The sequence below is a fragment of the Octopus sinensis genome, linkage group LG15 (assembly GCF_006345805.1).
Source record: "Octopus sinensis linkage group LG15, ASM634580v1, whole genome shotgun sequence".
NCBI lineage: Eukaryota > Metazoa > Mollusca > Cephalopoda > Octopoda > Octopodidae > Octopus > Octopus sinensis.
In genome coordinates, this window is record NC_043011.1 from 44,867,089 (window position 1) to 44,977,088 (window position 110,000).

The window sequence follows — 110,000 nt, forward strand, 5'->3', positions numbered from 1 at the left end:
AAGTATCTCGATTTTGGGCGCTTAAAGAAGGGAAGAATTTTTGAAGACTCTCTTAAAATGAAATGTTACTGAGTTTGCGTTTATGAACGATATTTTGGGATGATTATTTTTTCTTGCCAAATAAACACATGCACTATATATGCGTTCTTCAAACGTGGATGAAAGAGTCTCTGAAGAGGTCACAGAAGTGTGACGAAAGATTTATAGACAGTGGACATAAGATGAAATAAGAACAGTAATAGGTGACTACTGCGTAATATTATTGAGTTTAACTTTACAAGAAAACGTAATTGATAAAAAATAGAGAAATAAACAGCAGGAGGAAGGAAGGAAGGAAGGGAGGAAAGGAGGAAGGACAGTAAGAAATGGGGAGAGTGTGAGGAGGTGGGGAGGAGGAGAAGGGAAGGAAGAGAGGAAATACGTGGAGAGGGAGGAGAGTGGGAGGAGAAATAGAAAAGAGGAGGAGGAGGAAGAGAAAGGGGAGACGGAGACGGATAAGGAAGACGAGGAGAAAGGCAGGGGGAGTGTGAAAGGGAGAAGGAAGTTCGCCGGACAAAAAAAAAAGTTTAAAGAGCAAATAAAAAAAAGAGAGGGAGGGAGGGAGGGAGAGTAGAGAAGAATTATACGAGAAGAAGCGAATGCGAAGAGATGAGGAGGAGGAGGTTAAGGGGTGGTAGTGGGAGAAGTGGGGAACGGGGGTAGAAAGGTACCTTCTGTCCCATCTCCACCCACTTAAGCAGGCATGAATGTTGTTGTTGTTGCTGGTGGTGTTGCTGCTGCCGTTGTTGTGGTTGTTGTTGTGATTGTTGTGGTTGTTGTTGTGATTGTTGTGGTTGTTGTTGTGATTGTTGTGGTTGTTGTTGTTGTTGTTTAATATTCCTTTCAAAAAATTCGTCTTAAGTTAACACGATCTGATTGGTCGCTTACGCACACACACACACACACACACACACACACACACACATTTACAAGTGTGCATGCGGTTGCGTGCGTATGTGTGTGTGTGTGTGTTGTGTGTGTGTACGTATGTGTGTGTAACTGTGACAGAGGGGCGTGGTGCTTAAAATGGATGTGGCTAAAGGTTTCAGCTTGTACTCGCGAACACACGCACAAAGAATAAGCATATACATACATACATATATACGTACACAAATACACCACACACACACACGAAACTTTAATACTTACATAAGCAGATACACTGATAAACAGACCTTCGCACTATACATACATACATACACACATACATACATACATACATCATACATACATCATACATACTATACGTACATACATACTATACGTACATACATACATATACGTACAATACATACAATATATATACATACCATATATACATACATATAATATACACCCACACACATATATATATTATATAATATATTATATAGATATATATATACGCACCCTCCCTCCTTCCTCACCCACAAACATTCACTCTATCTGTACACATACACACGTGTATCTCTCTCCCTTTCTCTCTCTTTCTCTCTCCTGATATATATATATATATATATATATATCTACATATAGTCACATATGTGTGTGTATGTGTAGTGTGCGTGTAAGGGTGGGGTGGGGTGGTGAGGAACCTTCAGATTTATCTTCTTCGATAGACTGTTAGTCAGTCTATCCATCGGTGGCTGAGGTGGTTCTCCCAGTTTTGAACCAGTGACTAGAATAACCTTAATTGCAGGTAACAATGCTAAACCAAGAAACAAGACACAGCATGGTCGTAACGACACCGGTATGTCATATTTGCATCGTAATTGTTGGGCTGTTGTTGTTGTTGTGTTGTTGTTGTTGTTGTTGCTGGTTTATACATGTTTATACTTAAAGCGCCTGTCTCAAACAAACACACACACACACACGCACACAAGCAGACACACTCATACACAGGCACACATACATACACACATACAGTGCGTACATATATGCATATATATATATGTCTACCTCGATACATTAATGCATGTATACACACATGAAGGAGAAGCATGGTTAAACGCGTGTCTATTTTTGTATGTGTATGTGTGTGGATATATATATGTGTGTGTGTGTGTATAAATATATATATATATATATGTGTGTGTGTGTGTTATGTTGTGTGTGTGTGTGTATATGTATGTATATGTGTGTGTCTATATATATATACACACATGCACACACACACACACACTTGTATGAATGTATCGATCTATCTACCTATCTATCAATCTATCTATTTATCTATACACACACACACATACACACTCACAGACACGTATATATTTTGTTAGATACACTTATATATACAGACATGCACACACACAAACATATACATACATATATACTTACATAAATGCATGCATATAAATTCACATACGCAGGTATGTATATCTAAAAGCATGCGTACATAATTTGGGTGGTGAAGGTCATATACATACATTCATCTGTGTGTGTGTGAATGTGTGTGTGTGTGTGTATGTGTGAGTGTAAAGTGTACGTGAATGTATGCGTGTATATGTTCGTTTATACATACGCATGCAATTCCAATTATATATTGACGAATACATGTACTGTGTTGTGCATCTATATATGGATGCTTGTATGTATGTATATATATATATATATATATATATATATATATATATATGAAATCATGAGTGTGTGTGTGTGTGTATGTGTGTTTATCCATGAGGCGGTGTTAATTCCTTCAGTCACTCATGTACATGAGTTACGCTGTTCTGTTTTTGCAAACATTTAATCGGAAACTTTAACCGTCACACACACACACACACACACACACACACACACACACACACACACACACACATACATACATACACTCATACATACATACATACATGTATATATGTGTGTATATATGTATGTATGCATGTATGTGTGCCTTTGTTTCCCACCACCGCTTGACAACCGTAACTTTATCGTTTGGCAAAAAGAGACCCGGCTTAACAAAAAATAAGTACTGAGTACGATTCCTTCTACCTAGAATTCTTCAATGCGTTGCCCCAGCTTGGACACAAATCAAATGACTGAAACGTAAAAAATAATTTTAAAAAAATACATTCATTCATTCATACGAAAACCTCCTCCAGGTATCGTTTAAGTGTTATGGTTTTTTTCTTTTTTTTTATTTTCATTTTTTTTTTACTTCAATCGGGAGAATGTTGATTGATGCAGGACCATGTGGCAGGTAAAAACTTTGTGTAGCAATATTATATGACGTGACGTTCTGAGTTCAAATTCCGCAGAGGTCGACTTTGCCTTTCATCCTTTCGGGGTCGATAAATTAAGTACGAGTTGCGTACTGGGGTCAATCTCATCGAGTGGCCCCAACCCCCACAATTTCGGGCCTTGTGCCTAGAGTAGAAAAGAATATTATATTGACGTGACATTCTGAGTTCAAATTCCGCCGAGGTCGACTTTGCCTTTCATCCTTTCGGGGTCGATAAATGAAGTACGAGTTGCGTACTGGGGTCAATCTCATCGAGTGGCCCCAACCCCCACAATTTCGGGCCTTGTGCCTAGAGTAGAAAAGAATATTAATTTGACGTGACATTCTGAGTTCAAATTCCGCAGAGGTCGACTTTGCTTTCATCCTTTCGGGGTCGATAAATGAAGTACGAGTTCGTACTGGGGTCATCTCATCGAGTGGCCCCAACCCCCACAATTCGGGCCTTGTGCCTAGAGTAGAAAAGAATATTATATGACGTGACATTCTGAGTTCAAATTCCGCAGAGGTCGACTTTGCTTTCATCCTTTCGGGGTCGATAATTAAGTACGAGTTGCGTACTGGGGTCAATCTCATCGAGTGGCCCCCCCCCCCCCCCACAATTTCGGGCCTTGTGCCTAGAGTAGAAAAGAATATTATATGACGTGACTTCTGAGTTCAAATTCCGCCGAGGTCGACTTTGCTTTTCATCCTTTCGGGGTCGTAGATGAAGTACGAGTTGCGTACTGAGGTCATCTCATCGACTGGCCCCAACCCACAATTTCGGGCCTTGTGCTAGAGTAGAAAATAATATTATATGACGTAACATTCGAGTTCAAATTCCGCTGAGGTCGACTTTGCCTTTCAACCTTTCGGGGTCGATAAATTAAGTACGAGTAGAAAAGAATATTATATGACGTGAGCTCTATTTTCGTAGCAGGTGTACGGCTCTGGGGCTAAGCTTCAGGAACAACCCCAAGGCTGTGGTCATGCTGGAGCACCGCCAGTATTGATGGAATATGTTTTTCACATAATGCAAATGATGTGCTCATATTAGCTTTGGAGAGAACTAAGTTCGAACTCTTTGAGGTGATCTCTGGGTCGCTTTAATTCTCATGATATTTTGATTTGTAGACGGAAAGAATAGTGAGCAGCCATATTTACAGTGAGATCTAAGAAACGTGAAGAAGTATGACTGTATCAGAATTACTAGAATGGAAAATTCTAAGGTTCCATGATATATTCTATTGGTCATATCGACTTTGTTATTGGTGTATGTATTCCCTTGTAGGTTGTTGACCTCAGCTACGCCTAATCCTCTCTCATGTTATTCGACGCTACGAGATCTTCCGAAAGAAGAGAATAGGCCTATTTTAATACATATTTTTTCCAGAGTGGATGAGCTCCAATTTTTCCACCTTCCCCCTTCTCTCTCTCTCTCTCTTTCTCGCTTGCTCGCTCTGTCTGTATATCTGTCCGTTTCTGTCTCAGTCTCTGTCTGTTTGTCTCTCTCTCTCTCTCTCTCTCTCTCTCTCTGTCTCTCTGTCTCTCTCTCTCTATCTATCTATCTATCTATCTATCAATCTGTCTGTTTGTCTATCTGTCTGTTTGTCTGTTTGTCTTGATCAGTGGTTCTTAACCAGGATCCATATGGCCCTTAGGATCCATATAAAACTTTGTCGTTAAAGTTCATCATCATCATCATCATCATTTAACGGCCGTTTTCTATGCTGGCATGGGTTGGACAGTTTGACAGGAGCTGACCAGGCAAAAGACTACTCCAGGCAATAAAACTGGTTATACTCTTTACAATACACAAAAAAAATCTTAACAATGTTTTTAATATAATTCAAAATAATCCAACTGGCAAGCAAGGGCCCATTCGAGTGAAACAGGAATCAAAGGGAGCCATAAGTAAGAAAATGGGTGCGAATCCACTGACCTATATGGTGAGATAGATATGTAGATACAGAAAGACGGATAATTAATCCTTTCTGTTAAAGGCACAAAACCTGAAATTTCGGGGGACTGGACTAGTCGATTACATCGACCCCAATGCTGTTGCAGGCTTTATGTTCTGCGTTCAAATACGCTGAGGTCGACTTAGCCTTTCTTCCTTTCGACATTGATAAAATATATATCAGTTGATCACTGGCGGCAAACGTACTCGACTAATCCCCTCACCCCAAATTGCTGGCCTTGTGCCAAAATGTGAAAGTAATGATTATATATCGGCGCTGGAGTGGTTGCGTGGTAAGAAGCTTGCTTACCAACCACATGACTCCGGGATCAGTCCCACTGCGTGGCACCTTGGACAAGTGTCTTCTACTATAGCTTCGGGCCGACCAAAGCCTTGTGTGTGAATTTGGCTGACGAAAACTGAAAGAAGCCCGACGTGTATATATATATCTATATATATATATATAATATGTGTGGTGTGTGTGTGTGGTGTGTGTGTGTGTGGTGTGTGTGTGTGTGGTGCATGTATGATAATTAAGGGGTGCTACAAGTGTATCTTTGTGTCTGTGTTTGTCCCCCATCAACCGCTTGACAACCGGTGTTGGTGTGTTTGCGTCCCCATAAACTAGCTGCTCGGCAAAAGAGACTGAAAGAATAAGTACCAGGCTTTAAAAAAATAAGGCTTAGGGGTCAATGCCTCAGCTTTGACTGAAACAAGTAAAAGATAAAAGAGAAGATATACATTTGGCGGAGTTGATAAGAGGGTCACTACCATTAATTTTAGCAATAAGGGTTCCGCGTTCGAATCAGACCTTGGTATTAATATGTACATGTCTAGAAATATAAGTGCCGATCGTGATAAGAGTTCGAAGTTTAGTGTAGTTAATGTTTGTTCTTCATGGGGAGCGGTGGTGTGTGTGTGGAATTTAACGTTTTTGAAGGAATCGTCTGTTTGTCCGAGTGAATAGAGATTTTCCTCCTTAGTGGGTGAGTTAGGGTTGAGAATATATGAAGCGGGAGAAGGGATGAGTTTAACATACGAAGCAGGGGTTTGTAATGTATAAATAAAAACAGAATTTTTAAAATATCACTTTTTTTATTGTATTATATAACTAAAGGTCAACAGATTGGAAGGTCAACAGATTCGTGTGAATAGTTAATTGTATGGGTGGAGAACAAGAATCCAATGGACATAGTCTAGTCCTGTTTGCATGTGTATATATCAATGTAATAATAAAGGTGTGTAATTATTAATAAATGGGCATAGTCCAGCGTAGGTGGGTAACGTATGTATATATATATCTCTTTTTCTCTCTTTTACTTGTTTCAGTTATTTGACTGCGGCCATGCTGGAGCACCGCCTTTAGTCGAGCAATTCGACCCCAGGACTTATTCTTTGTAAGCCCAGTACTTATTCTATCGGTCTCTTTTGCCGAACCGCTTTAGTTACGGGGGACGAACACACCAGCATCGGTTGTCAAGCAATGCTAGGGGGACAAATACAGAACACACAAACACACATACATATATATACATATACATATATACGACAGGCTTCTTTCAGTTTCCGTCTACCAAATCCACTCACAAGGCATTGGTCGGCCCGGGGCTATAGCAGAAGAGACTTGCCCAAGATGCCACAACAGGGGACTGAACCCGGAACCATGTGGTTGGTTAGCAAGCTACTTACCACACAGCCACTCCTGCGCCTATATGAGCGTGATTGCAAATGTATCTTAAAAATTTCAAGTGACACAGCTCAGTGTATGAACAGAGAAAACAACAGTATGGATGGGCACCGGCCGATGTGCTTTCTCCTCGTGAAGGCGCATGGCTCAGTGGTTAGAGTGTTGGGTTCACAATCATGAGGTAGTGAGGTCGATTCCCGGGTCGGGCTTTGTGTTGTGTTATTAAGCAAGACACTTTTTGTTTCACGTTGCTCCAGTTCACTCAGCTGTAGAAATGAGTCGCCACATCACTGGTGCCAAGCTGTATCAGCATTTGCCTTTCCCTTGGGTAACATCGGTGGCGTGGAGTGGGGAGGCTGGTATGCATGGGTGACTGCTGGTCTTCCATAAACAACATTGCCCAGACTTGTACCTCGGAGAATAACTTTATCGGTGCATCCTATGATCATTCATTACCGAAGGGGGTGGTCTTTACCGTTTAATAGAAGTGATTACACAAAAGATCTCTATGACACTGACCCGTTCCCTGCCCGCCTCCATATACAAAATCCACTAATTACCAATCCTATCCTAACTTTTCTTCCCTCTGCCACACAAGAAATCTGGTATCTTTTATTTCCCCTAATTCCTTAACCACCACCACCACCAACTCTGCAACAAGGATTTCGATTTGACGTAACAAATCTCTCACTTCACCTAGCCAAACAATTTAGCTGTGCTACAACACTCTGACTGCGCATGTGTACGCTTACAAGCCGGACTCTCCTCTTTTATGCCCCTCCCCGCTGGCCATACTCCCATTAAAGATCATATTCCCTCCAAACCCCTTATTCCTATTCTTTCAAGTCATTTCCACACCATCTTTTCGCCTTTTCAAAAACAGACAAAAATGTCTGCGATTGTTTTGCTAAAAGTTCTTTGTTCTCCTGTCCTGGCCAGTCTGCCCACCTTCAAGTATTCTCGTCCCTGATATACGCCAAACTTGTCTACACCCGTGATATACGCCAAACTTAACGAATCAGGAATGCCAGCATAAAAGCATATAGTCTACTCAAGACCTTAAGTGCACCTCTATCAAATCTGGCCGCTGCATTAAATGTAAACATTTCTATTGCAATATGCAAAGAAAAACAGGAAGTCATTTAAGTAACTTGTTTTCACGAATAACTTCATAGCATTCTCCACCACCCCACCCCTCAGGATCGCCCAATGGTTTCAACATTTCAACTGCTATAGTTACGCTACTGATCATCTCTGAGTGTGGAGGCGCACTGGCCCAGTAGTTAGGGCAGCGGACTCGTGGTCATAGGATCGCGGTTTCGATTCACAGACCGGGCGTTGTGAGTGTTTATTGAGCGAAAACACCTAAAGCTCCACGAGGCTCTGGCAGGGATGGTGGTGATCCCTGCACTGTACTCTTTGACCACAACTTTCTCTCATCTTACTTCTGTTCTGCTGTACCTGTATTCAAAAGCGGAGCGCCTTGTTACTCTCTGTGTCACGCTGAATATCCCGAGAACTACGTTAAGGGTACACGTGTCTGTGGAGTGCTCAGCCACTTACACGTTAATTTCACGAGCAGGCTGTTCCGTTGATTCGGATCAACCGGAACCCTCGTCGTCGTAACCGACGGAGTGCTTCCATCTCTGAGTGCTCGGAGTTTCTAAACAACACGACTCATGACGCCTAAATTGTCACAAATAAAAAGTTACTTATCTTCCCACTTTGCATTTCCTAACTCCGAGGCCTCAGATAAATGACCCAGCTTCTCGTAAAGAAAACAAAAGCGAAAGCAGTATTAATACTTTTTTTGGAATTAATTATCGACCCCGCATGTCTACACTTCGTTTCATTCCGGCCTCTGATCGACTCTCAACAATTGCTGTGGTCATTCTGCATGTAGTCATTCCTGCCAAATATCATTTCTTACGTCAACCACAGTCACACACACAATCTTAACTCTGCCCATCAACCCCTACCTGTACATCCATAAGGTTATTTTCATTATTCATAAACACACATACACACACACATACACACACACGCGCGCACACATACACACACACACACACACATACACATATGCATAATCTAGACCGTGTCACGTGTGCACCGTGGTCCTCTACGTGCGCACCCATACGACTGTTTTCATTATTACAACTCTGCACTTTATCACTTGCATTCATTAATCTCTCGTTAACATTCATACAACGATTTTTCGACACCCACACAAGGCGGCGAGCTGACAGAAACGTTAGCACACCGGGCGAAATGCTTACCGATATTTTGTCTGCCGCTGCGTTCTGAGTTCAAATTCCGCCGAGGTCGACTTTGCCTTTCATCCTTTCGGGATCGATTAAATAAGTACCAGTTACGCACTGGGGTCGATATAATCGACTTAATCCGTTTGTCTGTCCTTGTTCGTCCCCTCTGTGTGTAGCCCCTTGCGGGTAGTAAAGAAATAGGTATTTCGTCTGCCTTTACGTTCTGAGTTCAAATTCCGCCGAGGTCGACTTTCCTTTCATCCTTTCGGGGCCGATAAATTGAGTACCAGTTGCGTGCTGTAGGGTTGATCTAATCGACTAGCTTCCTCCCCACAAAATTTTGGGCCTTGTGCCTAGAGTAGAAAAGATATTCAACACACACACACACACACGCACTTACACGCACTTACACACACGCACTTACACGCACTTACACACACGCACACACACAGATATATATAACACATACACACAACGTACGAGTAAACACAATGCTTAATTTCGAACTTTCAGATCTCAAGCAACCACATCTGTAAAAAAATCACCAACAGAAACAAGTCTAGTAAAATACTGGCTGGGGATGTTCTTCCTGTGGATAGGCCTGTATAAGGTAATAGCATAGTGCACACCTTCATTGGTGTCAACCCCCCACTGGAGTCCCTATCATGATAAGCAGGATATTGTTTCGAAGGACATTCGTGTCGTTGCCTATTATGGATATTACTGAGGGTCACTAACCGGTTTGAGATAACACTCTGCATATACAGAAGTACCACCTTGCTGAACTGTTCGAGATGGCGTAGGAGTGGCTGTGTGGTAAGTAGCTATATTACCAGCCACATGGTTCCGTGTTCAGTCCCACTACGTAGCACCTTGGGCGAGTATCTACTACTATAGCCTCGGGCCGGCCGACCAAAGCCTTGTGAGTGGATTTGGTAGACGGAAACTGAAAGATGCCTGTCATATATATACATATATGTATGTATATATATATATATATATATATATATATATATATATATATGTATGTATGTGTATATGTTTGTCTCACCAACATCGCTTGACAACCGATGCTGGTGTGTTTACGTCCCCGTAACTTAGCGGTTCTACAAAAGAAACCGATAGAATAAGTACTGGGCTAACAAAGAATAAGTCTTGGGGTCGATTTGCTCGACTAAAGGCGGTGCTCCAGCATGGCTGCAGTCAAATGCCTGAAGCAAGTAACAGATTAAAGAGTGTGTGTGCGAGCCACGAAGCGGTGCTGCATGCACTCATACAGTACATACAGCACACCTTTATTATTACATTGATATATACACATACAAACAGGAGTAGACTATGTCCATTGGATTCTTGTTCTCCACCCATACAATTAACTATTCATACGAGAGACGGGGAAGAACTGTTCTTCCAATCCGTTGACCTTTATTTACAATACAATTTTAAAAAAGCGATATTTTTAAAACTCTGTTTTTATTTATACATTACAAACCCCTGCTTCGTATGTCAAACTCATCCCTTTTCCCGCTTCATATATTCTCAACCCTAACTCACCCACTAAGGAGAAAAATCTCTATTCGCTCGGACAAACAGACAATTCCTTCAAAAACGTTAAATTCCATACACACACACACACACACGCGCCCCCATGGAGAACAAACATTAACTACACTAAACTTTGAGTGTTGCTGATTTGTGGAATTATATCACACCACCACCAAATTTCCATCTTGTACTAAAGTTAGGGCAGTTGTGTCTTTACGTCCTCAGAAAACCGAAACCAATTTTACCTTTCAGTCTTCCTGAAACGATACAAAAAGTACCAGTCATATACTGGTTTCAATATAGTCGCTTGTGCTCTCCCCGTCACTTTAAAATCTTTCATTGTCTTCCACAATAATTAGGATATATTCTTCCAGTTTAACGTGGGTGGTCCCACGACGCGCATCGTCGATAATTACACGTGCACGCTGTCCATTCCTGTGTTATCTTCGCGCTACACCAAAAGCCGAGTCTATAGGCGCAAGAGTGGCTGTGTGGTAAGTAGCTTGCTTACCAACCACATGGTTCCAGGTTCAGTCCCACTGCGTGGCACCTTGGGCAAGTGTCTTCTGCTATAACTTCGGGCCGACCAAAGTCTTGTGAGTGGATTTGATAGACGGAAACTGAAAGAAGCCCGTCGTATGTATGTATATGTATATATGTGTGTGTGTGTGTGTGTTCGTGCGTGTATCTGTGTCTGTCTGTCTGTGTGTGTCTGTGTCTGTGTTTGTCCCCCTAACATCGCTTGACAACTGATGCTGGAGTGTTTACGTCCCCGTAACTTAGCGGTTCGGCTAAAGAGACCGATAGAATAAGTACTAGGCTTACAAAGAATAAGTCCCGGAGTCGATTTGCTCGACTAAAGGTGGTGCTCCAGCATTGCCGCAGTCAAATGACTGAAACAAGTAAGAGAATAAAAGAATATATATTTATGTACACACTCACACACACGAGGGGGAGGGCTGAAAAGTTACTGGTTTTGGTTAAGAGAAAATACAGAAGAATCAGTTAATAATGACTTTATTTAACAACATATTCCCCCGCTCAGATTTACAGACTTATTGCATCTCTCCTTCGGTTTAGCCCCGAAAAAGAGCTCGAATGGTTGCGCCTCCAACCAAGCCTTTCCCTACGCTTTATAAACCAGGAACTTTTTAGCATCCCCATCGTATATATATATATATATATTTATATCCTTTCTCCTCCACTCACCATCTTTCTTACATTCTTCATCTCACTCTCTCTCTCTCTTCCTTTGTTTTCCCCTCTCTCTCTCTCTCTCTCTCTCATCACTACCCTCCTCCTTCCCTCTCTCTCCCGCATAATACATGTCAAAACAAGCCACTCGCAATCAACTTCCCTCTCAGTACACTTCAAATATTTATTCTTGTTGTTGTTATTGTTGTCTTAGTCGCATTGTTTGTGCCTGTGACTGTGGAGTGATAATATCTGACTGTGTCAAGGGTGAGAATGTACAAGTGTGTGTGTGTGCGTGCGCGTGATTAGTATTTCTAACTTATTTGTTACTAACTTGTATGTTAGTGTTTATCCCACACATAACATGTCGATTCACATATGCAATATGCGTGGAGGTGCAATGGTCCAGTGGTTAGGGCAGCCAACTCGCGATCGTAGGATCGCAGTTTCGATCCCCAGACCGTGCGTTGTGAGTGTTTATTGAGTGAAAACACCTAAAGCACCACGAGGCTCCGGCAGGGGGTAGTGGCGAACCCTACTGTATGCTTTCACCCCAACTTTCTCTCACTCTCTCTTCCTGTCTCTGTTGTACCTGCATTTTCAAAGGGCCAGTCTTGTCACACTCTGTGTCACGTTAAATCTCCCTGAGACCTGCGTTAAGGGTACACGTGTCTATGGAGTGCTCAGTCACTTGCACGCTAATTTCACTGTTGATCGTACACCCCTTTTACAGGTAGTCTTTCAGTTTAAGCCCTTTTGAGTCCCAAAAATGAGTTAGCATCACCTTTCCTGTGCTGGCACCTTTCCTCTGTCTTTTGTATTCTGCCTCATAATGATGACCCACATTTCATTTCCTGTGACTATGCTGCTCAAAAATTCCTCATCCTCATTTTTGTAGTGATCAAGTAAATGTTAGCAGATCTCAAGACGTTTCAGCTTGTGCTATGCAGTAAGCTCTCTTGGCCCCCATCTTGCACAGACGTTATGGAAGCCGAGCTCATCGTGGAAGGTTTTCACCACCTGAAACACCTTCCGATCAGAGAAATCGGATCACTGCTCTTTGTTCTTCTTTGCTGCACATTGCTAGTGAAGCGACCATGCTTGCACTATTAAGCCAGAAAGAAAAATGACGCGATCGGGCTCAAATCTCGATCAGGTGACCACAATAGTACCAACTATAAACACGCATGCGCAGAAGGCAGTGTGACAATAATAAAGATATGTCATGGCGAAAGTGCAGATAATTTTTGATATCCCCTAGTACAGCTGCACCTCTATATATTTATATATAGCTGCACCTCTGTATATTTATATTATATATGTAATTACCTACGTACATGTATGTGCATGTACATGTACGTCTTGTCAAGGTAAAGTGGTTTTGATAATGTTATCTATGTTCTTCAATCTGAAGTGCTCTATTTAAGATAGCACGACCGGCACCGCAGCTACTATCACTATTACCACCATCACTATAACTACCTATAAATATGTATATGAGTGTGTGTGTACATCCATATAGAGAAGTTATGATATAATTTTTTTTCTATGGCTCAGTGGTTAGGGCGTCGAGCTTACAATCATGTGATAGTGAGTTTGATTCCTGGACCGGGCTCCCTGTTGTGTTCTTGGGTAAAGACACTATTTCACGTTGCTCCAGTTCACTCAGCTGTAGAAATGAGTTGCGACGTCACTGGTGCCAAGCAGTATCGACCATTGCCTTTCCGTTGGATTACATCAATGGCGTGGAGAGCGGGGCTGGTATGCATGGGCGACTGTTGGTCTTCCATAAACAACCTTGCCCGGAATTGCGCCTTGGCGGGAAACTTTCTAGGTGCAATCCCATGGTCATTCATGACTGAAGGGTGTCCTATTATACACACAAGGGCTGAAACTTTGGGGGAGGGGGATAGTCTATTACATCAACACCAATGTACAACTGGTACTTATTTTATCAACCTCGAAAGGAACAAAACGCGAAGTCGACCTCGGCGGAATTTGAACTCAGAACGTAAAGACGGATGAAATGCCGTTAACCAATTTGTCCTGTGTGTTATCGAGTTTGCCAACTCGCCGCCTTGAATTATGATGTAATATATGGGATGGAAGCACTCCGTCGGTTACGACGACGAGGGTTCCGGTTGATCCGATCAACGGAACAGCCTGCTCGTGAAATTAACGTGTAAGTGGCTGAGCACTACACAGAACCGTGTACCCTTAACGTAGTTCTCGGGATATTCAGCGTGACACAGAGAGTGACAAGGCCGGTCCTTTGAAAATACAGGTACAACAGAAACAGGAAGTAAGTGGAGAGAAAGTTTGGTGAAGAGTACAGGCAGGGATCACCACCATCCCTGCCGGAGCCTCGTGGAGCTTTAGGTGTTTTCGCTCAATAACTCTCACAACGCCCGGTCTGGGAATCGAAACCGCGATCGCTGCCCTAACCACTGGGCCATTGCTCCTCCACGATGTAATATATACCGGATATAATAATCTGAGATTAAGGAAAGAAAACTGTGTACACCTGAATAAAAATTTAGTAAAATTTTCCAGCAGATGCTAACATAATGCTAAACATCAGTTAACAAAATGAAAAACGAATAAAAGAAGAAACCTATCTGTGCCGAACTAATAAGAAATCTGCAGTTGCATGAGGTTTATGCTTGTAATTATTACACGTTTTAGATACATAGTTAACTGTGTTAGTTCCAATCTTGAGAAGCTAAACTTTACAAAACAAGAAAGAATGCGGTTAATGGTGAAATTCCAGTTAATAAGATATTCAGGGAATACTGAAAGTATACGAAATATTATCGAAGTTTAACATATTATAAGAGCATATACACGCGTGTTGATATGGTGATATATGTATACATACATACATACATACATACATACACACACACATATATATTAAACGATACAGATCTGCATATCTAATGACATCCATGCTCGTATATATGCATATGTATGCACAATTATGCATATTTGCATGCATAAGGAAACGCACACATAAGGACAACATACCCATGCACAAAGAGACAGACAGACAGACGGACGGACGGACAGACAAACAGATGGATGGATGGATGGATGGATGGATTCATACACACACACACGTACAAACACACACACGAAATTAAAGCAGCTTTAGTATAATAAATATTATTAAGTACATATACGTAATGTATATGCTTCGTGTATGTTCCGGTGGCTGCAATAGCGTGGTGGAGTATATACACTCGGCAGTTTGAGAGTGTATATACTCCCCCACGCTACAGCAGCCACCGGAAAATACACGAAACATACAATAAGTATATGTAGTTAATAATAGTTATGTATGTATCTTCTATTTTTTTTTTAATTATTAGAAATCTTCCTCTGAGGAGGGAGTCGGTTTCCAACAATGATACAAGGCCCCATCTTTGGGATGTAGAGAACACAGGCAAATTCACATTTGGAACTTGAGAAAAGTCTTGCATATTTTTACTGTTCCACTCACAGATTGCACTTGTAATGTACGAATTAGCCCGACGATTTCTCTTTCTGAAAATCCCAGTTTATCCTGATTCGCCTTTAAGCATTTACTAACAAAACCTAGTGCTCCAATTATTATTGCTATGAAAATTAATTCATAGTCTGGATATAGAAGCTGGAGGTTTCGAAGTAGTTGTCCATAGATTATCCTCTTTCTCTTTGATTTTCAAAGAGATATTTATATCTTCAGGGCAGATGGCCTCTATGATGGTACATACCTTTGCCCCTCTGTCCCAAACAATAATATCCGGCCTGTTATGTTTATATTTGACAGGGTTTTTGATGGAATATTCCACCAGTATTCCTTGAGTTGGTGTTTACGAATTTATTGCACAAGAGAGAGTTGTTCTAAGTTTATCTCCACTTAAATGTGAAACTCTCATATAGGCTTTTGGGGCAGAGTGCGCTCTTCTTTCTATCGGTAACGGGGAGATAAATCCTCGCTACCTCGAGCGCCGAGGCTACCAGTATGAGAGTTTCTCTCATGGTAACTACCGTAGTATAGTTTTTTCCAACAGAGCATCCACGTTCAAGTGGGGCTAAATACATATGTATGTACAAATGTATGTATTTAAGTATGTATGTATGCTTGCATAGCGCGTGGCCTAGTGGTTAGGATGTTGTCCTCTCGATCGCGATATCGTGGTTTCGATTCCTAGACTAGGCATTATGTTGTGCTCTTGAACAAAACACTTCACCTTAAATTGCTCTGCGACAACTTCAACATGGATGGGACGCCGGTCTGTCGCAGGTGAGCCGCTAGATGCAGGAGGAAAGAGTGAGGGAAAGTTGTGGCGAAAGAGTTAGCAGAAGTTCACTATTACCTTCTACCGTGGCTATATGAATTCATATTCATACCAATAATAAACACACACATCGCCCGGTCTGAGATTCGAGCCCGCGATCCTTCGACGGCGAGTCCGCTTCTCTAACCACTAGGCCATGTGCCTCCACAGCACAGATATTTCATCACTGTAAACAAGTTATCTGTGCAGGTTGTTCAGCAAGAAATCGCAAGACTCTCATCTGTCCTTTCTCTTCTCTCTCTCTCTCTCTCTCTCTCTCTGTATATATATATATATATATATATATAATTTTTGTATTTGGTTTGCAGGATTCTTTATGTGAATTCGTGTATTGAAGCATATTTATTGTGTCTGGAGAGAGTCATTCTCTTTTATTGCCTTATTACTTAACACGCTCACCGGTTTGATTTTTACTCTTTTACTTATTTATATTTCTAGAAAAAATAGATAAATAAGTGGAATTCGAACTGGTGAGTGTGTTAAGTAGTAAGGCACTAAAAGAGAAATACTCTCCCCCAAAGACATATATATATATATATATATATATATATATATATATATATATATATATATATATGGGACAAGAACGCAAAGCATCCTGAGAGGTTAGGTGAAAGGGACAACAAAGCATCCAGATAGACGATACAAAGAAAACAAGGTCGGATCATTCGGAGTTTTCTTTCCTCAGTCGAGTTCCAGATTACCTTTGCAATTTCAGCTGGTTATACTCGAGATTGCTCCAATCTGGCCAGCCTCAAGGAAAAACTAAGCTAAGAGCGTTAGATTCCTTGGAAGAAAGCAGCGGATGTATACAAAAAAAAGAACGGAAAAAAAACGGAGAAGGTTACACAAATAGAAATAAGAGGACATAACAACAGGTGTCTTTCGACTAAGGACTAATTAAATTAAGCTGGCGTGTGGGGAAGTAAAGCCTTACGGCAGGTATACAAGATTTCACAGGCACAGGGACGAATATAGATGTTGCACGGACAGCGGCCGAACCAAGAAAGAACGGTCAGGCTTGGCCGAGGAAAATATCCAACTATATTAAAATTAAGATACTTGAATATTTTCATACACTTCTTAACATGCTTTAATTCACATATAAAGTAATATATATATATAATCGTCTGCTTGTTTCAGTCATTAAACTGCGGCCATGCTGGGATACCGTATTGAAAATGTTTAAGTGGAATGAATTGATCCCAGTACTTAGCATAGTACTTATTACATAGGTGTCTTTTGTCGAATGGCTAGCTTACATGGACGTAAACACACCAACAGTGGTTATCAAACGGTGGTGGACACACACACATACTGATATATATAATATAGATTATATATATTATATATATATATTATAATATATATAGTATATATATATGTGTGTGTGTGTGTTTGTATAAACGACGGACCTCTTCCTCTTTCCAATTTCCGTCTAAAATCCACTCACAAACTCTGGTCGGCCCGAGGATATTGTAGAAGACATTTGCCCAAGGTGCCACGCAGTGGGACTGAATCTGGGATCGTGTAGTTGGGAAGCAAACTTCTTACTACCAATGCCCTATTTTTGTTCTTCCCGAGCCTCAACTAATACCCTGTTTGTTGTTCCTTCACCTATCTTTTGTTTTTCTGTAAATTTGACCCGCGCCCCATATATATAATATATATATATATATATATAATATATATATATATATATATACTTATATATATATATATATATATATATATACATATATATATATATATATACATATAATATATATCTTATACATATATATATTATAGATAACATTAAATATATATATATATAATACATATTCTATATATATAGTATATCTATAATATATATATATACATATATATATATATATATACATATATATATATTACATATTATATATATATATATACTATAATAATATATACATATATATATATATATATATATATATATATAATATACATATATATATATATATATATATATATATATATATATATATATATATATTATATATAATAATATTATATATTATATATATATATATATAAATCCTTAAAATCCTTAAAAATGTTTTAGCCAGCCCGAAGGCCGCGGCCATGCTGGGGCACCACCGCTGATGAGCCACACTAGTTTGTGAATCCACCTCTGATACGTGGCACTTGATCAACAAGGGAGTTCGATGCGCTGCCCGCATCCGCGTCTCCTGTCGTGAGGTAGGTTCATCTGGGACTTCCAACAAGAAGAGATCCAGTTTAGTTTTAAAGAAACCCACATCCACACCATGTAAGTCTCTCAGGCATTTAGGGAGGATGTTGAAAAGCTGTGGTCCTCTGAAACCCAAGCTGTTGCAGTATCTGGACCTGTATTTTGATGGTGATGTTGGAATCCTTGGCCACGCAGCGGCGCCCCGTTCTGCGGTTGGAGTAACTTTGAATGCCAAAGTTTGGGATAAGACCCTCCAGGATTTTCCAGATTATATTTACTGCATATCTCTCTCCCCGCCTCCGCTCCAGGGAGAAGAGGTTTAATACCTTCAGTCTTTCCCAGTAGCTGACATTTTGCATTGAGACGATTTTCTTTGTGTAGCTTCTCTGAGTTGCTTCGAGTTCTGCTGTTTGTTTTATATTGTGTGGTGACCAAAGTTGGGAGCAGTAGTCCAAGCGGCTGAGGACAAATGTTTTCCATAGGACCATCATTGTCTCCTTCTCTCTTGTTCTGAAAGTTCGGAGAATCCATCCAGCTAGCCGTCTGCATTTTATCACCAGATTAGCAATATGCATTTGGAAAGATGCATCATTGCTCATGTCAATGCCCAGGTCACGCACTGATTTTGACTCAGGGATTGCAATTCTTCCTGGGCCAGTGTATCCAGTCTTCACGTCATTTACCTTTGTGTGCCAGTAGCGCAGGGCCTGGAACTTACCTGCATTAAACTGCATGTTGTTGTCCTCAGCCCACCTGTATATTGTGTCCAGCTCATGTTGCAGATGCGCAATATTTTCAGGGTTTTGTATTGCGTGGGAGACCTTTGTGTCATCTGCATAGCTAGCAAGGGTGGTCATCGTAGCAACTGAAGGCATGTCTGAAAGGGCCACTATGAACATCAGTGGCCCCAAGACAGTGCCCTGTGGGACACCGCTTGTTATTTGCGTTTCCCTGGAGGTGGCTCCATTGCTCACAACTGCCTGTTTTCTGTCTTTTAGGAAGTTGTGCAGCCACTCTCCAAGTTTCCCGCCTATGCCGAGACCACGCAGTTTTATGACAGATCATACCATGGTCGACTTTATCAAAGGCTTTTGCAAAGTCAAGATATATTACATCCACATTTGAGCCATTTAGTAGCTGTTTCAACACCCAGTCATAGTGTTGCAGGAGCTGTGTTAGGCAGCCTCTACCTGGTCGAAATCCATGCTGGGTGTCAGACAGTAAGTCATTTTCTTCAAGGAACATGATTAGTTTCTTACGGACTATTCGTTCCATGACTTTGCTGATGTGTGAGGTCAGAGAGATAGGCCTATAATTTTTAGCATCTGCTCTGCTACCTCCCTTATGGATAGGGCATATTACCCCCTCTTTCAGTTTGACTGGGAGCTTACCACTTGCAAGAAAGCTCTGAAAAAGAAGCTGTAGCGGTTTTGCAAGGGCTCGTTTGCACGATTTGAGAAGGATCGCTGGGAATCCATCAGGTCCAGCAGCTGAGTTTGTGTCAATCTCATCAATGGCTAGTGTGATATCATCTTCTTCGATGTTGATGTACTCAATTTTGTCTCTTTGGCCGCTGGTAAAGTGGCAAAGAATTCTTCTGGGTTGTTTACTTGCCTGTGTCCTAGAGGTGTAGTGAACACACTTTGGAACTGTTCGTTCAGTATTTCACTTATCCTCGTGGGATTTCCTGTGAGAGAGCCATCTTTTTGGAAGAGAGGTCCTTTCTCTGGTGCACTGTGGCTGTCTCTTTGGCAAACTTAAAGAAAGCTTTAGGGTTTGATTTTATATTTTCTATTACCCAAGCTTCTTTATCTGCTCTCTCCTCCTTTTCATGGGACTGATGTAGACTTTTCTCAGTTTCCATTAGCATTCTTTCGAGCCGAGACTTCTCACCACTTTTGGTGTGCTTGCTCAGGCGGTTTGCAATCCTTGTCCGTCGTCTCATAAGAATCCTCCTTTCTCTAGGGATCCTGTTTTTATTCTTGTGTGTGCTGGCCCTGCACATTGGGACATATTTGTCACATATGGCTTGTATTATGGACATGAAGTGTTTGTGTTTCATGTTTATGTCCGGTGTGGAGAGACATTCAGGCCAATCCTGTTTGAGGATCTCTTTCTCAATCGACTTCCAGTTGGCTTTATGAAAGTTTAAGTTGGAGAGATGGTGGGTGCTTCGTATAGGCTGTGTGTCTGCGGGGCTTTTGTTCCATACATAGACAGCTCTATTATGTTGTGATCCGAGATCATTGTCGGCATCACATTAACATTATGGATAATATCCATATTGTTTGTAAGCAGAGATCCAGTATATTATCTGCCCTTGTTGGTTGCAGAACTATTTGCTCCATGAAAGAGGTATTTGTGAGATGGAGCAGGGACTCCACCTGTGCCTGCTGATGGTGTGTCATCCCTGGGAGCATCTGCCCCCCAGGCCATTCCACATTGGGGAGGTTAAAGTCACCCATGAAGAATACACTGTTGTGTGCTGTTCAAGGTTGGTGAGGACTTCTCCTATTTTTGTTAGGCAGTCTTCAAACATGCCTGAGTGTTTTGGGGCGTCTGGTGGGCGATATGTAGTGCATATGACGATATTCAGTTGTCTTATGTGTACAATTTGAGTTTCACATACTGAGTTTGAATATGACAGCAGGACCTGGGGCGTGAGGTCATCTCGGATGTACATTGCAACTCCACCATGGCTCCTCCCTTTTCTATCTGTGCGTATGACTGCATATTGCGGCATGTGTATTTCTGCATCACCTATATCGGGTTCAAGATGCGTTTCTGTGAGTGCCATGCATATAGCTTGATTGCATGTCACAAGGTCTCTCAGGAATGAAATTTTCTTTTTACAGTTTCCGCGCAGCAGCCCTCCTACATTCAGTAGAAATATTTTTGTGGTGTGTGTGTTGGTGTTGGTGTCTGTGGTGGCCATCCTGCATCTGTTGGAGGTGGCCTTATGTGGTGGTAGTTCCAGCTTTGTGCTTGTAGCCAGGTCAGCTGCTGAACAATTTTTTGTGCCATGCACAAAAAAGACTGCTGTTCAGCTGCCGCCTTTCTCACATCTGGGTGAAGCTGGCCACCTGTTGGGTTTCCGCGCACCACATCTGCATACCGTCTTTCAGTAGTGGTCAGTGCGCTTTTTTCCCTTCTTTTAACTTTTTGTTTTTGTTTTTGTTCTCCCTGAGGGAGGGACCTCTGTCTCGCGTCCGTGCGGTTTTGGTAGGGCCTCCGATGTGCAAAGCGACAGTTTGCACCTTCAACGCCGTACCAGCAGTCCCCCCTCAGGTAGAATTTGCAGGTGTTTCTTCCCTGCCCTTACAGTTTTTGCTGGGGTCCCTCTGCTTTCTCTGGACAGGGCTTCCTTTAGCCTTGATTCTGTCACCCTTTACCCTCCTGCTTCCCATCAATTCCAGGGTGCCTTTCCTTTCTTGCGGCCATCGCACCTCTTTGGTCTTCAGTTGTGGTGTTGGAAGCTGGACATGTGTCATCGTTTCCCTTTGTTCCAGGCTTCTCCATTTGGCTCTGGATGCTTTCTTCCTCATCCTTTTGGCCCTCCCTGCTGCCGTCACCTCCTCCCAGGATGATGTCCAGGGTGTCCATATGTTGCCTGATTAGAGCGTACGAACGGATAACTTCTCTCTTCTTTCGCTCTATCTGGGCGGTGGTTCTCGAAAAATTGTTGCTTTTCAGCGCCGCAGCAATAATTTCGTTCGGCGAGTCGTCCTCAGCGATCTTCCAAGCGCGGACGAACAATTGCACCTCTCTCGCAGACCAGTTTCTTGCCATTTTCTTCTAGTGAAATATAGGAACAGAGAGAGAGATAGAGAAGGAGAGATATGGAGAGGGAGAAGAGAAGGAAAAAAGCCAGGGGGGATAGAGAGAGAGACGAGGGGATTTTCCTGAGAGAAGAGAGAAAGAGAAAAATAAGAGGGAAAAAGAGAAAGGTGAGAGAATGGCAGGTCAGCAGGGGGAGAGTGAGCGGGATAGAGGTGTAGTAAAAGGGACAGGGTGGAAAGTGAGACAAGAGGTGGACCCTAGGGGGGGCAGGGAGAAGAAAGGCGGAGAGATAAAATGGAGAGGAAGAGAGAGATGAAATGGAGAGGGGAGAGAGAGAGGGCAGGATAGAGGTACCAGGGAGTGAAGTAAAGGACAGAGAGGGTGGTGTGGAGGAAGGAACAGAGAGAGGAAAAAATGGAGAGGAAGAGAGGTGAAATGAGAGGGAGAGAGATAGAGGGCGGGTAAGGTACCAGGGAGTGAAGTAAAGGGACAGAGAGGTGGTTGGAGGAAGGGAAGAAGAGGAAAAAAGAGACAGGGGGTGGTGAGCCTTAGAGGGAACAGGAGAGGAAAGGTAGGAAGAAAAAAGGGGGGAAGAGGAAGAGAGGGGGCGCAACAGAGTGTAGTAAAGGGACAATGGAGGGTGGTGTAGAGAAAGAAATAGGGGACAGAAGGGGAAGAGGAAAAGGGGTTTGACCTGTGAAGGAGCGGAGAGGAAAGAGGCAGAGAGAGGGAGGGGGAGTAACAGAGAGAGAGAGAGAAAGAGGGCGGTATATAGATACAAGAGAGAATGAGTGAAGTTGAGGAACTGAGAGAGGGGGTGAGGTGAGAGAAAGTTGATCTGAGAGAGATGCAGAAAGAGAAACGATTGCAGAGGGAGAGAGAGGGAGGAGGGGAGAGTGAGAGCGGAAATAGAGGGTCTGGTGGATGGGGAGACAGATAAGGTATAAACAGTATGAGAGAGATAGAAATAGAAATGTAAGAAAGAGAGGGAGAGATTATAAAGATAGAATAGCGCGTATTTTATATCTTTTTAATTATTATTTTCTGTTTGAAAGAACACTAATGATAACAAATAATAAAAATGTATGAGAGAGATAGAAATAGAAATGTAAAAAAGAGAAAGAGAGTGCGTGGCAGGCACGAAATATAAAAGATTATAAAGATAGAATACGCGTATTTTTTATATTTTTTATATCTTTTGTTTTTAATTATTCTGTTTTGAAAGAACACTAATGATAACAAGATAAATAATATCTTACCTTACCGGCTGACAGAGAGTACTTACGTGATTCTTTTTATAAGAAAGGAAGATAGATAGACAAGACAGACCTTTTATATTCCTCCCCAAGCGCACTTTGTAAACAAAAGGGGTTTGAGTTTCGATTAGCACATGCAACAGTTTCACGATACTTTCTATATTTTCCTAGCGATTTGGTATTAAGCAGCAAATTTTTCAGAGGCTTTTTTCAGAACACGCAGATATACATCAAAACGAAAATATCCTTCTCAAAATACTGTGTCTTGTTGATTCACAGACGAAGAATAAATTCACTTCGATTTCGGGAAGTAACACACGTGCGTTTTAACACACGTGTATTCGCGAGTATGTTCTAGTTGCAAATACTACATCAAAAGCGAAAATATTCTTCTCAAATACAGTGACTTGTTGTACTATCACTTATATTCGCTTTGCAGACAATTTCGCTTCTGATAATCGATCTCTGGAAGGACTTCTTTAATATTTAGGAGAGACACGTTAACACACTTGTTGTTAGTTCAGCGCCATCTTGATATATATAACATATATATATATTATATATATACATATATAATATTCTATATACATATATTATATATATATACATATATTATATATATATTAATATTATATATATTATATACATAAATATATATAATATATATATATAATATATATATATACATATAATATATTTATATATATATATACATATATATATACAATATATATAATATATATACATATATATTATATAATATATATATTATATATAATTACATAGATATATATACATATATATATATATATAATATATTATTATATATTCTATATTAATACATATATATATATATATACATATATATATATACATATATATAATATATATATACATATATATAATATATATATATACATATATATATATATATATATAGATATATATATATATATATATCCATATATATATATATATATATATACTATATAAGATATATCTATATATAATATATATATATATACATATATATATATATATAGTCTATAACATATATATTAATATATATACTATATACATATATATATATATATTACCTAATATATATATATACATATAATATATATACATATATATATATATATATATACTATATATATATTAATATCTATATATATATATATACATTATATATATATATACATATATATATATATATACATATATATATATATTACATTAATATATATATATATATATATTATACATATATTATATATATACATATATATATATATCTACTATATATATATATATGTCTATATATACATTTATAGGTATGTATATATATTTATATGTATGTATGTGTGTATGAATATACCTACATACATAACTCTTACAATTGACGCAGTTTATAATGAGCATGGATAATGTTATCAATCGGTTATTGTAATAAGCAGGTTTCACTGAATAAGCAAAGTTTTTTTTTTTATTATTCTTTCACTTTTACTTTCACTCAATAATCTGCTTTATATATCCTGTTTCTTTATTATCTGCTTTATATATCTTTCCACAAGTACATTCACGGTAATAATACCCTAATCATACACGAAACGTAATTTATCCCCCTTTGTGTGAACTCTTTACGCAAAACGTAAACCAATATTTCCTCTTATTTTGTTGGAGCAAACATTGAGAGATTTCAGATGTTTGTTTTCTCTTTCGCTCTTTTCTTTTCATAATTTCAGCTCCTTTCCTTCATTTCCTCCTCCTCCTCCTCCCCTCTCTCTTTCTCTCCTCTCTCCTCCTCTCTCCTTCTTTCCCTTCTTTCCTTTCTTCTCTGCTCTTGTTTTCTTTATTTTTATTCTCTTTTTGTTTTTCCTTTTCTATCTGTCTAAAACCAGAAATCAATAACTTATTCTCTATCGTCTACATTCTTTCTCTTCTACTATCTGTTTTCTGCATTCTCTCTCCCACCGTCTCCCTCTCTCCCTCTCTCCTCCTCTCTCTCTCTCTCTCTTTCTCTCTTTCTGTCGCTTCTTTCTCTTTCTCGGTCACTTATAAACAATAACGATCCTTTCTAGTCACCAAATTACACTGTTACGCCATTAGTTAACCTCCGGTTCAGAAAAACCCAACCTTTGATCGAACTTGCCTTAATATTGAGCAGAATCGTTAGCATGCCAGGCAAAATGCTAAGCGGCCTTTCGTCCGTCTTTACGTTCTGAGTTCAAATACTGCCGAGATCGACTTTGCCTTTCTTCCTTTCGGGGTAGGTGCAATAAGTACCAGTTTAGCAATGGGTTCGATGCAATTGACTCACCCTCCCATCAGAAACTGCAGGCCCTGTACCACGATTTGAAATTATTATCATCGTCATCGTCATCATCATCACCACATTATTATTATTATTATTATTATTATTATTATTATTATTATTATCATTATTGGGGCCGATGTAATCGACTAGTCCTCTCCCCCAAATTTCAGGCCTTGTGCCTATAGTAGAAAGAATTTATTATTACTATTATTATTATTATTATTATTATTATTATTATCGATGACCATAACATATGGCTTGTAAACATTTCTGAACTGAAATACTTTTAAAGAGTGTCTCGGAATAACTCCAAGACTTGTAACTTCTCAGTATTTACATCTTGTTTGTCCCATATTTTCACAGCGATCTTGTAGATTATGAAATACCATAACGCTTTATATAAAACACCGAAGTGTATAACATCTATACAGTATATACAAATGTAAAACAATGCTTGCTGTAATGTTCTGTCTCAGAGATTCTTCTCAAAGAGATTCATTTGTTAAAAACACAGTCTCGTTCGGAATCCTGATGAATCGCAAAACACAATGTTTCGACTTGATTTGGTCTCTTCAGTGACGATTATTCAAATGTTCCAAGCTCAGTCGAAAAATTATTGTTCCGACATAGAAATCGGTAAACAGAACATTTACTGATCTCTGCGAAAGTGGTCAAAATGAAGGTAAATTAACATATGCACATGAAACACTCTGCGATCAGATGGGATGCCATGAGATATGCTAGCTACCCTATAGTTAGGACCCTGACAAGTGTTACTAAAACGGGACAGTGTTGACCTGGGAACAGTAGTGACTGACACACTCCTCAGAATCTTGGAACTACCAAATCAGAGCCCCTCCACAGAATGTAGTTTAACATATTACCCAGGACATAGATACGCTCGTGCATATACATATTAGGTTTTGTTAGTAAATGCTTAAAGGAGAATTTGGATAAACTGTGATTTTCAGAAAGAGAAACTGACCGGCTAATTCGTACATTAAAAGTGCAATCTGTGAGTGGGACAGTAAAAATATGCAAGACTTTTCTCAAGTTCCAAATGTGAATTTGTCCGTGTTAACGACATCCCAAAGTTGGAGCCGTGTATCTTTGTTGGAAACCAGCTCCCTCCTCAGTGGAAGGTTTCTAATAATTAAAAAAAAAAGAAGATACAGACAGACAGATAGACAGGGAATAAACCAATTTAATGATAAACTATTCGAATATGCAAGACGGTTCGATTGGCTGTAGAATTTACTTCCTTGGTTAAAAATTTTTCCAAAGAATACCTTGTTAAAGTAGGATCTCACGAATATACTGATAGGATGAAAGATAGATAGATAGATAGATAGATAGATAGACAGACAGGTAGGTAGGTAGGTAGGCAGGCAGACAGACAGACAGACAGACAGACAGACAGACAGACAGACAGATAGATAGATAGATAGATAGATAGATAGATAGATAGACAGATAAAGAGAGAGAGTGAGAGATGTGGGGGGTGTTTTGAGAAACACCATTATCTCCCTCCCTACCCATACACCCGATCTACTCATAAAGTCATTACATTTCGTTGCTTCGACACGCACGAAAGTGTCTTCAGAGGGAACGTCAAAGGGGTCGGTGAACGCGCGTGTATACGGTGGATATGTTACAAGTGCCGAAACTGTATATGTGTTTATGTATATTTGAGGTTTTGTGGCCAGGGATGTGTCTCACTTCTAAATCTTCATTTAATACCTGTCTACGGGTTTGTCAGTCAGCCTGTATATATGTTTGCATGTATATACGTACGTATACATACGTATCTGTCTGTCTGTCAGAAATCCCGTGAACGATGAAGGCGAACATATTTCGCCATGTGATCGGTTTGAAAAATTGTTAAGACACTAGGATATTTTCCTACTTTTCTTAACATGAAACCAATGGCAGCCTTACTTCAGAAATAACGAAATTATATATCCACCATGTGTTGTTGAGCACTCATTTCCTCTTTCGGCATTCACGTATATATATAATATATATATATATATATATCTAACATATATTATATATATATATATATATATATATGCATGTATGTATGTACGTATATATGTATAATCATATATTCATATATATATACGTCTGTCTGTCTGTCTATCTATGTATATACATATATATATATATATATATAATATATATATATATATATATATAATACATACATGCGTACATTCGAACGTACTTACGTATATGCATACATATATCTATATTTCATTTTTGTATTTGGTTTTCCAGATTGCTGATGTGAAGTCGTGTGTTGAAGCATATTTTGATGTATTTTAGGCGGCTATTATGCCGATAATAAATACACACACTGACTGTATTTCACTTCTTTATTGTACTTGATCCGTGATTTAATCAGTGAATTTTATCGTTTCTTTGATTAGTCGTTCGGGAAATCTACCAATTAGCTATGTTTGCCAAAGTCCTTTCGTTGCTAAGCGCAACCTCATCAATGACATGCCAACATTTTGTCCGTGTCTGTGTGTGTGTGTCTGTCTGTGTGTGTGTCTGTGTGTGTCTGTGTGTGTTACAAAAACTGATGTTAAAATATGGCGGCCAAACCGTCACAGCCAACTGTCTCAAAAAATAAGTAAAAAGGGAACTACCACAAGATATGTAAGGTTAGTCATAAATCTACATATATAGACACGTCAGTGTGTTGTTGACGCGTGCACATGGTTTGACCACATGTGTGTGCATATCTGATTAATGCTGATGCATGCCATCATTCACATACATCTAGTTAGTCGTAAAACACGGCATAAATCAAATACTGCGTTGGGGATGTTATATGTATGTATGTATGTACATATATATATATATGTTTATATGTATGTATATATATATATGTGTGTTTATATGTATGTATGTATGTATATATATATGTTTATATGTATGTATGTATATATATATATGTTTATATGTATGTATATATATATATATATATATATATATATATATATGTTTATATGTATGTATATATATATATGTTATATATCGCCACCACACTCCGCAGAAGAAGAGAGAAAATTTATAGACTTTTAAGTTTGTATATATATATATATATATATATATATATATATATTGGTGCGAATGCTGGATTAATAAACATACTGCTGTGTGCTAGTTCAGTGGTGTGCATTCGTTCATTAGTATTCGAAATACTGTATTGATTTCTTGTTTCAGTTGTTAGAATGGAAGTTTAAGAGTGATTAAGAGTTATATTATTGTAACATGATCCGAACCACTGCAAAAGTAAGTAAAGCCACTAGACTTACATGGCTAAATACGCATACACTCATACACACACACAAACACACACACACACACCACACACACACACACATACATGCTCCAACGCCTCCTCCACCACACACGCAATCCATTCATAAAATTAAAAGAAACGCATGTTTAACCACTCAGGCATTTTACAGAATCCACAGCATAGACATGCACGAATGCAAGAGCACATTTCACGAACGTACACACTCTATCGTTGTCTATCGTTCCCTTTCTCCTCTCCCTTTCTAACATATATTCTCACTGACATCCATATAAATATATTCATTGGCAAGAAAAGATGTTTAAACAAGAGGATTTCGAAGGATTTCTTCGATACAGTGTAGGCAGGGTTTATTGTCGTAAATAAAAGAATATTTTAAGATTCCGCGATACAGAGGTGGCAAGGGTTTGTTGTTAGATAAGAGAACATTGTAAACTTGTACAGTACAGAGTTTGATAAGAGAACATTGTAAACTTGTTCAGTACAGAGTTAGATAAAGAGATTGTAGGAGAGCTGACCATACTAACAGATTTGAGTGGATTAAAGGATTGAACTGCGACGTTCCGTGGTCAATCACATAATGCAACATCTTGAACATGTGTCTCATATATTTAGTGTGTGTGTGCGCGCGTATGTGAGTGCGTGTATACATGCATGTGTGTACGTGCGTGTGAGTATGTGTTTGCTTGTGTATATATATATATATACGTTTGTGTATCTCTGTGTATTTCACTTAAATCATCAGCATGCCAGCAATGTTTATTTCTCTTACTAAAGATTACTTTGTGTTATACCCAAAGACTTTAACGGTCACTGCGTTCGTTAATTAATTAAATAAATCAATTAAATTCATTGAATGCAAAAGTCAGTCGTTAAGGCTTGTGGTTAAGGCTTGTGATGTTTATATCACAGTCTTATCGGGTACACTAGTTCATAAACCTTCATCGGCAATTATATACACACACACTCGCACACATACACACACATGCATGTGTGTGGATGTGTGTATAAATATATATGCACATTTATATATCTATCTAATAGTTGATGAAATTTTTTGAACTAGTGTACCTTAAGTGATTGTAAGATGTGTGTGTGTGTGAGAATGGAACAGAAGAAGCAGCTATGCACTACATATGTTTCAAAAGTGTACGGAAGTGTTTCATAGTTATACTGTACATTTCATAGTCTGGCGCATACTTGTGCAAAACCCATTTGCCGTAACGTATTGTCAAAGGAATAAATAAGATACGCATTCTGACTATCATATAAGGAGTGGAAAATAGTCCTGGTAAACAATCAATCGCGTCACCTCCTCACAAATTACTTCACCGAGGTAGAGGTGGGTGTGATCTCTAAAAAGTCACTACAGAATTTATTTATAATTTCATTTCAGCGAAAACTGTGTTATGACGAATGTAAACTACCTTTTTATATACAATATATTTGAAGGCGAGCTGGCTGAAACGTTAGCACACCGGGCGAAATGCGTAGCCGTATTTCGTCTGCCGCTACATTCAGAGTTCAAATTCCGCCGAGGTCGATTTTGCCTTTCATCCTTTCGGGGTCGATTAAATAAGTACCAGTTACACACTGGGGTCGATATAATCGACTTAATCCGTTTGTCTGTCCTTGTTTGTCTTCTCTGTGTTTATCCCCTTGTGGGTAGTAAAGAAATAAATATATTTGAAGGCAGAATAAGGGGCAACGGAAATATAAGCCATGTTTCAATCACGTGTTGGTATCTCTTCAACAACTGTTCACCCTTCTTTCTTATCCAGAAACATAGTTGTTGTATAACCATTAATATTTTTCTCCACAGTATCACATTTCATCCATCGGTCAACCAGTTTTAATTGTGTTCACCCAAATGCTCCTCCGATTCTGCCAATCTACCTCCTTTTTTGGTTTTGCCATTCTGCTGCCCCAATGTTCCATCGAATCTTCCCTTACCTGCTCCTCTATTTGTCCTGGTCGTATATCATCTGTTTTATTACGTTAGTGTGTCATAAAAATAATTTATTAGAAATAACAAAGCATATTTAACCTGTTAGATACCCTTGCTACATGGATAAAGGATCAGAATAGCGACAACAAGATCAGATGTTTGTATCCTGACAAGGTCACAGTATTGCAACCATGTCAAACGCTCGGCCCTTTCCAAACACAAGTGCGACCCGCAAGAGCCGTAGCTAGAGGTTTAATAAAGGGAACCTCCAAAATTTTTAATTATAAATATAAGTGAGTGGATTTGGTAGACGGAAACTGAAAGAAGCCCGTCGTATATATATGTGTGTGCGTGTCTATGTGTGTTTGACTGTATATGTGTGTCTGTGTTCGTCCCCACCAACGTCGCTTGACAACTGATGCTGGTGTTTTTACGTCACCGTAACTTAGCGGTTCTGCAAAAGAAACCGATAGAATAAGTACTAGGCTTACGAAGAATAAGTCCTGGAGACGATTTGCTCGACTAAAGGCGGTGGTGCTCCAGCATGGCCGCAGTCAAATGACTGAAACAAGTAAAAGAGTAAAAGAGAGTTGTAATTCAATTAAGAAAAATAGGACTATTGATGAGCAAATAAAAGGTTTTAAAAGATTTTCTCCTCGATAATAAACAATTGATATGACGGAAATCTTTGTTGTAAACGATTGTTTAAAAATATGCGGCCCCCATGGCAAAGTCGATTAGCAATGCGGCCCATAAACACTCTGCAGCTTGACTTACCTGCTGTATTAAGTTTACGAAGAGGTGCTGAAAAGTTCTTGGCTTTGGGTAAAATAAAATATAGGAGGATCAGTTAATTATGACTTTAATCAACATATTCCCCTCTCAGATTCACTGACTTATTGCAGCTGTCCTTCAGTTTTTCTAAGCCCTATAAAAAAACTTTGAAGGTTGGGTCTCCAATCAGGCCTTCCGCGATTCCCTTAAAGCCAGGAACTTTTCAGGAACACGCCCAAACACACTACCGTCAAATGACTCTGACTTTACCCAGCTGTAAACAGGTTTCATGCTGTAACAGCAGTTCTGTCGTTGGGGGAAAGGGGCAATGGAGTTTTAGAAATTAGAAATGGTGTTTTTTGTTAACTTGTTAACCTGAAGCACTGAATTCAATTCCTGACGTGGAGAGAATGGCTTGGACAGAGGTAATTTAAAAGGCGAAGTGGTCTTTAAGCTCTAGCGTTTGAATGGGTAACACAAGGACTGGCCTCCTTCTCTGCACCGATGACAACGACGACGACGACGACCACCACCACCACCACCACCATTATGGCTGATTCCAACTACTAGGAGCACTCCGTCGGTTACGACGATGAGGTTCCCAGCTGATACGATCAACGGAACAGCTTGCTCGTGATAGCACTCCACAGACACGTGTACCCTTAACGTAGTTCTCGAGGAGATTCAGCGTGACACAGAGTGTGACAAGGCTGGCCCTTTGAAATACAGGTACAACAGAAACAGGAAGAAAGAGTGAGAGAAAGTTGTGGTGAAAGAGTACAGCAGGGTTCACCACCACCCCCTGCAGGAGCCTTGTGAAGCTTTAGGTGTTTTCGCTCAATAAACACTCACAATGCCCGGTCTGGGAATCGAAACCGCGATCCTACGACCGCGAGTCCGCTGCCCTAACCACTGGGCCATTGCGCCTCCACTCCAACTACTACTAATGCTCCCACTCCCACTTTTCGTCCTCCAAATTAAACACTAAACACAGAGTGGAAACGTAGTTACGATAGCGTTAGCATATGTCTTATTTATTTATCATGTCCATGTCCATCGTCATCGCCATCGTCATCATCACCATTGCCGTTGCCGTGGCCGTTGTCGTCGTCCTCGTTGTAAAACACCCGGAAAACTTTATAGTTCAGTCACGAAGATTACTGATTAGTCTGTGACAAAATTACAAATGTATATGTATATAGATAGCATACACACTTGTATGTTTGTGCATATATATATATATATATATATATATATATAGAAATTCGGGGTGAGTACTTGATAATTATAAGCACCTGTGTATACCGTTTGGTGGTGTAGGTGGTGGAGTAAATTGATCAAAATAAAATAAAAACATGATGCGAAGGATTCAGCGGTACATATGTTTCGGGCCTTTATTAGACAGATTTATAACAATGCATAATGTATGTCTGTGGCCTTCTTCAGCCGCGCACCACAGCTTCCACAAGGACATGTGTTACATCAAAAATTCTTGGTTGGGGATGCAAATCCTCTCATTCACGTACGACATAATGCGGCAGCAGCATAGAGTTGAAGCGTCCATCTCTTTCTTCTCTCAATGTAGAATGAGGAAAATTGGATGTTGAGGTAATGTAAATAAATAATACATATATAGAGGTGAAGATGGAGGGGCGAGAGTTCGGGACGAGGGATAAAAAATGTATAAAAAGTGTAAGTATAGAATAATATAAAAATGTAGAGGATAAAGGGTTGTAAGTAGATGTAAAGGGGGTATAAAGAAATATAAAGTAAAAATAGAAATAGAAATAAAAGTAAAAAAACCTGATAAAAACATGATAAAAGTGTAAAAGAATGTAAAGATAAGGGATGTATAGAGGTTATGGACCAAGCATGGTGGTCAGGAGATTGATAAAATTTAGTTGTAGAATTGTCAGTACATCAACAGTTTCGTCTGGGGACTTAATGCGTTGTAAATCAGAGCTGATGAGCATTTAATCTGGTTCCTTGAATTAAATGGACTTCTAGTACATACATATCATCATGGATATACACCCACATACACGCGTACATATACGCCTCCAAGCCTATAAGCATACACACGCACTCGCGTGTAAACACGTACATAAACACACACGCACCCACACGCACGCGCGTACACACACATACATACAACAGAATATCCGCATATATACACGGACATTACGCGCGTACACGCTCACATGTATATACGCGCGCCCATCACTCCATACACACACGTATATGCCCACGCCTCTAGGTCCAGGTATAAGATATTAAAGGATGTGTATAAGAACGTATGTAAAGAATCCCGTACTCATGTCAATACGCGCACGCACACACGGCTGTGTGTCCGTATGTGCGTGCACATATACACTCATATACACACACAGAGACACACGCGCACATGGGTATAGCTATAAGATATCGAAGTATGCATGTACATATATGCGCGTGCATATGTATGTATGCGTATACACACGTACGCGGACGCTCGTATATTCAAAAGGTGGATCCATAGGTAAGTAAATAAACATATATAGAGGTGTAAAGCGATAAGTTAGGGGTAAGAATGAGGGTAAGGGTAAAGATTAGAAATAAAAAACACAGTATAAAATAAGAAATACAATGTAACCTGAAGCACTGAATTCAATTCCTGACGTGGAGAGAATGGCTTGGACAGAGGTAATTTAAAAGGCGAAGTGGTCTTTAAGCTCTAGCGTTTGAATGGGTAACACAAGGACTGGCCTCCTTCTCTGCACCGATGACGACGACGACGACCACCACCACCACCACCACCATTATGGCTGACTTATTGGAAGTCCACCTGAAGATTGTCGATCAAGACAAGAAACAATTGTAGTGGCGGTTTTTTTGACTATTTATAAAAATTTTATGTATTGATTAAGTCTTTCCTTGTTTGTTTTGCAAAATAGTGGTTTTGTCTCTAATAATATTTTATAATATTTTACTATAAAATTGGATTTAATCCTAAATCTGATTTTTTCCCTGTAAATTTGGATTTATTCCCTAATATTTATTATATATATATATATATAATATATATATTATATATACATGCATACATGCATACATATATACATACATAAATATATATATATGTGTGTATATATATGTATGTGTATATATATATATATATATATATATATATATATATGCCTGCCTGTCTGGCTGCCTGCCTACCTACTTACATACATACACACATGCATACATACATACATCGAGAGAAAGCAAGAGAAATAGAGAGGCTGAGAGAGAGGTAGAGATAGAAAGATAAATAGAGGTAGATAGTTAGATAGATAGGCAGGTAGGTAGGTAGGTAGGTAGGTAGGTAGGTAGGTAGGTGGGTAGAAAACATGCATTATTAATGTGCAGATTCGGATTAATTCAGCTTGAGGCGTCAGTCGAATGATAATTGATTGTAAATTAGGTAAAAGTATGCGCTATGATTACAATATTAAGCAGATAAATTTATTAATATACGTTAAGTGACATACAATGCCAGTTTATTATTAACGTTATCTTTTTCTCTGGCAGCTACAGGAAATAATTGCGGATGTGTTTTGTTTCGTTTCTCTTTAAGTGCTCTTCGGCAAAACGTAGCTTCTCCGTATCAGTACGCTAAAGTATTTCTGAAGAAATTCTTCAGTATAATTCAGATGCTTGCTAAATCAGTTGTTCTATGTATTACATAGGAATTTGAGAAATGCCGAAAACATCTGGATTTTTTTCCGGTACAAATATATGCTAATGGAGATATAAAAGTTCATGCATGTGTGTGTGTGTGTGTGTGTGTGTGTGTGTTTGTGGTGGAGGGGGAGAGAAAGAGACAGAGAGAGAGAGAGAGAGAGAGATCATGTAAGAATGTATGTATCTTATATCTGTCACTGGAGTGCAGCCATGCTGGGATAATGGCTTGGGGTGTTTAGTAGAACAGATTTGCCCCGGTACATACTTTTTTAAAGTCTGGAACTTATTTATAGGTCCCCTTAGCCGAACATCTACGATTCGAAGATATAAACAAACCAGCACCGGTTGTCAGAAGTGGCGGCAAACAAGCACAAACATAGGTACATACACATACACACGTGAGCATTCACGCATGCACGCACACACACACACACACATTGTTAAAGACACATGGCCAAGTTGCCGCGCATCAACTCTACTTCAAGATATAAAATAGTAAGCAACTACCAACAATCAAAAACAATGTCTAAACTTAACTCTCTCATAAACTACTACGGAAAAGGCTTAACTAATAAAGAGATTTATTATCTAACATAGGCGTAGGAGTAGCTGTGTGGTAAATAGCTTGCTTACCAACCACATGGTTCCGGGTTCAGTCCCACTGCGCGGCACCTTGGGCAAGTGTCTTCTACTATAGCCTTGTGAGTGGATTTGGTAGGTGGAAACTCAAAGACCGTCGTATATATGTATACATATATATATATATATGTGTGTGTGTGTGTGTGTGTGTATGCTAGGGTGTCTGTGTTTATCTCCCCCCCCCCCGGTGTGTTTACGTCCCCGTAGCTTAGTGGTTCGTCAAAAGAGACCGAAAGAATAAGTACTAGGCTTACAAAGAATAAGTCCTGGCCGATTTGCTCGACTAAAAGGCGGTGCTCCAGCATGGCCGTAGTCAAATGACAAACAAGTAAAAGAGTAAGAGTATATATGCACACAAACACATACGCGCACACACACTATACTATGCTTATATAAATATATAGCTATGCCTATATATGTGTGTGTTTGGGTGTGTGTTTAAAGATGTTCTATCGAACAGCTGTTTCAATATATATTTGATGAGAACTAGAATCTGTAATCCCGCCCAAATTTTCGGGAGTCACAAGTACATTTAATGTCTCAAAGCAAAAAAAGAAAAAGGAAAGATAAGAAAAAAGTGAAGCGGAATCTTGTTACCCAATTATCATTGGTGTTTGCAGTCACAACTGAAATTTCTTTTCATCTTATCAAAACTTCTCCAACTTTCTTATTCTCCAGTTTCAAGTTGATGATACTGAGACCGATAGGTCAAAAGATGGATCAAAAGAACATCGGTTAAAACACTACCAATCAGATATTTTCTTGTGAGCCCACAAGAAAATATGTTCTGCTGTGGAAATCAGCTGCCTTCTGGACACCAATGTGGTCAGAAAAGTAGAGGGAAACAAAAGGACATCTATGGGTCATTGGTAAAGAGCTGGCAAATCCAGTACTCAAACTACATTTTCAGTTTCATACTTATTACTACTGGAACAGCTGGATACGTACCAGCCCGCATGAAGCAAAGTACGGTTGAATGTGGATTTTCGTGAAGAGAATGAATCTCCTTCATTCATACGCTACAAATGATCTGCAAAATGTTGTTGCGGTTTAAAAAGGACGCTGAACAAAACAAAATGCTTTCCTTCACAACATTACAACCGGTCAAAATTAAGACTAAATTAAAGGCAGAAAGAGAATTGACCCACACACATGCAAAAATGCATGCATGCAGATGTTTAACATATGCACAATGTGTAAATGCACGCATACATGCATAAACACATACATGAGTGGAGGCACATGGCCTAGTGGTTAGAGCAGCGGCGAGCTGGCAGAAACGTTAGCACGCCGGGCGAAATGCTTAGCGGTATTTCGTCTGCGTTACGTTGTGAGTTCAAATTCCGCCGAGGTCGACTTTGCCTTTCATCCTTTCGGGGTCGATAAATTAAGTACCAGTTACGCACTGGGGTCGATGTAATCGACTTAATACCTATGTCTGTCCTTGTTTGTCCCCTCTGTGTTTAGCCCCTTGTGGGTAATAAAGAAATAGGTTGGAGCAGCGGACTCGCAGACGAGGGATCGCGGGTTCGAATCTCAGACCGGGCGATGTGTGCGTTTATGAGTGAAATACCTAAGCTCCACGCGGCTCCGGCAGAGGGTAATGGCGAACTTCTGCTAACTCTTTCGCCACAACTTTCTCTCACTCTTTCCTCCTGCATCTTGCAGCTCACCTGCGACGGACCGGCGTCCCGTCCAGGTGGGGAACCTATACGCCAAGGAAATCGGGAAACCGGTCCTTATGAGCCAAGCATGGCTCGAGAAGGAACAAAAATACACACATACATATATATATATATATATGCATATATACGTACACTTACATACATATATACCTATATGCTGCCGACAAAATAGACTGCGCTTGCGTGGTGGATTTGAAAAACAAAATTAAAATATATGAACAAGGGGCACTTGCTGGATTGGCCTCGTGTTTATATATTTAATCTTTGCGTCCCTGTTGATGAAGACTTCGCCATAGTAAATTATTTTATTTACTAGAATAAGTCAGAAACCATGAACCAGTAAAGAGATGGTAAATGTTATTATTTTTCATTCCTTTCGAAAATTTACCCCTAATTAGTGGTTTGGACTTTAGCTGTTCTTTCTAGCGTAAAGGATTCCTATGATGGAAACCTCTTATAGTGTTTAAATGTACACTGTATCTTATATACCTACATATATACACATCACGGTATTGACCAGACTAGCGGGCGTTACTGTATATCGCTGGTCAAATTATGCTTCGCATTGTTCTCGCCTTCAAATGATGCTAACCCGCTGACTGGACAAGCAAGCCAACATTACACCCCCACCCACCCCAGATCGGAAGATTATTCCGTCGCAGAATTACCCATGTACAGTTGCGTTTACTAGTCCTGGAATTCAACCCACGATCTAGCAATCGTGAGTACAACAGCCTAACCACCAGCCCACGCGACTTTACATGCATATATATATATATATATATATATATAATATATATATATATATACATATACATATACATACATACATACATACATACATACATACACCCACACACACACATATATATATATATACACATACATACATACATACATACATACATATATATATATATATACATACTTATATATATATACATATATATATGTATATTATTATATATATGTATATATATATATATATATATATATATATAGTCTTTTATTCTTTTACTTGTTTCACTTCCTTGACTGTGGTCATGCGGGAGCACTACCTTTTAGTCGAAAAAAATCAACCCCAGGCCTTATTCTTTGTAAGCCTGGTATTAATTCTATCGGTATTATTTGCCGAACCGATAAGTCAGTAGAACGTAAACACACCAACATCGGCTGTCAAGTGATGGTAGAGACAAAGACAAGCATGTATGTATGTATGTCTTTATAGGCGCAGAGTGGCCGTGTGGTAAGTCGTTTGCTTACCAACCACATGGTCCTGGATTCAGTTCCACTGCGTGGCACCTTGGGCAAGTGTCTTCTACAATAGCCTCGGGCCGACCAAAGCCTTGTGAGTGGATTAAGTAGACGGAAACTGGAAGAAGCCGTCGTATATGTATATATATGTGTGTGTGTGTGTGTGTGTGTGTGTGTATATGTTTGTGTGTCTGTATTTGTCCCCCCAACATCGTTTGACAACCGATGCTGGTGTGTTTATGTCCCCGTAACTTAGCGGTTCGGCAAAAGAGACCGATTGAATAAGTACTAGGCTTACAAAGACTAAGCTCTGGGGTCGATTTGCTCGACTAAAGGCGGCGTTCCAGCATGGCCGCAGTCAAATGACCAAAACAAGAAAAAAGAAAAGAAAGTAAAAGAATGTGTGTGTGTGTGTGTGTTTGTTCCCCCACCACCACCACCATCGCGTCCCCGTAACTTAGCCGTTCGGTAAAAGAGACCGATCGAATAAGTACTAGGCTTACAGAGAATAAATCCTGGGGGGGTCGATTTGTTCGAGTAAAGGCAGTGCTCCAGCATGGCCGCAGTCAAATGGCCGAAACAAGTAAAAGAAAAGAAAGTAAAAGAATATGTGTGTGTGTTTGTATGTCTGTGTTTCCTCCCCCCGCCCACCCACCATCGCGTCCCCGTAACTTAGCCGTTCGGTAAAAGAGACCGATCGAATAAGTACTAGGCTTACAGAGAATAAATCCTGGGGGGGGGGTCGATTTGTTCGAGTAAAGGCAGTGCTCCAGCATGGCCGCAGTCAAATGACTGAAAGAAGTAAAAGGGGGGAAAAAAAAACGGAAGAAAAAAATCGGGAAACTTTTGTAATTTATCTCGAGTAAATAATTGATTATTTTCACCGGCGTCACTCTCGTTCTTCTCTCGTTTTATAAAGACCGGTGTAAAGTTACATACAGCCAAGTGAACTGATAAAAAGACATGGATTTGTTTAGTTTTTTATGTCTTTCCTGTTGGGGCGACACTTGCCCGAGAAAGATATTCACTGCGTTGGTGGTCAACGGGGGTGGTTAGTAGCTTTAATACCAAAAATAACTGAAATGGAGAGTGGCAAAGAAAAACATTGAGAGTACCCGGTGAAAGGGTGGATGGATAGATAGATAGATAGATAGATAGATAGATAGATAGATAGATAGATAGATACATACATACATACATAGAGACAGACGGGCAGACAGATATAGAGAGAATGGGGAGAGAATAGGTCGAGAGAGGGAGGGAGGGAGAGAGAATAGCTAGCTAGATAGACAGAGAGAGAGAGAGAAAGATAGACAGAGACAGACAGACAGACAGAGAGAGACAAACAGACAGAAAGAGAGAGAGAGTGGGGAGAGAATAGATAGAGAGCGGGAGGGACAGAGAATAGATAGATAGACAGACAGACAAGCAGACAGACAGATAGACAGATAAAGAGAGAGAGAGTGTGGGGAGAGAATAGATAGAAAGAGGGCGGGAGGGAGGGAGAATAGACAGACAGATAGAGAGAGAGAGAGAGAGAGAGAGAGAGATAGGTAGGTGGGTAGGTAGGTAGGTAGGTAGGTAGATAGATAGATAGATAGGTAGGTATAGATAGATAGATAGATAGATAGATAGATAGGTAGGTATAGATAGATAGATAGGTAGGTATAGATAGATAGATAGATAGACTTTTGAAGTTATTTATCAGTGTAAAAGTGAAAATTTTGGGTATTGCACGCTACTGTTGCTATTGAGAAGGTGGTGGCGGCGGCGGTGGTTTCGTTGTTGTTGGTGGTATTGTTGTTATTGTTGTTGGTGGTGATGATAGGGATGGTGGCGGTGGTGGTGAGATTATTTTCTGCTAGGGAAATTGAAGCGATGGAGACGATCATTTTAATGGTTTTTTCAGTTGCTTCTCTATTAAATTTGTCACGATTACTCTCTCGTTTCTATTTTTAAAAGAAAAATATTCTTATCACTGTGGTTGTGTTCTAAAGTTGCCGCCTCGACAAATAAATAAGTAATTAAATAAATAGATAAATAAATAAATAAATAAATATATGCAGGATTCAATGAAGATATGAATGAAATGTAGGAACAGTGGACCAGAAGAATGAATAATATTATTTTTCGAGAACTACAGCTGGATTTATGAAATAACAAACTGTGTGGAAATGTTCTTTTCAGGTGGTCCAAAATCCTGAAAACTTGATTTTTACTCTCTCTCTCTCTCTCTCTCTCTCTCTCTCTCTCTCTCTCTCTCCTCTCTCTCTCACTCACTCACTCACTCACTCACTCACTCACTCACTCACTCACTCACTCACTCACGTTCATATTGATTACATGTTAAAGAAAATGCTTTCCCTTCGTTCGCCTGTGTTGAACACAGCTTTGGTCTGGATGAATCGATGTCGTCAGACAGTGTTCAACGATAGTCGAGTGTTTCGATCCTGAACCGTAACACCCTCCCATTGGTGGATCAGCGGTGATGGCTTCCTTCATCTCCTCCTTGATTTCTTTCTCTGACTCCAAAACCAACATAAGACTATTTTTGCTGCCTCTCCTATCTTATATCCAGTGACCGGGTATATTCATGTGCTCATTGTTTCATTCCCTCTAGTAATTTTCTACGTTCATGGTTAGTACTTAAAGCTCTCGATATGGCTGATTGTTAAAGACAACGATTATTGTGAACTTTCAGTTGGCTTCTGGTTTGCTAGTGAGTAAACTTTCGGTGATCTAGATCTAGATTTGGTGGATCACTTCGGATACGGTGTTTTATTTATAAATAAGAATATAGAACTTCTTTTTATGACGACAATTGGACATCAACTCGGACTTTCTGTTTAGAATATCTGTTGCTTTATATGACACTTGTAATCTTTCTTTACTACAAAGATTGCAGAAAGTTTTCCCGTTGGTGTATTTGGTACTATGGACAAAAATAGATCAAAAGTTTGTAAAATTAGGTATTTTCTTTAGTGGCTAAACGTAGTTCAACAGAATTATGTGTATGTATATATGTGTGCATGTATGTATATATGTGCATATAAACGTGTGTGTGTTTAAATATATGTATGCTTATATATACATTATATTTATTGATTTTTTTTTTCATTTCTTTTTTATTGTCCTTTTACCTTCATATTTTTCTTATCTTTTTAGAATGTCGGATTTACGGAAATACCCGATTCAGACTTGAACTGCAAACCAGACCCGAAAAGATTGGAGCCAGAAGATCCCGAACCCGAAGAAAAAAGCTACTATCAAAAAGCGAAGCCGTATTTGTGTACAGGGTTTTACATATTACTGGTTATTCTTTATTTGATCTACTTCGGTTGGGCCATGCATTTTGGGCAAGGAGACGGGGCTTCAATATGTCTTCTCATTCTCACGCTCTTTGCGGCTTTCATTATCCTCTACCACTTCTTGAATAACAGGCTTAAACTTAACGACCAAATCGCCAATAATGTTAGTGAAAGAATGCAAACATACACCGGAGAGAAGATACGGACTTATTGCAGATGGTAAGTAATGCAATCAAAATCTTCATGCCTCGCCCAATTGTCTCCCTCTCTATCTCTTTCTCTTTCTTTTCATTATCTACCTCAAGGTACCTCTCTTTCCCTCACACACTATTCACTTTCTTTTTTTAGTTTTTCTCCGTCTCTCTCATCTCTTTTTCTCACTAGTAAAATATTCCTTACTATGTTCATGGTGGTGTTTTTTGTTTTAGCCCAGGCCTAATCGAATAGACTTACGGTAAAAAAAAGCATCACGTATGTGAGCACTCTGCCTTTCATTCAGTCGCCAAGGACTGCGAGAAATGCTAGAATACCAGATATAAAAAAACCTTATGATATTAAATTATAAATTTTTATAGTCTGAGATCGAATCACATCGGGATCAACGTCGCTTTTCTCCCTTCAATGATCGATAAAATAATTTATTATTCATGATCTACAATAGCTGCAGTTACACGACTGAAACAAGTAAAAGAATAAAAGAATATATATATATATATATATATATATATATATAGATATATATATATATATATAGATGTATCTTTATTATATATATATGTATATATCTGTATATATATATATATATATATATATATATGTATAAATATCTATATATATATATATATTATATATGTATATAATATATATATATATGTTATATATATGTATATATATATATATAGTATGTTATATATATGATATATATATATGATATATATATATATATTGTATAATATGTGTATATATATATATTGTATATATATAATATAGGATATGTATGTATATATATATATATATATATATATATAATATATATATATATATTATATATATGTATATTATATATATGTATATATGTATATATATGTTATATATTATATGTATATATATATGTATATATATGTATTTATATATATATTGTATATGTAGATATATATATAATATGTATATATGTATATATATATATATATATATATATATATCACTAATATATATGAATACAACGATATATGACATACATACATACACTCACAAGCACATATACACATATACAAGAAAGTTTTGTATAAGATTCATTTTGAGAAATAGGAACCGAATTTCTTTCAATCCACACTCTACTATGATGTCAGTCAAATAGGAGAATGAGAAACACATTCGATTAAAAAGGAGATTTAGTATGATTTAAAGAAACTTTCTAAGATATGCTAACAGAACATGCTTAAAATCTTTCTTCCTCCATCAAACTTTTTATAATCTCTCTCCTCTCTCCCACCCTCCGTCTCTCTCTCTATCTATCTATCTTTCTATTTCTCTATCTCTCTTTTACACTCGATGTGATGACAGTGGCGTTTTATTTACATTTCATTACTGTTTGGGATTTGTAAGATATATACAGGCGCAGGAGTGGCTGTGTGGTAAGTAGCTTGCTAACCAACCACATAGTTCCGGGTTCAGTCCCACTGCGTGGCACCTTGGGCAAGTGCCTTCTGCTATAGCCCCGGGCCGACCAATGCCTTGTGAGCGGATTTGGTAGACGGAAACTGAAAGAAGCCTGTCGTATATATGTGGTATGTGTGTTGTTTAGTCCCCCTAGGCATTGCTTGACAAAACGATGCTGGTGTGTTTACGTAAACGGGTCCCCGTCACTTAGCGGTTCGGCAAAAAGACTGATAGAATAAGTACTGGGCTTACAAAGAATAAGTCCCGGGGTCGATTTGCTCGACTAAAGGCGGTGCTCCAACATGGCCGCAGTCAAATGACTGAAACAAGTAAAAGAGTAAAAGAGTATAACCTATTGTCTGAAAGAAATAACAGTCCCAATCTCCCTCAAATCACATTTTTATACTTTATGTATTTATATACCAGCGAGGGTGTCTTTACTCTTTACTTATTAATCACTGGTACAGAAAACTATTCTACAGAAATAAACTGAGTTACAGCTGTATTACAAATATGAACGACTTTATAAGTAAACCATCTCAACGTTTGCTAACTGCATATGTTGTAAGTGAAATGCGTGCCCCACTAATCCTGCAGGGGAAACGCTGAAGCTATTATCTACGAGGCAGCAGTTACCTCCTCCAAGCCAAAACCTAAACATCATTCATAAACACTATGTGTCAATGCCGGAAGAAATATTTAAAAAGTATTATTTCAATCACTTATCCCTTCACAAATATAGTGAACTGTAACACATCAAAGATACTTAATTATCACCGGACTTGAATACATGTTGAATTTGTAGAAATGGTACATTATGCACTGCTGAAAACGTCTCATGTCTACACTATATCATACATCACATGTTAACCACCGCCAAAACAACAGCAACACTATATTACCCACGACACCGTATTTCCAACCACACAGCATTACCCTCACTCCATACCATAGCACCTATCATACCTTTTGTTTTACACTGGAACAAACCTGCCAACAAGGAAATCTCTCCTTGATAACTCCTGCTGCTCCAGATCGGCCTGGCTCTCAGATGGTAACGATGACGAGTGTTCCAGTTGATCCGATCAACGGAACAGACGGCTCCTGAAATTAAGTGCAAGTGGCTGAGCACTCCACAGACATGCGTACCCTTAACGTAGTTCTCAGGAAGATTCAACATGATAAAGAATGTAACAAAGCTGGCTCTCTGAATTACAAGGTAGAACTCATTTTTGCCAACTGAGTGGACTAGAGGAACGTGAAATAATATGTTTTGCTGAGGGACACAACGCATCGACGGGAATCGAACTCACGATTTTACCATCGCGAGCCGAATACCCTAACCACTAAGCCACGTACCTTCACTGCTAAAGATAGCAACAAAATCAATTGCAAACCGGGATTTGGAAACACTCCGTCGGTTACGACGATGAGGTTTCCGGTTGATCCGATCAACGGAACAGCCTGCTCGTGAAATTAACGTGTAAGTGGCTGAGCACTCCACAGACACGTGCACCCTTAACGTAGTTCTCGGGGATATTCAGCGTGACATAGAGAGTGACAAGCCGGCCCTTTGAAATACAGGTACAACAGAAACAGGAAGTAAGAGTGAGAAAAGTGTGGTGAAAGAGTACAGCAGGGATCACCACCATCCCTGCCGGAGCGTCGTGAGCTTTAGGCGTTTTCGCTCAATAAACACTCACAACGCCCGGTCTGGGAATCGAAACCGCGATCCTACGACCGCGAGTCCGCTGCCCTAACCACTGGGCCATTGCGCCTCCAATTGCAAATCATATCCTGTCATCTTAAATAAGAAAAGAATACATTAAATAACTTCTCTAAAAGACGTGATGGTCACGAATTTTGTCATCACTTAGTCGAAGGAAGATGGAGTGTACCCATGACCTTTTACTGGACTTCCAGGGTTTTCTGGCGGAGGAAGTTATACTCAGGTTAGAGAGGCCTGGTCCAAATGTTTACAAAAGTGTGTACTCTGCTAAAGTCATCCGAGGATCTGTGGGGGACGGGTGCTAAATCCTAAACTTGAAATGGTCTCCCGACTGGTTTCTATATAGTTTGTCCCTACCAAATTCCAATCGCAAAGGCTTGGAAGGAAACACCTAGCCGCCCAAGGCACCGTGCTGTGAGATCGAACTCCGAAACACGTGGTTACGAAACACAACTGGAGCTACAATCCTTTGATTATAGGCTTGCGAATAAGGATTAAAACTGGGACGAAACAATAATAACAACAACAACAGCAACAAGCCCTTAAGTCATAACCGTACCATTTGGCCCACATTCCAACCTGCTCATTATTAGCTAGGTCAGGTCGTTGGCAGTTCTGTAAATAACCGTTATCTCAGCGTTTGTAGTTCGAGTTGAATGTCTGGCTGTCTAAATTTGTTTTATCTGGCCAGATAGCGTTAAGTAACGTTGATAATAAAAGGTCATTGTGGTGGTGGTCGTGGTGGCCGTGGTGGTGGGGGCGGTGGACGTGGAAGGGGAGGCCGTGGTGGTGGAGGGAGGAGGCCGTGGCGTTGGAGCCGGTAGCCGTAGTGGTGGAGGGGGAGGCCGTGGTGGTGATCGTGGTAGCCGTGGTGGAGGAGCTGGTAGCCGTGGTGGAGGAGCCGGTAGCCGTGGTGGTGGAGCCGGTAGCCGTGGCGGTGGAGCCGGTAGCCGTGGTGGTGGAGGGGGAGGCCGTGGTGGTGATCGTGGTAGCCGTGGTGGAGGAGCCGGTAGCCGTGGTGGTGGAGCCGGTAGCCGTGGCGGTGGAGCCGGTAGCCGTAGTGGTGGAGGGGGAGGCCGTGGTGGTGATCGTGGTAGCCGTAGTGGTGGAGGGGGAGGCCGTGGTGGTGATCGTGGTAGCCGTGGTGGAGGAGCCGGTAGCCGTGGTGGTGGAGCCGGTAGCCGTGGCGGTGGAGCCGGTAGCCGTAGTGGTGGAGGGGGAGGCCGTGGTGGTGATCGTGGTAGCCGTGGTGGAGGAGCCGGTAGCCGTGGTGGTGGAGGGGGAGGCAGTGGTGGTGGAGCCGGTAGCCGTGGTAGTGAAGAGGGAAGCCGTGGTGGTGGTGGACGTGGTGGCCGTAGTGGTGAAGGGACGAGGCCGTGGCAGTGGCAGTGGAGAGGGAGGCTGTGGTGGTTGGTTGTGGTGGTGATGGTGATGGTATTGCTGGTACTGCTGCTAGTGGTAGTAGTAGGAATAATGGTAGCGGTGATGATATAGTGGCGGTAGTAGTGGTAGTAGAGGTGGTGGTGATGGTGGTAGAAGTAGTGGTGACAGCAATATTAGCAGTGGTAATGGAAGTGGTGATGATGCTGTTGAGAGTGATTGTTAGTGGTGATGATGATGATGACGTCGACGTTGATGATGATGGTAATGGCGGTGGTAGTAGTGGTTCTGGTGTTGGTGGAGGTGGAGGGTGGAGGTGAATCTATTGGTAGTAATGGTATCGGTGCCGGAGATTGTGGTGGTCGTCGTATTAGTAGTAGTAGTAGTAGTAGCAGCAGCAGCCGTAGAGTTGGTGGGTCATGGCCGTGGCGGTGGTGGTGGTGCTCATTCTTAAAATATTAGTGTGTTTGATGAGTTTAGTTAATTAAAGATAAAAAAGAATTATCTTATCATATATATTATATATATATAATATATAATATATATATATATATATATATATATATATATATATATATATATATATATATATATATATATAAAGGTGGTGCTCCAGCATGGCCGCAGTCAAATGACTGAAACAAGTAAAAGAATAAAAGAGTATATATATATATATTTTACTTGTTTGAGTCATTTCACTGTTACCATGCTGTGGATTTTAGTCGAAAGAATCGACCCCAGGAATATTTTTCAAGCCTAGTACTTATTCTATAGGTCTCTCTTCTCGAACCGCTAAGTTACGAGGACGTAAACACACCAGCATCAGTTGTCAGGCGGTGGGGTGGAAACACACGCATGTATATTTCGTTGTTACTTGTTCCTTCTCGAGCTGTGCCTGGCTCATAAGGGCCAGTTTTACGGTTTCATTGGCGTATAGGTTCCTCACTTGGACGTTGCAGGTGAGTTGCTAGACGCAGAAGGTAAGAGTGAGAGAAAGTTGTAGCGAAAGAGTCAGTAGAAATTCGCCATTACCTTCTGCCGAAGCCGCGTGGAGTTTAGGTGTTTCGCTCATAAACGCATACATCGCCCGGTCTGAGTGTCGAACTCGCGATCCCTCGACCGTGAGTCCGCTGCTCTAAGCACAAGGCCATGTGTCTCCACAACACACACACACACACATATATATATATATACATATATACATACATATATATATACACACACGACGAGCTCCTTTCAGTTTTCGTCTACCAAATCCACTCACATGGCTTTGGTTGGCAGAGGACAACCCAAAGTGCCACGCAGTGGGACTGAACTTAGAACTATGCAGTTGTGAAGCAAGCTTCTTACCTGCGAAACATACAGACACACACACACACACACACACACACTTTGCACAATGAATGAGAAAATGTATGAGAAAGCGAAATTAAATATAGACAACAAATAACGAAATGCAAACGGATGTAAATGTAAAATCTGTCCGTGAGCTTTTCATTGGATATCGTTGCAAATTTGCCGCATTCTAACAGTATTATTCAACGCAAGAGAGTCAATAGTAAGAAAGCTATTTACGACACGTAAACACAAAGATTATAATAACATAAAACAGAACCGTGCAAATACGAATGTCCTTTCGGCCCCACGTTGTCTATGCTCACGATCTAACCAATACACGTTGTATATTAGACCAGAAGGTGATAATAGAAGGCGAAATAGGTGATGATAGAAGTTAGACCAGGGTGAGAGGGTGACAACGATGAGAGTATAATTGAATAAATAGAGTGATTGAGGTGAGTGGAAGATAAAGGGGGAAATAAATAAAGGAGATAGCGTTAGTGGGTGTAGTGAAAGAGAGACGATGATGGGAGGGAGAAAGGGAAGAGTGACTTGGTATTTGTAAGTTTATTGATGTGTTTTTGAAGGAGAGATAGCGGCTATGATAAGGACGAGTGGTGGAAAGGAATAACGAGTAGCCTGTTGGAGGTTATGATGGATGGTGGCACATTGAGGTTGATAGAGGCGTGTACCAAATGCTAAAGATCCAATTCCACTGCAATCCCTCATACGTAGTGTTCTTGGTGAGAAAGAGAGAAAAAAAGAGAAGGCCGGATGCTGAATATGATCAGGTTCGATGCAACCCCTCGTTACACAGGCAACATGGTGCAGTGAATAGGGAAGAAGATGAATGGAGAGAGTGAGTGCTAGAGGGACAAAGGAGTATCGAAAAGGTGAGGAACAGCAGGTTTAATAGGGACTTTACGCATAAGAAACACAAATGGAAATATATCTTACACCACCCAGGCTTCATAATTCCCGCCATGTTAACATTTTTTTTTATCCATGATTGTTTAGGAGGGTAGTTCTTCTCCAAAACCAATTATCACCAACCGTCAGGGTCCTTTATCATCCTTATGAGGCCCAGTATCGTCAGATCAATCTTCATTGCGTCGTCCCATGCTTTCTGGAAATCTCCATTTTTCACAGGCTCCGTCCATTTTGAATGCCTTGGGTTTCTTTATACAGCTGTCATCCTTCATATATCAAAACCAATTCAGTTTTTTCTCTTGCTCACTAAACCTTATTCATCCTATACTCAGTTTCCTCTCAGCTTATTTAGATGCCAACGTTCATATACACTAACCAACTTTCTCTCTTTGTCTCTCTCTTCCTCTTTATATACTTTTTATCTCCATTTTTTCTCTCCCATTCTTTCTCTAATTCACCGTTACCGATCTGTCCCCCTCTCTTCCTCCTTGACTCTCTTGTTACTCACATGTGACCAGCAGACATCTTTCTTTCTTCTCTTCAGCTACAAGAATAGCACGTATTTTTGTCCGTCTCCTGTCAAAGCTTATTTCTCCAGCGTTCACCACTTCACCTCGTTATGGCTTAACAGCCCTTACCGTTTGTTTTCACTGTCCTGCGTCTGTCACCAACTTTGACCCTCCGCAAATCCCAAATTTTATTTAATTTGCATTGCGGGAACAACTGTTTTGACGAAGACGCATCTTGTCCTAGTGATCGAAATGCGAAGAAGATAAAACAGTGGACAACTGATGAAGGGATTGTTCTTTATGTTGCCTGTCTTGTTTTTCTATTTGTTTCTTTCGTTGTTTGCAAAAAAGTTCGTTTTCCATGTATTTCATGTTGTTTACATTTTTTGACGTCCTGTACCCATATATGCATGTGTATATACATATATATGTATGTACATGTATGTATGTATCTATGCACATATATATATATATATATATATATATAATATATATATATATATATATATATATATGTATATATATATATATATATCATTTACATTATATATATATATATATATGCCGTAGAAGACGTTTCTTGTGCCCAATGTTTGGAGCAGAGCCTTTCACATGACAATATATAACATATAAGTGGCACTCCGTCGGTTACGACGACGACGGTTCCAGTTGATCTGATCAACGGAACAGCCTGCTCGTAAAGTTAACATGCAAGTGGCTGAGCATTCCACAGACACGCGTATCCTTAACGCTGTTCTCAGGGAGTTTCATCGTGATACAGAGGGTGACAAAGCTGGTCCTTTGAAATACAGGTGTTACTCATTTTTGCCAGGTTAGTGGATTGGAGCAACCTGAAATAAAAATGTCTTGCTCAAGGACAAAACGGGTCACCGGAAAGGGAACTCACGACGTTGCGATCGTAAAACGAATACCCTGGCCACTAAGCCACGTACCCTCAAATTCACATGACAGTAACTGGCAAATAAAATTAAGTAGAGGATATATCAATATCCTAAGGGTACTCCGGATCTACTAACTTTGTTAACAATAACCATTTGATAACATTATCCGTGATTACAATAAGCGACTTCTACTGCATATGCACACCTCGTATTCTGCAACTCTTTAGCATGATACGTTCTATATTATATATAGAGAGGATTTTATTATTGTTGCTCTTATTGTTGATATCATTATTATTATTATTATTATTATTATTATTATTATTATCATTATTATTATTATTATTATCATTATTATTATTATTATTATCATTATTATTATTATGATTATTGTTATTGTTGTTATTATTAACATTATTAATAATAGTATGATCGTTATTATTGTATTATGTTATATACATATATATTATGTATGTATATGTGTAATATATATATATATATGTGTATATATATATATATATATATATATATGTATATATATATATGTGTATATATATATATATATATGTGTGTGTGTATATATACACATATATACATACATATATATATATACACAAACACACGCACACGCATACACACATACATACATGCATATATATATATATGTATATACTTGTACCGTTGGCAGGTTTATGATAGCGTTGGCTCTGGCTGTGGTGATATGGGTTATCGTGGAAGTGGCCATCAAACAACCGAACAATCTGATATCATTAGCAGGTCTTGCATTTTACCTGATAGTATTCTACATTTTCTCAGTTGAGCGGAAAAAGGTAGGTTTCCATCATCATCATCATCATCATCATTATCATCATCATCACTCTCGTCGCTGTTATTATTATTATTATCATTATTATTATTATTATTATTATTATTATTATTATTATTATTATTATTATTTTCCTTCTTTCTTCAAATTTTCTTCCATTTCTCGCCGGGTGTTTTCCTTACACCTAGGGCAGAGAAGCTCATTGTATGCATTCCCAGATTACACACGCAAATTCACAGGTAAAATATGTATTTAAAAAGGTTGATAAATAAATAAATTCATGAATGGATGTTGTTTTCACAGCGATGATGCTCTTCTCAGTACATGAGTCATTCCTGTTAACACGATTTTTTTCACTTCCTGTAGGAATGGTAAGCTGGTATCATTTTCAAATAGGTTTCAGTACCTTTTTTTTTATCATTCCTAGAGATCCTACAATCACTGGTACTGTAGTCGCCTTGAGATGCCACATGTTTTCAATTTCTGTTAGCAAGTCTTTATATTTACTGATCTTGTTAAATTCTTTCGCCGCTATATTGTGATCGCAAGGAATACTCATGTCAATTAATAAACACGCCTTTTTTGTCTGATCTTTTATAATAATATCCTTAAGAAAAGTATGTGTTTTAAAATTTGAGATTACATAGACAGTATTTTACGTAGGATATGGGGCAGTTCCCATGAGCACTATCTTTTGAATTTCTGCCATTTTTTTGGTTTCCTGGTATCTGATTATTATTATTATTAATAATAATAATAATTCTTATTATCATTATTAATAATAATAATAATAATAATTATTATTATTATTATTAGCAGCATTTCTGCGGTGGACGTGACTGAAGAGAGTGAAGACAGTCAACTTACTCTTCGCTCAAGCCCTCATCAACTTTTTTCAAGTTTTGCTTAGAAAAGAACAGTGAGGGTAGAAACGAAAGTGCTCTCCTCTGATGAATGTCTTGAAAGGTGAGACGATTAGGATGAACGGATCTACTCTAAGCATACGCTTGTAAAGTGGAGAATAAAAGTTGGGCGAGGGGTTGTGCCCATGGTAGTTAGGATAATCTGGGATTTGTAGGTTCCTTTGAACGGGCTACCTCATCTTTTCTACTCTCTTCCTTTTCTTCGCCCTCTTCTTTTTCATGTAAACTATCACAATTTATTGTGTCTTTGTAATGTTCCCTTCATCAGACGGACCCGTGACAAATTAAAGAAATTATTGCCGTTGTTGTTATTATTGTTATTATTATTATTATTATTATTATTAATGCGTGGAGGCCCAATGGCCCAGTGGTTAATGTAGCGGACTCGCGGTCGTAGGATCGCGGTTTCGATTCCCAGACCGGGCATTGAGAGTGTTTATTGAGCGAAAACACCTAAAGATCCACGAGGCTCCGGCAGGGGTGGGGTGGCGAACCCTGCTGTACTCTTCCACCACAACTTTTTCTCACTCCTTCTTCCTGTTTCTGTTGCACCTGTATTTTTAAAGGGCCAGCTTTGTTACACACTGTGTCACGCTGAATCTCCTCCGAGAACTACGTTAAGGGTACACGTGTCTGTGGAGTGCTTAGCCACTTGCACGTTAATTTCACGAGCAAGCTGTTCCGTTGATTGGATCAACTGGAACCCTCGTCGTACCCGACGGAGTGCCTGAAGAAGAAAAATTATTAATGATGACCATATGATCATTGTTGTTGTTGTTGTTGTTATTACTGCTACTACTATTATTATTATTATTATTATTACTACTACTACTACTACTATTATTATTTAGAAGGCGGCGAGCTGGCAGTATCGTTAGCCCGTCGGGCAAGATGCTTTGCGGCATTTCGTCCGTCTTTATGTACTGAGTTCAAATTCCGCCGAGGTCGACTTTGCCTTCCATCCCTCCGAGATCGATAAATTAAGTACCAGTGAAACACTGGGGTGGTGATGGTGGTGGTGGTGGTGGTGATGGGGATTGTGATGATGATGGTGATGATAAATGCGATAAACATGATGATGAGCAATAACGAAGAGGAGGGGAAGAAAGAACGAGATGGTTCTGATGCTACTGCTGATGATGATGATGACGATGATGATGGCGATGATGATGACGATGGCAGTGTCGGATGGGTGGGGTGGGGATGATGATGACGGCGGTGATGGTACTGGTGGTTGTGATAATAGTGATGACGATGATGATGGTGACGGCGATGGTGGTGGTGGTGATGATGATGATGATGATGATAAACACGATGGTAACGAAGAGGAGGAGGAGAAAGAACATGATGATTCTAGTGGTGCTGCAGCTGCTGGTGCTGATGCTGCAACTGGTACTGCTCCTGATGATGATGATGATCATCATCATCATCATGATAACTGTGAAGGGGTGAGGATGGGAATGATGATGATGATTACGATAATGCCGACAAAGATGACGACGACGATGGTGATGATGATGATGATGATGATGACGTTGTTTTCTATTTCTGCAGGTCAAGTGGCACACAGTGTTCTGGGGCCTAATGATTCAGCTGATCATGGCCATCATAATCATTCGAACCCAGGCCGGCTACGATGTATTCGAGTTTTTGGGGGAGCAAGTCTCCGATTTCCTCACCCACAGTGATAAGGGAGCAGAATTCGTGTTCGGAGCAAAATACGAAGATCATCTGATGGCCTTTAAGGTAAGTGTGTAGATTGTTGTTGTTGTTGTTGTTGTTGTTGTCGTAGAGGCGATGGTTGTACTGTGCATGGTGGTGGGCGGCGGCGGCGTTGTAGTGGCCCCCAAGCTGTTAATCGATTGTGCCAGTGCCTCTGGCGGCATTTGCGTAAACATATACACACGTACGCGAATACACCCCCCCCCCCCTGCACACATACACACATGCACACATACACGTGCACGTGCGCACACGTACATATATATATATATATATATATACATGTACCCCACCCCCATATATATATATATACGCTTGCTAATGATACCTATATATATATAAATATATATATATGCATACATACAACGTATATATTTAACGTATATATTTACATATATGTGTGTGTGTGTAAATATATATATATATTATATATATATATATATATATAGGCGCAAGAGTGTCTGTGTGGTAAGTAGCCTGCTTACCAACCAAATGGTTCCGGGTTCAGTCCCACTGCGTGGCACCTTGGGCAAATGTCTTCTACTATAGCCTCGGGCCGACCAAAGCCCTGTGAGTGGATTTGGTAGACGGAAACCTAAAGAAGCTCATCGTATATATGTATTTGTGTGTCTGTGTTTGTCCCCCACCCCAACATCGCTTGACAACCGATGCTGGTGTGTTTACGTCCCCGTAACTTAAAGAGACCGATAGAATAAGTACTAGGCTTACAAAGAATAAGTCCTTAGGTCGATTTGCTCGACTAAAGGCGGTGCTCCAGCAAGGCCACAGTCACATGACTGAAACAAGTAAAAGAGTATATATATATAATATATATATATATATATATATATATATATATATATATATATATATATATATATATATATATATATATATAATATATATATATATTATATATATATATAGATAGATAGATAGAAGGAGGCGCAATGGCCCAGTGGTTCGGGCAGCGGACTCGCGGTCATAGGATCGCGGTTTCGATTCCCAGACCGGGCGTTGTGAGTGTTTATTGAGCGAAAACACCTAAAGCTCCACGAGGCTCCGGCAGGGGTGGAGTGGCGAACCCTGCTGTACTCTTTCACCACAACTTTCTCTCACTCTTACTTCCTGTTTCTGTTGTACCTGTATTTCAAAGGGCCGGCCTTGTCACTCTCTGTGTCACGCTGAATATCCCCGAGAACTACGTTAAGGGTACACGTGTCTGTGGAGTGCTCAGCCACTTACACGTTAATTTCACGAGCAGGCTGTTCCGTTGATTCGGATCAACCGGAACCCTCGTCGTCGTAACCGACGGAGTGCTTCCATCCAGATATCTAGATAGATAGATAGATAGATAAGACTTACTTGGAAAAGGATGCGTGGCATTCGATCATATAATAATATAAATAATATATAAATATATCCATATAATCATACATATATGTACATACCCACATATATATGTATATATACATGCATATATGGGTACAGGACATCAAAAAAACGTTGAACACAATGAGAAACGAGAACATAAGAACAAAAACATAGAAACGAACTTTTTTCGAACAACGAAAAAAAAAACAGAGAAAAAGAACTGTTGTCCCTGTTTCATGGACAGCTGAATAAGGGGAATATTCTTTATGTCGTATGTCTCGTTTTTATTTAATTTGGTCTGCGGGAAGGATTGTTTCAACGAAGTCACGTCTCGTCCTTGCCTTTGTAACGTGGAGTAGATGAAACAGGGATATATGTTCGAAAAATAGATGTATAGAAATTCTGAAAGTTTTTCTTCGTAGTAAATCCATTTTTTTTTTTTTTTGAAGTTGTGATTTCTTAAAACGTTTTTCAGAATCGGAAATTCCATAGCCTAAAACGTGGGATTCTGTAAAAAAAAATTAAAGGGGGAAGGGTACCTTTTACATCTCCTCCATGCGAACCTATATATATATATATATACAAAATTATTTTATTCCACTCGGGTAGAAATGTAGGAAAAATTGAAGTTGAAAATGCACTGAGGATAGTTAAAATATTTTTATTAATATATTTAAAGCTTTAACCGGTTTCACAGTTTACACTGATTTTCAAAAAGTTAAAATGGAAAGATGTGGCTTATGTCGCAGATGTTTTGCTTCTGACTATTGTTTTTGAAGCTTGCCTTATTTTTATAAGGAGTTCATGGCTCAAATTAGTATATGTTTTGAATAGGATTTGATTGATAGAGGATAGTCACATGACTGGTCTTAGAAAATTTTGGCGGTTTCCCGCTACGTCCGTGTATTAGAATCAAATAACCATGTTTGGCGTCGTGAGTTAAACCTGATACGGTTGACTGAACAATCAATGCTCTGAACGTTTTCTGTCAAGTGTTTGTAGAGAATGAACACATGATTAAGTTTATAACCTCTTGTACGTTTCCCGCTACGTCCGTGCGTTGGTGTCTTGCAACAGTATATTTTGCGCCTAAAAAGAAGGCCGACACGATTGAGTGAACATGTTTAGTTACCAGCCTTAAATTACGGCACCAAACATTGTCAGTCTTACTTATGTGTCAGCCTTAACTTACGATGCCAAACATTGTCAAACTGTGAAACCGGTTAATGCTTTAAATATATTAATAAAAGATATTTTAGCTATTCTCAGTACATTTTCAACTTCCATTTTTCCTATGTATATATGTGTGTGTATGTGTGTGAAGTATATTTGCCACTTAAATGTGGCTAACCACTAACGGTGGATGCTACTGTAGCTTGTAGCCCCAGGAGAACATCTTCTCCGGTTGGCTATTGACACACTTTCTGTGCCTTATCAGTATTTGCAATGGGAAGCCATCCTTCCCATCGTCGACCTGACGTGATACGCGCGGACCCGGGTTTCTGGGTATTTACCCGTCGTCAGCGCACGGCAATCACCGGTCTTCGATGCGAAGGGGTCCCAATGCAGATACATATATCCTTTTTCCAGTGACGAAAAGTCACTGATCTCGAAAATGTGTAAACAAGCAATAATAAATCTCTGAACGGGGTTTAAACAGTAGTTATATATATATATAACATAAAGGTGTAAGGGATTTTGTATTCCAGTAGGTACCTTACAAGTACTCTGTTATAATCCAGGTTCTGGTCAACCACATCGAAAGATACGGAACAACAGAAAATTGTTTAAGGTAAACAATTGCATAGTATTTCACCCGATGGATAAATCCTGAGTCTGCTTCTTTGGATTTTATACTGTATATAGAGTGTATATTCAACGTACTATAAATAAGAATAGAGAATTATGCATACTCAAAAACCTGTTTATTATAGTACTATATACACTACATTCACCTCTCCGTTCGACATGCGTTTCTGCTGCATAGAAACCCTAAAAAGTGTATTCCAGTTGCATCCTGTTGGTTCATTTGCATTATGAGTTCATCCGGGGTATACGCAAACCCGTAAGGATACTACCCTGGAAAAAGCGATACTGATGCGTATACCTTGGATGAACCAACAGAATGCGACTCGATGCCGCATTTTAGGACATTTATGCAGCAAAAAAAAAACGTGTCGAACTGAGATTTAAAGTGAATGTATTGTATATAATATTGTAATAAAGAAGTTTTTGAAGATGTATAATTCTCTATTCTTATTTAGAAATATACATATACTCATACTTTGAGTTCTATTTTTCCTGTTTGCAACACCATACCCCTCTCTCTCTCTCTCTCTCTCTCTCTCTCTCTCTCCATATATATATATATATATATATATATAATTTGCTGTTAAGTGTAAAAAAAATCAAGCGTTTCGATATTTATTCTTCTTCAGAGAGAAATAAAATGAAATTGTGTTTTTACTGTCGAGATTGCTAATAACCAAGTAATTTGGTTTTGTCACTGAGGAAGTACTTTTGTCCGAAACGTTGAATTTTCATTCCTCCTATTTAATCACCTCACTCTAATTTACTACCGTCTATTAACTGTGAAGTCTTGTGAAATAACTTCTATTGATGCAGACAACACTTTCCACGGATCCTGGATAGCATGTATGCATGCATGCATGTATGTATGTATGTATGCGTATGTGTATATATACCTAGGTATGTATGTGTGAATGTATGTATTTATATGTGTGTATATGTATGGGATATATGTGTGTTTATACGTATTTATGAATGTATCATATATATGTGTATATTTGTATGTATGTATGTATTATCTATGCATGTATGTATGTATGTATATAAGTATGTATATATGCACGTATGTATGTAGTGAATTTAAGTGGCTTAGTGGTTAGGGTTTTAATTTCACAATCATAAGGTCATTGGTTCAATTCCTTGAGTAGACAGCGCATTGTGTGTGTCCTTGAGCAAGGCACTTCATTTGACACTGCACCAGAGAATGCTTTTATGGAATGAGTGCCAGCCCGTTGTTGGCGCAAATCTGCCCCCTTCGAGCTCTTACGTCCTGGATATTCTGCTGGGTCGAGGTGGGATAATAGAAAGGAAGCCAATGTCTGTTCGTTGACTTCATTGCCACCTAAAACAATGAACGAAATTGTCCGAGTACTGTACTATCAGAGCATAAAACTCATAGTGGCTCCCATTTGAATCCTGTGCTTATTAAATGATATATGTGTATACACATAAACACACACATACACCCGAGTACATGTAATACTGTTGCTGTTTCAGATATTCCCGACCATAGTATTCTTCAGTTCCATTATGTCGATGCTGTATTACCTGGGAGTTATGCAAGCTATCGTCTTAGTCCTAGGCCGATCGATATCTTTCTGTATGGACACCACTCCTGCCGAATCTATCACAGCAGCAAGTAATATCTTTGTTGGAATGGTGAGTATTTAGTTTATTCTATGACTATCTAACTCTGATGAGTTCTCTAAAACTACACAATTTGTTCTCTGCCGGTACCCTGTTAAATATTCAAGTCATTTGTACATCGATTTGACTTTTTGGTGTCACTTTAACGTTCGGTCTGTGTGGCCATTTACACTTTAGTGAGCAGTCTAATCTCCAATCCTAAGCCTAACCCTAAAACCTAACACTAAAGCCTTACCCTAACCGTAATCCCTAAACCCTTACTCTAAAACCTAATTTTAACCCTTAATTCTAAACTTAACCTAAACACTAAGCCCTAAAATTAACCCAAAACCCAAATGTTAAACCCTAAAACTTAGACTTAACCTAAACCCTAATCCTAACCTTAGTCCTAAACGCTTACCCTAACTCTAACACGTAACCTTAACCCTAATGGTAACGCTAACCCTAACCCTAAACTTAACCCTAACCCCTTATCCTAATTGTAACCCTAACCCTAAACCCTTATCCTGATTGTAACCCTAATACTAAACCCTTATCTTAATTGTAACCCTAGCCCTAAACCCTCATCCAAACTGAACCCTAACCCTAACCCTAATCTTAACCCAGATCAAGTCATTTCACAGCATAGACTACGAATACTGCGGTAGGCAGCACGCTAAAGTGGCAACGTTTTTCATTACATAATGTGAAAAATAACGAGGCGTTTGTAATAGACTGTGGAGGCGCAATGGCCCAGTGGTTAGGGCAGCGGACTCGCGGTCATAGGATCGCGGTTTCGATTCCCAGACCGGGCATTGTGTGTGTTTATTGAGCGAAAACACCTAAAGGTTCCACGAGGCTCCGGCAGGGGATGGTGGTGATCCCTGCTGTACTCTTTCACCACAACTTTCTCTCACTCTTACTTCCTGTTTCTGTTGTACCTGTATTTCAAAGGGCCGGCCTTGTCACTCTCTGTGTCACGCTGAATATCCCCGAGAACTACGTTAAGGGTACACGTGTCTGTGGAGTGCTCAGCCACTTACACGTTAATTTCACGAGCAGGCTGTTCCGTTGATTCGGATCGACCGGAACCCTCGTCGTCGTAACCGACAGAGTGCTTCCATTGTAATAGACTAAATCACAGACAGGGTCATTGGTGTCGAAACACGGATTGAATTTTACGTCGTAGGTCTACAACAGTATCTCTCTCTCTCCCCCCTTTCCCCCTCTCTCTTCCTTTCTCTCTCTCTCCCTTTCTCTCTCTCTTCCTTTCTCTCTCTCTCTTCCTTCCTCTATCCTCTTCTTTCGCTCTCTCTCTCTTCCTTTCCTCTCTTCTCTCTCTTCTCTCTCTCTTCTCCCTCCTTCTCTCTCTCTCTTCCTTTCTCTCTCTCTCTTCCTTTCTCTCTCTCTCTTTCTCCCTTCCTTTCTCTCTCTCTCTTCCTTTCTCTCTCTCTCCCTTTCTCTCTCTCTTCCTTTCTCTCTCTTTCTCTCTTCCTTTCTCTCTCTCCCTTCCTTTCTCTCTCTCTCCCTTTCTCTCTCTCTCCCTTCCTTTCTCTCTCTCCCTTCCTTTCTCTCTCTCTCTCCCTTTCTCTCTCTCTCCCTTACTCTCTCTCTCCCTTTCTCTCTCTCTCTCTCCATCTCCCTCTCTCTCCCTTCATCTCTTATTGTCTCTATCTATCTTATTTATCTCTAGTGAGATAAATAGCTCTGTCTATTTATCTCACTCCACTGATTCATTCTCTCACTTCCTTAACACCCGTTTTAACTTTCATTTTATGCATCACTTTATGTATCCTTTAGTTCATTCACCATACTTTTTGTCAGTCTGTCCGCCTATCTATTTTTCTACCTATTTATTCATCAATTTATCTGTCGATCAATCAATCAATCTCTCTCTCTCTCTCTCTCTCTCTCTCTCTCTCTCCCCCTCTATCTATCTATCTAACCTACGTCCCTTCCTACTTAACTATATTGCTAACTAGGATCTATTCCATCTCAATCACAGATATTTAAATTAATTAATTTTAACTAAACTGTTTGAAACTTCGAATACTGGTAGAATTTCTCACGCAGAACACGGTTTACTCTGAACGTTTTTGACAAAATTTTGTATTTTAGAAGTTATTTCGTGTTGTATTTGTGTATTCGGTTGAAGAAAACCACTGCTGCTTGCGACAGTAATCGAAGAGGAACAACTTCCGGGTCATCTCTACTAAATGTCACCACTGTGTTCTATTCGTATGGCGTGCGAAGACGATGCCACCTTTATCCTTTCTTCCTTTCTATTCATCACCATGCATTCCTTACTCTTTCCCTCCCTTCTACACTATCGACTAGCAACCAGCGAGCGAACCTGTCTCTGCCACTACAATTACCGTATTTTCCGGTGTATAACTCTTTTACTCTTTACTCTTTTACTTGTTTCAGTCATTTGACTGCGGCCATGCTGGAGCACCGCCTTTAGTCGAGCAAATCGACCCCGGGACTTATACTTTTGTAAGCCCAGTACTTATTCTATCGGTCTCTTTTGCCGAACCGCTAAGTTACGGGGACGTAAACACACCAGCATCGGTTGTCAAGCAATGCTAGGGGGACAAACACAGACACACAAACACACATACATATATATATATATATATATATACGACAGGCTTCTTTCAGTTCCCGTCTACCAAATCCACTCACAAGGCATTGGTCGGCTCGGGGCTATAGCAGAAGACATTTGCCCAAGATGCCACGCAGTGGGACTGAACCCGGAACCATGTGGTTGGTTAGCAAGCTACTTACCACACAGCCACTCCTGTGCTATTTGTTTTGTTTTACCTTCATATTTTGATAAAGTTTTTTTTTTTATCCAATAAAGACTTTTATATTGACGAAATGTGTTTGTTCTTGATTATAGTAAAATAAAATCACGACAAAAACAATACACCTTGTAGTTGTAAAATAAGGAATTTTGAAATTACATATACGTCAACAACAAAAACGCTAGCTGCGGACTCGTGGTGACATTTAGTAGAGATAACCCGGAAGTTGTTCCTCTTCGATTACTATCGCAAAAAGCAGTAGCTTTCTCCCACCGAATACACATCGTTAGTGGAGGCGCAATGGCCCAGTGGTTAGGGCAGCGGACTCGCGGTCGTAGGATCGCGGTTTCGATTCGGTTTCGATTCCTAGACCGGGCGTTGTGAGTGTTTATTGAGCGAAAACACCTAAAGCTCCACGAGGCTCCGGCAGGAATGGTGGTGTTCCCTGCTGTACTTCTTTCACCACAACTTTCTCTCACTCTTACTTCCTGTTTCTGCTGTACCTGTATTTCAAAGGGCCGGCCTTGTCACTCTCTATGTCACGCTGAATATCTCCGAGAATTACGTTAAGGGTACACGTGTCTGTGGAGTGCTCAGCCACTTACACGTTAATTTCACGAGCAGGCTGTTCCATTGATCGGATCAACCGGAACCCTCGTCGTCGTAACCGACGGAGTGCTTCCACCACACATCGTTGATTGGTTGAAATTACCCAAATACGACAACTTTAACATGAAATAACTTCTAAAATACGAAATTTTGTCAAAAACGTTCAGAGTAAACCGTGTTCCACGTGAGAAATTCTACCTCTATTCAAAGTTGCAAACTGTTTAGTTAAAAAAAATTAATTAAAAAATCTGTGATTGAGATGGAATAGATCCGCTAACTAGTTGAACAGGTTGACTTTGCCTTTCATCCTTTCGGGGTCGATAAATAAAGTACCAGGTTCGCACTGGGGTCGTTGTAATCGACTTAATCCCTTTGTCTGTCCTTATTTGTCCCCTCTATGTTGTGGGCAATAAAGAAATATATATGTGTGCGTATATCTAGATAGACTGTTCTCTCCCTCCTCTCTCTCTCTCTCTCTCTCTCTCTCTCTATCGCATTTCTCAACAACTCTTTACTCTCTTCCTTGTTCTCCACCTCTCTCCCTCTCTTTCCCTGTCTCTCTCTCTCTTTCCCTCTCTCTCTCTGTCTCTCTTTCTCTGCATGTATATATGCGTGTGCGAATTTATGAGCGTATGTGCATGTGTGAATGCGTATATAAATGTTATACATCTATGTGTATGTCTGTGTGTGCGTGTGTGTGCATGTGTGTGTGTGTATGTGTATGAATCTATATCTATCTGTCTGCCTGTCTGTATACACGCTAGCGCGCGCGTTCGTGCTTGTGTGTGTATAAGTTGCTCTGCAATCTCGCCATCTCTCAATCTCATTCCTTTTTTCTATTCTCTCCTTTGCTATCAACTCACACCCTTCCTCTCTCTATCCCTCTCCAACCCCTCTCATTTACATCCTCTCCCTCTATATCTTCCACTCCCCTTGCCTTTCTCTTCTCAGTCTCTCTCTCTCTCACACACACACACACAAATCCATCTTCTGTTGATCCTGCTCTTCCTCCTCCTTACACACATACCTCCTTCTTCTCTCCCTCCTGTATCCCCTCTCTCATCCTTCTCTTTTCACCTCCCACCGTAAAAGACACCACTTTACATTCTCTACTCCTACTGCACTCTCTCTTTTTCTCTCTATCCTCAGACAGAGTCTCCACTACTTGTCAAACCATTCTAAATGACATGACTAGCTCAGAACTCCATGCTGTCATGACCGGAGGATTTGCCACCATTTCCGGCTCACTACTGGGATTCTATTCTAACTTTGGGGTAAGTTTTTCAGCCTTTATTTCTTCATTTATCCTCTTTTTTTTAATACAGCTGCTGTTTTTGTTGCTGTTACTATCATCGTATGGCCCCCACCTGGACTCGATCCTCATCCATTAGGTCTGTGATTAAGGTGTTTCAGCCGCAAGCATCCTGGTGTTTCGTATATCTCAGACTTCATTGAAAAATGTGTCCTTACTTCTTTAAATGCCTCTTCAATCTCGCTTTGAGAATATTTGACTCTTATTTGTAGTAAGTCGAGTGACCCTGGTGTCGTTGATTATACTTGATCAGCCATGGTTCACCTGGTTTATGATGGAAGATGTTCCAGTTTTGACTATTCCATCTCTTTATATAGTGCATATCTATCACAATGTTATCTACTTTGTCCTTCTTTTTGAAGACAATATGATGTAATTTGAAGGAAATTCGATCAACAAAACAAAGATGTTCATGTGTTACCTAAATATTAAATCCGATTTTTCGCGAAATATCGTCACATCGAAAAATACCTACTTAAATTCTGTAAATGGACTCTATCACTAAATTTAACATACGGCTACCAAACACTAGGTACTTTATTTTCAAATCCCACCGAGATTCCTTTTGTCTATAATCATTTGAGGTTTGATAAAGAAAGGCCTCCTCAATGCTGGTGAAACCCTCCTTGCGTTTGTCCCCCACCGCCGCTTGACAACCGGTGTTGGTTTGCTTACGATCCCATAACTTTTCGACAAAAAGAGGGTGAAAAAATAAGTACCTAGTTAAAAAATAAGTACTGGTGTCTATTTGTTCGACTAAAACCTTAAAGTCCGATGCCTCGGCATGGCCATAGTCCAAAGACAGAAACAAGTAAAAGATAAATGATAAATTAAAGAACATAAGTAGATCGAAGGAATAAGAGAATGATAGGTTTTAGATTAAAGATACGAGTATATTAGACATTATTTAGGGATCTCGATAGTTCATGGATTTGGAGATTTTGTATATAATTAAAATCCGGGACAATCATGTTGAAAAGCATTCGGAATATTTTTTAGGACAGAAATCTTGGCAAATACACTTTCAACATTTTTGTGAGATGTTGCATGCTTTCCGGTCGCCTGTGAACGATTTGCTTTCCTTTTAGCTTTTCCAAATCGGTTGGAAGGATTGATTTATTTTTTTCCAACTTTTTAATGTGTAGCTACTAAGGTTGGCTACGGTTTTAGATTGTGAAGATGTGTGAGTTGTAGCTAACTTTAAATGACTTTGATGTCATTCTCAAATAGGCTTTCACGGTGTTGTTTGTCTACATTATGCATTGGTCGGCAATTTCCTTCGTCAAACATTGTGACAACCACTGGTTATAAACCAGCATTGTTGTAGTGTATTGTTCATATATGTATGTGTACATGGCTTATACACACACACTCACATATACGGAACACACACAAGCACTCACACATACACACGCGCGTGTGTACGTATATATGTGATATGTGTATGTACATATGTATATCTGTTTACATGTGTGTGTATGTAGGTATGGATAGATAGATCAATAGATAGATAGATAGGTAGAAAGATAGATAGATAAACAGACAGACAGACAGACAGACAGATAGATAGATAGATTGATAGATAAATATGAAAGAAAAGTTCTAGGTACTGTTACAAAATTTGAAAATTATAAAAAGTATATATCTAAAATCGATCATCGTTCGCCTGAAGGAAGAAACAAAGTTGAAACTAAAGTTCCGAACAAAACGAATTATGTATATATATATGTGTGTGTGTGTGCGTATAAATATAAAATAGCATGTATGTATATACATACATACACACACACATATATATGCGTACATACACGCATACATGTAAACATTTGTATGCATGTATGTATACATACATGCACACATATACATACATATATAAATATATTATGTGTGTGCCTGTGTATATGTGTGTCTGTGTATGTATGTATGTATGTATGATGCATGCACACATGCATATATGCATTATATTATATGACCAGAGTGACCGATGTGAACACATTGCATTGTATTATATGTAAAACTAGCAGTATCGCCCGGCGTTGCTCGGGTTTGTAAGGGAAATAACTATATAAGCATTTTTAGAGATGTAAAGTATAATAGCCATCTCAATATGGCTAACCACAAAGGGGGGGTGTTACTGTAGCTTTTTACGTTCTGAGATTTAATAATAAATTTTTAGAGAGTTACTTCCCTTATATATGCCTAAAATGCATTAAAAATGTGTAAAATTGATGGTAATTTTTTTTTTAAATCGTAGACTCATCGTAGACGTGCGCTAATACCCAGAAGGGCTCGATATGAATCACGACTATAAGATACCCGGTTTTGGTTAAACTGCACCGCAAAATGTGGGTGTAGTTAGGAATCTAAATCGTAGGAGACAGACAGCACACAACCTCTCTTTTATATATAAAGATAAGATTAGTTAAGTTTTTAGAAAGGAAAATGAACTTTCGAATATAAAAGAGAAGTAGAACGACTAAATAGAGATGCTGATACAGCAAAAAAGTATAGAAAGTGGATAATTTAGAAAACTTCAAACCATTTCATTAAGCATCATGTCACAAATATATATATAAAAAAAAGATTTTAAAAAACAAACAGAACTAGGCGCAGGAGTGGCTGTGTGGTAAGTAGCTTGCTAACCAACCACATGGTTCCGGGTTCGGTCCCACTGCGTGGCATCTTGGGCAAGTGTCTTCTGCTATAGCCCCAGGCCGACCAATGCCTTGTGAGCGGATATGATAGACGGAAACTGAAAGAAGCCCGTCGTATATATATATATATATATATATATATATATATATATATATATTATATATGTATGTGTGTTTGTGTGTCTGTGTTTGTCCCCCTAGCATTGCTTGACAACCGATGCTGGTGTGTTTACGTTCCCGTAACTTAGCGGTTCGGCAAAAGAGACCGATAGAATAAGTACTGGGCTTACAAAAGTATAAGTCCCGGGGTCGATTTGCTCGACTAAAGGCGGTGCTCCAGCATGGCCGCAGTCAAATGACTGAAACAAGTAAAAAGAGTAAAAGAGAGAGAACTATTCCAGCTCGCGTCAAATGATTTAGAAAGTAAATATTATCAAGGATGGCGGTGCCCCAGCATGGCCACAGCTCATGAGCTGAAACTAGAATCAATCAATCAATCAATCAAGTAGATCAAATTCAACAGCTTCGAATGCTAAAGTCTTACTCACAAAAATGTATATTTGTTCAAAGTCACATGGCGTATTATATATACTGATATTATATATATTTATTCGACCAGGCTAAACCGCAGCATCTCCTCTCCGCCTCAGTAATGTCTGCACCCGCCGCACTAGCTCTGTCTAAGTTGCTGTATCCAGAAACAGAAATCTCAAAAGCTTCTGTCAAAGATTATGGCAAAATTGGTAAAGGGTAAGTCTTTGAGTATGTATTTTATTCTTTTCCCGGGTTCAGTCATTGAACTGAGGCCATGTTGGGTAAATATATTTAAGGGTTTAATCGGTTGCATTGAATTCGGTATTTCTTCAGTCTGTAACTTTATTATGGAGTGCTTTTTTAGCGAATAGCTAGGTTTTATTGCTCTGGAGCAAAGGGACGTAAGTCGATGCAGTGATTAACGCCGAAATACGCAAATACAGTTACACACGAGTCAACGAGAAAATGTGTTCGTGGTCACTCGGAGTACTAGAAAGAGCAACCGTCTTTCCTACAAATCAAACCCATGTGTCTTAGGAAGGAAAGAACACGTAAGAAAATGTTAGCTGAACTTCTATTTCCAAACTGCCAATGTTAGAAGCTAGTGGCTGCTTATCAAAATGCAATGGCATTAATATAATGAAGTAAGACTATCTGACTGGCTGGAACTCTGCAAGTTGTAACGGTAATCATACCTAGCTGCGCCTGTACTTTATCGTTGGCCATCAGAGATAGCTAAACAGCCGACCATGACCATCCCGTTGGCCATGCCTATCCAATATCCATCACACAAGCAAAGAATATGACACGAATCCTTTCTTGTAATGGCGCAGCATTGACGTTCAGATAACAATTATTGGAATACAACATGTCGTCTTGAAGCATAGATAGATTATATATATATATGTATACATAATTATGTGTGTGTGTCTGTGTGCGTAAATATATGTATATATCTATTCATTTATATATGCATATGTGCGTATGGATGTTTGTTGTTTAAAAAAATGTCCAGTTCCTTTGGTTTGTGTCTATATATTCGTTTCTCATTGTGTTCGACGTCTTTTTGGTGTCCTGTACTCATATATGCGTGTATATGTACATGTAGAGGTAGGTACGTACATATATGTTTATATATATGCATATGTTTTATTTTATTTATTAATATATATATATATGTATGTATGTATGTGTATGTATGTATATATGTGTATGTGTGTATGTATGTATATATGTGTATGTGTGTATGTATGTATATATGTATATGTATGTATATATGTATATACATGTATATGTATATAGACATGTGTATATATCTGTGTGTGTGTGTGTGTGTGTGTGTATATATATGTATTTATGTATATGTATGTATGATTATATATTTGTATTTTTGTTTCAATTTATGTCTGTTTTTATGTATGTATATATATGTATGCATGTACATATTTATGAACGTATGTATTTATGTTCCAAGTCGCTGTAGATCACAATTTTGCACACAGGAAACTGAAACATTGCTCACAACTTCAACTTTTCAAGGAGATAGTGATGGGTAATTTGACATTTCCTAATACTTTGTAAGGCACGTGGCTTAGTGGTTAGAGGTGTTTGGTTCACGATCTGACGATCGTGAGTTCGAAAACCAGCTACGCGTTATGTCCTTGAGCAAGACGCTTTATTTCACGTTGCTCCAGTCCATTCACCTGGCAAAAAAACGAGTTATACCTGTATTTCATAGGGCTAGCCTCGCCATATTCTGTGTCACGCCGAATTTCCCTGAGAACTACGTTAAGGGTACGCGTGTCTGTGGAGTGCTCAGCCACTTGCACGTTAATTTCACGAACAGCCTGCACTGTTGGTCGGATCAAATGGAACTCTCGTCGTCGTAACCGACGGAGTGCCAGTCTTTGGTTCCAAATGATACTTTGTAAATGCTTTGGATGAGACAATTCTAAGAATATCAACGTTCTTGGACTTACTACAGATTGACCAAATCTTTTTAAAGCTTCTCATTTCAAATATAAAGAACTCATATGAGTGTGCAGTACTAGAACTTGAGACCGGAAGCGTCCAGAATTTCTGGATTTTCCATTTTCCTGGAAGTATCCTAAATATATACTTAATATATAGAATAATTTATGAAGAGTTATGAGCTAAGCCGTATTTAACAGAACCAAATTAATACATTTCTGAAGCAGGGTGTGTTTGATATTTATCCACTCAAATTCTTAAAACACATAATATTATACAGTATACCGTATATACAGTATAATGTTTATAAGATTTGAATTAAACGAAGAAAAGTAAAGAACATGCTTTTACTTAACAGATGGAAGTACAAAATAACACATTTGTAAAGCAGAATATGTTCAATGTTTATAAATTCTCTTTAAAACAAGAGTGGAAAACCAAACTACTTTTAATACACCGTATGCAAATTAGCCAACTTCAGAAACAGGGTCTGTTTAACTCTTTACAAGGGCACAGCATATTGCTCGGTATTGCACAATATGCTCGGATTTCTGGTGAAAGGTTTGGTGCTGTATCTATTTGAGATATTAATAAAGCCGAACAACGCCGGGTACTGCTGGTGGTGAATAAACAAATATAAGAAAAAAATCATGTTTCTGAATCTACTAAAACTGAATGAATGAGACTTAATTAGATTCGACTCCCGGCTTGTGTTCTACAGAACAGCGTGATACCTGTAGGTTCTTATTTAGCGTTACTATAAAAATACTAGATTGTTTGAGAGTATTTTTGAATAATTGCTGTTGATGTTTGGTGCTGGTGGTTTAGTCCAAGGTCAGCACTGATCGAGCAAACCTACAGACGAAGGCGTTCGAGTCTGGACCATCCTGTCTTTTTCTATGATAATGTTCACATAAAACCACATTGTCCAGGGTGCCCATCTCTCTTAAAGACAGTAAGGAGTGATTTTCAGGCATACTTAGCTGCTATTTCTAACAGGCCAAGTGATTAATTGGGAAGCTGCTTGATTTGCCGTTAATGATGCTGATGACGCTTGTGGTGGTGGTGGCGGTGGTGGTGGCGGTGGCGGTGGTGGTGGTGGTGCGGCGGCGGTGTTAGTGGTGGTGGTGGTGGTGCGGTGGCGGCGGCGGTGGTGTTGGTGGTAGTGGTGGCAGCGGTGGTGGTGGTGGTGGTGGTTGTGGTGGTGGTGGTGGTGGTGGTGCGGCGGCGGTGGTGTTGGTGGTGGCGGCGGCGGCAGTGACGGTGGTGTTGGTGGTGGCGGCGGCGGCAGTGGCGGTGGTGCTGGTGCTGGTGATGGTAGTAGTAGAAAGCTAGGAAAAAAGCAAAAAGCTGCTGCTTAGCCCCAGGTCAACCCCTGATCAAAGAGACCTAACGCAAAAAAGCTTCCCAGCTATGACCATCCTGTCTTTACTTTTTCAGACTGACTTGCACTATATTGTAACTTGCACTATATTGTCCAAATGTGCACTTCGTTTTTCAAGGAGATTTGGTTGATATTTCTAGCAGATGTCATTAAAGAGACAGGCTCATGTCGCCTTGTGGCGTGTGAGAACCATGTAACATCTACAGCCGTCTTTTAGCCACGGGTCGGATATTTTCGAATAAACATACAGTCGAAGCCATTCCAATCATGGCGACCCCATTTTCAGTTACAGTCTATCAGAAGGTACACTAACCACTGTAGCCATCCACCTTTATTTTTAAAACATCCAGAATATACAGATATATGATTATTGATTCTAAACTTTAGCACAAGGCCAGTAATTTCAGAGGAGGGATAAGTCGATTACATCGACCCCAGTGTTTAACTGGTACTTATTTTTGCGACCCCGAAAAGATGAAAGGCAAAGTCGGAAATTGAACTCAGAACGTAAAGACGGACGAAATGCCACTAAGCCTTTTGCTTGGCGTGATAACAATTCCGCCAGCTCGTCGCCTTACATACAAATATTCGATTATAACTTCTCTCTTTGCTAACGTTCAGATCTGTTTGGGTTTCTTCGGGGTTTATATATTTCAAATTTCTTTGCAGATCCGAGAAGAGTTTACTTGACGCTGCCTCGAGAGGTGCTTCCCAAGCAATTAAATTGGTCGCAAATATCGGTGTCAATCTTATAGCTTTCATTTCCATATTGTCTTTTGTAAATGCCGTCCTTATGTGGCTTGGTGACAGAGTCCACATCGAAAAGTTAACATTTGAGGTAAGATATATATATGTATGTATGTATGTATGTATGTATGTATGTATGTATGTATGTATGTATGTAGGGAGGGAGGGAGAATTCACAAACAAAACAAAAGACGAAGACAGGTGGTGTAGACAACAAACAGATGTATTAGTATAACGCTCAGGAACTGAAAAAGTCTTTGACGTTTCGAGCCTATGCTCTTCCACAGAAAGAAACACAGAAAGAAACAAGGAGAGAAAATAAAGGATGTGTAGTGGCTAGCGATCTATCATACATACATGTATGTATGTATGTATGTATGTATGTTGTATGTATGTATGTATGTAGGGAGGGAGGGAGAATTCACAAACAAACAAAAGACGAAGACAGGTGGTGTAGACAACAAACAGATGTATTAGTATAACGCTCAGGAACTGAAAAAGTCTTTGACGTTTCGAGCCTATGCTCTTCCACAGAAAGGAACACAGAAAGAAACAAGGAGAGAAAATAAAGGATGTGTAGTGGCTAGCGATCTATCATACATACATATGTATGTATGTATGTATGTATGTATGTGTATGTATGTATGTATGTATGCATGCACGCACATACGTACATATGTGTGTATGTATGTACGTACGTATGTATGTATGTGTGCTTGCATGCACATACGTACGTATGTGTATGTATGTATGTACATACGTACGTATGTATGCACGCACGTACGTATGTATGTACGCACGCACGTACATACGTACGTATATGTGTGTGTGTGCGCGCGTTAATGTTTCACTTAAACGTAGAAATACTTATGACTTGATGTTTGACATCACATATATGCATTTCATGTTTGAAGCTCCGATGAAGCTAGAAAGTGTTACTGAAGCATTGAACTATGGGTCTACTGCATTCTATAGCCGAAACAGCTGTAAGCTAATTAAATTCATAACGTAATTGCTCGTTTATTTGTCATTCCAATTTCTTACATATATAGGCATAGGCGGGGCTGTGCGGTAAGAAGCTTGCTTCCTAACCACATCGTTCCCGGTTCAGTCCCACTGCGTGGTACCTTGGGCAAGTGTGTTCTGCTAACGCCTCGGGTCGACCAAAGCCTGGTGAGTGGATTTGGTAGACGGAAACTGAAAGAAACCCGTCGTATATATATATGGGGGAAGGGTTGTGTGTGTGTATGTTCGTGTATATGTGTGTGTGTATGCGTGCCTGTGTCTGTGTTTAACACCCCCACCTCCGATTGACAGCCAGTGTTGGTGTGTTTACGTCCCTGTTACTTATTTTCGTATTTTGTGTACCTGTCTTCACTTCACATTTGTAAACCACATTCTTCTACGTTGCTGGTATCTGAGACACCAAGAAAAATTGTCTACGCAGCCATCTTACGTTATTTTCCAATGTAAACAAAAGGTACTTCACATCATTATCTAATCTTATCTGGAGGCTCAAACAGCATGGAGTGGCGCATACGACCAACTGGTCTGTAATAATAATAATAATAATAATAATAATAATAATAATAATAATGCCATACCACACAATAGAACATCGCAGGTGTGCAACTTACGCCTAGAGGAAACCCTGGAGATCGTCACATCCAGAGAAAATATAACTAATAGACATTCCGAAGTAATTATATCATGTAAGCATAAAAGGAAGGTACCATTCCTAGAATTCGAAAAGAATATTTTGAAACAGAAAAACAATAACCGTCATTAGCATCTAATGATACGTCTGCCAAACCTTTTTTTTACCTTACAACACACTGGGCGAGGAGAATTTATTTTGCGGCACACCAAATGAAAATTCCAACAAAATTGAATATACTTTATTAGTATGAATGAAAATAGATAAATTCTTATCATAGTAACAACAAAATAACATTGTTTTATGAAAATATTATACATATAGCTCTTTTGTCTTAATAACGGTCAATCACACAGTAATTTCCCTTTGTTTAACGGTCATTTTCATAGCATTTTTTTTCGATGGCTCGATAACTGAAGAGATGGCGACGTGGGTTTCCGCCCCGACATCCGAAACTCGGAGTTTTATCATGGCTACCGAATAATTGTCACATTACATCTGCAGATAAATTCCTCTATTTACATAATATCGTGGTCTCTTTCATTCTTTTGTTGCCTTAACATTTCTATCAATATATATGTGGTAAGTAACTTGCTTACCAGCCACATGGTTCCGGGTTCAGTCCCACTGCATGGCACCTTGGGCAAGTGTCTTCTACTGTAGCCGCGGGCCGACCGAAGTCTGGTGAGTGGATTTGGTAGACGGAAACTGAAAGAAGCCCATCGTATATATGTATATATGTGTTTGTGTTTGTCCCCCCACCTCCATCATCGCTTGACAACCGATGCTGGCGTGTTTACGTCCCCGTAACTTAGCGGTTTGGCTCCAAAGCGAAATCCAAATTTCTAATAATTCTAACACAGAAAATGAGGCTTTGTGCACAGGATCGTTTTTCAAATCTATCAAGCTTTTTACTTCTGTTAATGTTAACGACAGGTGTGTACTGTCGGATCTTGCGAAAGGATTGATGACCCGCTCCTACATTTGATAATCAAGTGATGGAAAATACTCAGAAAACGATACAGAGAGGTTTTCTACTGTCTTCTGCACTTCTGACAAAATTTTAAAATCGTTTGGAAAAGCCTCTACGTCTGGGAATCAGTCAAGCTGCGAGTTTTTAACTTGCCTTATCCACAGTTCTAACTTGACGGTGAAAGACTTTCATTTGCCTGTAATTGCAATAATATTTTCGTTCGCTCCTTGCAGACTCAAATTTTAAACGTTCAGCTTCTCAAAAAGATCGTAGAGAAATGCTACTTCCAGCCACCAATTATCAATCGTTAAGAAATTCAAATACAGAATTTTCAGCATTGAGCAAACAGATTATTTCAGTTCACAAAGAAATAAATCGAGAGAGCACTTTTCCTTTCAAGAGCCATTGCACTTCTGAATGAAGCAGTAAACACTTACAATCAGAATCCATAGTTTCACATAGGGATGCAGAAAGTCTGCACCATAGGGAATGCGATTTTATGTAATTCACCACTTTAACAACATTGCCCATCGTCTTCAGGAGACCATTAGGTAGAGATTTTGACACCAAAACTTAGCGGTGAATCAGGCAATGTACAATTTTAACTTTCTACTTTTGTTTGTACTACATAAGCCACGGAGCCTTTTTTTCGACCCTGCATGGATGGAGTGCCATCAGTGCAAATGCTAATACATGTTTGCCACTACATCGCTCTCAATACATCTTGCTTTACCGGGTTAAAGACATCTTCTGTTGTTCTTTCCTGCAATTCGCAACAAAAGAAAAACTGACTTATGATTTTACACACACTCACAATATAAATAATATATAAATATATGCATATATACATACATATATGTACATACCTACATATATCTGTATATATAAGTGTATATATGGGTACAGGACATAAAAAAACTTAGACACAATGAGAAAACGAAAACATAAAAAAACAAAAACATAGAAAACGAACATTTTTCGAACAACGAAAATAAAAAACAGTGAAAAGAGACATGCAGCATAAAGAACATTCCCCTTCATCAACTGTCCCTGTTTCATCTACTCCGCGTTACGAAGGTAAGGACAATAAGCGACTTCGTTGAAACAGTCCTTCCCGCAAAGTAAATTAAATAAAACTTGGGATTTTTTTGCGGAGGTTTAAAGTGGTAATAAAAACAGGACAGTGGGAACAAGATAGTAAAAGCAAGCGGTGATGGCTGTTTAGTCAAGATGATGTGAAAAATTATGAACGTTAGAAAGACGAGCTATGAGAAGAGACAGATAAAAGCACGTCGTCTTTACGAAGGAAGTGAAAGAAAAAAAATAGATTGCCTTTCATCATATACTATATATATATACATATATATATATATATATAAGAACGGGACGATAAGGTGCTGACATTTTGCCGGTGAAGGCGAATCTCGTACAAACGCACACACATACATATATTCAGTTTTTATTGTGTGTTTATGTGTTTATTTTTCTCTCCTTCCAGAAAATTTGTTCTTACGTTCTCTACCCAATTGCCTTTTTGATGGGTACAGCACAAGACGATTGTTTGCAAGTCGCTGAACTGATTGGCACCAAAACCTTCCTTAACGAAATGATCGCCTACAGTCGACTGAAAAAGTTCGTGGACAACCGCAGAATTTTCGATAATTACACTAACTATTATAACATGACAGACGATTGGACACAGATCGGTAGAGATATATTCTTAAATCAAACAGGTACCACATTAGTAGGAGGCATTATGGAGGTAAGTATCATTATTATTATTATTATTATTATTATTATTATTATTATTATTATTGAGTGAGAGAGCAGTGCATGCCATCAAAGTGACACTGGGGTAAAATATACGAAGCCCAATATACCCATCATGACTACCCGTCTGAGAAGGGTACACCAGGCACATGCATCACAACCATATGTGCGCGACATGGTGATCTCATATCAAGATAAACAGCACATGACCTTGCAGGTGGGGCCCAGTTAGAATTTTCTTCAGATTGAGTAGCCCATCCCGCTCAAAAGGTTCCTGAATAAGGGTTGTTTAAGGATGTTGAAAGAACCACCCATGTTTCCAGAGGTGAATTATTCAAACTCCAAAGAATCCCTCTCAACACATGGCTATGATGCTCCCCCACTACTTCTGCTCGTGATCAGAGATGCACATATCGTCAGCCACTAAGGGACATGCTCAACTGGTTAAGGTCAAACAACTGACAAGCAAATCTGTGGTATTGAGCAGAATATTTGCTGTAGCCCATCTTTTATACCAAGACAAAACAATGTACATGATAACACTTCCAATCAGTTAAGATCAGTTTATTATTATTATTATTATTATTATTATTATTATTATTATTGTTGTTGTTGTTGTTGTTATCATCATTATTATCATTATTTTCATCATCATTATCATCATTATTGTTATTATTATTATTGTTGTTATTATTATTATTATTATTATTATTATTATTATTATTATTATTATTATTATTATTATTATTATTATTATTATTATTATTATCATCATCATTATTACTGTTATTATTATTAAGGCGGCGAGCTGGCAGAATCGTTAGCACGCTGGACGAAATGCATAGTGGTATTTCGCCCGTCGCTACGTTCTGATTTCAAATTCCGCCAAGGTCGACTTTGCCTTTCATCCGTTCGGGAGTCGATGAAATAAGTACCAGTTACGTACTGGGGTCGACGTAATAGACTTATCCCCCTCCCCCAACGTTTCAGGTTTTGTGCCTATGGTAGAAAAGATTATTAAGACGGCAAGCTGGCCGAATCGTTATCACTCCAGACAAAATGCATTTTCGATCTGAGTTCAAATTCCGCCGAGAGTGACTTTGTATTTTATCGTTATGAAGTCACGCTGAATTTCCTTGAGAACTACGGGAAGAGTACGCGTATCTGTGGAGTACTCAGCCACTTGCAGCACGTCAATTTCACGAGCGGGCTGTTCTGTCGATTGGATCAACTGGAACAGTCATCGTCGTAATCGACGGAGTGCCAGCAGCAAGAACCATTAAAGCCACCCCTCCCCTTTGCACCAGCAATTCTTAAATTCTTACACCCTTCTATTATCTTCCACAGGTCCGTTCTGAGATCATCTCCACCTATGCCCTTTGTGGTTTTGCCAACATTGGTTCTATGGGTATTGTACTGGGAGGACTTACCATTCTGGCACCCCAAAAGAGAGACATCATTGCACAAACAGTGGTAAGGGCAATGATAGCCGGCAACGTCGCTTGTTTCCTAACAGCTTGTATTGCAGGTAAGTTGGAGAATGGTGCTGTTGAAGTTGTTGTTGTTGTGGTGGTAGTAGTAGTAGTAGAGTGGAGGCGCAATGGCCCAGTGGTTAGGGCAGCGGACACGCGGTCATAGGATCGCGGTTTCGATTCCCAGACCGGACGTTGTGAGTGTTTATTGAGCGAAAACACCTAAAGCTCCACGAGGCTCCGGCAGGGGATGGTGGTAATCCCTGCTGTACTCTTTCACCACAACTTTCTCTCACTCTTACTTCCTGTTTCTGTTGTACCTGTATTTCAAAGGGCCGGCCTTGTCACTCTCTGTGTCACGCTGAATATCCCCGAGAACTACGTTAAGGGTACACGTGTCTGTGGAGTGCTCAGCCACTTACACGTTAATTTCACGAGCAGGCTGTTTCCGTTGATTCGGATCAACCGGAACCCTCGTCGTCGTAACCGACGGAGTGCTTCCACAGTAGTAGTAGTAGTAGTAGTACTAGTGGTAGTGGTGGGGTGGCGGTCGCGGCGGCTTTTGCTGTCCTCTTCGTTGTTTAGCCCCATGTTAGCTCTGGGCGATCAGCCCCTACGTTGCGCCGAACAATGTTGTACACCCCACGGATTTCTCTTCACTGTACCACCAAGTTCTTCTCTGGGTGAGGACCATGCTACCCCGTTCATCCCCACATTCAGTTACGAATCGATTGGAGAGACAGTGCGACATGCTTGACATTTGGTGCTCTCCATCCATTCTCCCTCTCTCTCTCTCTCTCTCTCTCTCTCTCTCTCTCTCTCTCTCTCTCTCTCTCTCTCTCTCTCTCTCTCTCTCTCTCTCTCTCTTTACTGTCAAGTGTATTTATGTACTCCAGCAAACACTGTCCACTCCCACATGTAGGAGACATCGGTGCGTGGTACAGCGTGACGTGGTACAGCGTGACGTGGTACAGCGTGACGTGGTACAGCGTGACGTGGTACAGCGTGACGTGGTCCAGTGGTCAGAGGATTACACTCACGACTGCGAGATAGTGGTTTCGATTCCCATTGCCTTCTTAAGCAACACACTTCATTTCACATGTAAATGACTAACGCTGCGACGAACTGGCGTCCAATTCAGGAAAAGTGTTGCGATCCCTGTCACTTATACGCCATGGACCCGAGTAACCAAGTAACCGGTCCTATGAATCCTAGAACTCAAACCTGTAAAGTCCAGATGACTTACTTCTGCTACTACTACAACTGCTGCTGCTGCTACTACTACTATTAGACTGTCGAATATGCTGTTGTTATCGTTGAGGATTTTGATGATGTTAACATAGCTTTTTGGTGTGTTGCTTTTGTAGTTTATAACTTGTTTTATATATAATTTATATTTCTCATTTGTCTCTCTCTTCTACCTACATATTTACCTGCCAGTCTATCTATCTATCTATCTATCTATCTATCTATCTATCTATCTATCTATCTATCTATATTAATTCTCTCTCTCTCCTCTCTCTCTACTCTCACTCTCGGCTCTCTCCTCTCTCTCTCTCTCTCTATAATATATATATATAATATATATATATATATATTCGCCAATAGATCGCTAGCCACTACACATTTTTATTTTCTCTCCCTGTTTATTTTCTGTGGAAGAGCGTAGGCTCGAAACGTTAAAGACTCTTTCACTTCCGATTCCGACGTTAAACTAATACATCTATTTATTGTCTACACCACCTGTCTTTTGTTTTTTTTAATGAATTCTCTCCCTATATATGTATACACCACACCACACACACATATATCTATATATATATATATATATATATATATATATATATATATATAATATGTCATATAATATATATATATATAATTTAAATATATATATATATAATATATATATATATTTAAATATATATAATATAATATATATATATATATTTAAATATATATATATATATATAATATGTATATATATATATAATAATATTGTATATTATATAATATTATATTAATATATATATATATAATATGTATATATAATATATATATTATAATATGTATATATATATAATATGTATAGTATAATATGTATATATATATATAATATGTTATATATAATGTATATATACTAATATGTATATATAATGTATGTATATATAATGTATATATATAATATGTATATATAATGTATATATATATACTTATGTAGAAATATATATATATATATTTAAATATTATATATATATATATATATTTATATGATATACACTATATATATATATTATTTTATGATATCACATATATATATATACATTATATATTACATATATATATATAACATATTATATATACAGATTATATATATATACATATATATATATATATATTATATATACAATTATATATATTATATTATATACATATTATATATATATACATATTATATATAGAGAGACTTAGTTATTTTAATATTTCTATTAATATAATATGTATATATATTAATATGTATATATAATATATATATATATATTTAAATATATATATATAATATATATATATATAATATATATAGGTATATAATATACACATATATATATATAATATATATGTATATATATACACATTAATATATAGATATATTGTCTAGATATACACATATATATATATATATTAATATGTATATGAATATACACATATATATATATATAATATAATATATATAATATATATATAGTATAATGCTATACACATATATATATATATATGAGATGATATACACATATATATATATATATGTATGTATATGATATACACATATATATATATATATATATGTATATGATATATACATATATATATATATATATGTATATGATATACACATATATATATATATATGTATATGATATACACATATATATATATATATGTATGTATATGATATACACATATATATGATATATACATGTATATGATATACACATATATATGATATATACATGTATATGATATACACATATATATGATATATACACATATATGATATATATATAATATAATATGATATAATATATAATATATAATATTATATAATATATGTGCGTATATATATAATATATATATATATATAATAATATATATTATATATCGGCACTCCGTCGGTGACCACGGAACCCTTCCTGTTGATCCGATCAACGGAACAGCCTCCTCGTGAAATTAACGTGCAAGTGACTGAGCACTCCAGAGACACGTGTGCCCTTAATGTAGTTCTCAGGTACTACTCATTTTTGCCAGGAGCAATGTGAAATTAAGGACACAACGCGTCACTGGGAATTGAACTCTCGGTCATGAGCCGAATACTCTAACCACAAGGCCACACGCCTTCACAATCAATCAATCAATATATATATATATATATATATATATATATATATATGAGAGAACAAAGTGTGCGTACACCGCTATATATATATATACATATATATATAATACAATACAAAATGGGACAAGAACGCAAAACATCCGGACAACTAAGTGATACAAGAAGGGACAACAAAACATCCAGATAGACGATACAAGAAAACAAGGACGGGTTATTTGAAGCCTTTTATCGCCAGTCAAGAACCGGATCATCCTCTCAATTTCAGCTGATTGATCTTGAGATTGCTCCAATCTGGCCAGCCCCAAGGAAAAACTAAGCTAAGAGTATTAGATTCCTTGGAAAAAAGCATCGAATGTATACGAAAACAAAGACGGAAAAACAGACGATGTTACACGAATATAAATACAATAAAAATAAATAATAATAATAACAGGACATATTCGTGTAACATCGTCTGTTTTCCCGTCCTTGTTTTCGTATACATTCGATGCTTTTTTTCCAAGGAATTTAAAGCTCTTAGCTTAGTTTTTTCTTGGGGTTGGCCAGATTGGAGCAATCTCAAGATTAATCAGCCGAAATTGCGAGGATGATCCGGTTCTTGACTGGCGATAAAAGGCTTCGAATAACCAGTCCTTGTTTTTTTTTTTGTATCGTCTATCTGGATGTTGTGTTGTCCCTTTTTGTATCACCTAGTTGTCCGGATGTTTTGCGTTCTTGTCCCATTTTGTATTTTATGATATATATATATATATATATATATATATCTTTCTATGTGTTTGCTGTTAAAGTATCTCTCTGATTTTCTATCTGTCTACCTATCTGTCTCTGTCTTTTTCTCTTTCTTTCTCACTCTCTTTTCTCTCTCTCTCTCTCACTCTCTCTCTCTATCTATCTATCTGTCTGTCTGTCTGTCTATCTTCTGTCTGTCTATCTATCTATATGTATATACATATAATGTCTACCTAAACCTATATATCTTCGCACATACACACAAGCGCGCGTGCACACACACACACATACATACATACATACATACATACACACATGAAGAAGCCTTGAATCTAGGTTAGAAACCGGCTCTTTCGCTATTGGGAAGAAATCTTGAAATACAAGGGAATAATGACATGCATACACTCATGCGCACACATGCCCACACACACATACATACCTACACACATGCATACCTACATACATACATACCTACATACATACATACATACAATCATACATACATACATACACACATACATACAATCATACATACATACCTACATACAACATACATACATACACACATGCATACCTACAATCATACATACATACATACATACATACATACATACCTACATACATACCTACATACCTACACACATACATACATACATACCTACATACATACATACATGCATGCATGCATACATACATACACACATACCTACATACATACATACATACCTACACACATACATACATACCTACATACCTACATACATACATACATACCTACATACATACATACCTACACACATACATACATACATACACACATACATACATACATACATACATACATACATACCTACATACACACACATACATATATACATACATACATACATACCTACACACAAACATACATACATACCTATAATCATACATACATACATACATACATACATACATACATACATTGTTTATCTGTCATTATATCCCTCTCACATTCTTCTCTTCTTTTTAGGTCTAATGATCTACCAATAGCGAAAACGCCTCAAGTTTCAAAATGCTGTCCATCAGAAAACAAACAGAACCAAGAACTCATTTTCAGAATCATTTTCAGAATCAAGTTCAGAATCAAGAACTCATTTTCAGACCATTTCATGGGATTTTCTAGAAAAACCAAGAAAAAGAAAAAAATAACAGACAAATAAAATGAGAGTGAAAAGCGAGAGAAGGAAAGAGAGAGAGAGAGAAAGAGAGAGAGAGAGAGAGAGAGAGAGAGAGAGAGAGAAAGAGAGAGAGAGAGAGAGAAAGAGAGAGAGAGAGAGAAGGAAAGAGAGCGACAAAAGAAAGAAAGAAAGAGAGTGAGAGAGAGAGAGAGAGAGAGAAACTATAACGTGGTGTGTGTGTGCATGTATGTATATACGTATGTATGTACGCATGTATGTATGTATATATGTGTGTATATATGCATATATATATATATAGAGATATATAGGTAAACAGTAAAAATAATACAGCAGGGACAAGAACATGAAACACCACAGAGACGACACAAGAACCACAGGACGGGACATTCGAAGCCCTCAGTCATCAGTCAAGAAACCAGATCATCTTAGCAATTTCGGCTGATTAATCTTGAGATTGCTCCGATATGGCCAGCCCGCCAATATATATATATATATTGATCCACACAAGTGGAAGTATAGACGAAATGTAGTTGAATAACATGCACAGATAATGTATTAGAATTAATTAGAATTTAATTAGATTTTGAAATATAGGTATAAACTTGACCGGTTTCACATTAGACTTTCAACGAGGTATATGGCGCTGCGCTGTGCCGCGAATTATGGCTTTTTCTGGCCGTTGTTATAAAAGTTGTTAGCTTTTAAGGCGAGAGTGCGCCCCAGAACGCTATCCATTGACGCACAAACTGATTTGTCAACGTTTATGTTAAGCTCATATGACAGACGTGCGAGAAGTCCACATGAAAGCTTTGCTCCATTGAAAGCTAGCTCATCAGATCACCGGAGTATCATGACTACATCAACAGTTCAACTCTAGGGTTAAAACGGCAATAATTGGGACCAAGAAATATCGATACTGCCCAGAAACTAATTCCTTATGGTTTGTTTGGTTACATTTAGTGAAGAAATATTCCTGATGTTTCATAGAGTTCCCTGCTCCATTTGAAGTGCAAAGAGCTGGGAATTCTATAAAATCAAAGTAGATGGACTTCATTTCAGCTAAACATATTTCACAGAAAACTCTATTGATAAGATATATATATATGTATGTATGTATGTATGTATGTATGTATGTATGTATGCATGTATGTATGTATGTATGTATGTATGTATTATGTATGTATGCACGTATGTATGTATGTATGCACGTATGTATGTATGTATGTATGTATGTATGTATGTATGTATGCACGTATGTACGTATGTATATATACGATATATATGCACTATATATATACGTATATATATATATATATATATAGAGAGAGAGATATATATATATATATACATGTGCGTATATATACATAAACATGTGTGTATATGTATATATATATATATGCAAGTATGCGTCTGTGTATATATATATGTGTGTGTGTGTATATATATATGTATATATATATATGTATATATATATATATATATATACACACGCACACATACATATATAAGTATATGTATTCCTGCATGTATATATGTGTGTGTCTGTGTGCGCGCGTGCGTGTGTGTGTGTGTGTCTGTGTGCGTGTACACTATAACAGGTAAACCATAACACACATTAAAAACTAATAAATATATAAATTTTATATTATATATCAGAAACTGACTGAAACTATATTTTATTAATCGCTGTATTCTACAATACCTAGATGTTCGTGTGTGTGTGTGTGTGTGTGTGTGTGTTGCGTGTGTTTCTGTGCGTCTGAGTGTGAGTGTGTGAGTGTGTGTATGCATATGTTAGTGTGAGTGCGTGTGCATGTGTATGTTTTACTTTCAGCAGCTATTACAGAGCAAAATTACACTTTGGGACAATTAATCTACATATATCAACTTGACAGACAATACCATTTAATATTTTTTTTATGTACATTTAATTTTCTACTCAGAGTTTAGCATTTAAGCTTTTTGTGGGGCATTAAGTTTCCCAAAGACTTTAAAAAATTCAAGATATTCCATAAATGTTATGGAAGATGACAATTAACAAACATTTTTGTAGTTGCAGTAAAACATTCATGTATTTTTCTATGTAAAACTACAGTTGAAGTAAAACGTTTTTCTATGTACAATCCTTGAGTAATAATTGAAAACAATTAATTCATAATTCAATGCTTAATATTCTTTTTGTCTATCCAGAGACGTTTGTTTATTTCATGTTTTTTTTTCTATGTAAACATAACAAGGTAGCGATTATATATGGCAAAAACCTTCGGTGGTTGATAAATACAATCGATGAGGAAAGGAATGAAAGTAAAAAAGACAATGTGGGAGAATAAAGAAAAGTTAGAAGAGGACGTGAAACACATGTGGGAGCAGGTGTAAAAGGGAAAAAGAAAAACACATATGCATCAAGTTAATTTTACATACACACAAACACATACACACATATACATACACACACATATACATATATGCACATATGTTTACTTATATGTATGTTTACATATAGATATATACACATAAGTGAAACATTTATATACAGATACATAAACATATATAGGTGGTGCTCCAGCATGACCGTAGTCAAATGACTGAAACAAGTAGAGTAAAAGAATGTGTGTGTGTGTATTATGCATGTATGTACACATATACATAAGAATTTTAAGGAATAAACAGTCTTTATAACAAATATTTACAACTGTTTCCGTGCATCAGCTCGTAATTGCTGAATGTCTCAAATATTATACACATTATTATATTAATATGGTCCAAGAATAACTGTATACATGCACGTCTTCAGATGAGTATAGCCCAATACACTGCAAGATTATTTTTAGTTTCTCTTTGTTGTATACCCACACGGTTACACTCTTTTTAACATTCCATTGACAAGGAACAATACGGAAATACAAAACGATAGCAGGCCCTGCATGTGAAACTAATAGGCTTAGTAACTTCCTGGACTTTCAAAGCATTGGTCAGTATCCAAAACATCGGTCAACCCGAGACCAGGTTAGAGTAAACCTGATTAAGGTAGATACCTGGCCAAGGCAGAACATACTTAGCTAAGGTACAACACACCTTGCCTTGGTGCAACACACCTGATCAAGGTACAACACAGCTGGTCAAAGTTGACCACCAAGATACAACACACCTGGCCTAGGTACAACACACCTGGTCAGTGTAGAACACACCTGATCTAGATACAGCACACCTGATTAAGGTTGAACACAAAGATACAACGCACTTCGCCAAAGTAGAAAACCCAACACCCTTTCCTCCTCCACTCATAGTTTCTCTGCCGCCACTGGCAGCCTTCTTTGCCATTGGCCTCAACCTTTTTTTACCACCTACTTTCCTTCAACCTCACCAATCTTTCTACCATCCTGCTAAACCATAGGAATAGTTTCTAACGCAGAGAAAAAGACTGAACTAATTTACAATTACGTGCCTACCACTTATTCTCTCAACCTCGTGAAAATTTTTTTTAAATTCTTTTAATGTGAAGTTCAGCTTTTCGAGATTTGAACACTGGCTCTAAATTCCCACACCAAACTTCCGAATAATATTAATACAGGACTCAAGCGTACTTTTAACCACTGGACTAACGCACCTTCTTTTAGTAATAGTTATTTATATGAGATGTAAGACATGTTAATGCGGAAGGATACCGTAAATCCTCGAGTATAATCCGCATTTCCCCGCCCAAAATTTAACGGTCAAAATCCCTAGTGCGTACTATATACGAGGTTAAAAATGAAAACCATTTCTAAGCAATGTCCGAGTCTCTATTTGCTGTCCGGCAATTTTTATTCAGACGCATTTTGTGATGTCGGGCGCGAAAATACCTTAAGCTAAGCCTGAAAGCAATGAAGTCATAAAAGAATCATCCATAACTTGCAGTAAGCAATATTTATTAAACGTTATTACTGTTATTTCTTTATTTTCTGCAAACAAAATGCACAAAAAAGCTACATGTTTGCATTATGTTATATATACATATAATAATAAAGGACGTCACCGTATACATTTTTACAAACCAAGGACGTTATATAGACCTCCTTGACTCAAGTTAGAGAAGGGGTGCGTATTATACACAAGATTTAGGTTTTTCAGAGGTACAACCCACTAAAAATCCCCTGCGTATTATACTCAAGGGCGGACTATACTCGAGGATTTGCGGTAATTAAATAACAAATAAACATACAAAACTAAACTCCTTCTTACTTCTTTGTTTTATCGACAACAAAGACGTGACTAGAGTTTCGCTTTTATCTATCCTAGGAGAAAGAAAAGAATAGTCAGCGTCTACGACATTTGAACTGTGAACGTGAAAAAAAGCGCAATACAAAGTTCTTTTTGTTTGATGACGTCTCTACCAATAGTGGCAAATGATACGATTGTCTGGAAGATGACCAGAAACTTTGACTGTTCGGAACATTTACTAAATGGAAAATTAAAAAGATGGAAAGAAAGCAGGGTAGCGGGGAAGGCTTATTGAAAAAGAAAAGGGAAAAAAAAATCAGAAATTTTTTTATTGGATCCGAGAAAATCCCTGGTTTCAAAGATCTCAAAGCGTCCAATGAATTTTGTTATTAATAAATATGGTGCCACGTTCTGGTAAAAACATGACACCATATGTCTGTGTGGTAAGAAGTTTGTATCTTAGCCACATGGTTCCGGGTTCGGTCCCACTGCGTAACAACTTGGGCAAGTGTCTTCTGCTATAGCCTCGGAGCGACCAAAGCCTTCTGAGTGGACTTGCTAGGGGAAAACTTATATATATATATATATATATGTATAAATTCGCACACACACATAAATATATATAAATATTTATATATGTGTGTATGAGTTTGTGTTTGTTCTCTATCATCGCTTGACAACCGGTGTAGGTTTGTTTATTTCCATGTGACTTAGTAGCCAAAGAAACCGATAGAATAAGTACCAGGCTCTATAAAGTAAGTACCGAGGTCAATTTGTTCGACTAAAACCCTGCAAAGCAGTGCCCCAGCGTGGCCGCAGTCCAATGACTGAAACAAGTAAGACATAAAGATATACATCGGTGTGTGCGTGTGTGTGTATAAAAGGTTGCTTGTTGCGGCCCGTCAGAGAGTGACCATTGTTTTCGCACCTATAAGGCGCTTGGTTGTCTAGGTGACTGGTCAAAATCAAATTGGAAATATAAATAGACGAATAAAGATTTCGTGTTTATATATTGGATTTCATTTTCTATTCTGGTCGTACCAAAATATTCCTTTTCTAAATTCATTTTTCACATAACCCAAGACGTCAGTCAGTAGTCAACTTCAAAATACGACAAATTTTCTAAATAACGCTACCGTTGCCTTGAAGGGAAATAACCGCTTACGAATTGGAAGGGAAATAAATCTTCAAGCGAATAAGGGAAGTAATTTCCATCCTACTGTTAAAACAATGCATGGTAAAATTCATGACATACTGATTTCAAATTTTGTCACAAGGCCAGCAATTTCGGGGAAGCGGGTTTAACTGATTACATCGACCTCAATGCTTAACTGGTACTCATTTCATCGACCCTGAAAGGTAAAGTCGACCGCGATGGAAATTGAACTCAGAACGTAAAGACGGACAGAATGCAGTTAAGCGTTTTGCCTAACGTGCTAACGTTTCTTATTTCTTTATGGCTCACGAGGGGCTGAACACAGGGGGTACAAACAAGGACAGACAAAGGGATTAAGTCGATTACATCAACCCCAGTGTGTAACTGGTACTTAATTTATCGACCCCGAAAGGATGAAAGGCAAAGTTGACCTCGGCGGAATTTGAACTCAGAACGTAGCGGCAGACAAAATACCTATTTCTTTACTACCTACAAGGGGCTAAACACAGAGAGGACAAACAAGGACAGACAAACGGATTAAGTCGATTATACGTAGCGGCAGACGAAATACCGGTAAGCATTTCGCCCGGCGTGCTAACTATTCTGCCAGCTCGCCGCCCTCACGGATGTCATATATTAGATCTATGTTAGGTGGTGAGCCGGCAGAATCGTTAGCATGGCGAGCAAAATGCTTAGGGGCATTTCGTCCGACTTTACGTTCTAATTTCAAATTCCGCCGAGTTTGACTTTGCCTTTCATCCTTTCGTGATCGACAAAATAAGTACCAGTTGAATACTGCGATCAATGTAATCGACTATCTTCTTCCCTTAAATTTCAGGCCTTGTGCCTATAGTACAGAGGATTACTTTTGTAAAAAAATAACATAAGTAAAAGATACCTGTCTCTCCCAGAGAAACATTTTCCAGAAAATTACAGGTAAGGAAAATATTTAACAGGCGCACGATAAAATTATCATATAGCTGCTGCCCCAATATAAAAAGCATCATTACATGTGAACAACACCTAGCAGCCGCTCCCAGTTGTAAACGTGGAGACCCAGGAACTTGTCCACTCGATGAGGGGCGAATGCTTAAATCTCTCATATGTAAGGTAGGAGTTACAGCAACGCTGGATGGTAACACAACCGATAAGAACTATGTGAAAGCGAAGTCAAAAATTGCTGTGCTATCACATATCTTCCTTCCGACACAGGGATAAAAGTAAAGCTAGCCAAGAATGGAGTATGAAGTCGAACACCATACCACATACGATAAAGTGGAAAGTAGTCGAATAATCCACACCATATGTTAACGGATCAGAAAAATGAAAGCTATGCATAGCTCAAAAAACTCAGATCCTTTTCAGATCTAAGAACTCTAACTCACTGATAAATTCTAGATCCGAAATTTTTAGCGCTTCTAAGCATATGGCTAAATTCCTGTTGACGAACTGGAAAGTTCCACCCTCTCCGAATTGAACAGCTGTACCTCACTAAGCTACTATCTTTTCAGCCTTATACTTTACGGTCTAAGGGGAATAACTCTAATGCCATGTGTCCCCTGTTGCTTTTTTTTCCGTTTTCCGGTTTTTTAGCCTTCCACCTTTTATATCTACTTCATTCTAGTCCTCTCTCGTTTTTTCTCTCATCCTATTTTCCCATTTTTAGTTTGTTATGCCATGTGGGCAGTGTCTGATGATTGTGCTAGGACATCAGATGTGTTAAAAAATACTGTCTGGCATGCTCTCATCACATGAAAATAATAGTAGCACATAAAAAACATATATTGTGTTTACCAAATAATATTTATCTCTCACCAGATGGAGTACTTTTTTGTTGATCTTAACATCACGGAACTGTACACTATGTATGTATATATGTATGTATGTATGTATGTATGTATGTATGTATGTATGTATGTATGTATGTATGTATGTATGTTCCTGACTTTCAATAGCACCGTCCTACCTGTGCTCTTATACGCAGATGAGATGTGGAGTATTATGAAGAGGATAGAGCATCGATTGGCTACGGTGCAAAGAGCCATGGGAAGATCGTGGTAGGAATGTTATTATGAAAGCATATTTGAGATAATTCAAGAACGGAGCAGACCAAAAGATATTATTGCAGATCAACGAAAGCAGCCGTTCCGCTGGGCTAGATACGTCCTAGGGTTCACAGACATCAGGTGAACTCGCTTGGTTGCCGAGTGGTGTCCAGGAAATCGGAAAAGGTCACTTGGAAGGTCTCCTCGACGATGGGAAGAAGATTTGGTTAAACGATTTGGATTGAAATAGAAAAGAATGGTTTAATCAAGACAGAATTGGAAGTGCATTGTGATCAGTGGGGTGCAATAGGATTTGATGGTCTGGTCAATACTGTGATACCCTAATAACATATATACAATGCAAAAACACCCTGCTGACTGCGACAATCAGCGAATTAGAAATGAAATTTAGAAACTTATTCTGTCTGTGCGGCGGCGGTACAAAATAATCCGCAACCCTGTGATTGAAACCCCTGGTATGGGATAAGTTGCCTTAATTCAGGGTATTTTTTTATCTTTTACTTGTTTCAGCCATTCGACAGCGGCCATGCTAGGGCACCAGCTTGAGTTATTTTTAGTCGAATGAATCGTAACCGCTACATATTTTTTCACAGACTGGTACTAATTCTATTGGGCCTCTTTTGCCGAACCGCTAACTCACGAGGACATAAACTCACCAACATCTGTTGTCAAGCTGTAGTCACACGCACACATGCACATGCGCGCGCACACACAAGTACGCACGCATTTAAGAGGAAGCGAAAATCGGGTGGGGGATATGAGCAGGGCGGGGATTTATAGTTATTTTTTTTGTTTTTATAATTGTTCCACTCATAAGACTGCGGCCATGCTGGGGCACCGCCTTGAAGAATATTTTAGACGAATGAATCGACCACAGTACTTTTTATTAAAGCCTGGTACTTATTCTATCGTTCTCCTTTGCCGAACCGCTAATTTACGGGAACGCAAACACACAAACACCGGTTGTCAAACGGTGGTGGGGGACAAACACAGATACACACACACACACATACAATCAACGCCGCCACACACACACATATACGACGGATTTCTTTCAGTTTCCGTCTACCAAATCCATTAAAAATGCTTTTGTGGGTTTGAAGCTATGGTAGAAGATACTTCCTCAAGGTGCTACACTGTGGGACTGAACCCAGAACCACATGGTCGGGAAGCAAACTTCTTACCACAGAGCCACGGCAACGCCTATAATTATCACTCAGTTATGCATGCGCATGGATAGAAATATCAGCTGCAAAATGTACTTCAAAATCCTCAAAATCGTATCACAGTTTGTACACGTGATGATGGTACATGTTTTGAGAATTATAGAAGGTTATGAGAAAACAGAGTTAGAAGGGAGCAGAGGTGGTGAGGAGATAGGGAGATGGGGAGATAGGGATCCTCAGCTCCACCCACCAAATATTTTTTTCTGTGAAATGTTATCATCCTAATCATAATTTACACTCACAAGAAAAAAAACCGTATCTGGTACAAATCTCATTTAAGGAAAGTAAAAAATGCAGTTTTCAAAAAATTACTAGGATGCAAACAGACCTGGAGTAGATAGGTCATGTCATTTAAGCGGAAGCGAAAATCGGGTGGAAGTGGGGGTATGGGGGTGGGGGGCGGGGATTTATAGTTTTTTTTGTTGTTCTTATACTTGTTCCAGTCATTAGACTGTAGTCATGCTGGGGCACCGCCCTGAAGATTTTTTTTTTAGTCGATTGAATCGACCACAGTGCTTTTTATTAAAGCCTGGTACTTATTCTATCGTTCTCCTTTGTCGAACTGCTAAGTTACGGGAACGCAAACACACAAACACCGGTTGTCAAACGGTGGTGGGAGACAAACACACACACACACACCACACACACACATATATATATATATATATTATATATATATATATATATATATATTATATATATATATATATATAACATATATATGTAGGTGCAGTGGTGGCTGTGTTGTAAGTAGCTTGCTTCACAGCCACATGGTTCTGGGTTCAGTCCCACTGCGTGACATCTTGGGTAAGAGTCTTCTACTATAGCCTCGGGCCGACCAAAGCCTTGTGAGTGGATTTTGTAGACGGAAGCTAAAAGAAGCCCGTCGTATATATGTGTGTGTGGATATGTTTGTGTGTCTGTGTTTGTCCCTCCCCAAACCCACACCCCTACGAGATTTTCGCTTCCTCTTAAATGACATGACCTTTCTACTCCAGGTATGTTTGCCTCCTAATAATTTTTTGAAAACTGCATTTTTTACTTTTCTTAAATGAGATTTGTACCAGATACGGTTGGTCCCCCATAACTTAGCGATTCGGCAAAAGTTACCGATAGACTAAGTACTAGGTTTACAAAGAATAACTCCTGGGGTCGATTTGTTCGATCAAAAGTGGTGCTCCAAAATGGCCGCTGTCAAATCAATGAAACAAATAAAAGTATATATATATATATATAAGGAATCGGAGTGACAATCAATAGTAATCATAGACATTAAATACTGATCAATGCGGTTAGCCATAACCTGGAACATAACTGAGAGCCACCACGGTATCCGATCGGATGATATATCCCCCTAAATTCATACACACACACACGCACGCACATATATATATATACGACGGGCTTCTTTCAGTTTCCGTCTACCAAATCCACTCAAAAGTCTTTGATTGGCCTGAAGCTATAATAGAAGACACTTACCCAAGATATCACGGAATTATGTGGTTGGGAAGCAAGCTTCTTACCACACAGCCACGGAACGTTTTTAAGTCCCAAATCGAATCCGTTTCCATTTATTTTATTCCAAGATGTGATGTTTATGGTAACACGAAATTACCGAAGATGAAAGAGTCGGACCGAAATCCAGGACTGCATGATTGCGACATGATCTTCTTATCCACTCAATAATCTGTCTCTTAATTCCGATAGATGGTTATACCCCTATTGTACCCAGACAAGAACCTCGTGTTCTAATGACACAAGTATACCCCTATTATACCAAGACAATATTTCATGCGAGATATTAGATGGTATAGTCCTTTTGTGCCCTGAGAAGTACCCCATGTGTTATAGAAACATGTATATCCCTGTTATACCCTGACAGCTGCTCCATGTGCTATCAAAACAGGTATACCCCTGTGACAACCTGACAAGTATCCCATATTTTATAAAAGCTGGTATACTCCTGTTATATCCTGATATCTACCACACGTTTCATAGAAACAGGTATACCTCTATTATACCCCGACAAGTACCCAGAGCGTTATAGATGCAGGTAAACTAAACTTATACCCCGGCAAGTACTCCAGAAACATGTACACCCTTGTTATACCCCGAGAAGTACCCCAACAAGTACCATATGCTATATGGAAGCAAATATACCCCGATTATACTTCGACAAGTACTCTGTGTATTATAGAAGCAAGTTAATCACTATTATACAAGTATTTTATTTTTTATATAGAACTACTAGCGCCTGGTAAACATTTAAAAAAATACATAGTATTTTTATTGGTGTAATTTAATCAAACAAATAATAGGGTGTTTATAATGTCACATCAAGTAAATAGCGGAATAATTATTAACAGATAACGCTGCTGATTCACTGAATTTACTATGATGAGACTGACGCAGGAGTCAATTGCAACAATAGGTCGGAACAAATAGCACACGGTATTTTTGTTAGTAAACACCGGCTCATCGTTTCTGTGTTGGGTTATCGGCAAAGTATAGAAATAGCGGTAGAAGCAATAGAAATATAACTTTATTTTCAAGAGTAAATTTATAAATCCTTGCTTCTTTAGCTGTAAATTTGTCTAGATTTCTGTGCATTGCTTTCATCAAAAAACAAAAATATGTGTACAGACATCCGATGGCACTCCGGAGAAAATCGATTAAAGCTGTTCATCATTTTGTAGGTGCAAGCGAGATTGTGTAGTTTGAAGTTTGCTTCCTAACCACATGGCTCTGGGTTCAGGCCCACTAAGTGGCATCTTGAGCAAGTATCTTTCTACTATAACCTTGGGGTGTCCAAAGCCTTGTGAATGGATTTGGTAGACGAAAACTGAAAGAAGCCTGTTGTGTGTGTGTGTTTATATTTGTCATCGTCTGCCGCTTGACAACAAACGTTGGTTTGTTTAGTCTCCGTAACTGAGCAGTTCTACAAAAGAGACTGACAGAATAAGTACCAGGCTTTAAAAAATAAATGTTAAGGCCCATTTATTCGACTAAACCTCTCAAGGCAGTACCCCAGTATGGCCGCAGTTCAATGACTGAAACCAGAGATAACAGATGTACATATGCGTTTTTCAGAAGTTTTTATCTTCCAAAAATTCAACTTACAAAATTATTGGTCATCTAAGGATAATAATACTAAGGATAATAGTACTGTGCACTGGGTTAGAAACTGGAACCTTATGTTAGCGAAGTGAAGTTCTCGACCACAGCCAAATTTCTCTCAAAACGAGAATACTTTTCCGCAGCAGATTTCAACTATCAACAAGTCAACTGACTATTCAATTCTGGTTAAGGTCACCTGCCAAACGAAGTCTATTGTGATGTTGTTTTGGAGAGAAAATATAGACAATCTAAGACGTTTTAGGACTGTGGTCAGTCTATGAAAGTTATAAACAGTAAATGATGACAACAATAAACGATTTTTTTTTTTTGTTTGTTCAACATTGCCTTCTATCCTGTCGGGAGCCGATAAAAGTACAGATGATGAACAGGGGTCGTTTATAATATTCCTATGAAGTATCGCAGATGTGAATGCTATATAAACCTTTGAGGTGAGGGGAATAGTTGACAGGTACTTATTTTACCCTTATTTTACCAAATCCGAAAGGGTGAAAGGCAAAGTCGACCGCGACGGAATCTGAAGTCAGAACGTGAAGACGGACGAAATGCCGCTAAGCATTTTGTCCAATGCTCTAACGATTCTTTCTGCCAGTACGCCGCTTTGAATGGTATTACAACGCAAAGCGAACCAGCATCTTGAACAGCAGACGATTCCAAAAGCTTGGACATAGAAAGGCCGATTCTATCATCTGGGATATATATATATATATCAGCCGAAATTGCTAAGATGATCTGGTTCTTGACTGATGACTGAGGGCTTCGAATGTCCCGTCCTGTGGTTCTTGTGTCGTCTCTGTGGTGTTTCATGTTCTTGTCCATGTCTGTATTTAATTTTAATGTTTACCTATATATATATATATATATATATCTCCCATATGATAGAATCGGCCTTTCTATGTCCAAGAGAGAGAGAGAGAGAAGATGTGAATTAAAGCCTAATATATGTATGCCGTGTACAGCAGAGACAACGCCTCTGAATGCCGGGTCATAAATGGGGGACCGGAAGTGATGTAACCAACCACAACATGACACAAATAGGAATATTTACATTTACATTCTCTTCGTTCTCCACAATTTCGTATTTTAATGTGTCACACATTTGTTTGTATACCAGAAGGAAACCCTTTCTTTTATAAAAATCCATAATAATTTATACTAATTTACGAGGAATTCATTTCAATGAAATATTTGCCCCAAATATATCTATATGTATGTATGTATGTATGTATGTATGTATGTAGTATGTATGTATGTATGTATGTATGTATGTGTGTGTTTATGTATGTATATATGTATGAGATATATATATATATGTATGTATAATACACACACACATACATATATGCACGTACATGCCTACACATACATGCATACATACATACATACGTACACACACACACACACACATATATATAATATAGGACAATCAGTTGTCCTAATAATACTCAGAGTTTCAGATGCCGGGGCTAAAAGACATCCTCATCAGTTATTAATGGACATGAGTTAAAATAATAGAATAAGAACAGTAATAAACGAGTGAAGAAAAAATATAAGGTGCTTGTGGTTATTTGGCAAAAAAAAAAAAAAAATGACCATCCCAAAATACAACAATATCTGTTTCAACACATGATTTCATATCAGGAATGTTGCAAGATGAATCTCTCTCTCTCTCCTCTCTCTCTCTCTTCTCTCTCTCTCTCTCTCTCTCTCTCTCCACTCTCTCCTCTCTCTCTCTCTCTCTCTCTCTCTCTCTCTCTCTCTTTCTACATTATATATATATATATATATATATATATATATCTATATATATATATATATATATATATATATCTATATATATATATTATATATATATATCTATATATATAAAACTGTAGTTGTGTGAGTGTCTGTCCCCTTCGATTTAGATTCCTAACTCCTCCCACATTTTGCAGTGCAGTTTAACCAAATTCGGGTATCTTATAGTCGTGATTCATATCGAGCCCGTCTGGCTATTAGCGCGCGTCAACGATGAGTCTACGATTTTAAAAATAATTTAACATCATTTTTTATTCCATTTTAATGCATAAAATGCATCGTATGTCGATGGCGGCGGAGTTGGCGTCCACGCTCACAGCTGCACCTGTTTGCTTCTCCCCCTTCCCTCCCTCGTGAAGCTGTGGGGAAGGGAGTGTAAAGAAATCAACGTCGTAATGCGTTGTGAAGGAGACCAGCGTTCATTTAGAACAACGACTTCATGGCTTGAAGACACCAAAACAAAAATGGCTAAGAAAGCCCGAATTTATAAGGGAAGTAACTCTCTAAAAATGCTTATATAGTTATTTCCCTTACAAACCCGAGCAACGCCGGGCGATACTGCTAGTATATATATATATATACACATATACATATATCTGTATGAAAAAACAAGTCAAGATAGAAAATGCTAAAATAATTTTATAAAGAACATTTCAGTACCGGTTTCAGTCATTTCAGACCTTTTCAACTGTAATGATTAAATAATTAAATTTAGAAAAATTAAAAGAAAAGTTTTTGGAAAATGCCACTTATATTTGAACACTAGACACATATTCTTTTAAAAAAACTTTTCTTTTAATTTTTCTAAATTTAATTATTTAATCATTACAGTTGAAAAGGTCTCAAATGACAGAAACCGGTACTGAAATGGTCTTTATAAAATTATTTTAGCATTTTCTATCTTGACTTGTTTTTTCATATATATCAACTCGTGTGTACTTTTTCATCCTTATACATATGTATATATATAAGTAGGTGAATGAATTATCCTGGGTAGCAAATTCACGTCAGAAAACACGGTTGAATCGACCTGTTAAGGGTAGAAACTCCGGGTTCTTGTGTGGAAATTTGTGTGTTTTTTATATATGAATAAATGAAAGAATGGAGTCGAATGAAGATGTTAGACTCCATTCTTTCATTTATTCATATATATATATATATATATATAATATATATATATATATATATATATATATATATATATATATATATTTACGAGGAATTTGTTTCAATGAAATATTTGCCCCAATATATATGTATGTATGTGTTTATGTATGTATATATGTATGAGATATATATATGCGTGTATGTATGTATAATACACACACACACATATACATATATGTTTTATCTTATATTATACTTTTTAACTTATATTAAACTTTTTAATACTTTTTGATAGTTATATATATTTAATAAAAAATAAATAAATAAAAAAAAAATAATATATATATATAAATTTTTAAATATAAATTAATAATTTTAAATTTTTAACTTTAAATTTAAATGATTTAAATTTTGAATTTTATATATTTTGTATATTATATTAATTAATTTTATTTCTATGTTTTAGTTTATGTTTTTCACTGTTTGATTTGCCTAATAGTGGTTTTATCTCTAATTTATATATATATATACATATATATATATATATATATATATATATATAATATATATATCAAAGCATTTTATCTGATGCTCCAACAATTCAGCCATTTGTATTTTGCCACAAAAACACAGAAAGAAAAACTTTACAAAAACAATTTAACCCTTTTCATAGTAAAGCACCGAAACCTACCCTTGTGATACAAAATCCTTGCTTTAAAAAGATCTAAATTAAAACCTTCCACCAAAGTTTCATGTTAGTTTATGTTCTAAACACTAACTGAATAATGACAAAGTTATTTCACTAAATTATTCATTATCGTCAAAATTAATTGAAACACTGGTGGTGAATACAGTTCTATATTTAAGAGATGAGGAATTGCGTACATTATTTACATTTGATGGGCAAATGGCATAGTGGTTAAGAACAGGGGCTAGTAACCCTAAGATTCTGAATTTGATTCCAAGCAGCAAAAAATACCTTAAGAATGAGAACCCAGGTTTGAAATTTCCCCAATACACCTGATGAAGGCTGGAAGGTATATCAGCCGAAACATGTTAACAACAAACAAGATGAGGAAAAATATCCGTCAAATGTAAATAATGTACTAGCAGTGAATGTCAACAGAAATCTGGTATCAAAGTAGTTTACATAATGTAAAAATCACCAAAACAGAAATGTGATGACATATATATATATATATATATATTATATATATATATATACATGCATATATATATATATATATATATATATAATATATATATATATATACATGCATATTATATATATATATATATATATATATATATATATACACTCACGGAGTGGTTGGCGTTAGGAAGGGCATCCAGCCGTAGAAACACTGCCAAATCTGACTGGGCCTGATGAAGCCTTCTGGCTTCACAGACCCCAGTTAAACCGTCCAACCCATGCTAGCATGGAAAACGGACGCTAAATGATGATGATGATGATGATATATATATATATATATTTATGTATGTATATATATGTGCAAAGGCATGGCTGTTCTGTAAGAAACTAGCATTCCAACTACATTGTCTTGGATTCATTCCCACTCTGCAGTACCTTGGACAAGGTTCGAAGTCAACCAAAGCTATGTGTGTGGATTAGTAGATGGGAACTGAAAGAAACCTGACATATCATCATCATCTTCATTTAACGTCCGTTTTCCATGCTGGCATGGGTTAGACAGTTGGACAAGAACTGGCAAGCCAGAGGGGCTGTGCCAGACTCCAGTTGTCTGTTTTTATATGGTTTCTAAGGTTGGATGTCCTTCCTTATCCCAACCACCCTACAGAATGTACTGGGTGCTTTCACGTGACACTTGCACAGGTGTTTTTGCACGGCACTGGCACAGGTGCACTAGCACCTGCGAGATCTCAAGACAAGGATCTCTGAGATGAGAGAGTGTGTGTGTATGTGTGTGTGTATGTGTGTGTGCGTGTATGTGTGTGTGTATGTGTGTGTGTGTGTATACAAACACATGCACACAAAGGGAAAGACATGGGTGTGTGGTAAGAGGTTTGTTACCCAACCACATGGCATCGGTTTGATTCCTACTGTGTGGAACCTTGGGCAAGTATCTGCTACAATAGCCCTGGGCTGACCAAAGCCTTGTACACGAATTTATTAAAAGAAAACTGTTGTACACACACACACATTATATATCAGATTGAATCTAATCGACCATTAGGAGAATCTGTTTCATGAACTGGTCCTCTGAAGACTTTCCAAAGAAAATGGAGATGAAATTTTGTGTTATTAGGTGGAACAATAACTCCATTTTAAGAATATTAGAATATTCATTCTAGCTTGATATTTACTCTATTTTTGGGATATTATATCACTGTGTATATAGGCATACCTACAAAGACATTAACAATGTGTATATCTATCTATCTATCTATCTATCTATCTATCTATCTATCTATCTATCTATCTATCTATCTATCAATCTATCTATCTATCTATCTATCTATCTATCTATCTATCTATCTATCCATCTATCTGTTTGTCCGTCTGTCTGTCTATCAATCAATCTATCTATCTCTATATATACACATACATACATGCATATATACTTTATTTAAGCAGCAGAAAATTCAACAAAACCTGTTACTCTGAGTTTCCCGTTGCCGTTCATCAGGAAACTCAGAGTAACAGGTTTTGTTGAATTTTCTGCTGCTTTAAATAAAGCATATTACTCTACCACTGGTATTTGAGTACTCTTTTTCCACCTTGTTTCACATTTATGTGTTTACTCCGGTACATGCATATATATATATATTCTTTTATTCTTTCAGTCATTCGACTACGGCCATGCTGGAACACCGCTTTTAGTTGAACAAATTGACCCCAGGACTTATTCTTTGTAAGCCTAGTACTTATTCTATCAGTCTCTTTTGCCAAAATGCTAAGTTATGACATAAGTACACCAACATCGGTCGTCAAGCAATGATGGGGTAACAAACACAAGCACATAAACATACACACACACACACATATATATATATAACTCCCTTATGATCGGGTGTATCTATGGATATTTACACTATGAAGGCTATAATTATACCTGAATTTACATAGGATTGTACCTAAAGACTTATGGATTAGCATCTACACAATTGGAAAGTTGAACTGTTAACTTTTATGTTTCGTATTTCTTCTTTTCTTTCTTTCTTTCTTTCCTTTTTTCTTCATTTCTTTGCCAATCAAAATGCATACTGGCATTTCGTCCATCTTTACATTCTGAGCTCAAATTCCACCGAGGTCGACTTTGCCTTTCATCTTTTTAGGGTCAATAAATTAAGTACCAGTGAAATGTAGGGGGTCGATGTAATCGACTATTCCCCTCCCCACAAATTCCAGCCCTTTAAAAGTATGAATGATTGAAAACGGCGAGCTGACAGAATCGTTAGCACGCTGGACGAAATGCTTTTATAGGCATAGAAGTGGCTGTGTGGTAAGTAGCTTGCTTACCAACCACATACTTCCAGGTTCAGTCCCACTGCGTGGCACCTTGGGCAAGTGTCTTCTACTATAGCCTTGGCCCGACCAAAGCCTTGTGAATGGATTTGGTAGATGGAAACTGAAAGAAGCCCGTCGTATATATATGTGTGTTTGTGTCTGTGTTTGTCCTCCTAACATCACTTGACAACCGATGCTGGTGTGTTTATGTCCCCATAACTTAGCGGTTCGGTAAAAGAGGCTGATAGAATAAGTACTAGGCTTCCAAAGAATAATTCTTGGGGTTGATTTGCTTGACTAAAAAGGTGGTGCTCCAGCATGGCGACAGTCAAATGACTGAAACAAGTAAAAGAGTTCTTTATTTCATCGTTTCCTTAATCTACACCCTTCACATTTTCCCTGTTTGTCTCCAATGACACCTTATCCCATATTTTGGGATATCCCAGAAACAGCTGTGAGACGTAAAATTTTTCTAATCACAATAACATATATGACTTGAGACGCCTTCCTTGCCATAGCATTTGTTGTCCTCTTTAGCAAATATATATATATATATACATACATCATCATCATCATCATCATCGTTTAACGTCCGTTTTCAGTGCTTTTACTCTCTTTTACTTGTTTCAGTCATTTTGACTGCGGCCATGCTGGAGCACTGCCTTTAGTCAAGCAAATCGACCCCGGGATTTATTCTTTGTAAGCGTAGTACTTATTCTATCGGTCTCTTTTGTCAAACACACTAGCATCGGTTGTCAAGCACTGTTGGGGACACACACACAAACATATACACACACATGCATATATCATCATCATCATCGTCGTCGTTTAACGTCCGCTTTCCTTGCTAGCATGGGTTGGACGATTTTGACTGTGGGCTGGCAAACCAGATGGCTGCACCAGGCTCCAGTCTTGATCTGGCAGAGTTTCTACAGCTAGATGCCCTTCCTAATGCCAACCACTCCATATATGCGACAAGCTTCTTTTAGTTTCCGTCTACCAAATCCACTCACAAGGCTTTGGTTGGCTCGAGGCTAAAGTAGAAGACACTTGCCCAAGGTTCCATGCAGTGGGACTGAACCTGGAACCATGTGGTTGGTAAGCAAGCTACTTACCACACAGCCACTCCGGCACCTATATATATATATATATACTTTATTTTAAGCAGCAGAAAATTCAACAAAATCTGTTACTCTGAGTTTCTCGTTACCGTTCATCAGACAGTTTTTGCTAGAAAAACTGTCTGTTTTTCTAGCAAAAACTGTCTGATGAACGGCAACGAGAAACTCAGAGTAACAGATTTTGTTGAATTTTCTGCTGCTTAAAATAAAGCATATTACTCTACCACTGGTATTTGAGAACTCTTTTTTCCACCTTGTTTCACATTTATGTGCTTACTCCAGTATATATATATATATATATATATATATATATATATATATATATGTATAACACGTTATATGCCTTATATGATGTGCAACTAAATACACCTCTGTCCAAATAAAAACATATGATGGTCATGGATGGCAGGCCACAGTTTTGCTGCTGGATCAGGGAAGTTTTGGGGGTTAAACAACACTAACAAGAAGAAAACATTCATATAATGCACTCCTAGATACACCTATGCCTGAATAATAAGACAAAATAGTCATAGTTGAAATGCTTTGGGTCATGGGATGACCTAAGATTTAAACAAGAACAAAAACGGCGTGCTAGAAATAGCAGTCAAATCTCCTTAAACTCACAACTTTGCTGTCGTGAAAATTGGAAGGAAACTTTATAAAAATGTATCTGGGGAACGAGTTCATATAGCGCATAGAGAATAACAAGGGGGAATAGTCACGGCTGGATCGTTTTAGATCATGGGTTTATTGTTTGGTCTGGGTTGATTAGGAATTAAGCAACAACAATGTAAATAATGTAAATAAAAAGACTTTCAAATGCTGAAGTCAGTAAGATTGGAGAAGGAAAGAAAGATAGAGAGAGAGATGGAGAGATAGAGAGAGAGAGGGGGGAGATCAAGGGGGGGTAATTCCAGTAATAACTGGATGCGTATATAACTAGTAAAGAATAGTTGGGTAGCTCTGCTTGTGTGGTTTTTTTTTTATTGGGGTGAGATCACCTGGTTGATTATATCTTCTATTCTGTCTTCCGTGTGTGTGTGTGTTTGCGTGTATATATAGAAAGGGAAGAGAGATATATACACGTTTGTATCTCCCCTCTGCGTGTTTTCTCTCTCATACACACACGCATATATTTATATATGTTTGTGTGTGGTGAGCTGCTCAACACGTTACATCATCCGCACCACCAGATTTCCCAAAGTTTAACACTCCTTTATACATATAGAGAGAGAGACACACACATGTAACACACACCACCTGTAGTCTAGTTTCTACTCCCTCCTCTTTGTTGTTTACTCTATTGGGCATTCACGGCGAAAAATCGTTAACTGATATTATTTGTTCCTTCTTCTTGGTGTTGTCATTTTTGGTTTTCTTCTTCTTTCTTCCCTTATTTTTTGGTTCTTTAATATTTTCCTAATTATTAATTAGTATTAACTTCTACTGCTTTCATTGCTGTTTTCATTAACTGCACGACACAAAGTAGTTTAGTTAAACACTTCCAACATACATACATACACGTACACAATATACATATATATACACTGTCGTATCTATACACATGTATATTTATACAAAAAAACACATAGACGCAACACCTACCTATCTCTATATTATCCGTGTTCAGCTATAAATACCTATACATATGTGTTTATAACTTATACAAACTTAACAAAAAATATCCCAGTATATTAACCGGAATTTTCAGTAAGTTTTTCTTCGTTTATTTGAGCTTTTGAACTCTCACGAAGTAAGGTGTGTCTGTGTGCACATACATTTATATATAAAACACGTATATATAAACATATATATTATATATGTTTATATATATGAATGCGTGTGTGACAAAAAACTTTCGATTTCTAAGTTGTTTTTCCTTTCTCTTCCTTCAATACTTCGATTTCATTCCTTCCTCCTTTTGTTATCCGCCTCCCTCTGTATATATATCTTATCTATATAACAACTATAGGTGAACTATACAATAACCTCGCCATTTCTACATTAAATATACACAATTGTTAATGACTGAAGAGGATCGTGTTCTGAGAAATGTTCTACTCGAGTCGTCGGATTGTGATAGTCGCACCTTGCTGGTGGCCAACGCCAACGGAGGTACAATACCCGAAATTGCCGACTTAGACGTTGAAGTGGCGTTCGCAACGAGTACGCACCGGCCTGCGGGGCCGGGCGGGACCTGCAGTACGGGACACCCGAGGTCGCCGACCCGCGGTACGGGCAACAACGAGAGCTCGCCGTTGCTCAACCGAGTGGAGTACGAGTACGGCTTGTTCGGTAATTACTTCGCAGATGACTTGGAATTCAATGACTGTATCCGACAGGCTGAAGTAGCCATAGTCCAGGGCAACTTCCCCGAAAGAATCTACCAAGGATCGAGTGGCAGCTATTTCGTTAAAAACGCCGATACAGATCCGGTAAGTACTCGCTTTTACATTTTCCTTTCTCTGTCATCTTTCCTGCCTACCTTTCTTTTGTTCCTTTCTTCTTTGTCGTCTTTGTTAGAAAACCGGAGACAAACAAATAAGGTCTACATTAAAATATATGCTGTTTTCTCTACCAATATACATCCAATATTGTCACTTGTTCGAATCACGTTGGAATCGACATGGACCGATTGAATCCATGTGAATCGACATAGCCTGTTCACATGGACCGATTTTGCAGAAATACTACATGGGATTAATAAATTCATTAATGTTAGTTTAGTTTCTGCCTTTGTACTTAGTTCCAAATTCTAGAGAAACCGTATTTTCTTTTCCTTCTTCCTGGATCAGTATGGAAATATGTTCCAGACATGTGTGCTAATGTCTACTCCATGGGATATACCCTTCTCTTAACCATCGTATTTCCTACTTTTTGTAGCTTTGTGTCATAACAGTTGTTTAGCTCCAGCTCTCTCCTGATCGAGCTAAATCTACGGTGAAAGTTGTAACTATTCATCTACAGGATGCAAATTGTCTAATACTACATTATGTAATGTGTCGTTCCCATTTTTGAACATGCTTGGAAGATGGGAGGCGAGGGAGATTTGGCGGTTATTTCTGACAGGTTGAGCAACCACGTTGAAGTTATCTTATTGGCTGTTGTCCAGTGTTAGTTACTTGTTGTTAGGCCATTGGTGTTTGAGAAATGGAAGACCGTGCTAAATCACAACATTTAGTGATATCGTTCTACATTCCTGCCAGAAATTCAAACCGAAGTTGATTTTATTTCTTCTCTATAGAAGAATCCAGACTTCCTCTGCTGTGGCGTTGGCCAAGTAAAACCACACTCCCACTTACATCCTTCTTTATAACCATGAGGACTTTGGAAATGTGTGGATTAGCGGAACCATTAGAGTATCGGTGAAAATGCCTTGCAGTATTGGTTCCGACTCTTTGTTCTGCGTTCAAATGTCGCCGAGGTCGACTTAACCTTTCATCGTTTCGGGGATCGATAAAATAAAGTACCATAGTTGCGTACTAGGGTTGATATGTGTATATATATATATATATATATGTAATAGACTTTCCATTGTCCCCCTCCCACCCTCATCCTTTCATTTCTGGCCTCGTGCATATGTTAGAAAGTATTCCTTGCCTTTTTTTTTTTTTTTTTAATGATCTCATCGTTTTGAACTTTGTTTTCCATTAATGTACTATCCCTAACGTTTTGCGTGGCACCCTTTGGACCAGTAACAGAAATTAGGTTGGTGAATGACAAAAATCGGTAGAGCGCCGAATGAATTCAAATTCTACCCTTTCATCCTTCCTCTTGGTCTATAAAATGAGTCCATTAAATCAACAACAACAACAACACCACCACCACCTACCTGCCCCGTTGATGCTGTGATCTTTAGTACATATGGAACTTATTGTTTAGGTTCCAAGTTAGCCTGATCTGTTAGTTACATGATGATCACACACATTCCATTTATGATCATTCCACCGTTTTTCCTCTTTTTTTTTTGATGCTAGTGATCTTAGACAGCAATGGTGAATGTCTCCTTTTATGTTTTGGAAGACAGTCATGTGGGATTTGAGGAAGTTTTGGCTATTATTTCTACTAAGTTGAGTCCTTCATTAGCTTCTGAGATCATTATTATTATTGAAGAGTGCTGGTTGATGTTTTAGCCCTAGAACTCAATAACAACCACTTTTCAATAGCAATAATTTAGACCATCCCGCTTTTTTAATTCACAATAGAGTGTGAATTGAAGATTTGACTGTTCTCTCTAGGACTCGCGGTTGAGGGATTGCGGGTTCAAATCTCAAACCGGATGATGTGTGTGTGTTTATGAGCGAAACACCTAAGCTCCACGCAGCTCTGGCAGAAGGTAATGGCGAACTTCTGCTGACTCTTTCACCACAACTCTCTCTCACTCTTTCCTCCTGCATCTTGCAGCTCACCTGTGATGGACCAGCGTCCTGTCCAGGTGGGGAACCTGTACGTCAGGGAAACTGGGAAACCAGCCCTTATGAACCAGGCATGGCTCGAGAAGGAACAAACAAACCAGCATGGCTACACTCAAATGACTGAATCAAGTAAAAGAATAAAAGACTAGAGTTAATGAGTTATCCTCCCCTTAAAAATTGCTGGCTTTGTGCCAAAATCTGAAAACAATTTTCTTAGGTAAGGATTCAATGACCACTGTTTTAAATGTTTTGGGGTCAAATCATAAAGGCCACAACTTGCCAATCTTTATGATATAATGGTAATTATCAGTACTGTTGCTTGGTTGAAGACTGGGTCTTTGGTTTTGGGTGTGCCATGTTATTGACAATATTGTTGTTCATTTTCTATGATGATGGTTTCTATTTGCCACAGGGGCATCAGACGAAAGGGATATTACAAAGGCAGGGACCAGTTACAGTTTGTGTGGACAGAGATTACATAAAATTTGGTTAAAAAAAGGGGGGGGAAAGAAATGACATGAAAAGTATGCATACCATATCCATTTTCCATACTGGCATCAAGTGGATGGATTGACAAGATCCAGTAAACCAAAGGGCTGTGTGAAACTCCAGCATCAGCTTTAGTATGGTTTCTACAGCTGGATACCCTTCCTTACACCAACCACTATACTGGGACCTTTTTTTCGCACTACTAGCTCCAGTGAGGTCACCAAGTAATTTGCAGAAGGAAAGAACAGGAAAAAGCCACCACCTAAGTAGAGCGGGGAGGTGGCTATTTGCTATGTGTTGAAAGGCTAACATATAATAGAGGGACAAGCACAGTGTCTTGCCATTGAGAAGGTACGTGGCTACTCTCCATTACATAAGGATGATACAGTCTTCCTGACACAGCAGAAACTCCAACTAGTGCCAGTTAAAGAACCTTACACTGGACAGTTGTTCTCCACTCTACAGGTGCATATTCTACTCTTACGATATTCTCCACAATCACCCAACATTTAATAAGTTCACTGGAGGGGAACACTTCTCTCTCCATCCTCACTTTCCTTTTCAAGTGGAACTCGAAAAAGTTGATGAGGACTTGATTTGAAGAGGAAAGTCTCTGAATAACGACAGCAATTGTTTTGAATTTTGGCTCGAGGCTAGCAATTTTAGGGAGTGGGGGCTAAGTCAATTACATTGATTCCACTCCAGTACATGACTGGTACTTTATTTTATCAGTCCCAAAGAGATGAAAGGCAAAGTTGACTTCATCAGAATTTGAACTCAGAACATAAAGAGCTGGAAGAATTGCTGCTAAGCATTTTGTTTGACAATCCAATAATTCTGTCAGCTCACTGCCTTGATGAGGATGATGATGATAATCCTTACTTCAGAAAGCTCAAGGCCTGGAATTTGGTGGGAGGGGACAAGTTTATTACATTGACTCCCCCCCTCCCCAACCAGTGTTTCACTGGTACTTAATTTATTGATTCAGAAAGGATGGTAGGCAAAGTCGACTTCGGTAGAATTTGAACTCAGGATGTAGCAACAGGCGAAATATTGCTAAGCATTTCGCCCAGTGTGTTAATAACGATTTTGCCAGCTCACCATAATAATAATAATAATAATAATAATAATAATGATAATCGTGGTTTCAAATTTTGCCACAAGGGCAGCAATTTTAGGGTAGGGGATTAATCAATTACATCAACCTCAGTGTTCAACTGATACTTATTTCATCGACCCTGAAAGGATGAAAGGTAAAGTCGACCTCGGCAGAATTTGAACTCAGAATGTAACAGCAGACGAAATACTGCTAAGCTTTTTGTCCAGCATGCTAACTTTTCTAGGAGCTTGCTACCTTAATAATAATATTAATCTTTTCTACTGTAGGCACAAGGCCTGAAATTTGGGGCGAGGGGGTAAGTCAATTACTTCAACCCCAGTGCGTAACTGGTACTTAATTTCGACCCCGAAAGGATGAAAGGCAAAGTGTGACTTCGGCAGAATTTGAACTCAGAACATAGTGGCAGATGAAATACCACTATGCATTTTGACCTGCATGCTAACGATTCTGCCAGCTTGCCACCTTAATAATAGTAATAATAATAATAATAATCCTTTCTACTAAAGGCTACCTTAGTAATAATAGCAACAACAATAATAACCCTTTCTACTGGAGGCACAGGACCTCAAATTTGTTGGGTGGGGGCTAGTCAATTATATCACTCCCAGTGTATCACTGGTACTTAATTTATCGACCCCAAAAGGATGAAAGGCAAAGTCAACTTCGGCAGAATTTGAACTCAGAAGTTAGTAGCAGAAGAAATACCGCTAAGCATTTTGCTTGGCATGCTAATGGTTCTGCCAGCTCGCCACCTTAATAATAATAATCCTTTCTACTATAGGCACAAGGCCTGAAATTTGGGAAGAGGGGTAAGTCAATTACATCAATCCCAGTGTGTAACTGGTACTTATTTAATCGACCCTGAAAGGATGAAAAGCAAAGTTTGACCTCGGCAGAATTTGAACTCAGAACATAGTGGCAGATGAAATACCACTAAGCATTTTGCCTGGCATGCTAACGATTCTGCCAGCTCACTGCCTTGATAATAATAATGATTTTTACTTTAGCTGCAAGGGCAACAATTTTAAGGGGAATGTGTTATTTATATCAGCCCCACCACTTGACCTGTACTTCATGAATGCTGAAAGGATGAAAAAGCAGAATTGACCTCAGCAGAATTTGAACTCTGAACCTAAAGAGCTGGAACAAATACGGGGCATTTAGTCATTTGCTGTATTGATTCTGCCAAATTATTGCCCTCGATTTCTTGTTTTGAGGAAAGGGATTTAGTCATTTACATTGAACCAGTACTGAACCAATGCTTTATTTATAGGCTCCTAAGAGATGGAAGGCAAAGTTTGCTGTAGCAGGATTTGAAAGTAAAGAGCCAAAAGAAATGCCACAAAATGTTTTCTCTGATGCTCTCTAACGATTTTGCCAATCCACCACCCTTATAATAATAATAATAATAATAATAATAAGAAGAAGAAGAGCACTCAGAGTGCACAAACCTCCGCCAAGGCAACACCAATGTCCTCTCAACAATTAGCCAGAGACGATTTTTTAAAAATGAAAATATCAGAAATAAACTCAACTGTTCTCACAAACAAGAATACTAAAATTGAACCCGACTGCTCTCAAAAATTAAGTAAAAAACTGAAAAAAATTATCCAGAATCCTTGTCCGGTACTGGATCAATCTCAAAATCTAATGAGTTCATGCCAGGCACGAGGTCAAACATCGCTGAAAGTTTCATTCGAATCCATTCAGCGGTTTTGAGATATCTTGTCCACGGACCAACAAAGAAACGTGACGGAAAACAATACCACTGCCTTAGTGGTGGAGGTAATAATAATAATAATAGTCCTTTCTACAATAGGCACAAAGCCTGAAATTTGGGGGAGGAGTATAGTCGATTACATTGACCTCAGTACGCAACTGGTGCTTAGTTTGTCGACCCTAAAAGGATGAAAGACAAAGTCAGCCTCAGCAGGATTTGAATTCAGAATGTTAAGACGGATAAAATGCTGCTAAGGATTTAGCCTGGCATGGGTTGGACAGTTTGACTGAAAACTGGTAACCTGGGGAGCTGCACCAGGTTCCAATCTTATTTGACACAGTTTCTACAGCTGGATGCCCTTCCTAGCGCCAACCACTCTAAGAGTGTAAATAACAGTAATAATACTAACCCTTTCTACTACAGGCATAGGGCCTAAAATTTGCGGGTAGGGGGACTAGTCAATTACATCAATAAACTCCCACCCCACCCAGTATGCAACTGGTACTTATTGCATTGATTCCAAAAGGATGATCAACAAAATTGAGCTCAGAACATAGAGTCTTTAGAAATTCTGCCAAAAATGTTGTCCCACAA

The 110,000-nt window shown here is 38.6% G+C and overlaps 2 protein-coding genes across 3 annotated transcripts in view; both read left to right on the top strand.

The window, feature by feature from the left end:
• The first annotated feature begins 1,626 nt into the window (after nucleotides 1-1,626).
• On the top strand, nucleotides 1,627-82,407 carry LOC115219978 (solute carrier family 28 member 3-like). The gene is given in 13 exon segments (XM_036509686.1): nucleotides 1,627-1,768; nucleotides 42,304-42,665; nucleotides 51,582-51,723; nucleotides 54,197-54,388; nucleotides 59,045-59,206; nucleotides 63,739-63,766; nucleotides 63,769-63,863; nucleotides 67,175-67,305; nucleotides 68,564-68,641; nucleotides 71,114-71,282; nucleotides 75,320-75,583; nucleotides 76,939-77,119; nucleotides 82,196-82,407. Coding segments are annotated over 13 exon segments (1,869 nt in total). The 5' UTR covers nucleotides 1,627-1,723; the 3' UTR covers nucleotides 82,216-82,407.
• Nucleotides 82,408-102,639: 20,232 nt separating this feature from the next.
• The window catches only part of LOC115219736 (phosphatidylinositol 4-kinase type 2-beta), a 142,542-nt gene continuing 135,181 nt past the window's right edge, over nucleotides 102,640-110,000 (top strand). The window contains exons 1-2 of one of the 2 annotated variants that reach the window (XM_029789958.2): nucleotides 102,640-103,372; nucleotides 103,635-104,097. In XM_029789958.2, the coding sequence (XP_029645818.1) occupies nucleotides 103,687-104,097 (411 nt within the window). In that variant the 5' untranslated portion in view covers nucleotides 102,640-103,372; nucleotides 103,635-103,686. Of the gene's footprint in view, nucleotides 104,098-110,000 lie in introns of both variants that reach the window. The other variant, XM_036509687.1, reaches the window with a different exon arrangement.